A 136,390-nucleotide genomic window follows, 5' to 3' on the forward strand; every position below is an offset into this window, starting at 1 on the left:
AGAGAGGAGAGAAGAGAGAATGGGAGGGTTGCCCAAGAGGCTGGCAGAGTGTGGGGCAGACTGGGATGGAGTCTCTTCAGAGAGGATGAGGCAGGTTGATTCCCTGACAGGCTGGACAATGCGGGGGGTGGGTTCTGAGACAGTGATCATGGACTGATCAGCGTCCTGGTGTAGGTATGAGATGAGTGTGGGGGGAAGTGACACTTCAGTTTGACTACATTGGTTCTGAAATGCCAAGGGGATGTTGGTCTCTGGGCGGGGCACTGGGCAGTAGGTGCTGTGAGTGCCCTGCCCAGATTCCCCTCACTGGGCGGCTGCCACCACCCGCCGCCCCCCTCCCCCCGCCCCCTCCCCCCGCCCCCTCCCCCTGTCGTTTGAAATGTGCAATACGGAGGCTAATGGCTCACAGGTGCCCCCATCACAGCTGCCTTCACAGCCTCCCAGGAGATGCCTGGGGGGTTGTGTCCCCTCTGCCCTCAGCCTGTGGATGGGGACTGACTATGACGGGACATCAAAGCCCAGCCCCCGCCTCAGTCAGTCCTAAAGCAGGGGTTCCAGGGCTTTTTTGGGTGAGGCTGAAGCTCGTCTCAGGGTAGAGCACGTCCCTGCTCAGCTCCTTCCTCTGCCCTGTCTTGCTCCCCTCCGCCTCCCTCCTCCTGACAACACCCCTCAATAAATCAGATGCCTCTCACTTCCAAGCTGAGGCTCTGCTTCTAGGGAACGTGGCCTGTGATGGCGGTGGAGCTGTGCAGAGTTCATCCATTCGTCCCAGGTGGGTCAGGTGCGGGGCCTGATGTGGAGAGAAGAGAGAAGAGCCCAAGGCGACCAGGGTGGTGATGCAGGAGGGGAGTGGGGTGGGCGTGGTGCTGTAAGCCAAGGGGCATTGAGGATTTTACAAAGTGGTCAGAGTAGGACAGGAGCCCACGAGGCCCAGGGAGTTGAAATATTGTATGTACATATCAAATGTGCACTAATGATAAGTGTACGTCTTGTGGAGTTTTTGCTATATGTATACATTTGTGTAATGCACCTAGAGATCTTATCTCCCTTCCAGTTGCTACCCCTTCCCCATATCCATGACCCTGACTTTGAAACCCTTAGGTTAGTGTTCCCAGATTTGAAACTCATAGAAAATTGAACTATAACATATATACTGTATTGTGCACAATTTTTTCATGCAACATGTTTATGAGAATCTACCATGTTTTGTATGTATTATAGTTGAGCAAATTTTTATTGCTTAGTTAGTATGCCACTGTACGAATATACCAGAATATACTTACTTTCACTATTGATGGATATTTGTGGAGTTTACACATCATTCTTTTTTAACGGCTGCACTCTAGGACATAGAAAGGACAGAGCATTCCCACCGACACATGTCTGGAAGGTTTCCAGTCCCCAGGTAGGCAAAAAGAAGATGCAGGACACATCTTGCATCCTTCGTCCTCATGCACATGAGTGAGCGTCCATGAGGGAGGATCCCGAAAAGTGGGACTTCTCGGGGGGACACTGATAATGGCCTGCGCTGTACCAGGCTACTCCAAGTGAGCATGTCCAGGGGGGTGGGTATGGAGTGGACGGCTGCTGTCCCCCTTTACCCCCAGGAGTCGGGGAAGGCTCTATGGAGACTGAGTCTCTGGACCTCACCTTGAACTTCGGATGGGAGGAATTTCTCCATGGGGGAGAGGGGGGCCTTCTGTGCAACTGTAAGAAATCTTCCATTTTACAGACAAAGAGAAGGAGGGGCAGCTGGTGAAAGTCTGGTTTAAGTTGACATAGGTGGTCAGCAGGTTGGGCAGAGGCCGGGACCGGGGAAACAGAAACCAGGGCGCTCAGCCCTGGCCCTGCTCCTTCTCTTAACCACTCTGCTCTGTTTGCCTGGAAGTCCTGGGCTCTGGGGCCGGGATGAGGATGTGTCTAAACACAGGTGAGGCTGTGCTTTGTCCAGTTGGGGGTTTTAAGTGCAGAGCATGATGGGAAAGGATGGCTGGCTCAACCAGACTGGGCGGGGAAATAGAGGGGAGCTGGGAAAGGTGGGAGCCCCAGGTTGGGGACGAGGTGGTGACAACACTCTTGCAGCAGCCTCTGCAGGAGCCTCTGCTCCCATCTCTTGGCTGGTGTGTCCTCTGTTGGGTTAGGAGGGGGCGTGGGGAGAGTGCCCAGGGCCCAGCCTGACCATCTCAGGGCACAGCTACTGTGGCCTCAGAGAGCCTCCCTCTCTTGATGCTGCTCCTTTATCCACACCCCCGCCCCCCGCTTCCCTCTCCCCCTGCTTCTCTCTCTCTCTCTCTCTAAGCAAGAGCCCAGAGAGAGAACTGCAGGAAAATGGAGCCATGTGGGTTTCTCTGAGGCCATTGGAGTTGGGTTCACTCTCCCTTGCTGCTGAGAGTTCCACCAGAGCAGAGTATTTGCAAGGAAGTCACAGCTGGTGAGAGGCAAACCAAGAATTCAAACACACGTCTGCCTGATTCCAGAGTCTAAGGTCCTGGGTAGCCCTGGGGACAGCTTTCTGGCCTGTTGATACTAATAGCTGCTCTTTATGGAGCATCAGTTATAGGCCAGTTGCTCCCAAGGTCTTTCCCAGGGTTGACTCCTTTATCAGACCTTGTCCTAGAACAACCGGTTGCCTGTCCCCATGGAAGGATGGGGAAGGGGACCTCAGTCCTAAGGTTTAGGAAATGCAATGGTGCAGAGGCAGGAAAGCAAAGGGAGGACTACAGACACCCAGTAACCATGTGTATTGCTAATTATTTTCTACTGTAATCACCTCCTTTTCCTCCCTTGACTTGGGGAAAGGACACAGCTTGACCAAGAGGCCCTTGGGGCAACACCTGGACTGTGAAACCAGGTTGCACAGAACCCAGCTCTCCTTCCTTCTCCAAGGCTGAGTGCGCAGCCAGCGCCATCCATCCAGGCTGCCACCTTCTGAGGTGCCCTGGCCATGCCCCCAAGAGTCCCGCAGGCCGGCTGAGTCCAGGAGCTACCCCAGGCCTCACAACTACATGGTCATTCCTCCAGAAAACTGTACAAGAATCTCCTTCTTGGCCTGTAGCCCCTCTAACACTTTGGCCCATTATCTCTCCCAGTTATGCTCTGTCCACCCTCCAGCACCGGTGCCCTAAGTTCTTTCCCAGGGTTGACTCCTTTATCAGATCTCATCCTTCATCAGCCACCCGAGGTGTGTGCTTTCCAAGGACAAATTTACAGAGAGAAAAATGGAGGCACAAAGAGACTGGGAGCTTCTTGCCCAAAAGTAAACAGCAAGTGAGGGGCAGAGTTAGGACCTGAACTTGGACTCTGGCTTCAGGGTCCGTGCCCTGGACCATTTTATGGCATGTCAGTCATCAGAACCAACTTCCCCAGGACCTGTCCCATCTGTCCTGACCCCAGGAGAGCAGAAGATCCACTTTCTGGAGGAGTTCCCATTTGTCTTCAGCGGACCCTGTCCAGATCTCCCGTTCCTTGTAGAAAAGCTGAGAAGGGCACTTTTGGAGCCCGGGTGCTCCTGTCTTTCTTGGCTCAGCTTCTGGTGCCCATTCTGTAGGAAGGCCTGGGACGATCCTGAGCTTCCTTACCTTATTCTTTTTTGTTTTTTTTTTGTTTTTTGGCTGTACCGCGTAGCATGCGGGATCTTAGTTCCCCAACCAGGGATCAAACCTGCGCCCCCTGCAGTGGAAGCTCAGAGTCTTAACCATTGGATCACCAGGGAAGTCCCCTGAGCCTCCCTTCCTCAGCTCACAGGGCCGGGTACCCAGATCTCCACCCCACGCTTGGTGTCTCAGAGCACAGGGGAGCTTGTCCTGAGGAGCGAGGACTCTGGAGGTCAGGCCGGCTGGGCTGGGCAGCTGCAGGAGGCTGTTCCAGCCCAGGAAGCAGCCTACTGTGTGGGTCCCACTGGGCCTGAGCAGGCTGGGGGCAGGGGGGTGCTGGGCTGGAGAGGAGGCCATGGGCCCTGTCACGAGCTCCAGATGCCCCCAGAGTTGGACGGCTGTGGGTGCTGTGGACGATGGAAAGAGCACTGGCCCGGGAGTCCAGCCCCAGCCCTGCCACGTGCCCCCCCCCCCGCCGCAGCCTTGCTGAGCCCCCTTGTCCCTTGCACTCCTGGGGCCTGGTTGCCCTTCTGAGCAATGGGAGTTGCTATAGTTAGCGCTGCTACACTTGTGTACGTTTGTGTGTGTTTAGAGCCCTTCTTTATTTCTTAAAGAAGACTTCAGAGAACCAGTAAATCAAAGTGATAAGTGCGTGTTGTATTTCCCAGGGAATTAAAATCTCTGCCATCTGAGGAACTCCTGAAGCAGGTACTTGGAGCTCTTCCTGCCATGACTGTATTTTTGGGGCTAGGGGCAGGGCCAGTGTCACGAGTGTGTCACCAGTGCAGTCACACAGGCCCCTGTGCTCAGAAGGGCTTGGTACTTGGTAATGACTTATTCTTTTTTTTTTTTTTTTAACATCTTTATTGGAGTATAACTGCTTTACAATGGTGTGTTAGTTTCTGCTTTATAACAAAGTGAATCAGCTATACATATACATATATCCCCATATCTCTTCCCTCTTGCATCTCCCTCCCTCCCACCCTCCCTATCCCACCCCTCTAGGTGGTCACAAAGCACCGAGTTGATCTCCCTGTGCTATGCGGCTGCTTCCCACTAGCTATCTATTTTATATTTGGTAGTGTATATATGTCCATGCCACTCTCTCACTTTGTCCCAGCTTACTCTTCCCCCTCCCCGTATCCTCAAGTCCATTCTCTAGTAGGTCTGCGTCTTTATTCCCGTCTTGCCCCTAGGTTCTTCATGACCATTTTTTTTTTTTTTAGATTCCATATATATGTGTTAGCATATGGTATTTGTTTTTTTCTGACTTACTTCACTCTGTATGACAGACTCTAGGTCCATCCACCTCACTACAAATAACTCAATTTCGTTTCTTTTTATGGCTGAGTAATATTCCATTGTATATATGTGCCACATCTTCTTTATCCATTCATCTGTTGATGGACACTGAGGTTGCTTCCATGTCCTGGTTATTGTAAATAGAGCTGCAATGAACATTGTGGTACATGACTCTTTTTGAATTATGGTTTTCTCAGGGTATATGCCCAGTAGTGGGATTGCTGGGTCATATGGTAGTTCTATTTTTCGTTTTTTAAGGAACCTCCATACTGTTCTCCATAGTGGCTGTATCAATTTACATTCCCACCAACAGTGCAAGAGGGTTCCCTTTTCTCCACACCCTCTCCAGCATTTATTGTTTGTAGATTTTTTGACGATGGCCATACTGACCGGTGTGAGATGATATCTCATTGTAGTTTTGATTTGCATTTCTCTAATGATTAATGATGTTGAGCATTCTTCCATGTGTTTGTTGGCAATCTGTATATCTTCTTTGGAGAAATGTCTATTTAGGTCTTCTGCCCATTTTTGGATTGGGTTGTTTGTTTTTTTGATATTGACCTGCATGAGCTGCTTGTAAATTTTGGAGATTTGACTTATGCTTGAGGTCTTAAAATTCCCATGATTTTGCACTAGGGGCCCCACGTTCTCATTTTGCAGATGACGTAGCCAGTCCTGGCCAGCGGTGACTCCACACTTGTCACAACACAGGAAGGAGGTCCTGGAAGCCATTCTGAGAGAACTTATATCCCTGGGTACTTGCCTCGAAAATGCCTGAGTCCTTGCCCTCAGCCGTGAGCAGTCAGAGGGCAGGGGAGAGCCCAGGAAGGGAAGGAAGAGAGTGGGAATACAGAGCAGAAGGGGACCCCCAGAACAGCCCTTCAGTGCCTCTGGAGGGGCAGTTTCTGCCTTCCCAGGGCATCTATGACCAGATGCATTGACCTTCACTAAGACAAGCCAGACTGTGGGGAGGGACCACAGAGGCACCCAGGAAAGGTGAAGGTGTGTGGGCCTCGTGTGCAGTGCCCCGTCTCACTCCATCCTCCTGGAAGCTGGGGTCCAGATAGGCTTGACCTGCTTCCTACTTGCAGCACATGGTCTCTTGGAGGCCGACCCTGAGACCCTGGGGTTTGCAGGTCTTTGTTCTGGTAGAAGAAAGAGGGAGGATATGCCTTCTCAGATGTACCTGAGGCATCCAGACTCCCCTCTGGGGAGGGGACACCCTCTTAGGCTCTCTGGGGACAGGCCTGGCGTGGGCCCCCCAACTGCCCTCTCTATACCCATGTCCCCAGTAAAATCCCACTCACGGGAATGGTACCCATGCCCACCAGTCTGCTCCAGGTCTGGGGCTGGCCCTAAGCCTGATCCTCTTCTGCAAAGCTCAGGCACCCACCCACTCAGCCTCCACCTGGGCCCAGCTCACCTTGTCACACAGCCCCAGATGCTGCGGAGAGGAGCTGGTTAGGCGTTTGATTGAGGTGGAGTAGCGCTGCCCTCCTGCTAGCTGCTCTCCTTCTCCTAGGCCCGTGCCTGGGAAATCCCAGTCTGGCTGAGGGCTTTCCAGGAGGACAGAACCTCCCCAGCTCTTTGTTTCACATGAAGTGGTACAAGGGAAAGGAGGAAGCTGACCCTGAGCAGAGGGTCCTGACCTTCATCCCTGACCCAAATTCCCACCCTCACAGCATCCATGGCTGCCTTCCCTGCTCACTGCAGAGGGCAGGAGCGGGGGCTGAATTCTCTCCCCTTGTCCCTGTAGGAGGGCGAGCGTGGTGGGTGAGTCGGGGGCAGTTGATCCACGTCCAGGTCTGTCATTTTTCAGAGAGTGGGGGGGCCTTGTTGGAATGATATTGCCTGTGGGTCTCATTTTATACTCATCAGCTGGTCAAATCAGAGAGCTATTGGGTGTCCCCACAGTTGGGGACACAGCAGCTTAGGGTCCAGTTCTCTTTCCCATGAAGTGTCTGGACAGGAAGGATGGCTAAGAGGAGCAGAGGAGTGGGTGATGTAGGATCAGGGCTCATACCTGACTTTGTTGGGGTGAAGGGTACATGAGGATTTCTCAAGGACCAGATGTGGAGTCAGGGGCAAACTGCCTGGGGACAAGGGCTGTGATGTCTTTCCTGAGAAGACTTCCGCTCTGATAGGCTATGAGGACTAAACCAGGAAAGTCAGATGCTGGAGGCATGGAAGGCAGGGCCCCCATTACAGGAGGTGCAGTGTGAGGACCTGGCAGAGGACCCTACACAGGATGCAGGGAGGATGGGGAAGGGGACTTGAGTCTGAAGGGTGAGCAAATGGAAAGGTCCAGAGACAGGAATGCACAGGGAGGGTTTCATAATACCCAGTAACCATGTGTATTGCTAATTATTTTCTACTGTAATCACCTTCTTTTCCTCCCTTGACTTGGGGAAAGGACACAAATTGATCAAGAGGCCCCTGGGACAACACCTGGACTGTGAAACCAGGTTGCACAGAAGCCCAGCTCTCCTTCCTTCTCCAAGGCTGAGTGCTCAACCAGCGCCATCCATCCAGGCTGCCACCTTCTGAGGTGCCCTGGCCATGCCCCCAAGAGTCCCGCAGGCCGGCTGAGTCCAGGAGCTACCCCAGGCCTCACAACTACATGGTCATTCCTCCAGAAAACTGTACAAGAATCTCCTTCTTGGCCTGTGGCCCCTCTATTGCTTTAGCCCATGATCTTTCCGGCTGTGTTCTCACCACCTCCCACACTGGCCCCCCCAGCCTGGTGTCTCATCCATAGCACTGGACAGGGAGCCACTGGGGGTCAAATCAGAAGAGACTTCCTGAGGCTGTGGGAGCCAAGAGGAGGAGGTGCCATTTCTGGTTGGAGGTCAGGGAAGCCTTCCCCAGGCGGAAGGGCAGGGCAAGCAGAGGGATCAGGCGCAGAGACGGGGAAGAGCAGGGGGCTCAGCGCTGTCTGCGTGGTTGCGGTGGATGGGGCAGCCTGACACCTGAGGCCTGCAGGGCAGGGGCTGAGGGCAGCAGGGAGCATCAAGACCCAGACCCTGACGCCCCTGCCTCAAGGCAGCGGGGGAAATGGCCACATCAGTGCTTGGCATGAGCCCCTAGACAATGGTGTGGAGGGCGGACAGTGGTCTGGGGAGAGCCTGGAACCAGAGAAGGCGGAGTCTGGAGGCTGTGGCTACGCTTGAGAGGAGAGAAGACGGCGGTAGGAGCTGGGCCGGGCTGGTGGGAGGCCAGAGGGAGTGTCCTCAGGAGGAAGAAGGAGCAGGTGGGGCTCCCAGGCTTTCAGCTCAGGGCTCCTGCGGCGGCACCCAGCCAACAGCAGCCAACAGCCCAGTGCGGACAACCAGGGGCACTCATGGGAGTCTTGAGCTCAGAGATACAGACCAGTGATGTGTGTCCTTGATAACTGGTATCTTGAGAAGGGGTTTGCCCAGGAGTGTGTGAGGACTGGGAGGAGAAGCAGCCCGGATGCACCTGTGCCAGCCCTGCCTCTTAGGAGGAGGGTCCTTGGAGGAGACCGAGCAGGAGCCACTGGGGAGGCAGGAGGGCACCCAGGAGAGTGGCATCAGGGGAGAACTGGTCAAGGGCCATTTCAGGAGGACAGAGGGGTCCCCAGAGTCTGTATAGTCGAAGACAAGGCTTGAGTGTGAATTTGGATCCAGTGAGGACTGGCCAGCCTGCAGTGGCCTTGAGTGTGAGAGACGGCAGTGAATTGGGGTCCCAGTGCAGATGACCCCTCCCATGCTTGGTTGAGGAGGGGTCAGGGGAACAGGCCATGTCTGGTGGGGACCTGTGGAGAACTATTTGACCCAGAAAACGGTGTGGATGAATCCAGGACAGGAGACAGATGCAGCCAAGCCCCTGACTGGCGGAGGGCTGGACCCAAGGACAGGAAGGTGGAGGTTGAAGTCTGCCTAGGGACCGGCTGTGCGGGTAAGACTCTAGGAGGGGTTGGTGCTGTCATTCATTCATCAGACTTTAACTGAGTGCCGCTTGGGTTCCAGGCAGTGCCTGGAGTTGGAGGTTGGTGCTGAATACACTCCTTTACCCTATTCCTGCGGAGGCCAGAGTGTGGAGGCAGAGGGGACGTAAGACAGAGCCTGGTCCTCCCTCTCCTGGAGGACTCAACGCTCTTGAGCAACCCTGCCTTTGACACTCCCCATGGGCCCCAGGAGAGGCCAAGATGTTGTCAGGGAGATGGAGAAACCATTTCTTCACCTTCACAGGAGGCTTCCCTCGCCCACTGCCCAGCAATCCCGTGAGGCAACAGCAGGGGCTGAGGCAAGTCCAGCTCACAGCCGGGGAGGAGATCAGGGATGGGGAAGGTCAGGAAGACGAGTGGTTGGGCCATTGCATCAGGCCCAGGGGGACATAAAGGATGGTCCTGCATGCTGGGAGGAGGCCGACTTGGGGACCATGGAGACTCAGAGGGCCAGCCTCGCCCTGGGGCGGTGGCCACTGTGGCTACTGCTGCTGGGACTAGTGGTGCCCTCGGCCAGCGCCCAGGCCCTCAGCTACAGGGAAGCTGTGCTTCATGCTGTGGATCGCCTCAACGAGCGGTCCTCAGAAGCTAATCTCTACCGCCTCCTGGAGCTGGACCCGCCTCCCAAGACCGTGAGTCAGGAGGGCCATGGGGAGGGGGCTGTCTCCTGCCAGCACTGGCCACGCTGTCACCGCCTCTGCTCAGGCTGTACCTCCTGTCAGGAAGGGACTTCTCCCTCTAGGTGGGCTCCCACCTCTTCCAGGAAACCTTCCCAGAGCTGGGTCCCCTCCCAGCATGAGGCTTCCTGCCTTAGCATCTCTACTGTGGGAACAGGCGCCCTGTACACCCTGTTCAGGCTTAAGGGACTTCTGCGAGCTCCAGGGATAGAGGGTGGTCACTGGCTCTGCCATGTGGCCTCCCTGCTAAAGTCCCCTCTGCTCCTCGTTGTCTCCCTACCAGGGAGGGCTCTGCTCAGCCTGGAGGTGCCAGTGACAAGGTGTTTCCCTGCAGGTGGTCCCTGACTTGCCTCCGCCCCTCCGTGGGGAAGGTGTTCTCATCAGAGCTGGTGTGAGGTCCGCTCCTGCTCTCTGTGTGCCCACGAGGGCAGAAGTGGGCTCTGTCCCCTTCCCCTGTGCACCCAGCACCAAGCCCAGGGCCAGGCACACAGGAGGAGCTGGAGAGGCTGCCGTCTAGGTGAGGGGCAGGGAGACAGATCAGAGAAGGGAGCATGAGCTCAGCTTAGTCACCCCACTTTGATCCTGGACCAGGACGAGGACCCGGACACCCCAAAGCCTGTAAGCTTCACGGTGAAGGAGACCGTGTGCCCCAGGACATCGCAGCAACCCCAGGAGCAGTGTGACTTCAAGGAGAATGGGGTGAGGCTGGGGGCTGGGGGCACTGGCGGTTGTTTTCCAGGGATCTGAACAGGGGGCTTCGGGGAAGATTTCCAGACCCTAGGGTGAGGCTGGGAGGTGATGGCCCGAAGGGTCCAGTTTGACCTCGAGCCTCCCCTTCCAGCTGGTGAAACAGTGTGTGGGGACAGTCACCCTGGACCAGTCCAAGGACCAATTTGACATAAACTGTAATGAGGTGAGTGGCCCCTTCTGTGTTGTGGAGCTGATAAAGGGGTGGGTTGTGTAACATCCTTTGGACCAATTACCCTCTGCCCCTTCCAGGGCAGAGAAAGGCCCTCCTACCTGGCCCCTCCCTCACCCGAGCCCCGGGTCTCCAGGACTGGCTCTGCCATCCCTTAGAGCAGTGGTTCTCTAAGTGGGTTCCCCACCCGGGAACCTGACAGAAAGGCAGATTCCCAGGCCCCACTCAGACCTCCTTAATCAGACTCTGGGCTAGGGCCCAGCCATTTGCATTTTCACCAGGCCTCCAGGAGATTCTGACTGCTGAATTCTGAGAGGCACTGACTAGAGTAATGTGCTTTCAGCCCCTGCTCCCGTCTAGCTTTGATGGGATGGGCTTGTGACCCTGGGAAGCCCCTTGCCATCTGTGGGCCTCAGTTTCCCCATATGTCTGTGGGTGTAGGGATTCAACTACATGCTCCAAAGGTCACAGCCAGAGGTGAACTGGGGGTCCAAGATTCCCGGAGTCCACCAGGAATGGGGTGTAAGATGGGGAGGGAGGTATCTTGTCTTGACCCCACCCAGTTCCCACAAGTAACTTGTTTTTATTGGTTCACAGCTTCAGAGTGTCGGGAGATTTCGCCCACCATTCTTACCCAGGAGGTTCCCTCCACCAATTTTCCCCGGTAGACGGTTCCCTCCACCATTTTTCCCCCCTGGACCGTTCCATCCACCAATTTTCCGTCCTCCAGGGTTCCCTCCACCAATATTACACCCACCACTATTTCCATTCCAACCGCGAAGGTTTCCTGGTAGACGGTGAACAACATGCAGATAACTCCCCCAAGAGAGCTTTTGGTGAATCGGAAGCCCAGGGAAGAGTTCTTAGAGTCTGCTTTGCCCTGAGTCAGCATCTGAAAAATAAAATCTTATGAAAACAACTCCCTCCAGCCTTCAATTTCAATTGTCTCCCCTCTTCCAACTTACCAGGACCTCTTAGGGGTGTGTGTGTGTGATCACTCCTGTAAACACAGTCATGGGTGAGGCAGCTGTTCCTTCCAGGCGGGTATGGGGAGAGGCAGCAGGGCCAAGAGGTCCAGCACAGCGTCTCCATTCTCGGGTCCCTCCCGTGCCCTTCACACGCCTCTGCCCTCCTCCTCCAACCCCCAGTAGGAACTTAAGGAGACCTGCTTTGTGTGCAGTGCTGGTGGGGATGCTGTCCCTGCTCACATGGAGGTGACAGTCCGGAGGGGCCAGGCATTTGTTAAACACTCACAGAGACGCAGTTCAGTCTCAGGGCTAAGCCTACAGGTACAATGCCCATAGCGTTCCACTTCTCCTTGACAATCTGAAGTCTGGGAAAGCCTACCCCTCCTGGCTTTTCCTCTGGCATTGAGACACATCACTGTTTCTTCAGCTGGGTCTCAGATTTCTGTGGTGGGCTTGTGTGTAGGGATCACATGGTACAAAAATTTGCACCATTAAAAACAAGCATGCTGCTCATCTGGGTGAACAGCTCTGCATGAATGTGAGAGACACACAGAGTGACACACGGGTCACATCTCTGTGTGCCTGGGTGTTTCAGACACTGTGCACATCCTGTCCCCTCCCCATTCTCTAGCTGACCTTTGCTCTGGGGCAGACTGGAAACATTGGGGAGTTTGAACCCAGGGAGCAGCCTCAACCAATCACTGGGGGGACTTAGTGGAAAAGTACCTCCTCTTCCTCACTCCTTGGGGGGCCCACTCCCAGACGTGTCACACCTCCCCCTGAGGTCCCCAGCTGGCTTGAGCCCCTGTCGCCCACTTCTGTGACCTGTTCATTGACATGTCCTCTTCTGACTCGGGTCCTGCCCTGTCTCCCTTCTCTACACTCATGCTGGCGCTTTCTGGAATCACCTCCCAAACAAACTGCTTCCACTAAATGCTTGTCTTAAGTCTGTTTGTGGGCCAACCTGAACCCAGACACAGATTCCCCTCTCTGAGAGGGACAGAGGACAGGACCTCACAGAGCATTTACTTTGTTACCTGTCAGGCTTGTCTCCTCTTGGTGAGCAGGTGGGGCTGATTTCAGGCAGGTTAGAGGAACCTCCTGCTTCTCACTCTACATCAACCCAAGTTGAGGAAGGAATCCCTGCAGAGGAAACCCAGGGGGTCGTGTTGTGTCTGTGCCAGAGGATACAGGCTTGCCAGTGGCAATTGTTAAATGGTCAGGATTTTTTTTTTTTTTAATATAATTTTTTTTTAAATTAATTTATTTATTTTATTTATGGCTGTGTTGGGTCTTCGTTTCTGTGCGAGGGCTTTCTCTAGTTGCGGCAAGCGGGGGCCACTCTTCATCACGGTGCGCGGGCCTCTCATTATCGCGACCTCTCGTTGCGGAGCACAGGCTCCAGATGCGCAGGCTCAGTAATTGCGGCTCACAGGCCCAGTTGCTCCACGGCATGTGGGATCTTCCCAGACCAGGGCTCGAACCCGTGTCCCCTGCATTGGCAGGCAGATTCTCAACCACTGCGCCACCAGGGAAGCCCTGGTCAGGATTTTTTTGAGCTCGTTGTTAAACTCTTCGTAGCTTGAAATTGGCCTTGGTGGAAGTATTTCCATCATGGAAATCAGCAAATGTTACCTATCATTTTTGTCATAGCTGGTACATCACTGCCCACCCTGAGAGAGGATGCTATGGGGGGGGGGGGTCTGTGCTGATCACATCTGTTTCCAATTGTCTCCCATGATTGCCCTTCCTGCTTCCATGGCATCCCTTCTCTATCCTCAGCCCTGCCTTGTCCTTTTGAAATGAAGCAAGACCCTATGGTCCTTCCCCACCATGTCCTCCACTTGCCTTTTGCCTATGAAAAAAGCTTTAGCCAGAGAAGAAGTTTATTCAAAGAAGTGAGAAAATGCAGAAAGGAAAACAGTTCAACAAGACTAAATAATAATAGTTTAGTCATTCAGCAAATTCAAGGACCTTTCGTTCCTCCTCAAGGGCTATAGATAATGTTCTGAGCCATATCCTGTGAGCTGTTTTGTAGATACTGAAACCCCACCAGGTGGAAGAAGTTAACTACATGATGACCAGGCTGTAGCCATGACAGAAGCTGCCACAATTCCAAGAACTGGCCTCAAAGAAATGGAAACTAAGCAACCCTGGAACTGAAGATTAACTGTACTTAAAACAAGCAAGATGACACTGGTCAGATCACCACATGAGCAATTTCAAGATGAGTGTCAGAGCTGACCGTGCTATTTCAGCATGTAGCCTCCTCCCTCCGCTTATAAAAGCTCTTGCCCACTGATTGGCAGTGGGAGAGTCATTCAGCCTTTGGACAGGAGTCCCCCTACTCCCCTTGCCACCTCTGAGCAAACTTTCCTTTCCACCAACCTAGTCTCTCTCTCTCTTTTTTTTTTTTTGGTATAAATTTATTTGTTTATTTATTTTATTTTTGGCTGCATTGGGTCTTTGTTGCTGCACGCGGGCTTTCTCCAGTTGCGGCGAGCGGAGGGGGGGCCGCTCTTCGTTGCAGTGCGCAGGCTGCTCATCACGGTGGCTTCTCTTGTTGCAGAGCATGGGCTCTAGGCATGCGGGCTTCAGTAGTTGTGGCACCCGGGCCTAGTTGCTCTGTGGCATGTGGCATCTTCCCGGACCAGGGCTCGAACCTGTGTTCCCTGCATTGGCAGGGGGATTCTTAACCACTGTGCCACCAGGGAAGTCCCCAACCTAGGCTCTTTATCAGCTTCAGAGCGGCAAGCAACTGGACCCACTCTTAGTAACACTTTCATATTTTACATGGATGTTGGCCAGATGTCCCTTGCCAGGGACTAGGCCCTCAACATGCATACATGACAAATGATACCAGAAAGGAATGGATGCTTACATTTCATTTCATCTCAACCTGAGACTGGAAGTCTGCATGCCTTGTCAGAGCCTTCTAAAGTGATTGACTGGTGAGAGTACCATAGGACCACTTACCTGAGAAATCAAGTATCGGACCCTTTCATGGATTCCCTGGAGCATCAAGTCATGGTACCCTGGCTTGTCAATTCTCCTAACAGTAGACCTCTGGATGGTGAGTTCCATAGGCAAGTGATGCCCGCAGTTTTATAAGCATGGAATTGAGTGGATCCCAGCCCAGCATGGGGGAAAGGAGAGTGTTCCTAGGAGGAAACTGCTTAGGCAAAGTCACAGTGACCGGCACAGTAAAAGTGAGAAGTGACACTCAGTTCAGTGCTCAAGTGAGGCATGCAAGGGGTGGGTCAGTGTGGGAGTGGAGAGATGGACAGACCCAGGTACTAAAGGGCACTAGGGAACCAGTGATGATTTTAGCACGGGGAGAGCACATCCTTGTCCATCTTAGCCATCACCCTGGCTTCAGTGTGTGTGTGTGTGTGTGTGTGTGTGTGTGCGTGTGTGTCCACGAAGGGTGAATCATGAGGGGCCCAGCAAGGATGTGTCCCCCCAGGCAGTGGCCAAGGGGAGAGGAGGGAAGAGAGAATGGAAGGAGGGTTGCCCAAGAGGCTGGCAGAGTGTTGGGCTGACTGGGATGGAGTCACTGCAGAGACGATGAAGCAGGTTGATTCCCTGACAGGCTGGACAATGTAGGTGGTGGGTTCTGAGAGGCTGGTACCGGGCTGGTCAGTGTCCTGGTGTAGGTATGAGATGAGAGATGGGGGACGTGATACTTCGGTTTTGACCACATTGGTTCTTAGGTGCCAGTGGGATGCTGGTCCCTGGGTGGGGCACTGGGCAGTAGGTGCTGTGAGTGCCCTGCCCAGATCCCCCTCACTGGGCGGCTACCCCCCGTCCCACAGCTGTTTGAAATGTCCAATACGGATGCTAATGGCTCACAGGTGTCCCCTTCACAGCTGCCTTCACAGCCTCCCAGGAGATGCCTGGGGGGTTGTGTCCCCTCTGCCCTCAGCCTGTGGATGGGGACTGACTACGACGGGACATCAAAGCCCAGCCCCCGCCTCAGTCAGTCCTAAAGCAGGGGTTCCAGGGCTTTTTTGGGTGAGGCTGAAGCTCGTCTCAGGGTAGAGCACGTCCCTGCTCAGCTCCTTCCTCTGCCCTGTCTTGCTCCCCTCCGCCTCCCTCCTCCCGACAACACCCCTCAATAAATCAGATGCCTCTCACTTCCCAGCTGAGGCTCTGCTTCTAGGGAACGTGGCCTGTGATGGTAGTGGAGCTGTGCAGAGTTCATCCACTCGTCCCAGGTGGGTCAGGTGCGGGGCCTGATGTGCAGAGAAGAGAGAAGAGCCCGAGGCGTCCAGGGTGGTGGTGCAGGAGGGGAGTGGGGTGGGCGTGGTGCTGTAAGCCAAGGGGCATTGAGGATTTTACAAAGTGGTCAGAGTAGGACAGGAGCCCACGAGGCCCAGGGAGTTGAAATATTGTATGTACATATCAAATGTGCACTAATGATAAGTGTACGTCTTGTGGAATTTTTGCTGTATGTATACATTTGTGTAATGCACCTAGAGATCTTATCTCCCTTCCAGTTGCTACCCCTTCCCCATAACCATGACCCTGACTTTGAAACCCTTAGGTTAGTGTTGCCAGAATTTGAAACTCATAGAAAATTGAACTATAACATATATACTGTAGGGGCTTCCCCGGTGGCGCAGTGGTTAAGAATCCGCCTGCCAATGCAGGGGACATGGGTTCGAGCCTTGGTCCAGGAGGATCCCACATGCTGCGGAGCAACTAGGCCTGTGCGCCACAGCTACTGAGCCTCCGCTCTAGGGCCCGCGAGACACAACTACTGAAACCCGCATCCTAGAGCCCGTGCTCCGCAACAAGAGAGGCCACTGCACTGAGAAGCCCACGCACCGCAACCAGAGAAAAGCCCGCGTGCAGCAACGAGGACCCAACACAGCCAAAAATAAATAAATAAAATAAAATAAAATTAATTAATTAAAAAAAAAAAGAAATACTGCTCCAAATGTTCTCATGTAGACAGTGTTGCACACATGACGAACTATGCCTTAGAAATTTAATCTCTAGGGCAGAAATTGTAGTCAAAAACAAACAAACAAAAACATATATACTGTATTGTGCACAATTTTTTCATGCAACATGTTTGTGAGAATCGACCATGTGTTTTTTTTTGTTTTTTTTTTTTTATTTTTTTTTTGGCTGCACTGGATCTTCTTTGCGGTGCGCAGGCTTCTCATTGCGATGGCTTCTCTTGTTGCAGAGCACGGGCCGTAGGCACACGGGCTTCAGTAGTTGTGGCTCGCGGGCTCCAGAGCACAGCCTCGGTAGTTGTGGTGCACGGGCCTAGGTGCTCCGCAGCATGTGGGATCTTCCCGGACCAGGAATCGAACCCGTGTCCCCTGCATTGGCAGGAGGATTCTTAACCACTGCGCCACCAGGGAAGCCCTACCATGTTTTTGTATGTATTATAGTTGGGCAATTTTTATTGCTTAGTTAGTATTCCACTGTACGAATATACCAGAATATGTTTACTTTCACTATTGATGGATATTTGTGGAGTTTACACATCATTCTTTTTAAATGGCTGCACTCTAGGACATAGAAAGGACAGAGCATTCCCACCGACACATGTCTGGAAGGTTTCCAGTCCCCAAGTAGGCAAAAAGAAGATTGAGGACGCATCTTGCTTCCTTTGTCCTCATGCACATGAGTGAGCGTCCATGAGGGAGGCTCCTGAAAAGTGGGACTTCTTGGGGGGACACAGATAATGGACTGCACTGTGCCAGGCTACTCCAAGTGAGCATGTCCAGGGGGGTGGGTATGGAGTGGACGGCTGCTGTCCCCCTTTACCCCCAGGAGTCGGGGAAGGCTCTATGGAGACTGAGTCTCTGGACCTCACCTTGAACTTCGGATGGGAGGAATTTCTCCATGGGGGAGAGGAGGGCCTTCTGTGCAACTGTAAGAAATCTTCCATTTTACAGACAAAGAGAAGGAGGGGCAGCTGGTGAAAGTCTGGTTTAAGTTGACATAGGTGGTCAGCAGGTTGGGCAGAGGCCGGGACCGGGGAAACAGAAGCCAGGGCGCTCAGCCCTGGCCCTGCTCCTTCTCTTAACCACTCTGCTCTGTTTGCCTGGAAGTCCTGGGCCCTGGGGCCGGGATGAGGATGTGTCTAAACACAGGTGAGGCTGTGCTTTGTCCAGTTGGGGGTTTTAAGTGCAGAGCATGATGGGAAAGGATGGCTGGCTCAACCAGACTGGGCGGGGAAATAGAGGGGAGCTGGGAAAGGTGGGAGCCCCAGGTTGGGGACGAGGTGGTGACAACACTCTTGCAGCAGCCTCTGCAGGAGCCTCTGCTCCCATCTCTTGGCTGGTGTGTCCTCTGTTGGGTTAGGAGGGGGCGTGGGGAGAGTGCCCAGGGCCCAGCCTGACCATCTCAGGGCACAGCTACTGTGGCCTCAGAGAGCCTCCCTCTCTTGATGCTGCTCCTTTATCCACACCCCCGCCCCCCGCTTCCCTCTCCCCCTGCTTCTCTCTCTCTCTCTCTCTAAGCAAGAGCCCAGAGAGAGAACTGCAGGAAAATGGAGCCATGTGGGTTTCTCTGAGGCCATTGGAGTTGGGTTCACTCTCCCTTGCTGCTGAGAGTTCCACCAGAGCAGAGTATTTGCAAGGAAGTCACAGCTGGTGAGAGGCAAACCAAGAATTCAAACACACGTCTGCCTGACTCCAGAGTCTAAGGTCCTGGGTTGCCCTGGGGACGGCTTTCTGGCCTGTTGATACTAATAGCTGCTCTTTATGGAGCATCAGTTATAGGCCAGTTGCTCCCAAGGTCTTTCCCAGGGTTGACTCCTTTATCAGACCTTGTCCTAGAACAACCGGTTGCCTGTCCCCATGGAAGGATGGGGAAGGGGACCTCAGTCCTAAGGTTTAGGAAATGCAATGGTGCAGAGGCAGGAAAGCAAAGGGAGGACTACAGACACCCAGTAACCATGTGTATTGCTAATTATTTTCTACTGTAATCACCTTCTTTTCCTCCCTTGACTTGGGGAAAGGACACAAATTGACCAAGAGGCCCCTGGGGCAACACCTGGACTGTGAAACCAGGTTGCACAGAAGCCCAGCTCTCCTTCCTTCTCCAAGGCTGAGTGCGCAGCCAGCGCCATCCATCCAGGCTGCCACCTTCTGAGGTGCCCTGGCCATGCCCCCAAGAGTCCCGCAGGCCGGCTGAGTCCAGGAGCTACCCCAGGCCTCACAACTACATGGTCATTCCTCCAGAAAACTGTACAAGAATCTCCTTCTTGGCCTGTAGCCCCTCTAACACTTTGGCCCATTATCTCTCCCAGTTATGCTCTGTCCACCCTCCAGCACCGGTGCCCTAAGTTCTTTCCCAGGGTTGACTCCTTTATCAGATCTCATCCTTCATCAGCCACCCGAGGTGTGTGCTTTCCAAGGACAAATTTACAGAGAGAAAAATGGAGGCACAAAGAGACTGGGAGCTTCTTGCCCAAAAGTAAACAGCAAGTGAGGGGCAGAGTTAGGACCTGAACTTGGACTCTGGCTTCAGGGTCCGTGCCCTGGACCATTTTATGGCATGTCAGTCATCAGAACCAACTTCCCCAGGACCTGTCCCATCTGTCCTGACCCCAGGAGAGCAGAAGATCCACTTTCTGGAGGAGTTCCCATTTGTCTTCAGCGGACCCTGTCCAGATCTCCCGTTCCTTGTAGAAAAGCTGAGAAGGGCACTTTTGGAGCCCGGGTGCTCCTGTCTTTCTTGGCTCAGCTTCTGGTGCCCATTCTGTAGGAAGGCCTGGGACGATCCTGAGCTTCCTTACCTTATTCTTTTTTGTTTTTTTTTGTTTTTTGGCTGTACCGCGTAGCATGCGGGATCTTAGTTCCCCAACCAGGGATCAAACCTGCGCCCCCTGCAGTGGAAGCTCAGAGTCTTAACCATTGGATCACCAGGGAAGTCCCCTGAGCCTCCCTTCCTCAGCTCACAGGGCCGGGTACCCAGCTCTCCACCCCACGCTCGGTGTCTCAGAGCACAGGGGAGCTTGTCCTGAGGAGCGAGGACTCTGGAGGTCAGGCCGGCTGGGCTGGGCAGCTGCAGGAGGCTGTTCCAGCCCAGGAAGCAGCCTACTGTGTGGGTCCCACTGGGCCTGAGCAGGCTGGGGGCAGGGGGGTGCTGGGCTGGAGAGGAGGCCATGGGCCCTGTCACGAGCTCCAGATGCCCCCAGAGTTGGACGGCTGTGGGTGCTGTGGACGATGGAAAGAGCACTGGCCCGGGAGTCCAGCCCCAGCCCTGCCACGTGCCCCCCCCCCCCGCCGCAGCCTTGCTGAGCCCCCTTGTCCCTTGCACTCCTGGGGCCTGGTTGCCCTTCTGAGCAATGGGAGTTGCTATAGTTAGCGCTGCTACACTTGTGTACGTTTGTGTGTGTTTAGAGCCCTTCTTTATTTCTTAAAGAAGACTTCAGAGAACCAGTAAATCAAAGTGATAAGTGCATGTTGTATTTCCCAGGGAATTAAAATCTCTGCCATCTGAGGAACTCCTGAAGCAGGTACTTGGAGCTCTTCCTGCCATGACTGTATTTTTGGGGCTAGGGGCAGGGCCAGTGTCACGAGTGTGTCACCAGTGCAGTCACACAGGCCCCTGTGCTCAGAAGGGCTTGGTACTTGGTAATGACTTATTCTTTTTTTTTTTTTTTTAACATCTTTATTGGAGTATAACTGCTTTACAATGGTGTGTTAGTTTCTGCTTTATAACAAAGTGAATCAGCTATACATATACATATATCCCCATATCTCTTCCCTCTTGCATCTCCCTCCCTCCCACCCTCCCTATCCCACCCCTCTAGGTGGTCACAAAGCACCGAGTTGATCTCCCTGTGCTATGCGGCTGCTTCCCACTAGCTATCTATTTTATATTTGGTAGTGTATATATGTCCATGCCACTCTCTCACTTTGTCCCAGCTTACTCTTCCCCCTCCCCGTATCCTCAAGTCCATTCTCTAGTAGGTCTGCGTCTTTATTCCCGTCTTGCCCCTAGGTTTTTCATGACCATTTTTTTTTTTTTTAGATTCCATATATATATATATGTGTTAGCATATGGTATTTGTTTTTTTCTGACTTACTTCACTCTGTATGACAGACTCTAGGTCCATCCACCTCACTACAAATAACTCAATTTCGTTTCTTTTTATGGCTGAGTAATATTCCATTGTATATATGTGCCACATCTTCTTTATCCATTCATCTGTCGTTGGGCACTTAGGTTGCTTCCATGTCCTGGCTATTGTAAATAGTGCTGCAGTGAACATTGTGGTACATGTCTCTTTTTGAATTATGGTTTTCTCAGGGTATATGCCCAGTAGTGGGATTGCTGGGTCGTATGGTAGTTCTATTTTTCGTTTTTTAAGGAACCTCCATACTGTTCTCCATAGTGGCTGTATCAATTTACATTCCCACCAACAGTGCAAGAGGGTTCCCTTTTCTCCACACCCTCTCCAGCATTTATTGTTTGTAGATTTTTTGACGATGGCCATTCTGACCGGTGTGAGATGATATCTCATTGTAGTTTTGATTTGCATTTCTCTAATGATTAATAATGTTGAGCATTCTTCCATGTGTTTGTTGGCAATCTGTATATCTTCTTTGGAGAAATGTCTATTTAGGTCTTCTGCCCATTTTTGGATTGGGTTGTTTGTTTTTTTTGATATTGACCTGCATGAGCTGCTTGTAAATTTTGGAGATTTGACTTATGCTTGAGGTCTTAAAATTCCCATGATTTTGCACTAGGGGCCCCACGTTCTCATTTTGCAGATGACGTAGCCAGTTCTGGCCAGTGGTGACTCCACACTTGTCACAACACAGGAAGGAGGTCCTGGAAGCCATTCTGAGAGAACTTATATCCCTGGGTACTTGCCTCGAAAATGCCTGAGTCCTTGCCCTCAGCCGTGAGCAGTCAGAGGGCAGGGGAGAGCCCAGGAAGGGAAGGAAGAGAGTGGGAATACAGAGCAGAAGGGGACCCCCAGAACAGCCCTTCAGTGCCTCTGGAGGGGCAGTTTCTGCCTTCCCAGGGCATCTATGACCAGATGCATTGACCTTCACTAAGACAAGCCAGACTGTGGGGAGGGACCACAGAGGCACCCAGGAAAGGTGAAGGTGTGTGGGCCTCGTGTGCAGTGCCCCGTCTCACTCCATCCTCCTGGAAGCTGGGGTCCAGATAGGCTTGACCTGCTTCCTACTTGCAGCACATGGTCTCTTGGAGGCCGACCCTGAGACCCTGGGGTTTGCAGGTCTTTGTTCTGGTAGAAGAAAGAGGGAGGATGTGCCTTCTCAGATGTACCTGAGGCATCCAGACTCCCCTCTGGGGAGGGGACACCCTCTTAGGCTCTCTGGGGACAGGCCTGGCGTGGGCCCCCCAACTGCCCTCTCTATACCCATGTCCCCAGTAAAATCCCACTCACGGGAATGGTACCCATGCCCACCAGTCTGCTCCAGGTCTGGGGCTGGCCCTAAGCCTGATCCTCTTCTGCAAAGCTCAGGCACCCACCCACTCAGCCTCCACCTGGGCCCAGCTCACCTTGTCACACAGCCCCAGATGCTGCGGAGAGGAGCTGGTTAGGCGTTTGATTGAGGTGGAGTAGCGCTGCCCTCCTGCTAGCTGCTCTCCTTCTCCTAGGCCCGTGCCTGGGAAATCCCAGTCTGGCTGAGGGCTTTCCAGGAGGACAGAACCTCCCCAGCTCTTTGTTTCACATGAAGTGGTACAAGGGAAAGGAGGAAGCTGACCCTGAGCAGAGGGTCCTGACCTTCATCCCTGACCCAAATTCCCACCCTCACAGCATCCATGGCTGCCTTCCCTGCTCACTGCAGAGGGCAGGAGCGGGGGCTGAATTCTCTCCCCTTGTCCCTGTAGGAGGGCGAGCGTGGTGGGTGAGTCGGGGGCAGTTGATCCACGTCCAGGTCTGTCATTTTTCAGAGAGTGGGGGGGCCTTGTTGGAATGATATTGCCTGTGGGTCTCATTTTATACTCATCAGCTGGTCAAATCAGAGAGCTATTGGGTGTCCCCACAGTTGGGGACACAGCAGCTTAGGGTCCAGTTCTCTTTCCCATGAAGTGTCTGGACAGGAAGGATGGCTGAGAGGAGCAAAGGAGTGGGTGATGTAGGATCAGGGCTCATACCTGACTTTGTTGGGGTGAAGGGTACATGAGGATTTCTCAAGGACCAGATGTGGAGTCAGGGGCAAACTGCCTGGGGACAAGGGCTGTGATGTCTTTCCTGAGAAGACTTCCGCTCTGATAGGCTATGAGGACTAAACCAGGAAAGCCAGATGCTGGAGGCATGGAAGGCAGGGCCCCCATTACAGGAGGTGCAGTGTGAGGACCTGGCAGAGGACCCTACACGGGATGCAGGGAGGATGGGGAAGGGGACTTGAGTCTGAAGGGTGAGCAAATGGAAAGGTCCAGAGACAGGAATGCACAGGGAGGGTTTCATAATACCCAGTAACCATGTGTATTGCTAATTATTTTCTACTGTCATCACCTCCTTTTCCTCCCTTGACTTGGGGAAAAGACACAGCTTGACCAAGAGGCCCTTGGGGCAACACCTGGACTGGGAAACCAGGTTGCACAGAACCCAGCTCTCCTTCCTTCTCCAAGGCTGAGTGCGCAGCCAGCGCCATCCATCCAGGCTGCCACCTTCTGAGGTGCCCTGGCCATGCCCCCAAGAGTCCCGCAGGCCGGCTGAGTCCAGGAGCTACCCCAGGCCTCACAACTACATGGTCATTCCTCCAGAAAACTGTACAAGAATCTCCTTCTTGGCCTGTGGCCCCTCTATTGCTTTAGCCCATGATCTTTCCGGCTGTGTTCTCACCACCTCCCACACTGGCCCCCCCAGCCTGGTGTCTCATCCACAGCACTGGACAGGGAGCCACTGGGGGTCAAATCAGAAGAGACTTCCTGAGGCTGTGGGAGCCAAGAGGAGGAGGTGCCATTTCTGGTTGGAGGTCAGGGAAGCCTTCCCCAGGCGGAAGGGCAGGGCAAGCAGAGGGATCAGGCGCAGAGACGGGGAAGAGCAGGGGGCTCAGCGCTGTCTGCGTGGTTGCGGTGGATGGGGCAGCCTGACACCTGAGGCCTGCAGGGCAGGGGCTGAGGGCAGCAGGGAGCATCAAGACCCAGACCCTGACGCCCCTGCCTCAAGGCAGCGGGGGAAATGGCCACATCAGTGCTTGGCATGAGCCCCTAGACAATGGTGTGGAGGGCGGACAGTGGTCTGGGGAGAGCCTGGAACCAGAGAAGGCGGAGTCCGGAGGCTGTGGCTACGCTTGAGAGGAGAGAAGACGGCGGTAGGAGCTGGGCCGGGCTGGTGGGAGGCCAGAGGGAGTGTCCTCAGGAGGAAGAAGGAGCAGGTGGGGCTCCCAGGCTTTCAGCTCAGGGCTCCTGCGGCGGCACCCAGCCAACAGCAGCCAACAGCCCAGTGCGGACAACCAGGGGCACTCATGGGAGTCTTGAGCTCAGAGATACAGACCAGTGATGTGTGTCCTTGATAACTGGTATCTTGAGAAGGGGTTTGCCCAGGAGTGTGTGAGGACTGGGAGGAGAAGCAGCCCGGATGCACCTGTGCCAGCCCTGCCTCTTAGGAGGAGGGTCCTTGGAGGAGACCGAGCAGGAGCCACTGGGGAGGCAGGAGGGCACCCAGGAGAGTGGCATCAGGGGAGAACTGGTCAAGGGCCATTTCAGGAGGACAGAGGGGTCCCCAGAGTCTGTATAGTCGAAGACAAGGCTTGAGTGTGAATTTGGATCCAGTGAGGACTGGCCAGCCTGCAGTGGCCTTGAGTGTGAGAGACGGCAGTGAATTGGGGTCCCAGTGCAGATGACCCCTCCCATGCTTGGTTGAGGAGGGGTCAGGGGAACAGGCCATGTCTGGTGGGGACCTGTGGAGAACTATTTGACCCAGAAAACGGTGTGGATGAATCCAGGACAGGAGACAGATGCAGCCAAGCCCCTGACTGGCGGAGGGCTGGACCCAAGGACAGGAAGGTGGAGGTTGAAGTCTGCCTAGGGACCGGCTGTGCGGGTAAGACTCTAGGAGGGGTTGGTGCTGTCATTCATTCATCAGACTTTAACTGAGTGCCGCTTGGGTTCCAGGCAGTGCCTGGAGTTGGAGGTTGGTGCTGAATACACTCCTTTACCCTATTCCTGCGGAGGCCAGAGTGTGGAGGCAGAGGGGACGTAAGACAGAGCCTGGTCCTCCCTCTCCTGGAGGACTCAACGCTCTTGAGCAACCCTGCCTATGACACTCCCCGTGGGCCCCAGGAGAGGCCAAGATGTTGTCAGGGAGATGGAGAAACCATTTCTTCACCTTCACAGGAGGCTTCCCTCACCCACTGCCCAGCAATCCCGTGAGGCAACAGCAGGGGCTGAGGCAAGTCCAGCTCACAGCCGGGGAGGAGATCAGGGAAGGGGCAGGTCAAGGAGACCTGTGTTTGGGCCATTGCATCAGGCCCAGGAGGGACATAAAGAACGGTCCTGCATGCTGGGAGGAGACCGACTTTGGGACCATGGAGACTCAGAGGGCCAGCCTTGCCCTGGGGCGGTGGCCACTGTGGCTACTGCTGCTGGGACTAGTGGTGCCCTCGGCCAGTGCCCAGACCCTCAGCTACAGGGAAGCTGTGCTCCGTACTGTGGATCGCCTCAATGAGCATTTCTCAGAACCTAATCTCTACCGCCTCCTGGAGCTGGACCCGCCTCCCACGGCCGTGAGTCAGGAGGGGCCTGGGAAGGGGGCTGCCTCCCGCCAGCCCTGGCCACACTGTCACCCCCTCTGCTCAGGCTGTACCTCCTGTCAGGAAGGGACTTCTCCCTCTAGGTGGGCTCCCACCTCTTCCAGGAAACCTTCCCAGAGCTGGGTCCCCTCCCAGCACGAGGCCTCCTGCCTTAGCATCTCTACTGTGGAAACAGGTGCCCTGTACACCCTGTTGGGGCTTAAGGGACTTCTGCGAGCTCCAGGGATAGAGGGTGGTCACTGGCTCTGAGATGTCACTACCCTGTTTTGAGTCCCCTCTGCACTTCTTTGTTCCCTACCAGGGAGGGCTCTGCTCAGCCTGGAGGTGCCAGTGACAAGATCTCTCCCTGCAGGCAGCCCCTGACTTCCCTCAGCCCCTCAGAGGTGCAGGTGTTCTCATCAGAGCTGGTGTGAGATCCACTCCTGCTCTCTGTGTGCCCACGAGGCCAGGAGTGGGCTCTGTCCCCTTCCGCTGTGCACCCAGCACCAAGTCAGGGGCCAGGCACACAGGAGGGGCTGGAGAGGCTGCCGTCTAGGTGAGAGGCAGGGAGATAGATCAGAGAAGGAAGCATGAGTCTGAGCTCAGTCTCCTTACTATGATCCTTGACCAGGATGGCGACCTGGACACCCCGAAGCCTGTAAGCTTCACAGTGAAGGAGACCGTGTGCCCCAGCACGTCCCAGCAGCCCCCGGAGCAGTGTGACTTCAAGGAGAATGGGGTGAGGCTGGGGCCTGGGGGCACTGGCGGATGCTTCCCAGGGATGTGAACAGGGGGCTTCTGGGAAGATTTCCAGCCCCTGTGTTGAGTTTGGGAGGTGATGACTCAAGGGTTCCAGTTTGACCTCGAGCCTCCCTTTCCAGCTGGTGAAACAGTGTGTGGGGACAGTCACCCTGGACCAGTCCAAGGACCAATTTGACATAAATTGTAATGAGGTGAGTGGCCCCTTCTGTGTTGTAGAGCTGATAATGGGATGGGTTGTGCAACATCCTTTGGACCAAATACCCGCTGCCCCTTCGAGGGCAGAGAAAGGCCCTCCTACCCTGGCCCCTCCCTCACCCAAGCCCCAGGTCTCCAGGACTGGCTCTGCCATCCCTTAGAGCAGTGGTTCTCTAAGTGGGGTCCCCACCCGGGAACTTGACAGAAAGGCAGATTCCCAGGCCCCACTCAGACCTCCTGAATCAGACTCTGGGGTGGGTTCCAGCCATTTGTATTTTCACAAGGCCTCCAGGGGATTCTGACTGCTGAATTCTGAGAGGCACTGACTAGAATAATGGGCTTTCAGCTCCTGCTCCTGTCCAGCTTTGCTGGGATGGGCTTGTGATCCTGGGAAGACCCTTGCCATCTGTGGGCCTCAGTTTCCCCATATGTCTGTGGCTGTAAGGATTCAACCACGTGCTCCAAAGTTCACAGCTTAAGGGTGAACAGGGCCCAGTGCTCCTGGTGTGTCTGTTAGGGGGTTGTTCATGTGGGGAGGGAGGGGCCTCGTCTTGACCCCTGCCTAGTCACAAAAGAAATAAATTTCGTTGTGGTTCACAGCTTCAGAGTGTCAGGAGAATTCGTTTCCGGCCTCCACGTTTGCCAAGGCCAAGGCCACTCCCGTGGTTCCCGCCAAGGCGCCCCTTTCCAAGGATTCCCGGAAAACGGTGAAGGATTGCCTGATGTCATACCCATTAAGGGCTTTTGGTGAACCCTGATCCCAGGGAAGAGTCCTAAGGGTCTGATATGTTCGGCTCAGACTTCTGGACGGTGAAAAATAAATTCTTGTGAAAACAACTTCCTCCAGGCTTCAATTTCAATTTTCTCATTCTTACCACTTACTGGGACCAAGTCCTTACCTCTGGGATGCCTCCTCTGTGTGTGTGTGTGTGTGTGTCTGTGTGTGTGTGTGTGTGTGTGTGTGTGTGTGTGATCACTCCTGTAAACACAGTCATGGGTGAGGCAGCTGTTCCTTCCAGGCGGGTATGGGGAGAGGCAGCAGGGCCAAGAGGTCCAGCACAGCGTCTCCATTCTCGGGTCCCTCCCGTGCCCTTCATACACCTCTGCCCTCCTCCTCCAACCCCCAGTAGGGACTTAAGGAGACCTGCTTTGTGTGCAGTGCTGGTGGGGATGCTGTCCCTGCTCACATGGAGGTGACAGTCCGGAGGGGCCAGGCATTTGTTAAACACTCACAGAGACGCAGTTCAGTCTCAGGGCTAAAGCCTACAGGTACAATGCCCATAGCGTTCCACTTCTCCTTGACAATCTGAAGTCTGGAAAAGCCTACCCCTCTTGGCTTTTCCTCTGGCATTGAACACATCACTGTTTCTTTAGCTGGGTCCGAGATTTCAGTGGTGGGCTTGTGTTTAGGGAATCACCTGCTACAAGAATATGCAGCATTAAAAAGAAGCATCCTGAGATGTAGAGAACAAACCTATGGACACCAAAGGGGAAAGTGGCAGAAGAGGGTGGTGGTCGTGGTGGTGGGATGAACTGGGAGATTGGGATTGACATATATACACTAATATGTATAAAATGGATAACTAATAAGAACCTGCTGTATAAAAAAATAAATAAAATAAAATTCAGGGCTTCCCTGGTGGCGCAGCGGTTGAGAATCTGCCTGCCAATGCAGGGGACACGGGTTCGAGCCCTGGTCTGGGAAGATCCCACATGCCGCGGAGCAACTAGGCCCGTGAGCCACAACTACTGAGCCTGCGCGTCTGGAGCCTGTGCTCCGCAACAAGAGAGGCCACGATAGTGAGAGGCCCGCGCACCGCGATGAAGAGTGGCCCCCGCTTGCCGCAACTAGAGAAAGCCCTTGCACAGAAACGAAGACCCAACACAGCCAAAAATAAATAATAAATAAATTTTTTTTTAAAATCAAAAAAAAAAAAAGCATCCTGCTCATTGGGGTGAAGAGCTCGGCATGAATGTGAGAGACACACAAAGTGACACACGGGTCACATCTCTGTGTGCCTGGGTGTTTCAGACACTGTCCATGTCTTGCCCACTCCCCATTCTCTAGCTGAACTTTGCTCTGGGGCAGACTGGAAACATTGGGGAGTTTGAACCCAGGGAGCAGCCTCAACCAATCACTGGGGGGACTTAGTGGAAAAGTACCTCCTCTTCCTCACTCCTTGGGGGGCCCACTCCCAGACGTGTCACACCTCCCCCTGAGGTCCCCAGCTGGCTTGAGCCCCTGTCACCCACTTCAGTGACCTGTTCATTGACATGTCCTCTTCTGACTCGGGTCCTGCCCTGTCTCCCTTCTCTACACTCATGCTGGCGCTTTCTGGAATCACCTCCCAAACAAACTGCTTCCACTAAATGCTTGTCTTAAGTCTGTTTGTGGGCCAACCTGAACCAAGACACAGATTCCCCTCTCTGAGAGGGACAGAGGACAGGACCTCACAGAGCATTTACTTTGTTACCTGTCAGGCTTGTCTCCTCTTGGTGAGCAGGTGGGGCTGATTTCAGGCAGGTTAGAGGAACCTCCTGCTTCTCACTCTACATCAACCCAAGTTGAGGAAAGAATCCCTGCAGAGGAAACCCAGGGGGTTGTGTTGTGTCTGTGCCAGAGGATACAGGCTTGCCAGAGCCATTGTTAAATGGTCAGGATTTTCCGAGCTGGTTGTTAAACTCTCGGTAGCTTGAAATCGGCCTTGATGGAAATACTTACACCATGGAAATCAGCAAATGCTACGTCAGGCCCATCACAGCTGGCACATCCCTGCCCAACCTGAGAGAGGGATCACTCATCAGGATGATATGGGTCTGTGCTGGTCACATCTGTTTCCAATTTCCTCCCATGACTGCCCATCCTGCTACCATGGCAACCCTTTTCTATCCTCAGCCCTGCCTTGTCCTTTCATATTTTACATCAGTGTTGGCCAGATGTGCCTTGCCATGACGAGGCCCTCCACATGCATATGTGACCACTGAGAGTGGAAAGGGTTGGATGCTTACATTGTTTTCATCTCCACCCTTGACCAGGGAGCCAAAGTGGTCCCTGGCAGGGAGGTCTGCAGGCCTTGTCAGTGCTTTCTAAAGTGATTGGCTGGTGAGAGTGTCTGCTGTGTGACCACTAGGCCCCTTACCCGTGAAAGAACAAGTATCAGACCCTTCCATAAATGGCTTTGAGCATCAGGCCAAGGCAGTGGCCAACAGAGGAGGGAAGAGAGAATGGAAGGAGGGTTGCCCAAGAGGCTGGCAGAGTGCGGGGCTGACTGGGATGGAGTCACTGCAGACAGGATGAGGCAGGTTGATTCCCTGACAGGCTGGACAATGTAGGTGGTGGGTTCTGAGAGGCTGGTACCGGGCTGGTCAGTGTCCTGGTGTAGGTATGAGATGCGTGTGGGGGAAGATGAAAGTTCAGTTTTGACCAGGTTGGCTCTTAGGTGCCAGAGGGATGCTGGTCCCTGGGTGGGGCACTGGGCAGTAGATGCTGTGAGTGCCCTGCCCAGATCCCACTCACTGGGCGGCTACACCCCGTCCCCCAGCTGTTTGAAATGTGCAATACGGATGCTAATGGCTCACAGGTGCCCCCTTCACAGCTGCCTTCACAGCCTCCCAGGAGATGCCTGGGGGGTTGTGTCCCCTCTGCCCTCAGCCTGTGGATGGGGACTGACTATGAGGGGACATCAAAGTCCAGCCCCCGCCTCAGTCAGTCCTAAAGCAGGGGTTCCAGGCTTTTGTGGGTGAAGCTGAAGCTCGTCTCAGGGTAGAACACATCTCTGCTCAGCTCCTTCCTCTGCCCTATCCTGCTCCCTTCCACCTCCCTCCTCCTGACAACACCCCTCAATAAATCAGATGCCTCTCACTTCCCAGCTGAGGCTCTGCTTCTAGGGAACGTGGCCTGTGATGGTAGTGGAGCTGTGCAGAGTTCATCCACTCGTCCCAGGTGGGTCAGGTGCGGGGCCTGATGTGCAGAGAAGAGAGAAGAGCCCGAGGCGTCCAGGGTGGTGGTGCAGGAGGGGAGTGGGGTGGGCGTGGTGCTGTAAGCCAAGGGGCATTGAGGATTTTACAAAGTGGTCAGAGTAGGACAGGAGCCCACGAGGCCCAGGGAGATGACTCCTAATATTTTCCTATTGTTTGTGCAGATGTGAAGGCCACTAACTTCAGTGGGGGGCAGCACAGAAGCCAAACACAGCGAGTGGAGGAGAGCAAAAGGTAAGGAAGAGGGAGAGAATGAGTGAGGACAAGGAGGGGTTTCTCCATCCCCCAGACCCCTGCTGTGCCAAGGAGGGAATCTGGGCTGTAATCAGGCAAGGTCCTTGTGGACCCTGCCCTTGAGCCCCACCAGTGAGGTCTCAGGAGTTAGTTTGGGGGCTCCCAAGACGGGACAGGGCACTCCAGGTCAGCCTCAGTGGGGCAGAGGAAGAGAATTCTGAGGGGTCTAGATGTCTGAAAGGAATTGCTCTCCTGCCTGTGTGGCCCTGAGCAGGAGAATTGATCTTTCTGGGCCTCTGTCTCTCTATCTGTAATTGGGAACAACAATTATCTCCTTTAAGGGTTTGGTCTGTCATTTAGGTAGAGAAGGAAGTTCAAGGACCTCATAGGGGCCGAATGTGAATTACAGAGGGTGAGAGAGCCAAGGAGACGATAGTTAGAGTGTGTTAGTCTCAGGGCACAGTGCCAGCTCATCTGTCAGTGCAGGGACCCAGAGAGGCACTTGGAATCCCCATCAGAGCAGGAGGAGATGAATTAAATGCAGCCTGTGCACACAGCGGACTTCCCTGAGGACACTGAACTGGCCCCTCTGCACTAGCCTTTCCCATGTGGCTGTTAGAAGGTAGCAGCTGGCCCAGTAGGGCGGGGGACCCTCCAGACCGCCTGTGCTCTGACTCAGTGATGCCCCTGCCAGTCAGAGCCCAAAAGTCTTGTCCCTCAGCCTCCATGGTCTCTCTAGCCTCAGTCCGAGGGTGAGGGCTGCCCTGGTTCCTGGGGTCCTACTTGCAGCCCCCTGTTCTCCTGTGTGCCACTCTGCCTCTGTGTCATCCCAGCCAGAGCAGGGCAGGACGCTGTCAGGGGAGACAGAGGGCTACATTGTCACTTTCATGGGCCCTAGGCACTTTCACCTTCGTGGACTCATTCATCCACAGAAAAGTATTAAAAATTACATTTTATAACTGCATTCGTACAAAGTTGAACACAATCATGGCTAGATATAATGTTATATATTCATTGCTATTATAGTCATGTTAATATTCTGTTCATAAAAGGAATTAAAATTAAAATATTTTTGTGGGTCCCTAGAAGTATCATGGTCCGTAGGTACAGTGCCTACTGTACCTAATGGATGAGTTGGTCCCTTGGGAGGTGGTTTTTCTGGTAGCAGCGCAGGCGCCCTGGCAGGGAAGTAAATGCTGCTGCTGCCTAGGGAGACTAGGCACTTGCAGGTCTTGCTCTGAGATCGCCCCCGCTGGCCATCTATGGGTACTGCAGGGCAAGCTTGAGGGCTCATGGAGACCTCCAAGGGGGACTGCCTGCGGTTTTTTCTGCCCTGGTGTCTTGGCAGGCAGCAGGCTAGCAGCTGGGGTTCCCCTGGGGACTCGATCTTCTATTCGTGATTCTTTTGAATCTCAGCTCTATTGAATGAGATTTTGTGAAACTAGACTCTCCACTCTTCGGAGCACTGGCAACATTACTTACTGTCGGTAAAACGGGTAACTAGCTGTTACTTAGAACATAGACTTATTCCGTGTTGTCACAGAGAAGGAAACCAAAACATAGAGAAGTTATCTAAAGCTAAGGTGGTAGATAGAGCTGGCTTCCTTAGCCTCATAGAATTCTATTTGTATTTCTTATGATTAGGGGTAGCCTCTTATGTAACTACAGAGCAATTATCAACTCTATACATTTACATGGATACAATACTTTTTCCTATATGTCAGATGATACAATCATGTGCTTTACAGAGTTTCTCACCTGCAGTACAGGTTCCAGCCTAGGGTCAGGTGTGTCAGGAAGCTGTCAGGTCTCATTTGCCTCCTTTAATCTGGAACATTTCCATAGGCTTTTGCCTCCTTTTATTCTCAAAAAGGTTTCTGTGTTTCTGTGTGTGTGTGGATGGGGGTTGGATTGTTGGGTGTTAAAATGTCAAGGTGTATGTATGTGTTGGAAGTGTTGTGCAGTGTGTTTGTGAGAGTATCGGTATGTTGTGTTCCTAGGTGTGTGAGAGTGTGTGTGTGGGTTTGAGTGTAGTTTGTGTGTATGTGAGGTTGTATAGAATGAATGTTGGTGTGAGTTTGTGGGTATATGTGTAGGTGTCAGGGTGTGTCTGAAATGTGTAGGTGGGATGTGTGTCTGGGTGTGTGTGGGTTTGTGGGGGATTTATGAGTGTGGGATGTTTCTTCTGTGTGGGGATATATCAGTAGAGTTGAGTATGGGGATTTCTAAAGTGTGTGTGTGGATGTGTGTGTATGAGGAGTGTATAAAGTGTGTGTGTGTGTGTGTGTGTAATTCAGGGGTGTGTATGTGTATGTATGGCTGGGCATTCATGTGTGCACGGGTGTTGTGAGTGGGCGTGTGCAGGTTTATATGTGAGTGTAGGGGTATAGTGTCAGTGTGGTTGTGTGGGTGTTTGTGGCAGTGTGTGTACATTTATGTAAATGAAAATTTTATTTATTCTGTTTAATTTACAAAAATTAGATTAATACTGGTTAAAATATGTTTTAAGCAACATAAAAGCAAATAATGTTTTATTGACTCATTATTTCCAAGAGAAGCGTGCAACTATAGCAAGGTCTTAGGGGCAAGAATTAGACCGAAGAGTAGAAGCAGGTTACAAATAAAAGGAATGTAATGCTTATGCCATCACTCAATGTTGTAACTTTAAAAATTTCAAAAACATTTTAGTTGGTAATAATTTACAGAAAAGTAGAAAATGTACAAATAAACTTTCATATTCTCTATTCCCAGGGTCACCTACATTTTGCCTAAATTGTTTGTTTCTCTCTTTCTCTTTCCCTCCCTCTCTCTTCCTCCCTCTCTGTCTCTGTCTCTCTCAGTGGTTTCTATGTCCCCAGGGTTTGGGTTTTATTCAGCTGTGGAGCCCATCGCCGGTGCAGAGCGAGTTTGCTGCTCACAGTTCCCGGGGGGAGGAGCGGGTCGTGCTGGCCCACAGGAGAGGACAGTGACAGGCAGAGAGCCAGGGCGGGGCACTGCGGGGAAGCCCGTGTGATGTTCTCCAGGGAAGGAATGGACGAGGCTGACCAGGTTTAGGATCGGCTAGCTTGAGTAATTTCAGTGAGCTGGGGCTGGAGTGTAGGTGCTGCCCAAGTTGTTGATGCCTGACCTGGGGCGATTAGGACAGGGGGTTAGAGTCTCAGCAGCAGAGAGGGTGGGGTGGGGTGCTGGTCAGTTTGCATGTGAAAGGCGAGCTGAGGGAGAGAGTCTGCTGTCTCTAGGCATCTGCTAACCCTGGGAGGGGATGTGAAAACATCAGAAACAGAAAGTAGAAAACCTGGTTAACACAGGGCCACTTACATAATGTAATCACTGACACATCTGGATTATAGCCTCATATCTTTAGCTCACCCATTTCCTGAAGGTGCCTGTTCCTGTTCCTGGATGGATCAACTAAGTTAAAGGCATGTGTGTGGGCTGCACCACGTGCAGCTGTTCAGCCTCCAAGATACCTGTTTATACCTGTGCATGAACAAGGGCGCTCTGCTCAGGGGGTGGAGTTGTGGGCTGTGTAGCCGCCCTGGAAGACACCCCCCAAAATTCACCTTGTTACATTTTTCACTGATTCGTGGACAGTACACCATGAACTGACAGTGTGGTCAGGGGCCTGGCCGTGGGACAACTGAACGGTCAAGTCCCAATCTTTGTGGGGATAAATATTATGGCAAAACATAATGCTTTGCTCAGCACCCACAGCCCCTGTTCATGACTCCTGCAGATGCCCATGGAAAATGGCCATTCAAGGATAACATCAATGGAATCAACAAGTGAATCAAATCTGCACTGCCCAGGTGGGGACCCATATCATGTGGATACTCCATCACACAGGGCATGGTGATCCATCTACATTCAGCATCAAACTCAAAATAAGGCCTAGCGATGCCAGCACCTGAGGCCAAGGAAGCCTGGCCAGTGTAGCTGACCGCCAGCTCCACAGCTGAGTGACAAAGGGAACGCCAGGGCAATAACCAGCGATGCCATCCGCATCGGCACAGCATACGTGGCCTATAGTATTCCAGGACTCTCAGATGGTCTATGTTTCACACCTGGATTCACAAAACACATCCAATCCACAATGGCACTGCCTTACGGTAAGAACTACCGGGAGTGCACAGTTACCCAGATCGCTCCCCGGACCTTTAATGCCCTGTCTCATCTCCAAGCAGTCGGTGCCATTGGAAGATGGAGTGGACGCTGACAGGGAACACTGAAAGGATGAGTGGACACCAAGGCTCACCTCCCAGCGGAGCGCACACTTAAGGAAGGCAGCTTGAGCTCTAAATGGGCCGATTCCCTGGAAGACCACCTTCTAGTTATGTAGAATGTTTAATTATGAGCCTCGGAAATGAGGGAGGAGGCCCACACAATCTGGAAGACTCTCCAACCACATGAGTAATCTTTCTCACCCCACTTTTCTTCTTCCCATGCACCCCTGGAAGCTCCTAGTACTGGAATTTGCAAGTTGCCCAGAAGAGCCTTGTGGCGGGCGAGACTACCCTAGTGCTCATCGTGCTGCCCGCCACGCTGCTGGAAGGGCAGGAGGGGCAGTGATGATAACGATCATGAACATGAGGTGACAGCCCCTAAGGTGGTCCTGCTGGTGTGGGCCCCCCATCAGGGCAGAGGGAGATGTTCTATGATGGGTCAAGATGTTCTATGATGGGTCTATGATGGGTCAAGGAGTATAAGGATGAAGCTGCTGGGCACGTAGGGAGGAGTCTGGGCACGTGGCGCCGGTGAGACAAGGGGAGGACTGGAGACGGGACCAGTGATCGCTGAGGGACTGGTCGTTCGATCACTTGGTTGTGAAGAGGGTAACTACCCTGGTGATAGGAATAGAAGGCCTTCGACTCACATCGTCAAGGGTGGGAGGAGGCACCATTCACCTCTCTCTCAGCTTTTGTCCGCAGGGCGTCTGGCCACTTTCACCCAGACTGCTACTCTCATCCTCAGCTTGATCAGCGGCCAATGAAGAGTCTTGATCTAAGGACTCTTGGAAACCTTCCCGCAACTGCTGCCCCCAGGAGTGAACAGCCTCCACCAAACAGGACAGAACAAGACTGACCTTCTGGATACTGATATGACTTTTTTAAGCCTCATCATGAAATTTTGAACTCTTTTATATATTTTACACAGACTATAGTAACTGTTCTAAGTTTAAATGCTTGTGGGATTCTGACCCCACATGAGCAACACCTCCTGCTGAGCTTGCTGCTACTTTAGTATGTGAAAGTCTGGCCTATACTTACCCACAACACACAAACTAGTCTAAATTCTCTCTTGTGGTGATAAAGAGTGCCTTGCCCTAGACTTCCTGCTGGCTTTTGAGGTGGGGTATGTGCAGTTGCCAACTTGCTGCATCTGGGTTAATAATAATACACTTAGCTGATTTGACTCCAGGTGGGAGCCTGGCCAGTCTGTGTTCCAATGGGCCTGATCACCCTCCTGGGAGTCATAGTCATGGTCACTCTCGTCTGATGTTGCCTAAGACACAGAAGACACTTGGGTCCACAGCCCTTCAGTACAGGCTGTGAGGGGGCAGCCTATGTCTCTCAAAAGAATTCAGTTGGTTATGTGAAAATTTGGGATGTAGCGTTGTAGGGCAATGGCTCTACCCTAGTGGCCTTGCATATAAGCATATAGGCCCTGCAGGCAAGGCTTGAACTGCAGCTGATCCGGATCTTGGCAGAAGGACTTGTGATCCTCCTTGGAGCCCACTGCCTGAGTACAACAGGCCCTTTGTCCTGGCGCCGCCAGCTTCAGTGCGGGATCCTCTAAGAAGCTCCTTCTCCTCTCAGTTGAGACTATGGCTGACTGGCTGGGTGGGGCTCTGTGGTAGTGGTGAAAAGATTCAAAGACATTATTTGGGTGTAGGATGGGGAAAGATGGAGCCCAATCAGGTGAGGTGATATAACCGAAAGTGAGGTCTGGCTGTTCACCGCTCAAGAGCCAATAATGAGGCAAGGTTGGTGGAAAGGAAAGTTGGCTTTATTTCGGACGCTGGTAAGGTGGGGAGGGTGGGGAGGTTTGGAGGGTGTCCAAACGCCCATTCCCCGCCACTGACAATCAGTGGACAAGATCTTTTATAGACAGAGGGAGGGGCTACATGCGGAAACAGTACCGTCAGCTCTGACGGTCATCTTGAAATTGCTCACATGGCGGTCTGACCAGCGTCATCTTGATTGTTTTAAGTACAGTTAATCTTCAGTTCCAGGGTCGGTTTGTTCCCATTTCCTTGAGGCCAGTTCTCGGAATTGTGGCAGCTTCTGTCATGGCTACAGTCTGGGCATCATGTAGTTAACTTCTTCCACCTGGTGTGGGTTTCCGTATCTATAAGACAGCTCACAGGATGTGGCTCAGAACATTATCTATAGCCCTTGAGAGGGAACTAAAAGTCCTTAACTTTGCTCAGTGACTAAACTATTACTGTTTTGTCCTGTTTGACTGCTTTTCTTTGCTCCTGAATTTTTTCACTTCTCTGGTTAAACTTATTCTTTGGCTAAAGTTTTCTACAGACAGAAGGCAGGCTGAGGACATGGAGGGCAAGGATCATAGGGTCCTGCTCCATTTCAGAGAGGTGTTTCTTAGAGCTTCCATCCTTCCAGCCACTTGCTGTGGCTCCACACACAGAGGTAAGCAGTGTGCCCTGCTTGGGGAGAGAAGAGGGCAAGGGGAGGAGGGGCCAGGAAAGAGTTGGTTCCATGGTAGGAGGGAGAGTTAGGGAAGTTTTTGGTTTTATTTTTTGATGTTTTCTTTTTTTCTGTCTTTTTCATTATTTATGATTTTGTTGTTGTTGATCTTGTTTGCTGTACCATGAGGTCCTAGCAGTCCTTCCTCTAATAGAAACTGACAGCCTATAGAGACAGAACTCACTGATGACCATGCATGATGACTAGAAATACATACATGTACAGAGCAAGAAGGACAGTGAAAAGATTTAGTTTACCTGTGAGAACCATCCCGCGAATGTCTCGTATTAACAAGTGCAAAATATAAACAAACACATAAACCCTGATCAAAACGAAAGCAAGTAAAACTACCTAACATTAAAACACAGTGTAAGCAGCTGCATAGCACAGGGAGATCAGCTTGGTGCTTTGTGACCACCTAGAGGGGTGGGATAGGGAGGATGGGAGGGAGATGCAAGAGGGAGGAGATATGGGGATATGTATATATGTATAGCTGATTCACTTTGTTATACAGCAGAAACTAACACACCATTGTAAAGTAATTATACTCCAATAAAGATGTTAATAAATAAATAAATAAATAAATAAAAATTTAAGAAAAGGAAAGGACTATCACATACAGAAATGTGGACATGTGAAAAATAAATAAATAAAACTAGTCTTTGGAATAACAACAATAAATAAATAAATAAATAAATGCATGAGAGCAATGAAAAAAATTAAAAAATAAAACATAGCGTATAAAGTGGTGTGAGAAATTTAAGTCACTCGACAGTCTTTTAGTCAAGAAAAAGCTGTGTTTGTGTCCTTTTAAATTTCACCCTGAAGGCCTTGCAGAAGTGATGGAGGTTAAAGCTTCCAGCCTTGTTCCATCTGACAGGGGATGCAGTTCACGGTGGGCCAGTGCTCCTTTCTTATTCTGTGTTTCGGTGGACTTTCCTGCCAGCGTGTTGATGCCCTCCCCAAGCTCCGCGCTGTGCCGTCCTGTCTGTGCTGCTGAGGCAGTGAAAACTGTAGGGAAGAGAATCAGTACAAGAACACACAGCTTAAGTCTGCTCTTGCCGATGAAACTGAGCGGTGTCCTGCGACAGGAGCCACTCTTCCCCACGGTCTTTTTGGGTGAGTTTGGTGATTGCTCGTCTCTCCTGACCTCACTCCATTCTGTGATGTCATCACTGCTCAGAGAGGTTTCCTAGAGCCAACATTCTTTTCCTCTTAGGCATGCAAAGGGAAACTTTACCCTGGCAGCTCTGTAGGTCAGATGCCAGGAGGCTTGATGGGTTTCTCTGCTCTGTGTTCACAAGGCCCAGCCAAGATGGCAGGGCTGGATTCCTTTCGAGAGCCTCTAGGGGAGAATTACTACCAAGCTCGTTCAGCTTGCTGGCAGAATTTGGTCCTCTGTGCTTGTAGGACTGAGGTCGTGAATCCCTTGCCTGCTGGTGGTTGGCGTTGTTCTCAGCTTCTAGAGGCTGTCCCCAGGCTTTGGCTCATCTTTCTCCATCTTCAAAGCCATCAACTGCCAGTGGAGTTTTTCTCTTTCTTCCAATCTCTCTGACTTCTGAGAGCTTGAATTTCTTAATAATTTTTGAGCCAAAAGACCCATGTTTTCATTTTGCAAGTTATGTAGCTGACCCTGGCCAGTAATGGCTCCACCTTTCCCACAACACTTGAAGGAGGCCCCAGAAGCCATTCTCAGAGCAACTTACTTCACTCCATACTTGCCCAACGTGTACGTGTTGTCTTCGCCCATGGTCTTGAGTATCCAGAGGGCAGGGGACAGCTCAGGAAGGGAAGAAAGAGAGTGGGAGTTGGCACAGGGCAGAAAGGGACCCCCAGAGAAGCCCCTCAATGCTCATAGCAAAGCAGGTCAAAAAGCTGAATCTCCAGGCCTCTTAAAGCAATGGGCTGTAGGAGAGATGCAGGGTTGGCCAAGGTGGTGTTTGGTGGGCCAGACAGAGGCGGCCAGGGGCTCATCCAAGAGAGAGACAGGAGGCCCCATATTGGACCAAGGAAAACTCACACTGGAGCCAGAGCTCTGGGTACTGCCATCAACCCTGACTTGACCAAGACCTGCTTCCCAAGGCCACACCCCTACCCTGCCCTGGGCCTCAGTTTCTTCCTTGGCCTAATGAGACTGGTGGTAAGCCCTGCTTACCTGACTAGAGTGCTGTGAGTTCAGAGGAGGTGGATGTACAGGAGCCCTTTGTACCCTGAAGGACCAGACACACAGGTCACATCCTTGGACTCAGGTCTCCATAGACAACATGTCCATGGGAGGCTGTGAGGAGGGACAGGACACAAGGGGCCCCAGGCTCCCCTCACAGTGTGGTTTCCATGACCATCCCAAGGATTACTGTTAGGGTTGTTGCTTTGGTGACTGGATGGACCCCAGGCACCCCACGCAGTGGTGCCACTGGAAGAAAACTCACTTCGATGAGGTTGCCCATTGGCACACAGGTGACCATCATGGCAGGGAGCCATGGAGGGAACCCCTTGCTTCACCAATTTCAGGGACAGCAGGGGGATCTGTCTCGTGTCCACTTCATAGCCAGGGTTTCACACCAACACAGCATGGCTCTCACCAAACACAGCTCTAGCCCACCCAAAGTCTTGCCACCCAAGAGCCCTCCTAGTCTCCATCCCCATCCAATCTACAATCCCACCTCCCCAGGCTCTTCCCTTGTGTGTTGTTTTAATCGAGCTCGATATCTGAAAGGATGTTCTCCCGAGGGCGGGGGGTTGTTGCTGGAGCCATGATCAGTGGTTCTTAACTGATGGTGAGCAGTCAGAAAGGTGCCTTTAAAATCTCCAGATTACTTTATTTTGTTTTGTTTTTTCATTTTCTTTCTCTTTTTTGATTTAATATTTGTTGGCTTCCAAATTACTTTTTGGAAATAAGAAAAGCAGGTGCCACCTGGATCTATTGAGTTGGACCTGGGGTCATGAGAAAGGTAGGGCTGAAGAAATGGAATCAAAGGAAATTGTGTTCTGATCTGCAGTCCATCCCTCTCCCCAGGAGATGGTCCCTTCTCTCTTTACTTCCAAAAGCGCATACTAAATGTCAGAACCTGGGTGGAGCCTCTGGAGGGGCTGTTTCTACCTTCCCAGGGCATCCATGAGCAGACTTAAGACCTCCACTAGGACATGCCAGTCTGTGGGGAGGGACCACGTAGGCACCCAGGAAAGGTGGAGGGGTGTGTGGGCCTCGTGTGAAGTGCCCTGTCTTACTCCAGCCTCTTGGAAATTGATGTCTTTATAGGCTCAGTCCACTTCCTGCCGAAGCTCGTGGTCTCCAGGAGGCAGACCCTGAGATCCTGGGGGTTTGCAGGTCTTTGTCCTGGTAGAAGAATGAGGGAGAATGTGCCTTCTCAGATGTATCCGAGGCATCCAGAGTCCCCAGGCTCTGGGGAGAGAGCACCCTCTGTCACCCTCTGGGGATAGACCTGGCCTCAGCCCCCAACTGTCATCTCTACATCCATGTCCCCAGTAAAACCCACTCACAGGAATGGTACCCATGCCCACCAGTCTGCTCCATGTCTGGGGCTGGCTGTGAGCGTGGCCCTCTTCTGCAAAGCTCAGGCACCCTCCCACTCAGCCTCCACCCGGGCCCAGCTCACCTTGTCACGCAGCCCCAGATGCTGTGGAGAGGAGCTGGCTGGATGTTTGTTGTCGTGGCTGGTGGTGAGATCCGGAGCCGGAGCCTGGCGCAGGCTGAGGTCCTTGGACAGGGAGGTAGGTTGGCCTCAAGTTTGGCTCTGCAGCAGCAGCAGCACGGTCCCCCTGATGCCACCAAGTATTCTGGCTACAGTGTGGCGGGTGCAGCCTCTGTTTGGTTTTATGTACCCACCCCCAGAGAGGGGTGGCGCTGCCCTCCTGCCAGCTGGCCTCCTTCACCAAACCCCGTGCCTGAGAAACCCCAGCTGGGCTGAGGGCTTTCCAAGAGGATGTAACCTGCCGCAGCTCCTTGCTTCACATGAAGTGGGAAGTGGGAAGGAAGAAGCTGACCCGAAGCAGAGAGAGGGTCCTGACACTCAGCCCTGACCCAAGTCCCCACCCTCACAGCAGCCGTGGCTGCCTTCCCTGCTCACTGCAGAGGGCAGGAGGGAGGGCCGAGTTCCCTCCCCTGGTCCCTGTGAGACGACCAGCATGGTGGGTGAGTCGGGGCATTTGGTCCAAGTCTTGCGTCTCCTGTTTCCTGGATGGTAGATCCTTATTTGAGTGATTTAACCTGTAGGTTTCATTTTCCTCATGAACTGGACAACTCAGGGAGCTGGTGGGTGTTCCCCAGCATTTGGGGGCACAGCAGCCTGAGGTCCAGTTCCGCTTCCTGCCCAGAGTCTCACGGACAGGAAGGATGGCTGGGAGGAGCAAAGGAGAGGGGCGATGCAGGATCAGGCCTCATACCTGAGTTTGTTGGGGTGAAAGGTGCATGAGGATTTCTCAAGGACCAGATGTGGAGTCAGGGGCAAACCCGCCTGGGGACAAGGGCTGTGGTGTGTCTCCCGAGAAGACCTCCGCTCTGACAGGCTGTGAGGACTAAACCAGGAAAGCCAGACTGGAGGCATGGGAGGCAGGCCCCCACCACGGGAGTTGCAGTCTATGGGCCTACACAGGATCCAGGGAGGATGGGGAAGGGGACTTCAGTCGGAAGAGTGAGCAGATGCAAAGTTTCAGAGGCAGGAAAGCACAGGGAGGATTTCAGGGTTACCTAATAGCCAGTAACCATGTGTATTGCTAATTATTTTCTACTGTGATCATCTGCTTTTCCTCCTTCGACTTGGGGAAAGAATACAGCTTGACCAAGAGGGCCCTGGGGCAACATCTGGACTGTGAAACCAGGTTGCACAGAAGCCCAGCTCTCCTTCCTTCTCCAAGGCTGAGTGCTCAACCAGCGCCATCCATCCAGGTTGCCACCTTCTGAGGTGCCCTGGCCATGCCCCCAAGAGTCCCGCAGGCCGGCTGAGTCCAGGAGCTACCCCAGGCCTCACAACTACATGGTCATTCCTCCAGAAAACTGTACAAGAATCTCCTTCTTGGCCTGTGGCCCCTCTATTGCTTTAGCCCATGATCTTTCCGGCTGTGTTCTCACCACCTCCCACACTGGCCCCCCCAGCCTGGTGTCTCATCCACAGCACTGGACAGGGAGCCACTGGGGGTCAAATCAGAAGAGACTTCCTGAGGCTGTGGGAGCCAAGAGGAGGAGGTGCCATTTCTGGTTGGAGGTCAGGGAAGCCTTCCCCAGGCGGAAGGGCAGGGCAAGCAGAGGGATCAGGCGCAGAGACGGGGAAGAGCAGGGGGCTCAGCGCTGTCTGCGTGGTTGCGGTGGATGGGGCAGCCTGACACCTGAGGCCTGCAGGGCAGGGGCTGAGGGCAGCAGGGAGCATCAAGACCCAGACCCTGACGCCCCTGCCTCAAGGCAGCGGGGGAAATGGCCACATCAGTGCTTGGCATGAGCCCCTAGACAATGGTGTGGAGGGCGGACAGTGGTCTGGGGAGAGCCTGGAACCAGAGAAGGCGGAGTCTGGAGGCTGTGGCTACGCTTGAGAGGAGAGAAGACGGCGGTAGGAGCTGGGCCGGGCTGGTGGGAGGCCAGAGGGAGTGTCCTCAGGAGGAAGAAGGAGCAGGTGGGGCTCCCAGGCTTTCAGCTCAGGGCTCCTGCGGCGGCACCCAGCCAACAGCAGCCAACAGCCCAGTGCGGACAACCAGGGGCACTCATGGGAGTCTTGAGCTCAGAGATACAGACCAGTGATGTGTGTCCTTGATAACTGGTATCTTGAGAAGGGGTTTGCCCAGGAATGTGTGAGGACTGGGAGGAGAAGCAGCCCGGATGCACCTGTGCCAGCCCTGCCTCTTAGGAGGAGGGTCCTTGGAGGAGACCGAGCAGGAGCCACGGGGGAGGCAGGAGGGAACCCAGGAGAGTTGCATCAGGGGAGAATCGGTCAGTTTCTGGAGGAAAGAGGGGCTCCACTGCCTGTGATGATAAAGATAAGGCTTGAGGGACTTCCCTGGTGATGCAGTGGTTAAGTATCCGCCTGCCAATGCAGGGGACACGGGTTCGATCCCTGGCCCGTGAAGATCCCACATGCCACGGAGCAACTAATCCGCGCACCACAATTACTGAGCCTGCGCTCTAGAGCCCGCGAGCCACAACTACTGAGCCCAGGCGCCGCAACTACTGAAGCCAGTGTGCCTAGAGCCCGTGCTCCGCAACAAGAGAAGCCACCGCAATGAGAAATGCGCGCACCGCAACGAAGAGTAGCCCCCGCTCGCCACAACTAGAGAAAGCCCACACGCAGCAACGAAGACCCACTGCAGCCAAAAATAAATAAAATTAAAAAAAAAAAAGATAAGGCTTGAGCATGGCCTCCAGATTCAGGGAGGGCTGTCCAGTTGCAGTGACCTTCAGGGTGAGACAGAGCAAAGAAGTGTGGTCAGGGTGTAGATGACCCTTTCTCAGGCTTGGCTGGGGAGAAGCCAGGGCAATAGGCCACGTTTGGTAGGGTTGAGGGAGAGGAAATTTTTTGGCTGAGAAAGCAGTGGAGAAGAATCAAGGAGAGGGGACAAATGGAGCTCACTGTCTGAGTGCTGAGCGCAGAGAAAAGGATGGTGTGGGCTTTGTGTCTGCCTAGGGATTGGCTGGGTGTGTAAGTCCTTAGCTGTGAGTGGTACTGTCAACCACTCATCAAATGTTAATTGACTGCCTACTGGGTGCCAGGGAGTGCCTAGAACTGGAGATTCAGTAGAGAATACACTTTGTCACCCTGATTCCTGAGGAGGCCAGAGTGTGGAGGCAGAGGGGACGTAAGACAAAGCCTGGTCCTCCCTTTCCTGGAGGACTCAACGCTCTTGAGCAACCCTGCCTATGACACTCCCCATGGGCCCCAGGAGAGGCCAAGATGTTGTCAGGGAGATGGAGAAACCATTTCTTCACCTTCCACAGGAGGCTTCCCTCGCCCACTGCCCAGCAATCCCGTGAGGCAACAGCAGGGGCTGAGGCAAGTCCAGCTCACAGCCGGGGGGGAGATCAGGGATGGGGCAGGTCAGGAAGATGCGTGGTTGGGCCATTGCATCAGGCCCAGGAGGAGCATAAAAGAGGGTCCTGTATGCTGGGAGGAGGCCGACTTGGGGATCATGGAGACCCAGAGGGCCAGCCTTGCCCTGGGGCGGTGGCCACTGTGGCTACTACTGCTGGGACTAGTGGTGCCCTCGGCCAGCGCCCAGACCCTCAGCTACAGGGAGGCCGTGATTCGTGCTTTGGATCAGCTCAACGAGCGGTCCTCAGAAGCTAATCTCTACCGCCTCCTGGAGCTGGACCTGCCTCCCAAGACCGTGAGTCAGGAGGGGCCTGGGGAGGGGGCCGTCTCCCACTAGTCTTGGCCACGCTGTCACCGCCTCTGCTCCGGCTGTACCTTCTGTCAGTAAGACACTTCTCCCTCTAGGTGGGCTCCCACCTCTTCCAGGAAACCTTCCCAGAGCTGGGTCCCCTCCCAGCATGAGAGCTTCCTGCCTTAGCATCTCTACTGTGGGAACAGGCGCCCTGTACACCCTGTTCGGGCTTAAGGGGCTTCTGGGACCTCCACGGATGGAGGGGGGGTCCTTGGCTCTGTGATGTGACTTCCTGGCTTTAGTCCCCTCTGCTCCTCGTTGTCTCCGTACCAGGGAGGGCTCTGCTCAGCCTGGAGGTTCTAGTGATGAGGCCTCTCAGGCGACCCCTGACTTCCCTCAGCCCCTCAGAGGTGCAGATGGTCTCATCAGAGCTGGTGTGAGATCCGCTCCTGCTCTCTGTGTGCCCGTGAGGCCTGGAACGGGCTCTGTCCCTTCCCCCGTGCACCCAGCACCAAGCCCAGGGCCAGGCACACAGAACAGCTGGAGAGGCTGCCGTCTAGGTGGGGGCAGGGAGACAGATCAGACAAGGAAGCATGAGCCTGAGCCCAGTCTCCCCACATTGATCCTTGACCAGGACGGGGACCCGGACACCCCAAAGCCTGTGAGCTTCACAGTGAAGGAGACCGTGTGCCCCAGGACGACCCAGCAGTCCCCGGAGCAGTGTGACTTCAAGGAGAATGGGGTGAGGCTGGGGGCTGGGGGCACTGGCGGATGCTTCCCAGGGATCTGAACTGAGGGCTTTGGGGAAGATTTCCAGCCCCTGGGGTGAGGCTGGGAGGTTATGGGCTGGGGGTTCCAGTTTGACCTCGAGCCTCCCCTTCCAGCTGGTGAAACAGTGTGTGGGGACAGTCACCCTGAACCAGGTCAGGGGTAACTTCGACATCACCTGTAATAAGGTAAGTGGCCCCTCCGTGCTGCAGGGGCTGCTGGGGGTGGGTAGTGGAACGTCCTTTGGACCAATTACCTGCTGCCCCTTCGAGGGCAGAGAAAGGCCCTCCTACCTGGCCCCTCCCTCACCCAAGCCCCAGGCCTCCAGGACTGGCTCTGCCATCCCTTAGAGCAGTGGTTCTCTAAGTGGGGTCCCACCCGGAAACTTGACAGAAAGGCAGATTCCCAGGCCCCACTCAGACCTCCTGAATCAGACTCTGGGCTGGGGCCCAGCCATTTGTATTTTCACAAGGCCTCCGGCAGATTATGACTGCTGAATTTGAGTGGCACTGACTAGAGCTTTCATCCCCTGCTGTCATCCTGCTTTGCTGGGATGGGCTTGTGACCCTGGAAAGCCCCTTGCCTTCTGTGGGCCTCAGTTTTCTCTTCCGCCTGTATGTGTCGGGATTCACCACAAGCTCCACAGGTCACAGCCAGAGGGTGAACTGGGGCCCCAAGGATCCTGGTGTGGCCCTGGAAAAGGGAAGTCCAGGTGGGGAGGGGTCTTGTGTTGATGCTGGTCCAGTACCAAGAGCAACCTGTTTCTTCCTGGTTCACAGGCCCAGAGTGTCAGGATTACAAAGCTACCATGGGCGCCACCACAGCCGACGCGAATATGTCGCGTAATAGTGATGAGAGTGTGCAGATAATCAGCACATCAAGGCTTTGCATCAGGAGCCCGAGAAGAGTCCTAATTGTATGCTTATTCTGGCTCAGGCTACTGCACTCTGAAAAATAAATTCTTGTGAAATCAGTATCCTCCAGACTTCAGTTTCACTCGTCTCCCCTCCTCCCACTTACCAAGATTGAATCCTTAACTCTGGGATGCCACGTGTGTGTGTGTGTGTATGTGTGTGTGTATGTGTGTATGTATGTAAGTGTGTATGTGTGTGTGTGTGTGTGTGTGTGTGTGTGTGTGATCACTCCTGTAAACACAGTCATGGGGGACGCCCCTGTTCCTTCCAGGCGGGCATGGGGAGAGACAGCAGGACCAAGAGGTCCAGCACAGCGTCTCCATTCTCGGGTCCCTCCCGTGCCCTTCACACGCCTCTGCCCTCCTCCTCCAACCCCCAGTAGGGACTTAAGGAGACCTGCTCTGTGTGCAGTGCTGGTGGGGATGCTGTCCCTGCTCACATGGAGGTGACAGTCCGGAGGGGCCAGGCATTTGTTAAACACTCACAGAGACGCAGTTCAGTCTCAGGGCTAAGCCTACAGGTACAATGGCCATGAGTCTCATGGGCAGGAAGGATGGCCGGGAGGAGCAAAGGAGAGAGGAGACGCAGGATCAGGGCTCATACCTGAGTTTGTTGGGGTGAAGGTTGCATGAGGATTTCTCAAGGACCAGAAGTGGAGTCAGGGGCAACCTGCCTGGGACAAGGGCTGTTGTGTCTTTCCTGAGAAGACCTCCGCTCTGACAGGCTGTGAGGACTAAACCAAGAAAGCCAGATGCTGGAGGAAGGGAAGGCTCTCCCCCCACCACAGGAGGTGCTGTCTGAGGACCTGGCAGGGGACCCTCCTAAGGATTCAGGGAAGGACGAGAAAGGGGACTTCAGTCTGAAGAATGAACAAATGCAAAGGCGCAGAGGCAGGAGAGCACAGCGAGGATTTCAGGGTTACCAGACAGCAGTAACAATGTGTATTGCCAACTATTTTGTACTGGAATTACCTCCTCTTCTTCCTTTGACTTGGGGAAAGGATACAGTTTGACCAAGAGACCACTGGGGCAACACCTGGACTGGGAAACCAGGCTGCCCAGAACCCAGCTCTCCTTCCTTCTCCAAGGCTGAGTGCTCAACCAGCGCCATCCATCCAGGTTGCCACCTTCTGAGGTGCCCTGGCCATGCCCCCAAGAGTCCCGCAGGCCGGCTGAGTCCAGGAGCTACCCCAGGCCTCACAACTACATGGTCATTCCTCCAGAAAACTGTACAAGAATCTCCTTCTTGGCCTGTGGCCCCTCTATTGCTTTAGCCCATGATCTTTCCGGCTGTGTTCTCACCACCTCCCACACTGGCCCCCCCAGCCTGGTGTCTCATCCACAGCACTGGACAGGGAGCCACTGGGGGTCAAATCAGAAGAGACTTCCTGAGGCTGTGGGAGCCAAGAGGAGGAGGTGCCATTTCTGGTTGGAGGTCAGGGAAGCCTTCCCCAGGCGGAAGGGCAGGGCAAGCAGAGGGATCAGGCGCAGAGACGGGGAAGAGCAGGGGGCTCAGCGCTGTCTGCGTGGTTGCGGTGGATGGGGCAGCCTGACACCTGAGGCCTGCAGGGCAGGGGCTGAGGGCAGCAGGGAGCATCAAGACCCAGACCCTGACGCCCCTGCCTCAAGGCAGCGGGGGAAATGGCCACATCAGTGCTTGGCATGAGCCCCTAGACAATGGTGTGGAGGGCGGACAGTGGTCTGGGGAGAGCCTGGAACCAGAGAAGGCGGAGTCTGGAGGCTGTGGCTACGCTTGAGAGGAGAGAAGACGGCGGTAGGAGCTGGGCCGGGCTGGTGGGAGGCCAGAGGGAGTGTCCTCAGGAGGAAGAAGGAGCAGGTGGGGCTCCCAGGCTTTCAGCTCAGGGCTCCTGCGGCGGCACCCAGCCAACAGCAGCCAACAGCCCAGTGCGGACAACCAGGGGCACTCATGGGAGTCTTGAGCTCAGAGATACAGACCAGTGATGTGTGTCCTTGATAACTGGTATCTTGAGAAGGGGTTTGCCCAGGAATGTGTGAGGACTGGGAGGAGAAGCAGCCCGGATGCACCTGTGCCAGCCCTGCCTCTTAGGAGGAGGGTCCTTGGAGGAGACCGAGCAGGAGCCACGGGGGAGGCAGGAGGGAACCCAGGAGAGTTGCATCAGGGGAGAATCGGTCAGTTTCTGGAGGAAAGAGGGGCTCCACTGCCTGTGATGATAAAGATAAGGCTTGAGGGACTTCCCTGGTGATGCAGTGGTTAAGTATCCGCCTGCCAATGCAGGGGACACGGGTTCGATCCCTGGCCCGTGAAGATCCCACATGCCACGGAGCAACTAATCCGCGCACCACAATTACTGAGCCTGCGCTCTAGAGCCCGCGAGCCACAACTACTGAGCCCAGGCGCCGCAACTACTGAAGCCAGTGTGCCTAGAGCCCGTGCTCCGCAACAAGAGAAGCCACCGCAATGAGAAATGCGCGCACCGCAACGAAGAGTAGCCCCCGCTCGCCACAACTAGAGAAAGCCCACACGCAGCAACGAAGACCCACTGCAGCCATAAATAAATAAAATTAAAAAAAAAAAAGATAAGGCTTGAGCATGGCCTCCAGATTCAGGGAGGGCTGTCCAGTTGCAGTGACCTTCAGGGTGAGACAGAGCAAAGAAGTGTGGTCAGGGTGTAGATGACCCTTTCTCAGGCTTGGCTGGGGAGAAGCCAGGGCAATAGGCCACGTTTGGTAGGGTTGAGGGAGAGGAAATTTTTTGGCTGAGAAAGCAGTGGAGAAGAATCAAGGAGAGGGGACAAATGGAGCTCACTGTCTGAGTGCTGAGCGCAGAGAAAAGGATGGTGTGGGCTTTGTGTCTGCCTAGGGATTGGCTGGGTGTGTAAGTCCTTAGCTGTGAGTGGTACTGTCAACCACTCATCAAATGTTAATTGACTGCCTACTGGGTGCCAGGGAGTGCCTAGAACTGGAGATTCAGTAGAGAATACACTTTGTCACCCTGATTCCTGAGGAGGCCAGAGTGTGGAGGCAGAGGGGACGTAAGACAAAGCCTGGTCCTCCCTTTCCTGGAGGACTCAACGCTCTTGAGCAACCCTGCCTATGACACTCCCCATGGGCCCCAGGAGAGGCCAAGATGTTGTCAGGGAGATGGAGAAACCATTTCTTCATCTTCCACAGGAGGCTTCCCTCGCCCACTGCCCAGCAATCCCGTGAGGCAACAGCAGGGGCTGAGGCAAGTCCAGCTCACAGCCGGGGGGGAGATCAGGGATGGGGCAGGTCAGGAAGATGCGTGGTTGGGCCATTGCATCAGGCCCAGGAGGAGCATAAAGGAGGGTCCTGTATGCTGGGAGGAGGCCGACTTGGGGATCATGGAGACCCAGAGGGCCAGCCTTGCCCTGGGGCGGTGGCCACTGTGGCTACTACTGCTGGGACTAGTGGTGCCCTCGGCCAGCGCCCAGACCCTCAGCTACAGGGAGGCCGTGATTCGTGCTTTGGATCAGCTCAACGAGCGGTCCTCAGAAGCTAATCTCTACCGCCTCCTGGAGCTGGACCTGCCTCCCAAGACCGTGAGTCAGGAGGGGCCTGGGGAGGGGGCCGTCTCCCACTAGTCTTGGCCACGCTGTCACCGCCTCTGCTCCGGCTGTACCTTCTGTCAGTAAGACACTTCTCCCTCTAGGTGGGCTCCCACCTCTTCCAGGAAACCTTCCCAGAGCTGGGTCCCCTCCCAGCATGAGAGCTTCCTGCCTTAGCATCTCTACTGTGGGAACAGGCGCCCTGTACACCCTGTTCGGGCTTAAGGGGCTTCTGGGACCTCCACGGATGGAGGGGGGGTCCTTGGCTCTGTGATGTGACTTCCTGGCTTTAGTCCCCTCTGCTCCTCGTTGTCTCCGTACCAGGGAGGGCTCTGCTCAGCCTGGAGGTTCTAGTGATGAGGCCTCTCAGGCGACCCCTGACTTCCCTCAGCCCCTCAGAGGTGCAGATGGTCTCATCAGAGCTGGTGTGAGATCCGCTCCTGCTCTCTGTGTGCCCGTGAGGCCTGGAACGGGCTCTGTCCCTTCCCCCGTGCACCCAGCACCAAGCCCAGGGCCAGGCACACAGAACAGCTGGAGAGGCTGCCGTCTAGGTGGGGGCAGGGAGACAGATCAGACAAGGAAGCATGAGCCTGAGCCCAGTCTCCCCACATTGATCCTTGACCAGGACGGGGACCCGGACACCCCAAAGCCTGTGAGCTTCACAGTGAAGGAGACCGTGTGCCCCAGGACGACCCAGCAGTCCCCGGAGCAGTGTGACTTCAAGGAGAATGGGGTGAGGCTGGGGGCTGGGGGCACTGGCGGATGCTTCCCAGGGATCTGAACTGAGGGCTTTGGGGAAGATTTCCAGCCCCTGGGGTGAGGCTGGGAGGTTATGGGCTGGGGGTTCCAGTTTGACCTCGAGCCTCCCCTTCCAGCTGGTGAAACAGTGTGTGGGGACAGTCACCCTGAACCAGGTCAGGGGTAACTTCGACATCACCTGTAATAAGGTAAGTGGCCCCTCCGTGCTGCAGGGGCTGCTGGGGGTGGGTAGTGGAACGTCCTTTGGACCAATTACCTGCTGCCCCTTCGAGGGCAGAGAAAGGCCCTCCTACCTGGCCCCTCCCTCACCCAAGCCCCAGGCCTCCAGGACTGGCTCTGCCATCCCTTAGAGCAGTGGTTCTCTAAGTGGGGTCCCACCCGGAAACTTGACAGAAAGGCAGATTCCCAGGCCCCACTCAGACCTCCTGAATCAGACTCTGGGCTGGGGCCCAGCCATTTGTATTTTCACAAGGCCTCCGGCAGATTATGACTGCTGAATTTGAGTGGCACTGACTAGAGCTTTCATCCCCTGCTGTCATCCTGCTTTGCTGGGATGGGCTTGTGACCCTGGAAAGCCCCTTGCCTTCTGTGGGCCTCAGTTTTCTCTTCCGCCTGTATGTGTCGGGATTCACCACAAGCTCCACAGGTCACAGCCAGAGGGTGAACTGGGGCCCCAAGGATCCTGGTGTGGCCCTGGAAAAGGGAAGTCCAGGTGGGGAGGGGTCTTGTGTTGATGCTGGTCCAGTACCAAGAGCAACCTGTTTCTTCCTGGTTCACAGGCCCAGAGTGTCAGGATTACAAAGCTACCATGGGCGCCACCACAGCCGACGCGAATATGTCGCGTAATAGTGATGAGAGTGTGCAGATAATCAGCACATCAAGGCTTTGCATCAGGAGCCCGAGAAGAGTCCTAATTGTATGCTTATTCTGGCTCAGGCTACTGCACTCTGAAAAATAAATTCTTGTGAAATCAGTATCCTCCAGACTTCAGTTTCACTCGTCTCCCCTCCTCCCACTTACCAAGATTGAATCCTTAACTCTGGGATGCCACGTGTGTGTGTGTGTGTATGTGTGTGTGTATGTGTGTATGTATGTATGTGTGTATGTGTGTGTGTGTGTGTGTGTGTGTGTGTGTGTGTGATCACTCCTGTAAACACAGTCATGGGGGACGCCCCTGTTCCTTCCAGGCGGGCATGGGGAGAGACAGCAGGACCAAGAGGTCCAGCACAGCGTCTCCATTCTCGGGTCCCTCCCGTGCCCTTCACACGCCTCTGCCCTCCTCCTCCAACCCCCAGTAGGGACTTAAGGAGACCTGCTCTGTGTGCAGTGCTGGTGGGGATGCTGTCCCTGCTCACATGGAGGTGACAGTCCGGAGGGGCCAGGCATTTGTTAAACACTCACAGAGACGCAGTTCAGTCTCAGGGCTAAGCCTACAGGTACAATGGCCATGAGTCTCATGGGCAGGAAGGATGGCCGGGAGGAGCAAAGGAGAGAGGAGACGCAGGATCAGGGCTCATACCTGAGTTTGTTGGGGTGAAGGTTGCATGAGGATTTCTCAAGGACCAGAAGTGGAGTCAGGGGCAACCTGCCTGGGACAAGGGCTGTTGTGTCTTTCCTGAGAAGACCTCCGCTCTGACAGGCTGTGAGGACTAAACCAAGAAAGCCAGATGCTGGAGGAAGGGAAGGCTCTCCCCCCACCACAGGAGGTGCTGTCTGAGGACCTGGCAGGGGACCCTCCTAAGGATTCAGGGAAGGACGAGAAAGGGGACTTCAGTCTGAAGAATGAACAAATGCAAAGGCGCAGAGGCAGGAGAGCACAGCGAGGATTTCAGGGTTACCAGACAGCAGTAACAATGTGTATTGCCAACTATTTTGTACTGGAATTACCTCCTCTTCTTCCTTTGACTTGGGGAAAGGATACAGTTTGACCAAGAGACCACTGGGGCAACACCTGGACTGGGAAACCAGGCTGCCCAGAACCCAGCTCTCCTTCCTTCTCCAAGGCTGAGTGCTCAACCAGCGCCATCCATCCAGGTTGCCACCTTCTGAGGTGCCCTGGCCATGCCCCCAAGAGTCCCGCAGGCCGGCTGAGTCCAGGAGCTACCCCAGGCCTCACAACTACATGGTCATTCCTCCAGAAAACTGTACAAGAATCTCCTTCTTGGCCTGTGGCCCCTCTATTGCTTTAGCCCATGATCTTTCCGGCTGTGTTCTCACCACCTCCCACACTGGCCCCCCCAGCCTGGTGTCTCATCCACAGCACTGGACAGGGAGCCACTGGGGGTCAAATCAGAAGAGACTTCCTGAGGCTGTGGGAGCCAAGAGGAGGAGGTGCCATTTCTGGTTGGAGGTCAGGGAAGCCTTCCCCAGGCGGAAGGGCAGGGCAAGCAGAGGGATCAGGCGCAGAGACGGGGAAGAGCAGGGGGCTCAGCGCTGTCTGCGTGGTTGCGGTGGATGGGGCAGCCTGACACCTGAGGCCTGCAGGGCAGGGGCTGAGGGCAGCAGGGAGCATCAAGACCCAGACCCTGACGCCCCTGCCTCAAGGCAGCGGGGGAAATGGCCACATCAGTGCTTGGCATGAGCCCCTAGACAATGGTGTGGAGGGCGGACAGTGGTCTGGGGAGAGCCTGGAACCAGAGAAGGCGGAGTCTGGAGGCTGTGGCTACGCTTGAGAGGAGAGAAGACGGCGGTAGGAGCTGGGCCGGGCTGGTGGGAGGCCAGAGGGAGTGTCCTCAGGAGGAAGAAGGAGCAGGTGGGGCTCCCAGGCTTTCAGCTCAGGGCTCCTGCGGCGGCACCCAGCCAACAGCAGCCAACAGCCCAGTGCGGACAACCAGGGGCACTCATGGGAGTCTTGAGCTCAGAGATACAGACCAGTGATGTGTGTCCTTGATAACTGGTATCTTGAGAAGGGGTTTGCCCAGGAATGTGTGAGGACTGGGAGGAGAAGCAGCCCGGATGCACCTGTGCCAGCCCTGCCTCTTAGGAGGAGGGTCCTTGGAGGAGACCGAGCAGGAGCCACGGGGGAGGCAGGAGGGAACCCAGGAGAGTTGCATCAGGGGAGAATCGGTCAGTTTCTGGAGGAAAGAGGGGCTCCACTGCCTGTGATGATAAAGATAAGGCTTGAGGGACTTCCCTGGTGATGCAGTGGTTAAGTATCCGCCTGCCAATGCAGGGGACACGGGTTCGATCCCTGGCCCGTGAAGATCCCACATGCCACGGAGCAACTAATCCGCGCACCACAATTACTGAGCCTGCGCTCTAGAGCCCGCGAGCCACAACTACTGAGCCCAGGCGCCGCAACTACTGAAGCCAGTGTGCCTAGAGCCCGTGCTCCGCAACAAGAGAAGCCACCGCAATGAGAAATGCGCGCACCGCAACGAAGAGTAGCCCCCGCTCGCCACAACTAGAGAAAGCCCACACGCAGCAACGAAGACCCACTGCAGCCATAAATAAATAAAATTAAAAAAAAAAAAAGATAAGGCTTGAGCATGGCCTCCAGATTCAGGGAGGGCTGTCCAGTTGCAGTGACCTTCAGGGTGAGACAGAGCAAAGAAGTGTGGTCAGGGTGTAGATGACCCTTTCTCAGGCTTGGCTGGGGAGAAGCCAGGGCAATAGGCCACGTTTGGTAGGGTTGAGGGAGAGGAAATTTTTTGGCTGAGAAAGCAGTGGAGAAGAATCAAGGAGAGGGGACAAATGGAGCTCACTGTCTGAGTGCTGAGCGCAGAGAAAAGGATGGTGTGGGCTTTGTGTCTGCCTAGGGATTGGCTGGGTGTGTAAGTCCTTAGCTGTGAGTGGTACTGTCAACCACTCATCAAATGTTAATTGACTGCCTACTGGGTGCCAGGGAGTGCCTAGAACTGGAGATTCAGTAGAGAATACACTTTGTCACCCTGATTCCTGAGGAGGCCAGAGTGTGGAGGCAGAGGGGACGTAAGACAAAGCCTGGTCCTCCCTTTCCTGGAGGACTCAACGCTCTTGAGCAACCCTGCCTATGACACTCCCCATGGGCCCCAGGAGAGGCCAAGATGTTGTCAGGGAGATGGAGAAACCATTTCTTCACCTTCCACAGGAGGCTTCCCTCGCCCACTGCCCAGCAATCCCGTGAGGCAACAGCAGGGGCTGAGGCAAGTCCAGCTCACAGCCGGGGGGGAGATCAGGGATGGGGCAGGTCAGGAAGATGCGTGGTTGGGCCATTGCATCAGGCCCAGGAGGAGCATAAAGGAGGGTCCTGTATGCTGGGAGGAGGCCGACTTGGGGATCATGGAGACCCAGAGGGCCAGCCTTGCCCTGGGGCGGTGGCCACTGTGGCTACTACTGCTGGGACTAGTGGTGCCCTCGGCCAGCGCCCAGACCCTCAGCTACAGGGAGGCCGTGATTCGTGCTTTGGATCAGCTCAACGAGCGGTCCTCAGAAGCTAATCTCTACCGCCTCCTGGAGCTGGACCTGCCTCCCAAGACCGTGAGTCAGGAGGGGCCTGGGGAGGGGGCCGTCTCCCACTAGTCTTGGCCACGCTGTCACCGCCTCTGCTCCGGCTGTACCTTCTGTCAGTAAGACACTTCTCCCTCTAGGTGGGCTCCCACCTCTTCCAGGAAACCTTCCCAGAGCTGGGTCCCCTCCCAGCATGAGAGCTTCCTGCCTTAGCATCTCTACTGTGGGAACAGGCGCCCTGTACACCCTGTTCGGGCTTAAGGGGCTTCTGGGACCTCCACGGATGGAGGGGGGGTCCTTGGCTCTGTGATGTGACTTCCTGGCTTTAGTCCCCTCTGCTCCTCGTTGTCTCCGTACCAGGGAGGGCTCTGCTCAGCCTGGAGGTTCTAGTGATGAGGCCTCTCAGGCGACCCCTGACTTCCCTCAGCCCCTCAGAGGTGCAGATGGTCTCATCAGAGCTGGTGTGAGATCCGCTCCTGCTCTCTGTGTGCCCGTGAGGCCTGGAACGGGCTCTGTCCCTTCCCCCGTGCACCCAGCACCAAGCCCAGGGCCAGGCACACAGAACAGCTGGAGAGGCTGCCGTCTAGGTGGGGGCAGGGAGACAGATCAGACAAGGAAGCATGAGCCTGAGCCCAGTCTCCCCACATTGATCCTTGACCAGGACGGGGACCCGGACACCCCAAAGCCTGTGAGCTTCACAGTGAAGGAGACCGTGTGCCCCAGGACGACCCAGCAGTCCCCGGAGCAGTGTGACTTCAAGGAGAATGGGGTGAGGCTGGGGGCTGGGGGCACTGGCGGATGCTTCCCAGGGATCTGAACTGAGGGCTTTGGGGAAGATTTCCAGCCCCTGGGGTGAGGCTGGGAGGTTATGGGCTGGGGGTTCCAGTTTGACCTCGAGCCTCCCCTTCCAGCTGGTGAAACAGTGTGTGGGGACAGTCACCCTGAACCAGGTCAGGGGTAACTTCGACATCACCTGTAATAAGGTAAGTGGCCCCTCTGTGCTGCAGGGGCTGCTGGGGGTGGGTAGTGGAACGTCCTTTGGACCAATTACCTGCTGCCCCTTCGAGGGCAGAGAAAGGCCCTCCTACCTGGCCCCTCCCTCACCCAAGCCCCAGGCCTCCAGGACTGGCTCTGCCATCCCTTAGAGCAGTGGTTCTCTAAGTGGGGTCCCACCCGGAAACTTGACAGAAAGGCAGATTCCCAGGCCCCACTCAGACCTCCTGAATCAGACTCTGGGCTGGGGCCCAGCCATTTGTATTTTCACAAGGCCTCCGGCAGATTATGACTGCTGAATTTGAGTGGCACTGACTAGAGCTTTCATCCCCTGCTGTCATCCTGCTTTGCTGGGATGGGCTTGTGACCCTGGAAAGCCCCTTGCCTTCTGTGGGCCTCAGTTTTCTCTTCCGCCTGTATGTGTCGGGATTCACCACAAGCTCCACAGGTCACAGCCAGAGGGTGAACTGGGGCCCCAAGGATCCTGGTGTGGCCCTGGAAAAGGGAAGTCCAGGTGGGGAGGGGTCTTGTGTTGATGCTGGTCCAGTACCAAGAGCAACCTGTTTCTTCCTGGTTCACAGGCCCAGAGTGTCAGGATTACAAAGCTACCATGGGCGCCACCACAGCCGACGCGAATATGTCGCGTAATAGTGATGAGAGTGTGCAGATAATCAGCACATCAAGGCTTTGCATCAGGAGCCCGAGAAGAGTCCTAATTGTATGCTTATTCTGGCTCAGGCTACTGCACTCTGAAAAATAAATTCTTGTGAAATCAGTATCCTCCAGACTTCAGTTTCACTCGTCTCCCCTCCTCCCACTTACCAAGATTGAATCCTTAACTCTGGGATGCCACGTGTGTGTGTGTGTGTATGTGTGTGTGTATGTGTGTATGTATGTATGTGTGTATGTGTGTGTGTGTGTGTGTGTGTGTGTGTGTGATCACTCCTGTAAACACAGTCATGGGGGACGCCCCTGTTCCTTCCAGGCGGGCATGGGGAGAGACAGCAGGACCAAGAGGTCCAGCACAGCGTCTCCATTCTCGGGTCCCTCCCGTGCCCTTCACACGCCTCTGCCCTCCTCCTCCAACCCCCAGTAGGGACTTAAGGAGACCTGCTCTGTGTGCAGTGCTGGTGGGGATGCTGTCCCTGCTCACATGGAGGTGACAGTCCGGAGGGGCCAGGCATTTGTTAAACACTCACAGAGACGCAGTTCAGTCTCAGGGCTAAGCCTACAGGTACAATGGCCATGAGTCTCATGGGCAGGAAGGATGGCCGGGAGGAGCAAAGGAGAGAGGAGACGCAGGATCAGGGCTCATACCTGAGTTTGTTGGGGTGAAGGTTGCATGAGGATTTCTCAAGGACCAGAAGTGGAGTCAGGGGCAACCTGCCTGGGACAAGGGCTGTTGTGTCTTTCCTGAGAAGACCTCCGCTCTGACAGGCTGTGAGGACTAAACCAAGAAAGCCAGATGCTGGAGGAAGGGAAGGCTCTCCCCCCACCACAGGAGGTGCTGTCTGAGGACCTGGCAGGGGACCCTCCTAAGGATTCAGGGAAGGACGAGAAAGGGGACTTCAGTCTGAAGAATGAACAAATGCAAAGGCGCAGAGGCAGGAGAGCACAGCGAGGATTTCAGGGTTACCAGACAGCAGTAACAATGTGTATTGCCAACTATTTTGTACTGGAATTACCTCCTCTTCTTCCTTTGACTTGGGGAAAGGATACAGTTTGACCAAGAGACCACTGGGGCAACACCTGGACTGGGAAACCAGGCTGCCCAGAACCCAGCTCTCCTTCCTTCTCCAAGGCTGAGTGCTCAACCAGCGCCATCCATCCAGGTTGCCACCTTCTGAGGTGCCCTGGCCATGCCCCCAAGAGTCCCGCAGGCCGGCTGAGTCCAGGAGCTACCCCAGGCCTCACAACTACATGGTCATTCCTCCAGAAAACTGTACAAGAATCTCCTTCTTGGCCTGTGGCCCCTCTATTGCTTTAGCCCATGATCTTTCCGGCTGTGTTCTCACCACCTCCCACACTGGCCCCCCCAGCCTGGTGTCTCATCCACAGCACTGGACAGGGAGCCACTGGGGGTCAAATCAGAAGAGACTTCCTGAGGCTGTGGGAGCCAAGAGGAGGAGGTGCCATTTCTGGTTGGAGGTCAGGGAAGCCTTCCCCAGGCGGAAGGGCAGGGCAAGCAGAGGGATCAGGCGCAGAGACGGGGAAGAGCAGGGGGCTCAGCGCTGTCTGCGTGGTTGCGGTGGATGGGGCAGCCTGACACCTGAGGCCTGCAGGGCAGGGGCTGAGGGCAGCAGGGAGCATCAAGACCCAGACCCTGACGCCCCTGCCTCAAGGCAGCGGGGGAAATGGCCACATCAGTGCTTGGCATGAGCCCCTAGACAATGGTGTGGAGGGCGGACAGTGGTCTGGGGAGAGCCTGGAACCAGAGAAGGCGGAGTCTGGAGGCTGTGGCTACGCTTGAGAGGAGAGAAGACGGCGGTAGGAGCTGGGCCGGGCTGGTGGGAGGCCAGAGGGAGTGTCCTCAGGAGGAAGAAGGAGCAGGTGGGGCTCCCAGGCTTTCAGCTCAGGGCTCCTGCGGCGGCACCCAGCCAACAGCAGCCAACAGCCCAGTGCGGACAACCAGGGGCACTCATGGGAGTCTTGAGCTCAGAGATACAGACCAGTGATGTGTGTCCTTGATAACTGGTATCTTGAGAAGGGGTTTGCCCAGGAATGTGTGAGGACTGGGAGGAGAAGCAGCCCGGATGCACCTGTGCCAGCCCTGCCTCTTAGGAGGAGGGTCCTTGGAGGAGACCGAGCAGGAGCCACGGGGGAGGCAGGAGGGAACCCAGGAGAGTTGCATCAGGGGAGAATCGGTCAGTTTCTGGAGGAAAGAGGGGCTCCACTGCCTGTGATGATAAAGATAAGGCTTGAGGGACTTCCCTGGTGATGCAGTGGTTAAGTATCCGCCTGCCAATGCAGGGGACACGGGTTCGATCCCTGGCCCGTGAAGATCCCACATGCCACGGAGCAACTAATCCGCGCACCACAATTACTGAGCCTGCGCTCTAGAGCCCGCGAGCCACAACTACTGAGCCCAGGCGCCGCAACTACTGAAGCCAGTGTGCCTAGAGCCCGTGCTCCGCAACAAGAGAAGCCACCGCAATGAGAAATGCGCGCACCGCAACGAAGAGTAGCCCCCGCTCGCCACAACTAGAGAAAGCCCACACGCAGCAACGAAGACCCACTGCAGCCATAAATAAATAAAATTAAAAAAAAAAAAAGATAAGGCTTGAGCATGGCCTCCAGATTCAGGGAGGGCTGTCCAGTTGCAGTGACCTTCAGGGTGAGACAGAGCAAAGAAGTGTGGTCAGGGTGTAGATGACCCTTTCTCAGGCTTGGCTGGGGAGAAGCCAGGGCAATAGGCCACGTTTGGTAGGGTTGAGGGAGAGGAAATTTTTTGGCTGAGAAAGCAGTGGAGAAGAATCAAGGAGAGGGGACAAATGGAGCTCACTGTCTGAGTGCTGAGCGCAGAGAAAAGGATGGTGTGGGCTTTGTGTCTGCCTAGGGATTGGCTGGGTGTGTAAGTCCTTAGCTGTGAGTGGTACTGTCAACCACTCATCAAATGTTAATTGACTGCCTACTGGGTGCCAGGGAGTGCCTAGAACTGGAGATTCAGTAGAGAATACACTTTGTCACCCTGATTCCTGAGGAGGCCAGAGTGTGGAGGCAGAGGGGACGTAAGACAAAGCCTGGTCCTCCCTTTCCTGGAGGACTCAACGCTCTTGAGCAACCCTGCCTATGACACTCCCCATGGGCCCCAGGAGAGGCCAAGATGTTGTCAGGGAGATGGAGAAACCATTTCTTCACCTTCCACAGGAGGCTTCCCTCGCCCACTGCCCAGCAATCCCGTGAGGCAACAGCAGGGGCTGAGGCAAGTCCAGCTCACAGCCGGGGGGGAGATCAGGGATGGGGCAGGTCAGGAAGATGCGTGGTTGGGCCATTGCATCAGGCCCAGGAGGAGCATAAAGGAGGGTCCTGTATGCTGGGAGGAGGCCGACTTGGGGATCATGGAGACCCAGAGGGCCAGCCTTGCCCTGGGGCGGTGGCCACTGTGGCTACTACTGCTGGGACTAGTGGTGCCCTCGGCCAGCGCCCAGACCCTCAGCTACAGGGAGGCCGTGATTCGTGCTTTGGATCAGCTCAACGAGCGGTCCTCAGAAGCTAATCTCTACCGCCTCCTGGAGCTGGACCTGCCTCCCAAGACCGTGAGTCAGGAGGGGCCTGGGGAGGGGGCCGTCTCCCACTAGTCTTGGCCACGCTGTCACCGCCTCTGCTCCGGCTGTACCTTCTGTCAGTAAGACACTTCTCCCTCTAGGTGGGCTCCCACCTCTTCCAGGAAACCTTCCCAGAGCTGGGTCCCCTCCCAGCATGAGAGCTTCCTGCCTTAGCATCTCTACTGTGGGAACAGGCGCCCTGTACACCCTGTTCGGGCTTAAGGGGCTTCTGGGACCTCCACGGATGGAGGGGGGGTCCTTGGCTCTGTGATGTGACTTCCTGGCTTTAGTCCCCTCTGCTCCTCGTTGTCTCCGTACCAGGGAGGGCTCTGCTCAGCCTGGAGGTTCTAGTGATGAGGCCTCTCAGGCGACCCCTGACTTCCCTCAGACCCTCAGAGGTGCAGATGGTCTCATCAGAGCTGGTGTGAGATCCGCTCCTGCTCTCTGTGTGCCCGTGAGGCCTGGAACGGGCTCTGTCCCTTCCCCCGTGCACCCAGCACCAAGCCCAGGGCCAGGCACACAGAACAGCTGGAGAGGCTGCCGTCTAGGTGGGGGCAGGGAGACAGATCAGACAAGGAAGCATGAGCCTGAGCCCAGTCTCCCCACATTGATCCTTGACCAGGACGGGGACCCGGACACCCCAAAGCCTGTGAGCTTCACAGTGAAGGAGACCGTGTGCCCCAGGACGACCCAGCAGTCCCCGGAGCAGTGTGACTTCAAGGAGAATGGGGTGAGGCTGGGGGCTGGGGGCACTGGCGGATGCTTCCCAGGGATCTGAACTGAGGGCTTTGGGGAAGATTTCCAGCCCCTGGGGTGAGGCTGGGAGGTTATGGGCTGGGGGTTCCAGTTTGACCTCGAGCCTCCCCTTCCAGCTGGTGAAACAGTGTGTGGGGACAGTCACCCTGAACCAGGTCAGGGGTAACTTCGACATCACCTGTAATAAGGTAAGTGGCCCCTCTGTGCTGCAGGGGCTGCTGGGGGTGGGTAGTGGAACGTCCTTTGGACCAATTACCTGCTGCCCCTTCGAGGGCAGAGAAAGGCCCTCCTACCTGGCCCCTCCCTCACCCAAGCCCCAGGCCTCCAGGACTGGCTCTGCCATCCCTTAGAGCAGTGGTTCTCTAAGTGGGGTCCCACCCGGAAACTTGACAGAAAGGCAGATTCCCAGGCCCCACTCAGACCTCCTGAATCAGACTCTGGGCTGGGGCCCAGCCATTTGTATTTTCACAAGGCCTCCGGCAGATTATGACTGCTGAATTTGAGTGGCACTGACTAGAGCTTTCATCCCCTGCTGTCATCCTGCTTTGCTGGGATGGGCTTGTGACCCTGGAAAGCCCCTTGCCTTCTGTGGGCCTCAGTTTTCTCTTCCGCCTGTATGTGTCGGGATTCACCACAAGCTCCACAGGTCACAGCCAGAGGGTGAACTGGGGCCCCAAGGATCCTGGTGTGGCCCTGGAAAAGGGAAGTCCAGGTGGGGAGGGGTCTTGTGTTGATGCTGGTCCAGTACCAAGAGCAACCTGTTTCTTCCTGGTTCACAGGCCCAGAGTGTCAGGATTACAAAGCTACCATGGGCGCCACCACAGCCGACGCGAATATGTCGCGTAATAGTGATGAGAGTGTGCAGATAATCAGCACATCAAGGCTTTGCATCAGGAGCCCGAGAAGAGTCCTAATTGTATGCTTATTCTGGCTCAGGCTACTGCACTCTGAAAAATAAATTCTTGTGAAATCAGTATCCTCCAGACTTCAGTTTCACTCGTCTCCCCTCCTCCCACTTACCAAGATTGAATCCTTAACTCTGGGATGCCACGTGTGTGTGTGTGTGTATGTGTGTGTGTATGTGTGTATGTATGTATGTGTGTATGTGTGTGTGTGTGTGTGTGTGTGTGTGTGTGTGTGATCACTCCTGTAAACACAGTCATGGGGGACGCCCCTGTTCCTTCCAGGCGGGCATGGGGAGAGACAGCAGGACCAAGAGGTCCAGCACAGCGTCTCCATTCTCGGGTCCCTCCCGTGCCCTTCACACGCCTCTGCCCTCCTCCTCCAACCCCCAGTAGGGACTTAAGGAGACCTGCTCTGTGTGCAGTGCTGGTGGGGATGCTGTCCCTGCTCACATGGAGGTGACAGTCCGGAGGGGCCAGGCATTTGTTAAACACTCACAGAGACGCAGTTCAGTCTCAGGGCTAAGCCTACAGGTACAATGGCCATGAGTCTCATGGGCAGGAAGGATGGCCGGGAGGAGCAAAGGAGAGAGGAGACGCAGGATCAGGGCTCATACCTGAGTTTGTTGGGGTGAAGGTTGCATGAGGATTTCTCAAGGACCAGAAGTGGAGTCAGGGGCAACCTGCCTGGGACAAGGGCTGTTGTGTCTTTCCTGAGAAGACCTCCGCTCTGACAGGCTGTGAGGACTAAACCAAGAAAGCCAGATGCTGGAGGAAGGGAAGGCTCTCCCCCCACCACAGGAGGTGCTGTCTGAGGACCTGGCAGGGGACCCTCCTAAGGATTCAGGGAAGGACGAGAAAGGGGACTTCAGTCTGAAGAATGAACAAATGCAAAGGCGCAGAGGCAGGAGAGCACAGCGAGGATTTCAGGGTTACCAGACAGCAGTAACAATGTGTATTGCCAACTATTTTGTACTGGAATTACCTCCTCTTCTTCCTTTGACTTGGGGAAAGGATACAGTTTGACCAAGAGACCACTGGGGCAACACCTGGACTGGGAAACCAGGCTGCACAGAACCCAGCTCTCCTTCCTTCTCCAAGGCTGAGTGCTCAACCAGCGCCATCCATCCAGGTTGCCACCTTCTGAGGTGCCCTGGCCATGCCCCCAAGAGTCCTGCAGGCCGGCTGAGTCCAGGAGCTACCCCAGGCCTCACAACTACATGGTCATTCCTCCAGAAAACTGTACAAGAATCTCCTTCTTGGCCTGTGGCCCCTCTATTGCTTTAGCCCATGATCTTTCCGGCTGTGTTCTCACCACCTCCCACACTGGCCCCCCCAGCCTGGTGTCTCATCCACAGCACTGGACAGGGAGCCACTGGGGGTCAAATCAGAAGAGACTTCCTGAGGCTGTGGGAGCCAAGAGGAGGAGGTGCCATTTCTGGTTGGAGGTCAGGGAAGCCTTCCCCAGGCGGAAGGGCAGGGCAAGCAGAGGGATCAGGCGCAGAGACGGGGAAGAGCAGGGGGCTCAGCGCTGTCTGCGTGGTTGCGGTGGATGGGGCAGCCTGACACCTGAGGCCTGCAGGGCAGGGGCTGAGGGCAGCAGGGAGCATCAAGACCCAGACCCTGACGCCCCTGCCTCAAGGCAGCGGGGGAAATGGCCACATCAGTGCTTGGCATGAGCCCCTAGACAATGGTGTGGAGGGCGGACAGTGGTCTGGGGAGAGCCTGGAACCAGAGAAGGCGGAGTCTGGAGGCTGTGGCTACGCTTGAGAGGAGAGAAGACGGCGGTAGGAGCTGGGCCGGGCTGGTGGGAGGCCAGAGGGAGTGTCCTCAGGAGGAAGAAGGAGCAGGTGGGGCTCCCAGGCTTTCAGCTCAGGGCTCCTGCGGCGGCACCCAGCCAACAGCAGCCAACAGCCCAGTGCGGACAACCAGGGGCACTCATGGGAGTCTTGAGCTCAGAGATACAGACCAGTGATGTGTGTCCTTGATAACTGGTATCTTGAGAAGGGGTTTGCCCAGGAATGTGTGAGGACTGGGAGGAGAAGCAGCCCGGATGCACCTGTGCCAGCCCTGCCTCTTAGGAGGAGGGTCCTTGGAGGAGACCGAGCAGGAGCCACGGGGGAGGCAGGAGGGAACCCAGGAGAGTTGCATCAGGGGAGAATCGGTCAGTTTCTGGAGGAAAGAGGGGCTCCACTGCCTGTGATGATAAAGATAAGGCTTGAGGGACTTCCCTGGTGATGCAGTGGTTAAGTATCCGCCTGCCAATGCAGGGGACACGGGTTCGATCCCTGGCCCGTGAAGATCCCACATGCCACGGAGCAACTAATCCGCGCACCACAATTACTGAGCCTGCGCTCTAGAGCCCGCGAGCCACAACTACTGAGCCCAGGCGCCGCAACTACTGAAGCCAGTGTGCCTAGAGCCCGTGCTCCGCAACAAGAGAAGCCACCGCAATGAGAAATGCGCGCACCGCAACGAAGAGTAGCCCCCGCTCGCCACAACTAGAGAAAGCCCACACGCAGCAACGAAGACCCACTGCAGCCATAAATAAATAAAATTAAAAAAAAAAAAAGATAAGGCTTGAGCATGGCCTCCAGATTCAGGGAGGGCTGTCCAGTTGCAGTGACCTTCAGGGTGAGACAGAGCAAAGAAGTGTGGTCAGGGTGTAGATGACCCTTTCTCAGGCTTGGCTGGGGAGAAGCCAGGGCAATAGGCCACGTTTGGTAGGGTTGAGGGAGAGGAAATTTTTTGGCTGAGAAAGCAGTGGAGAAGAATCAAGGAGAGGGGACAAATGGAGCTCACTGTCTGAGTGCTGAGCGCAGAGAAAAGGATGGTGTGGGCTTTGTGTCTGCCTAGGGATTGGCTGGGTGTGTAAGTCCTTAGCTGTGAGTGGTACTGTCAACCACTCATCAAATGTTAATTGACTGCCTACTGGGTGCCAGGGAGTGCCTAGAACTGGAGATTCAGTAGAGAATACACTTTGTCACCCTGATTCCTGAGGAGGCCAGAGTGTGGAGGCAGAGGGGACGTAAGACAAAGCCTGGTCCTCCCTTTCCTGGAGGACTCAACGCTCTTGAGCAACCCTGCCTATGACACTCCCCATGGGCCCCAGGAGAGGCCAAGATGTTGTCAGGGAGATGGAGAAACCATTTCTTCACCTTCCACAGGAGGCTTCCCTCGCCCACTGCCCAGCAATCCCGTGAGGCAACAGCAGGGGCTGAGGCAAGTCCAGCTCACAGCCGGGGGGGAGATCAGGGATGGGGCAGGTCAGGAAGATGCGTGGTTGGGCCATTGCATCAGGCCCAGGAGGAGCATAAAGGAGGGTCCTGTATGCTGGGAGGAGGCCGACTTGGGGATCATGGAGACCCAGAGGGCCAGCCTTGCCCTGGGGCGGTGGCCACTGTGGCTACTACTGCTGGGACTAGTGGTGCCCTCGGCCAGCGCCCAGACCCTCAGCTACAGGGAGGCCGTGATTCGTGCTTTGGATCAGCTCAACGAGCGGTCCTCAGAAGCTAATCTCTACCGCCTCCTGGAGCTGGACCTGCCTCCCAAGACCGTGAGTCAGGAGGGGCCTGGGGAGGGGGCCGTCTCCCACTAGTCTTGGCCACGCTGTCACCGCCTCTGCTCCGGCTGTACCTTCTGTCAGTAAGACACTTCTCCCTCTAGGTGGGCTCCCACCTCTTCCAGGAAACCTTCCCAGAGCTGGGTCCCCTCCCAGCATGAGAGCTTCCTGCCTTAGCATCTCTACTGTGGGAACAGGCGCCCTGTACACCCTGTTCGGGCTTAAGGGGCTTCTGGGACCTCCACGGATGGAGGGGGGGTCCTTGGCTCTGTGATGTGACTTCCTGGCTTTAGTCCCCTCTGCTCCTCGTTGTCTCCGTACCAGGGAGGGCTCTGCTCAGCCTGGAGGTTCTAGTGATGAGGCCTCTCAGGCGACCCCTGACTTCCCTCAGCCCCTCAGAGGTGCAGATGGTCTCATCAGAGCTGGTGTGAGATCCGCTCCTGCTCTCTGTGTGCCCGTGAGGCCTGGAACGGGCTCTGTCCCTTCCCCCGTGCACCCAGCACCAAGCCCAGGGCCAGGCACACAGAACAGCTGGAGAGGCTGCCGTCTAGGTGGGGGCAGGGAGACAGATCAGACAAGGAAGCATGAGCCTGAGCCCAGTCTCCCCACATTGATCCTTGACCAGGACGGGGACCCGGACACCCCAAAGCCTGTGAGCTTCACAGTGAAGGAGACCGTGTGCCCCAGGACGACCCAGCAGTCCCCGGAGCAGTGTGACTTCAAGGAGAATGGGGTGAGGCTGGGGGCTGGGGGCACTGGCGGATGCTTCCCAGGGATCTGAACTGAGGGCTTTGGGGAAGATTTCCAGCCCCTGGGGTGAGGCTGGGAGGTTATGGGCTGGGGGTTCCAGTTTGACCTCGAGCCTCCCCTTCCAGCTGGTGAAACAGTGTGTGGGGACAGTCACCCTGAACCAGGTCAGGGGTAACTTCGACATCACCTGTAATAAGGTAAGTGGCCCCTCCGTGCTGCAGGGGCTGCTGGGGGTGGGTAGTGGAACGTCCTTTGGACCAATTACCTGCTGCCCCTTCGAGGGCAGAGAAAGGCCCTCCTACCTGGCCCCTCCCTCACCCAAGCCCCAGGCCTCCAGGACTGGCTCTGCCATCCCTTAGAGCAGTGGTTCTCTAAGTGGGGTCCCACCCGGAAACTTGACAGAAAGGCAGATTCCCAGGCCCCACTCAGACCTCCTGAATCAGACTCTGGGCTGGGGCCCAGCCATTTGTATTTTCACAAGGCCTCCGGCAGATTATGACTGCTGAATTTGAGTGGCACTGACTAGAGCTTTCATCCCCTGCTGTCATCCTGCTTTGCTGGGATGGGCTTGTGACCCTGGAAAGCCCCTTGCCTTCTGTGGGCCTCAGTTTTCTCTTCCGCCTGTATGTGTCGGGATTCACCACAAGCTCCACAGGTCACAGCCAGAGGGTGAACTGGGGCCCCAAGGATCCTGGTGTGGCCCTGGAAAAGGGAAGTCCAGGTGGGGAGGGGTCTTGTGTTGATGCTGGTCCAGTACCAAGAGCAACCTGTTTCTTCCTGGTTCACAGGCCCAGAGTGTCAGGATTACAAAGCTACCATGGGCGCCACCACAGCCGACGCGAATATGTCGCGTAATAGTGATGAGAGTGTGCAGATAATCAGCACATCAAGGCTTTGCATCAGGAGCCCGAGAAGAGTCCTAATTGTATGCTTATTCTGGCTCAGGCTACTGCACTCTGAAAAATAAATTCTTGTGAAATCAGTATCCTCCAGACTTCAGTTTCACTCGTCTCCCCTCCTCCCACTTACCAAGATTGAATCCTTAACTCTGGGATGCCACGTGTGTGTGTGTGTGTATGTGTGTGTGTATGTGTGTATGTATGTATGTGTGTATGTGTGTGTGTGTGTGTGTGTGTGTGTGTGTGATCACTCCTGTAAACACAGTCATGGGGGACGCCCCTGTTCCTTCCAGGCGGGCATGGGGAGAGACAGCAGGACCAAGAGGTCCAGCACAGCGTCTCCATTCTCGGGTCCCTCCCGTGCCCTTCACACGCCTCTGCCCTCCTCCTCCAACCCCCAGTAGGGACTTAAGGAGACCTGCTCTGTGTGCAGTGCTGGTGGGGATGCTGTCCCTGCTCACATGGAGGTGACAGTCCGGAGGGGCCAGGCATTTGTTAAACACTCACAGAGACGCAGTTCAGTCTCAGGGCTAAGCCTACAGGTACAATGGCCATGAGTCTCATGGGCAGGAAGGATGGCCGGGAGGAGCAAAGGAGAGAGGAGACGCAGGATCAGGGCTCATACCTGAGTTTGTTGGGGTGAAGGTTGCATGAGGATTTCTCAAGGACCAGAAGTGGAGTCAGGGGCAACCTGCCTGGGACAAGGGCTGTTGTGTCTTTCCTGAGAAGACCTCCGCTCTGACAGGCTGTGAGGACTAAACCAAGAAAGCCAGATGCTGGAGGAAGGGAAGGCTCTCCCCCCACCACAGGAGGTGCTGTCTGAGGACCTGGCAGGGGACCCTCCTAAGGATTCAGGGAAGGACGAGAAAGGGGACTTCAGTCTGAAGAATGAACAAATGCAAAGGCGCAGAGGCAGGAGAGCACAGCGAGGATTTCAGGGTTACCAGACAGCAGTAACAATGTGTATTGCCAACTATTTTGTACTGGAATTACCTCCTCTTCTTCCTTTGACTTGGGGAAAGGATACAGTTTGACCAAGAGACCACTGGGGCAACACCTGGACTGGGAAACCAGGCTGCCCAGAACCCAGCTCTCCTTCCTTCTCCAAGGCTGAGTGCTCAACCAGCGCCATCCATCCAGGTTGCCACCTTCTGAGGTGCCCTGGCCATGCCCCCAAGAGTCCCGCAGGCCGGCTGAGTCCAGGAGCTACCCCAGGCCTCACAACTACATGGTCATTCCTCCAGAAAACTGTACAAGAATCTCCTTCTTGGCCTGTGGCCCCTCTATTGCTTTAGCCCATGATCTTTCCGGCTGTGTTCTCACCACCTCCCACACTGGCCCCCCCAGCCTGGTGTCTCATCCACAGCACTGGACAGGGAGCCACTGGGGGTCAAATCAGAAGAGACTTCCTGAGGCTGTGGGAGCCAAGAGGAGGAGGTGCCATTTCTGGTTGGAGGTCAGGGAAGCCTTCCCCAGGCGGAAGGGCAGGGCAAGCAGAGGGATCAGGCGCAGAGACGGGGAAGAGCAGGGGGCTCAGCGCTGTCTGCGTGGTTGCGGTGGATGGGGCAGCCTGACACCTGAGGCCTGCAGGGCAGGGGCTGAGGGCAGCAGGGAGCATCAAGACCCAGACCCTGACGCCCCTGCCTCAAGGCAGCGGGGGAAATGGCCACATCAGTGCTTGGCATGAGCCCCTAGACAATGGTGTGGAGGGCGGACAGTGGTCTGGGGAGAGCCTGGAACCAGAGAAGGCGGAGTCTGGAGGCTGTGGCTACGCTTGAGAGGAGAGAAGACGGCGGTAGGAGCTGGGCCGGGCTGGTGGGAGGCCAGAGGGAGTGTCCTCAGGAGGAAGAAGGAGCAGGTGGGGCTCCCAGGCTTTCAGCTCAGGGCTCCTGCGGCGGCACCCAGCCAACAGCAGCCAACAGCCCAGTGCGGACAACCAGGGGCACTCATGGGAGTCTTGAGCTCAGAGATACAGACCAGTGATGTGTGTCCTTGATAACTGGTATCTTGAGAAGGGGTTTGCCCAGGAATGTGTGAGGACTGGGAGGAGAAGCAGCCCGGATGCACCTGTGCCAGCCCTGCCTCTTAGGAGGAGGGTCCTTGGAGGAGACCGAGCAGGAGCCACGGGGGAGGCAGGAGGGAACCCAGGAGAGTTGCATCAGGGGAGAATCGGTCAGTTTCTGGAGGAAAGAGGGGCTCCACTGCCTGTGATGATAAAGATAAGGCTTGAGGGACTTCCCTGGTGATGCAGTGGTTAAGTATCCGCCTGCCAATGCAGGGGACACGGGTTCGATCCCTGGCCCGTGAAGATCCCACATGCCACGGAGCAACTAATCCGCGCACCACAATTACTGAGCCTGCGCTCTAGAGCCCGCGAGCCACAACTACTGAGCCCAGGCGCCGCAACTACTGAAGCCAGTGTGCCTAGAGCCCGTGCTCCGCAACAAGAGAAGCCACCGCAATGAGAAATGCGCGCACCGCAACGAAGAGTAGCCCCCGCTCGCCACAACTAGAGAAAGCCCACACGCAGCAACGAAGACCCACTGCAGCCATAAATAAATAAAATTAAAAAAAAAAAAAGATAAGGCTTGAGCATGGCCTCCAGATTCAGGGAGGGCTGTCCAGTTGCAGTGACCTTCAGGGTGAGACAGAGCAAAGAAGTGTGGTCAGGGTGTAGATGACCCTTTCTCAGGCTTGGCTGGGGAGAAGCCAGGGCAATAGGCCACGTTTGGTAGGGTTGAGGGAGAGGAAATTTTTTGGCTGAGAAAGCAGTGGAGAAGAATCAAGGAGAGGGGACAAATGGAGCTCACTGTCTGAGTGCTGAGCGCAGAGAAAAGGATGGTGTGGGCTTTGTGTCTGCCTAGGGATTGGCTGGGTGTGTAAGTCCTTAGCTGTGAGTGGTACTGTCAACCACTCATCAAATGTTAATTGACTGCCTACTGGGTGCCAGGGAGTGCCTAGAACTGGAGATTCAGTAGAGAATACACTTTGTCACCCTGATTCCTGAGGAGGCCAGAGTGTGGAGGCAGAGGGGACGTAAGACAAAGCCTGGTCCTCCCTTTCCTGGAGGACTCAACGCTCTTGAGCAACCCTGCCTATGACACTCCCCATGGGCCCCAGGAGAGGCCAAGATGTTGTCAGGGAGATGGAGAAACCATTTCTTCACCTTCCACAGGAGGCTTCCCTCGCCCACTGCCCAGCAATCCCGTGAGGCAACAGCAGGGGCTGAGGCAAGTCCAGCTCACAGCCGGGGGGGAGATCAGGGATGGGGCAGGTCAGGAAGATGCGTGGTTGGGCCATTGCATCAGGCCCAGGAGGAGCATAAAGGAGGGTCCTGTATGCTGGGAGGAGGCCGACTTGGGGATCATGGAGACCCAGAGGGCCAGCCTTGCCCTGGGGCGGTGGCCACTGTGGCTACTACTGCTGGGACTAGTGGTGCCCTCGGCCAGCGCCCAGACCCTCAGCTACAGGGAGGCCGTGATTCGTGCTTTGGATCAGCTCAACGAGCGGTCCTCAGAAGCTAATCTCTACCGCCTCCTGGAGCTGGACCTGCCTCCCAAGACCGTGAGTCAGGAGGGGCCTGGGGAGGGGGCCGTCTCCCACTAGTCTTGGCCACGCTGTCACCGCCTCTGCTCCGGCTGTACCTTCTGTCAGTAAGACACTTCTCCCTCTAGGTGGGCTCCCACCTCTTCCAGGAAACCTTCCCAGAGCTGGGTCCCCTCCCAGCATGAGAGCTTCCTGCCTTAGCATCTCTACTGTGGGAACAGGCGCCCTGTACACCCTGTTCGGGCTTAAGGGGCTTCTGGGACCTCCACGGATGGAGGGGGGGTCCTTGGCTCTGTGATGTGACTTCCTGGCTTTAGTCCCCTCTGCTCCTCGTTGTCTCCGTACCAGGGAGGGCTCTGCTCAGCCTGGAGGTTCTAGTGATGAGGCCTCTCAGGCGACCCCTGACTTCCCTCAGCCCCTCAGAGGTGCAGATGGTCTCATCAGAGCTGGTGTGAGATCCGCTCCTGCTCTCTGTGTGCCCGTGAGGCCTGGAACGGGCTCTGTCCCTTCCCCCGTGCACCCAGCACCAAGCCCAGGGCCAGGCACACAGAACAGCTGGAGAGGCTGCCGTCTAGGTGGGGGCAGGGAGACAGATCAGACAAGGAAGCATGAGCCTGAGCCCAGTCTCCCCACATTGATCCTTGACCAGGACGGGGACCCGGACACCCCAAAGCCTGTGAGCTTCACAGTGAAGGAGACCGTGTGCCCCAGGACGACCCAGCAGTCCCCGGAGCAGTGTGACTTCAAGGAGAATGGGGTGAGGCTGGGGGCTGGGGGCACTGGCGGATGCTTCCCAGGGATCTGAACTGAGGGCTTTGGGGAAGATTTCCAGCCCCTGGGGTGAGGCTGGGAGGTTATGGGCTGGGGGTTCCAGTTTGACCTCGAGCCTCCCCTTCCAGCTGGTGAAACAGTGTGTGGGGACAGTCACCCTGAACCAGGTCAGGGGTAACTTCGACATCACCTGTAATAAGGTAAGTGGCCCCTCCGTGCTGCAGGGGCTGCTGGGGGTGGGTAGTGGAACGTCCTTTGGACCAATTACCTGCTGCCCCTTCGAGGGCAGAGAAAGGCCCTCCTACCTGGCCCCTCCCTCACCCAAGCCCCAGGCCTCCAGGACTGGCTCTGCCATCCCTTAGAGCAGTGGTTCTCTAAGTGGGGTCCCACCCGGAAACTTGACAGAAAGGCAGATTCCCAGGCCCCACTCAGACCTCCTGAATCAGACTCTGGGCTGGGGCCCAGCCATTTGTATTTTCACAAGGCCTCCGGCAGATTATGACTGCTGAATTTGAGTGGCACTGACTAGAGCTTTCATCCCCTGCTGTCATCCTGCTTTGCTGGGATGGGCTTGTGACCCTGGAAAGCCCCTTGCCTTCTGTGGGCCTCAGTTTTCTCTTCCGCCTGTATGTGTCGGGATTCACCACAAGCTCCACAGGTCACAGCCAGAGGGTGAACTGGGGCCCCAAGGATCCTGGTGTGGCCCTGGAAAAGGGAAGTCCAGGTGGGGAGGGGTCTTGTGTTGATGCTGGTCCAGTACCAAGAGCAACCTGTTTCTTCCTGGTTCACAGGCCCAGAGTGTCAGGATTACAAAGCTACCATGGGCGCCACCACAGCCGACGCGAATATGTCGCGTAATAGTGATGAGAGTGTGCAGATAATCAGCACATCAAGGCTTTGCATCAGGAGCCCGAGAAGAGTCCTAATTGTATGCTTATTCTGGCTCAGGCTACTGCACTCTGAAAAATAAATTCTTGTGAAATCAGTATCCTCCAGACTTCAGTTTCACTCGTCTCCCCTCCTCCCACTTACCAAGATTGAATCCTTAACTCTGGGATGCCACGTGTGTGTGTGTGTGTATGTGTGTGTGTATGTGTGTATGTATGTATGTGTGTATGTGTGTGTGTGTGTGTGTGTGTGTGTGTGTGTGATCACTCCTGTAAACACAGTCATGGGGGACGCCCCTGTTCCTTCCAGGCGGGCATGGGGAGAGACAGCAGGACCAAGAGGTCCAGCACAGCGTCTCCATTCTCGGGTCCCTCCCGTGCCCTTCACACGCCTCTGCCCTCCTCCTCCAACCCCCAGTAGGGACTTAAGGAGACCTGCTCTGTGTGCAGTGCTGGTGGGGATGCTGTCCCTGCTCACATGGAGGTGACAGTCCGGAGGGGCCAGGCATTTGTTAAACACTCACAGAGACGCAGTTCAGTCTCAGGGCTAAGCCTACAGGTACAATGGCCATGAGTCTCATGGGCAGGAAGGATGGCCGGGAGGAGCAAAGGAGAGAGGAGACGCAGGATCAGGGCTCATACCTGAGTTTGTTGGGGTGAAGGTTGCATGAGGATTTCTCAAGGACCAGAAGTGGAGTCAGGGGCAACCTGCCTGGGACAAGGGCTGTTGTGTCTTTCCTGAGAAGACCTCCGCTCTGACAGGCTGTGAGGACTAAACCAAGAAAGCCAGATGCTGGAGGAAGGGAAGGCTCTCCCCCCACCACAGGAGGTGCTGTCTGAGGACCTGGCAGGGGACCCTCCTAAGGATTCAGGGAAGGACGAGAAAGGGGACTTCAGTCTGAAGAATGAACAAATGCAAAGGCGCAGAGGCAAGAGAGCACAGCGAGGATTTCAGGGTTACCAGACAGCAGTAACAATGTGTATTGCCAACTATTTTGTACTGGAATTACCTCCTCTTCTTCCTTTGACTTGGGGAAAGGATACAGTTTGACCAAGAGACCACTGGGGCAACACCTGGACTGGGAAACCAGGCTGCCCAGAACCCAGCTCTCCTTCCTTCTCCAAGGCTGAGTGCTCAACCAGCGCCATCCATCCAGGTTGCCACCTTCTGAGGTGCCCTGGCCATGCCCCCAAGAGTCCCGCAGGCCGGCTGAGTCCAGGAGCTACCCCAGGCCTCACAACTACATGGTCATTCCTCCAGAAAACTGTACAAGAATCTCCTTCTTGGCCTGTGGCCCCTCTATTGCTTTAGCCCATGATCTTTCCGGCTGTGTTCTCACCACCTCCCACACTGGCCCCCCCAGCCTGGTGTCTCATCCACAGCACTGGACAGGGAGCCACTGGGGGTCAAATCAGAAGAGACTTCCTGAGGCTGTGGGAGCCAAGAGGAGGAGGTGCCATTTCTGGTTGGAGGTCAGGGAAGCCTTCCCCAGGCGGAAGGGCAGGGCAAGCAGAGGGATCAGGCGCAGAGACGGGGAAGAGCAGGGGGCTCAGCGCTGTCTGCGTGGTTGCGGTGGATGGGGCAGCCTGACACCTGAGGCCTGCAGGGCAGGGGCTGAGGGCAGCAGGGAGCATCAAGACCCAGACCCTGACGCCCCTGCCTCAAGGCAGCGGGGGAAATGGCCACATCAGTGCTTGGCATGAGCCCCTAGACAATGGTGTGGAGGGCGGACAGTGGTCTGGGGAGAGCCTGGAACCAGAGAAGGCGGAGTCTGGAGGCTGTGGCTACGCTTGAGAGGAGAGAAGACGGCGGTAGGAGCTGGGCCGGGCTGGTGGGAGGCCAGAGGGAGTGTCCTCAGGAGGAAGAAGGAGCAGGTGGGGCTCCCAGGCTTTCAGCTCAGGGCTCCTGCGGCGGCACCCAGCCAACAGCAGCCAACAGCCCAGTGCGGACAACCAGGGGCACTCATGGGAGTCTTGAGCTCAGAGATACAGACCAGTGATGTGTGTCCTTGATAACTGGTATCTTGAGAAGGGGTTTGCCCAGGAATGTGTGAGGACTGGGAGGAGAAGCAGCCCGGATGCACCTGTGCCAGCCCTGCCTCTTAGGAGGAGGGTCCTTGGAGGAGACCGAGCAGGAGCCACGGGGGAGGCAGGAGGGAACCCAGGAGAGTTGCATCAGGGGAGAATCGGTCAGTTTCTGGAGGAAAGAGGGGCTCCACTGCCTGTGATGATAAAGATAAGGCTTGAGGGACTTCCCTGGTGATGCAGTGGTTAAGTATCCGCCTGCCAATGCAGGGGACACGGGTTCGATCCCTGGCCCGTGAAGATCCCACATGCCACAGAGCAACTAATCCGCGCACCACAATTACTGAGCCTGCGCTCTAGAGCCCGCGAGCCACAACTACTGAGCCCAGGCGCCGCAACTACTGAAGCCAGTGTGCCTAGAGCCCGTGCTCCGCAACAAGAGAAGCCACCGCAATGAGAAATGCGCGCACCGCAACGAAGAGTAGCCCCCGCTCGCCACAACTAGAGAAAGCCCACACGCAGCAACGAAGACCCACTGCAGCCATAAATAAATAAAATTAAAAAAAAAAAAAGATAAGGCTTGAGCATGGCCTCCAGATTCAGGGAGGGCTGTCCAGTTGCAGTGACCTTCAGGGTGAGACAGAGCAAAGAAGTGTGGTCAGGGTGTAGATGACCCTTTCTCAGGCTTGGCTGGGGAGAAGCCAGGGCAATAGGCCACGTTTGGTAGGGTTGAGGGAGAGGAAATTTTTTGGCTGAGAAAGCAGTGGAGAAGAATCAAGGAGAGGGGACAAATGGAGCTCACTGTCTGAGTGCTGAGCGCAGAGAAAAGGATGGTGTGGGCTTTGTGTCTGCCTAGGGATTGGCTGGGTGTGTAAGTCCTTAGCTGTGAGTGGTACTGTCAACCACTCATCAAATGTTAATTGACTGCCTACTGGGTGCCAGGGAGTGCCTAGAACTGGAGATTCAGTAGAGAATACACTTTGTCACCCTGATTCCTGAGGAGGCCAGAGTGTGGAGGCAGAGGGGACGTAAGACAAAGCCTGGTCCTCCCTTTCCTGGAGGACTCAACGCTCTTGAGCAACCCTGCCTATGACACTCCCCATGGGCCCCAGGAGAGGCCAAGATGTTGTCAGGGAGATGGAGAAACCATTTCTTCACCTTCCACAGGAGGCTTCCCTCGCCCACTGCCCAGCAATCCCGTGAGGCAACAGCAGGGGCTGAGGCAAGTCCAGCTCACAGCCGGGGGGGAGATCAGGGATGGGGCAGGTCAGGAAGATGCGTGGTTGGGCCATTGCATCAGGCCCAGGAGGAGCATAAAGGAGGGTCCTGTATGCTGGGAGGAGGCCGACTTGGGGATCATGGAGACCCAGAGGGCCAGCCTTGCCCTGGGGCGGTGGCCACTGTGGCTACTACTGCTGGGACTAGTGGTGCCCTCGGCCAGCGCCCAGACCCTCAGCTACAGGGAGGCCGTGATTCGTGCTTTGGATCAGCTCAACGAGCGGTCCTCAGAAGCTAATCTCTACCGCCTCCTGGAGCTGGACCTGCCTCCCAAGACCGTGAGTCAGGAGGGGCCTGGGGAGGGGGCCGTCTCCCACTAGTCTTGGCCACGCTGTCACCGCCTCTGCTCCGGCTGTACCTTCTGTCAGTAAGACACTTCTCCCTCTAGGTGGGCTCCCACCTTTTCCAGGAAACCTTCCCAGAGCTGGGTCCCCTCCCAGCATGAGAGCTTCCTGCCTTAGCATCTCTACTGTGGGAACAGGCGCCCTGTACACCCTGTTCGGGCTTAAGGGGCTTCTGGGACCTCCACGGATGGAGGGGGGGTCCTTGGCTCTGTGATGTGACTTCCTGGCTTTAGTCCCCTCTGCTCCTCGTTGTCTCCGTACCAGGGAGGGCTCTGCTCAGCCTGGAGGTTCTAGTGATGAGGCCTCTCAGGCGACCCCTGACTTCCCTCAGCCCCTCAGAGGTGCAGATGGTCTCATCAGAGCTGGTGTGAGATCCGCTCCTGCTCTCTGTGTGCCCGTGAGGCCTGGAACGGGCTCTGTCCCTTCCCCCGTGCACCCAGCACCAAGCCCAGGGCCAGGCACACAGAACAGCTGGAGAGGCTGCCGTCTAGGTGGGGGCAGGGAGACAGATCAGACAAGGAAGCATGAGCCTGAGCCCAGTCTCCCCACATTGATCCTTGACCAGGACGGGGACCCGGACACCCCAAAGCCTGTGAGCTTCACAGTGAAGGAGACCGTGTGCCCCAGGACGACCCAGCAGTCCCCGGAGCAGTGTGACTTCAAGGAGAATGGGGTGAGGCTGGGGGCTGGGGGCACTGGCGGATGCTTCCCAGGGATCTGAACTGAGGGCTTTGGGGAAGATTTCCAGCCCCTGGGGTGAGGCTGGGAGGTTATGGGCTGGGGGTTCCAGTTTGACCTCGAGCCTCCCCTTCCAGCTGGTGAAACAGTGTGTGGGGACAGTCACCCTGAACCAGGTCAGGGGTAACTTCGACATCACCTGTAATAAGGTAAGTGGCCCCTCTGTGCTGCAGGGGCTGCTGGGGGTGGGTAGTGGAACGTCCTTTGGACCAATTACCTGCTGCCCCTTCGAGGGCAGAGAAAGGCCCTCCTACCTGGCCCCTCCCTCACCCAAGCCCCAGGCCTCCAGGACTGGCTCTGCCATCCCTTAGAGCAGTGGTTCTCTAAGTGGGGTCCCACCCGGAAACTTGACAGAAAGGCAGATTCCCAGGCCCCACTCAGACCTCCTGAATCAGACTCTGGGCTGGGGCCCAGCCATTTGTATTTTCACAAGGCCTCCGGCAGATTATGACTGCTGAATTTGAGTGGCACTGACTAGAGCTTTCATCCCCTGCTGTCATCCTGCTTTGCTGGGATGGGCTTGTGACCCTGGAAAGCCCCTTGCCTTCTGTGGGCCTCAGTTTTCTCTTCCGCCTGTATGTGTCAGGATTCACCACAAGCTCCACAGGTCACAGCCAGAGGGTGAACTGGGGCCCCAAGGATCCTGGTGTGGCCCTGGAAAAGGGAAGTCCAGGTGGGGAGGGGTCTTGTGTTGATGCTGGTCCAGTACCAAGAGCAACCTGTTTCTTCCTGGTTCACAGGCCCAGAGTGTCAGGATTACAAAGCTACCATGGGCGCCACCACAGCCGACGCGAATATGTCGCGTAATAGTGATGAGAGTGTGCAGATAATCAGCACATCAAGGCTTTGCATCAGGAGCCCGAGAAGAGTCCTAATTGTATGCTTATTCTGGCTCAGGCTACTGCACTCTGAAAAATAAATTCTTGTGAAATCAGTATCCTCCAGACTTCAGTTTCACTCGTCTCCCCTCCTCCCACTTACCAAGATTGAATCCTTAACTCTGGGATGCCACGTGTGTGTGTGTGTGTATGTGTGTGTGTATGTGTGTATGTATGTATGTGTGTATGTGTGTGTGTGTGTGTGTGTGTGTGTGTGATCACTCCTGTAAACACAGTCATGGGGGACGCCCCTGTTCCTTCCAGGCGGGCATGGGGAGAGACAGCAGGACCAAGAGGTCCAGCACAGCGTCTCCATTCTCGGGCCCCTCCCGTGCCCTTCACACGCCTCTGCCCTCCTCCTCCAACCCCCAGTAGGGACTTAAGGAGACCTGCTCTGTGTGCAGTGCTGGTGGGGATGCTGTCCCTGCTCACATGGAGGTGACAGTCCGGAGGGGCCAGGCATTTGTTAAACACTCACAGAGACGCAGTTCAGTCTCAGGGCTAAGCCTGCAGTTACAATGCCCATAACGTTTCGCTTCCCCTTGACAGTCGTAACTCTGGAAAAGCCTACCCCTCATGGCTTTTCCTCTGGCATTGAACACATCACTGTGGCCGTTTCTCAATGCCGTTCAAACAAAAAGCAACCGCACTCAGAGAAAGAGGGATCAGATTTGTGGTTACCAGAGTGTGGGTGGAGATTGGACGAAGGTTGTAAAAAGTACAAACTTTCAGTTATAGATACATAAGTACAGGGATGTAATGATGACTATAGTTAACACTGCTGTGTGGTATATTTGAAAGTTGTCAAGAGAGTAGATCCTAAGAGTTCTCATCACAAGTAAAAAAAACATTTTTTTTTCTTTTCGTATCTATAGAGATGATAGATGTTAATGAAACATTGTGGTAATCATTTCACAATATATGTAAGTCAAATCGTTATGCTGTACACCTTAAACTTATACAGTGCTGTATGCCAGTAATATCTCAATGAAACAGGAAAAAAGTACTTTTTAAGAGTGTAAAAGGATTATTGCAGCAAAAAGTTTGTGAACCGCTGCCCTAGAGAAACTCTCCATGGGTGTGCAAGGAGACATGCAGGATAATAGCCAATTGGAATATTGGCCTATTTTCACAATAGAACTCTTTTTTTTTTTTTTTTTTTTTTTTTTTGGCTGTGTTGGGTCTTCGTTTCTGTGCGAGGGTTTTCTGTAGTTGCGGCGAGCGGGGGTCACTCTTCATCGCGGTGCGCGGGCCTCTCACTATCGCGGCCTCTCTTGTTGCAGAGCACAGGCTCCGGACGCGCAGGCTCAGTAGTTGTGGCTCACGGGCCCAGTTGCCCCGCGGCATGTGGGATCTTCCCAGACCAGGGCTCGAACCCGTGTGCCCTGTATTGGCAGGCAGATTCTCAACCACTGCGCCACCAGGGAAGCCCATACAGCTGTGAACAAAAATGAACGGATTACCGTATATCATTAAAGAAACTGCAAAATGAGCTAGTAGATACGTTATAAGGTTATTTATAGAATGTTCAAAAGCATGGAAAGAAGACTACGTTTTGCTTATGGGTACCGGTGGTAAAAACAGAAAACGTGCCGGAGGAGAAATCAGCAGGTCAAGGCGATAATACAGTCTTTCTCCGACCCGCGAGGGTCGCTGTCTGTTCCGAAACTACGCTTCCCGGCAGGCCACGCGCTGCGCCGTGACGCACTTCCTGCAGACGCACGTCCTTCCCTTTGCACCGCCCGTGGCCAGGGGCGGGCTGTGAAAGCTTTTAGCGACTGGACGCACGGGGTGGTACTGCTGTTGCTGCCGCTTCGCCTACCCAGGCACAGATGTGGACCTCGCAGGAGCAATTCCGGCTTGGCAGCGGACGGTGAGTCGGGCGAGCTGGCGAAGTGCCAGGGCGAGAAGAGGGTGACCGCACCCCCTGTCTCCCTCCGGCGCTCCGACCTCAGGCGCCGGGCTGGCGTGGGCGGTATCCGAGGCTGAGGCTGGTCCTTCAGGAGGTGTGGAGGTGGAGGGTGCGCTCTGTGGGCTGTGCAGATCACCCTTCCCGACTGCTCGCCTTCCTTGTGGGTGGGGCGGGGTTTCCTCCCGTGGTGTCCAGTACCCTGTCCTCGTGGTTTGCAGCTACCTCTCCAAATCTCCCCGCCTCGACTTCCGCCGCGGGGGTCCCATTTGCGCTGTCCACTCCGGCAGCCGTTGGCTGCCAGTGACTATTGAACGCTTGAGGTGTGGCGAATGCTACTGAGGAACTGCATTCTTAATTTTACTTCCTGTTAATTAATATCTAACTGAATAATGAAGAAGTCTAAAACATTTTTCCATCAGACACAAGGTTATTGTTTTGCTAAGACTACACTTCCCTTTAATCCTTGAAAATTTAACGTCTTTTTGAGATGTGCTGTAAGTGTCAAATACACACCTGATTTCCAAGAGATGGTTGGGGGGATTTCCCTGGTGGTCCAGTGGGTAAGACTCCGCTCCCAATGCAGGGGACCCGGGTTGGATCCTTGGTCGGGGAACTAGATCCCACATGCATGCGGCGACTAAGAAGTCTGCATGCCGCGACTAAAGATGCCGCAACCAAGATCCCGCGTGCTGCAACCAAGATCCCGCGTGCTCCAACTAAGACCTGGCGCAGCCTAAATAAGTAAATAAAATAAATAAATATTTTTTAAAAAGAGAGAGATGGTTGGGAAAAAAGTATAAAATATTGATTGAAATGATAATATCTTAGATATGTTGGGTTAAATGTTATTAAAGGTAATTTCACTTTTTATTTTTATTTTTAAAAAGCTTTATTTATTTATTTATTTTTGGCTGCCGTTGGGTCTTCGCTGCTGCGCGCCGGGGCTTTCTCTAGTTGCGGGGAGTGGGGGTTACTCTTCATTGCGGTGCGGTGGCTTCTCCTGTTGCGGAGCACGGGCTCTAGCCGCGCGTGCTCAGTAGTTGTGGCTCACGGACCCTAGAGTACAGGCTCGGTAGTTGTGGCGCACGGGCTTAGTTACTCCGCGGCATGTGGGATCTTCCCGGATCAGGGATCAAACCCGTGTACCCTGCACTGGCAGGTGGATTCTTAACCACTGTGCCACCAGGGAAGTCCCGAATTTCACCTTTTAAAAAACTATTTGAGAAGGCTACTAGGGATTTTTTTTTTTTTTTTTTCTTGGCCGCACGGCGGGGCAATGCGGGATCTTAGGTCCCCGACCAGGGATCGAACCCATGCTCCGTGCAGTGGAAGCGCGGAGTCTTACCCACTGGACTGCCAGGGAAGTCCAGGAAATTTTAAATTACATATTTGGTTGGCACTGTAGCTCTCATATTGCTCTTGGATAGCGCTGCCCTGTGAGAAGGGATATTTTTGCATCTGGTAGAGCCTTCCTAGCCTCTTGGGGAAGGCTTCCTAGAGGAGCTGATGTGTCTGGAGGGCATTCTTACCCTGTCTTGTCTGAGGGGTCTGTATCTACCACACTGCATGTTTCTGTTGGAGGTTCCTGCAGAATGGCTTTTTCAGCCCCTTTTCCCTAGTCACCATGAGCCTTCCTGGGGTGGGTTGTGCTGTAGAGAGAAAAGTAAGGACATGATGGTGATTTGAGAGCATGAGATTGGAGGAGGATGCATCTCTCCCAACCAAATGTCTCCTGAGACTCATGTTTTCTTTTCTACCAAGGTGAAGAAGATTCTAATGGTTTTAGAAGACATGTTTACACTTTTAATAGATACTGAACTGCCATGTAGATGGTAGTTTGCTCCCACCAATTATTAAAGAGGCACTGTTTCCTCACTGAGTTGAGATGCCATATTTGCCACATACTATGATTAGATTGCCCTTTCTTCCACCCACCCATCCATCCATCCATCCATCCATTCATCCTTCCATCCTTCTTACTCTGCAATCTGAATTGTAGATATGACCAACCTGTGATTGACCTGTATCATGAGGGAGGGGGGAAAAACCTTAATTGCTTTTAGGCACTTAGATTTTTGGAGGTCACTTGTTGCCAGAGCATAACCTAGCTTATCAGTCAGATAGTGATCCTTTTCTCCATGTCAGTCTGAAAAGTCTGGCTTCTTCAGTGTGAATTATAGATGTCTGGTCACTCTGCATTTTCATTCAGTTGTTGGTTCGATAGGCATTTATTGAAGCAGTGATAAGTGAAGCTGCTCTGAAACCAGAAACTTAGATACTAGGCTTGGCGCTGCCACTTGGGAGTGATACAGTCTTGTGAGCCAGTGACCTAACTTCCCAGTTCTTGGCTCCCTCTTTTGTGAGATAGAGGTAGCAGCAGTATTTGTCATGAAGATTAATGAAGCAGTGGACTTAGCGCGGTGCCTGGTAAGTGGTACCTGCTTAATCAGTGTTAGCTACTGCTAGTGGTAGTTCTGGAAGAAGAGCTGTGTAGGATAAGTTATGCTGCAGTAATAAATGACCTCAAATCTCAATGGCAGTCTAACAACAGCAATCTAACTGGAATCCTATCTAACCCTTAGTGGATTAGCTTTGGCTCTTGGGTTAGCTTTGGCTCTACTTCGTGTCCTTTCGATCCATGACCAAGGGTGAAAGGGCAGACCCTATGTGGGCAAGGAGCACTGTGACAGAGGGAGAAGAGCAAGAGAGATGAAACCACACGGTGGCTCTTAAAGTTGCTGTTTAGAAGAGAGACATGTCATTTCCACTCACATTTCACTGGTGAGGCAAGTCACTTGTATGTGCCTGATGTCAGTGGGTGGGGAAGTGTAACTCGTTTGCAGAGAAGGAAAGCCAGTACTTGGGAATAGCACAATCCAGTCCGAGGAATTTACCCTAATTGCTAGGATTACAAAAATATCTGAAGAATTGTATTAAGCACTGTCAGGGACAGGTAGCTGGGGGAGTCCTGGAGAAAACAGGATAAGTCGGAAGAAGACTGTAAGAACATGAAGTTATATCTGGGGACTTTCTTTTTTCTGTTCCAGCTTTTATAGATTGGTGAGGACAAATTGGCATAGTCTCAGGGTCAGAGTTTCCCTTCAACTTCCTCTCTCCTAAAAAGTCATATTGAAGAACTTCCCTGGTGGTCCAGTGGTTAAGACTCTGTGCTTCCACTGCAGGGGTCATGGGTTTGATCCCTGGTCGGGGAACGAAGATCCTGCATGCCACGTGATGTGGCCTAAATAAATAAATAAATAAATAAATAGTCATATTGAAAAGAGTTCAATGTATGCATCCCCTTCTTTCTATTCTGTTTCATTACTCTATCTATTGCTGTACTACTGCTAAAGCACTTTTATTTACTATGGCTTGACAGTGTGTTGTCATATTTTAGAAGACAAGTCTTCTTAGTCTTTATTTTCATAATTTTCTTGACTATTCTTATATATTTTCTTTAAAGGAATTTTAGAATTATCTTGTCTAGAGCCATAAAAATTCTCTGTTGTGATTCTGACTGGTGTTGCATTGAGTTTGTTTAATTTGGAAGGAATTGATTGGCTTGCAGTATAATTCACCTTGTCCAGAAGCATGGTATGACTCTTCATCTACCTGCATATCCTATTATGATCTCCTGAATAAACTCACATTCTAGAAGGGAGATAGATGGAGAAACTTAAACGTAAACATGTAGTGTGGTGTGATTGAGAAGAGACCCAGGTTGGACATAAGAGGGAGTTACACCTCTGCCTGTGGCATTGGAGTATGAGTCAGGAAGGCTTACTGGAGCAGGAGAACCTGAGTGGTCACAAAGGGGCAGTAGTCAGCAGTGGACTGAGACTCTAGTCAAGGAGTCTGCAGCACTTCAGCTTCTGTAACAGCAGTTCCCTAACACTGCTTGCCTTTCTCTGGGCCATGTTGCTGGAGGTCTTTGACTCAGGTCTGTGGGGAGACAGATAATGCAAACTTCTGATGGGGTCATATGCCTTACAGATACCGGAATGGACGATAGACAGCTTCCCAGAAGACAGTGTAGGGCCTGGGGCTCTACCTAACTGATGGGACTTGGTTCAAAACTCAGTATTGTAGAAACTCCTTAGAGCACAGGGAATTGACTACAGCTGGAACCTAGACCAGCAGAGCCAGAAGCTGGGCATTGCATGCCCTGCACAGGGTCTGAGAATAGAAGCCCAGGTACTGTTCCGTCATGGCCATGGTATTACCTGCCGCTTCCATGAAGAGTTGGAGACGTGAGAGTAGTGGGGGTTGTTGAAGTCTCTGCCTTAAAAGAAATAGTATGCTAATCGTGGGGCTTATCCAAAGTGGCTGAGCTGTTTGGTGCTAGCAGCAACCTGATAATCCAGACCTTGGGCTGCTAGCTGAGGACCTGATCTCTTCCCCTCCCCTCTCCTCCTCTCCTGTTCCTTTAAGATGGCTGACAAAGGCCAAAGTGTGATGGGAAGAGGGGAGGGAGGCTGTGCCAAATGGTCCTGAGTGAGGTAACTGGCGGGAGCACGCAGTGCTCAGGTGGCTTTGAAGCTGGGCACTGCTGATGGAGGGGAGCCTCTGGCTGCTGTGTGGCTCCAGTAGGGGCCTTTCCCTCTCTGGCACTCACACCAAGGCAGGTATGTATATTGTGGGGCTGAGGGTCTCAAGTTTTGGGGGACTTTGGGGATCCCCCATTAAGGTATGTTATTCCCATTTGTGATTTTCCAGGTATGGAGGGCAGGGGCTGGTGCTTGTGAAAGTGGGGCTGGAGGAGGTGGGTCCCGCTCCCTGATCAGGCCCGTGATACTTCCTTGTAGCAAAAGCAGCAGCCTGTGGGCTCCATAGCTATAGCCTGTGTGGTGGATGCTCAGAGCTTCCCTTGATAGACTAACAGGTGAGTCAGTGAGCTGTGTCCAGCAGGTGGTACAAGGGTTAAGAGAATGTGTGGAAAGATTTAACAGTGTAGGATGGAGGCTGCTATATTTAGAAGGCCTGCTTGCAAGGTTGGCCCTTTGCTGGCATCTGGGAACTTGGCACTTGACCTATTCCCTAACTAACAGGTATAGTTCACTGTACCTTGACACCTACCTTCCTTCTGGGAGTCTGGTATTTTTATACCTTCTCAGCAGAGGGTGCCTACATGACTAACCCCCAATAAAAACCTTGGGCACCTGAGGCTTTAGTGGCCTTCCCTGAGTAGAAACTCTGCACATATGTTACTGAATTTTTCACTGTTGGAAACTCACTTTGTCCCCTTATGGGAGGGAGAGAGCATGAGGAAGCGTGTGCCTGGATTTCTCCAGACTCTGCCTGTGTCATTTTCCCTTGCTGATCCTGTTGCATATCTTTTTGCTGTTATAAACCCTAACTGTGAGTACAACTGTGTTGAATCCTTAGAGTCCTTCTAGTGAGTCACTGAATGGGGGGGGTGGTGATCTTGGGGACCCCTGATACCGGGATCCAAGTAAATGTAATTTTGGTATCAGTGCCAGAGAAGTTTGGAAGCCAAGGCATTGAATGCTTGGTGTCTGGCTGGGAAGCTGTGCTTGAGCCAAGTTCTCAGCAGGGCCAACCTTTACTCTTTTGAAGTGGCCAGAGTTGAACCCCTGGACTTAAGGAGTCAATGAAAGGAGACACTACACAGTTCAGCAGAGGGGAGAATACCAGTGGGAAGAAAAGAGTTCCGCATCACCCATAGGGCCTATAGCAACCGGTACTCCATTGCCAAAGATGCTCCCTTGCCCTAGTCCTAGAGACCACTGGCACCCCAGAAACCAGTGGCAGCTGCAGATCAAGTTCATGACTGTCTAAGAGGGAGGTGTCTAGACCTCTTAAGTTATAGTCAGGAGCGGATGGGTGCTAAGGTATTGAAGGGGAAGATGGGATTGGCTCTGACACTCCAGTGATGCCAAAACTCTTTTGTGGAACCAGGATTCCATCTGAAAGCCTAGCTGTCAAACCTGAAATAGTGACTGTGTCTCCAACTGGGAGAGGCATAGTTCCTCCCCAGTGCCCCGCTCAAGTCTGGCAGATAGGAGTCCTGTGGATGTCTTTCCTGTCAAGTCTTCAACTACCAAGTCCCTGAGGCAATGGGCAGTATCTAGGGCAGGCCTGGTATGGTAGTCCCCTGCTAGCCCCTACCATACCCCAGACCTAATGGAAGATGTGGCAACCTAAAGAAGCAATTCCCTGTGCCCAGGATATCCCATAGGAGAGCTTAGAGACCCTGAAGGAAGTTGCAGAGGACAGAGACTTAAGGGCAGTGAGGGATCAGGACAGGTCTTCATCTGGGAAAACGCAAGGGTTTTCCCTGGTGACTTGTCATGGTGGTGTTCTGGAAGGCTGCCTTCAAGCACCAGGTCATTTCTGGCCTGAGATGGGTCCAGTGTTTTGGTGATGGTGAGTTCTCTGAGGTGTCTCTGAGCAAGCAGGTGGCCCTGAGACTGCTCAGCCAGTACTTTAACCTGGCCACCTTCAGGAACCTGGTTGCTTATAGGAAGGCCATGTACCAGGCCTTGGAGAAAACCAGGGTATGAATTGGCAAGCCCTTCTCAGCAGCCCTGAAGAGCTGGAGATCAGCTAGAGTCCATGTTGGAATGGGCCCATAGGGGCTTCAAGCTGATTGGCTTCCAAGCCAACAACTGACTAGCTGGTAAACTGAAGGTGGGTTGTGCAGGCAGTGAAACATGGAATTAAAAAAAAGGAAAACAGGACCTGAAGACACACAGCTGCCATTTCTGACAACTGCCCACCATCTGAATGCCAAAAGTCAGATTGCTACAATAATGGCAAAGACCTCAGGGGAGAAGACCAGAGTCCAAAGCAAATAACTTTGGATATAACAAACAAGTGCAGTCTAGAATAGGGCTTGGCAAACTTTTTATGTAAAGGGCCAGATGGTAAATATTTTAGGCCTTGTGGGCTTCATGGTTTCTGTAGCAACTACTCAACTCTGCTGTTGTATAAAAGCAGCCAAATAAGTAAATGAATGGACATTGCTATGTTCCAATAAAACTTTATTTGTGGACATTGAAATTTGAATTACGTATGATTTTCATGTGCCATGTGATAATATTCTGTTTTTTACTTTTTCAACCGTTTAAAAATATAAACACTCTTCTTAGCTCATGAATGGTATAAAAACAGGCAGTAGACCAGATTTGTTCTATGCATAGTTTGCCAACCCCTGGTCCAGCACTTAGCTCTTTGTCCTGTGGTAGGGGCATCTCTGTCTCCTTCTGTCCACTCTTTGAGGATGGGCTCTACCTCTGCCCAATGTGCCAGGTCCAGTTCAATTGAAGGACAGTAAAATTGAAGAAAGTAAAGACAGTAACCACCAAGTTGAACTTTAAAAGGAGAATGATTTTCCCTGTTGTCATGAATGGCAAAGATATTTTTTAGTACACTGAGCTAGAAAGGATCTTTGACTTCCTTGAATGCTGTGCAGAGTGTCCAACATGGACAGAGGCACCTGCTGGTGAAGTCCTGGACTTTGCCTGTCATCCAACACCTCTTGCCGCTCAATGGTCTCATGATGGGGAGAGAGGATGACACCTAAGAGTCAGTTGAGGGATCCTCAACTGTGTGAGGCTCGGCTCAGCTGTGTGAGGCTACTCTGTGTACCTCAGTTTTCCCACCTGCTTAGTGGGATCAGAGCCACCCTGTCTCTGGCAGGGGGAGGCTCTGAGCAGACTGAGAAGCCACCTCCTTGTGTGCCGCTCAGATCTAGCCACTGGGAGTGGTCAAATGTGGTACTCATTTTTTTCTTCTAAAACTTCAGAACTTGCAATAGTAAGATTACTGGATTTTTTTTTCCCCTCTTGCATTTATCTTCAGGAACCTGGTTGCTTATAGGAAGGCCATGTCAGAAAAACAGTAGCTAAGTCACTCAAACCACAGTGCTAACTACGGTTGTGACTTGAAAAATTGCCCAAGATCCTTATCAAACAACACTATAATTTTATTTTTTAATTTTAAACTGCTTCATTTTTCACAGGGATGTGCAGTTCTGGATGAGCGTGTAGATTTGGGACATTTTATGGGACAGAATGATGGTTTTCTGAGGCATGTAGGAGGCTGTATTGTGTAAATGTCTTTCTTGAATCATCTGACACATTCTCCTCAGCTTAGTACAGAAGCCAGGGTTGCTGTTGGGGTCCATTTAGAGTGTTCCCCAGATGGTGATTATTTCAACAGAGCTGACATCATCATCACTTTGAGGACCTTTTTTTTTTTCAATACCGAGGACAAGGCCACCCTTGGCTAAATCCCTCCAACTAACCACACTGTAACCCTCTGAGGAGCCCAAGAAGGAGTGGGTCAAATTATAAGCTTCCATATATCTTGTAGACAGGTATGCCTTATCAGTATCTCCCTCTCTTTCTCACTGATGTGAGGGGTGTCAAGGAGGAAGCTTAGGGCTACAGCTAAGACCCTCCTCTAGTGATGCACTGCCTTCCGCAGGGATCAGAAGCATGTTCTTTTTGTTTCCTCTCATTGAAGAGATGGCAGGGAAAGCTTAAGCTTCCACCCAAGATGGTTTTGTGTGTGTGTGTGTGTGTGTGGTGGTGGTGGTTTTTTTTTCTTTTTTATTGGAGTATAGTTGGTTTACAATCTTGTGTTAGTTTCAGGCACCCAAGATGTTAAAGCCTTGCCTTTTAAAATTCCATGGTAATTTGTTTGTTTGTTTGTTTTTAAATAAATAAATTTATTTATTTATTTTTTTTGGCTGCGTTGGGTCTTTGTTGCTGTGTGCAGGCTTCTCTAGTTGCGGCGAGCGGGGGCTTCTCTTCAGCTAGCAGGGGCTACTCTTCATTGCGGTGCACGGGCTTCTCATTGCAGTGGCTTTTCTTGCTGCAGAGCACAGGCTCTAGGCATGTGGGCTTCAGTAGTTGTGGCACGCAGGCTCAGTAGTTGTGGCACGCAGGCTCAGTAGTTGTGGCTCACGGGCTCTAGAGCACAGGCTCAGTAGTTGTGGCGCACAGGCTTAGTTGCTCCACGGCATGTGGGATCTTCCCGGACCAGAGCTTGAACCCGTGTCCCCTGCATTGGCAGGTGGATTCTTAACCACTGCGCCACCAAGGTAATTTGTTTTTAAGGGGAGTAAGGCAAGCTGCATTTTAGAAATGCTGTTGTAGTGGTCTTTAATACCTTCTACTCTTTTTTTTTTTTTTCTTTTTTTTTTTTTTACCTTCTACTCTTTACTAGTGCTCTTGTATAAAGTAAGGAAAAACTTTGAAATTTTAAAAATTCATTTTTCTTAAATCACATTTATATTTCTGTGTTTAAAATTTTCATAAACTTTTTTTTTTGGGGGGGTAACTGGAGCCATGTAACAAGTATGGGGAAAAAAAACTATGCCTTGTCGGAACAGTTTTGCTGATTTTTAGGGTGGAAAGATGATGAGTGCTTAGAATTTACCTTATTATATTTAATTAAGATTAGTATTTCTCTAAAAACATAAGTAAACAGGGAAGGGGTGTAGACCGTGGAGGTTAACTCAAGCGTTAAGGCGAGAGGTGAGAGGAGCTGAGGTCCTGGATGGGATAAGGAGGGGCTGAGACTTCCGGTTCAGGTGAGAAGGCACAAGTGGCCACAGCTGAGACTCGGAAGGGTTCTCAGGAATAATCTTGATAGGCCTGGGTTCTCAAGGCTACTATTTCTTTCCCCAGTTCTGTCTTTTAAGAACTCTGCCAGACTTGGTAAAGAGGAGAAGCCTAGATATCTGGTGAGTTGGGGCCACCTTTCTCTTCTCTGAAATGCTAGCTTATTTCTCAGAGATTCAGTGCGTCTCTCTTTCTTGGGGAGGGAGGCAGAGATGAACATTGAGGTGGCCATCAACATTCATCAGATCAACATTCATGCCTGTGTTTGCCGTTGTGCTAGGCACTTTATAATGATTTCTGCATTTAGCTTTTTTTAACTTTTTGAGCTTATAGAAAAACATAACTAAGTTTAATATGAAGAATTTAGGGCATTCTAAAACACAAGGGTAACTTTTAATAAAAACGTGGGGTTATTAAAGTCCTAAGATGCACTATTAAAGTTCCCTTCATCAGAGTTCACACAAATAATTATATTACCTTAATAGTATCTCATAGTCTGGTCTTATACACTGGATTTCTTTTTAACTATTATTGAAATTTTCAAGCATGTCTAAAAGTAGAAGAAAAGAGTTAATGAACCCTCATGTATCCATCAACCTACTTCAGTAACTATCAACTCATGGCCAGTTTTGTTTCATCTCCAACCTTACTGGATTATTTTAAAGCAAATTTAAGACATCGTACTGTTTCATCCATAATTTCAGTCCTGTGTTTATCCTTAAAACAACTTTATGAGGTAAAGAGAGTCCCCCTTTGGGAGACATCTGGTTCAGAGGGATTTCGTGACTTTTTTTTTTTTAAAGATTTGATTGATTGATTGATTGATTGCTATGTTGGGTCTTCGTTTCTGTGCTAGGGCTTTTCTCTAGTTGCGGCAAGTGGGGGCCACTCCTCATCGCGGTGCGCGGGCCTCTCACTATCGTGGCCTCTCTTGTTGCGGAGCACAGGCTCCAGACGCGCAGGCTCAGTAGTTGTGGCTCACGGGCCTAGTTGCTCCGCGGCCTGTGGGATCTTCCCAGACCAGGGCTCGAACCCGTGTCCCCTGCATTAGCAGGCAGACTCTCAACCACTGCGCCACCAGGGAAGCCCCGTGACTGTCTTATAATCACACATGAGCACCTAAATTGAACTCAGATTGCTCTGACTCTCAAAACCATGAGTTTTCTGTGATGCCTTCTTGACTTTTTTTCGTCCTAGAAAACTATTCAATGATAAAAGAACTTGGAGAATTCACCTTCCTGTTCTGATGCTTCATCCCACCCTTGCTCCCCTGATCCCATCTTCTTTTCTACACCAAAAGTGTAATTTATTGATTCTTGGGTACAGGACTGTGTAAAATTCTGTGAACTAGCCAAACAGAATGTAAGTACACTGTCCTTATTCTCAAGGAGCCAGTAGTCTTTGGGAAATAATGCATAGAAATAGGAAATAATGACACCTGGTAATTATGATGAAGACAGTTAAAACAAAATAGTTAAGGGAAAGACATGACTAAGTGTTAGCCTGTAGCTGTTAAAACAATGCACAGCCACAAAGAATGGTCTTAGGTTTTGGATTGACAATCAAATTAATGGTACACAATGCATTTTAACTCTGCATGAAATCTAGGTAGCTTCGTGAAAGGATACAGGGCAGAAAACAGCAGCTACATCGTTGGTATTTTCCTCAGGGGATTTTACATTAGCAATGGTCAGTTTCCAGGCCCTAGGACCACAGATACCAACCTTGATTGTCAGAGATGAGAGTGACTTGGGAGCAAATCACTTTCTAACAGGGAAGTAACTGCCTTATTTCTACCACCTCCCCAACACTTTATTGAGATTGCTTTGTATAATCTAGGTCCTTTGCATTTTCATTTAAATATTAGGATCAGCTTATCAGTTTCTACAATGAGATTTTTTTTAAATATAAATTTATTTATTTATTTTTGGCTGCGTTGGGTCTTCGTTGCTGCGCGCGGGCTTTCTCTAGTTGCGACAAGCAGGGGCTACTCTTTGTTGCGGTGTGCGGGCTTCTCATCGCGGTGTCTTCCCTTGTTGGGGAGCACGGGCTCTAGGCACGCGGGCTTCAGTAGTTGTGGCACGTGGGCTCAGTAGTTGTGGCTCACGGGCTCTAGAGCGCAGGCTCAGTAGTTGTGGTGCAAAGGCTTAGTTGCTCCGCGGCATGTGGGATCTTCCCGGACCAGGGCTCGAACCCGTGTGCCCTGCATTGGCAGGTGGATTCTTAACCACTGCGCCACCAGGGAAGCCCTACAATGAGATTTTTTTTTTTTTTTTTTTTTTTTTTTATTTATGGCTGTGCTGGGTCTTCGTTTCTGTGTGAGGGCTTTCTCTAGTTGCGGCAAGTGGGGGCCACTCTTCATCGCGGTGCGCGGGCCTCTCACTATCGTGGCCTCTCTTGTCGCGGAGCACAGGCTCCAGACGCGCAGGCTCAGTAATTGTGGTTCACGGGCCCAGTTGCTCCGCGGCATGTGGGATCTTCCCAGACCAGGGCTCGAACCCGTGTCCCCTGCATTGGCAGGCAGATTCTCAACCACTGCGCCACCAGGGAAGCCCTAGATTGAGATTTTGATTAGAATGGCTTTGAATTTTTACATCAGTATGGGGGAGAACTAACATCTTAACATTATTGAGTCTTCTGGTCCATCAACACAGTATATCTTCACTTATATAGATCTTTATCTTAGGAATCTTACAGTTTTTGATGTACATGTCTGGCACATATTTTGTAAAATTTATCTCTCAGTATTTCATGTTTTTTTTGATGTTAGTGTATTGGAATGACACTATTTTTTAAGGTTTTTTAAAATAAAAATTTAATTTTAAAATAGTTTCAGATTTACAGAAAAATTGCAAGGATAGTATATAAAAAGAATTCCCATATATCCCACATCTAGTTTTCCCTGTTATTAACATCTTACATTAGTATGGTATTCTTGTCACAATTAATAAACCAGTTTTTATGTTATTATTAACTAAAGTCCATACTTTATTCAGATTTCCTTAGTTTTTACCTAATGTCCTCTTTCTGTTCCAATATCCCATTCAGGCTATCATACTACATTGGTTGTCATGTCTCCAAGGAGGTGTTTTGGGCAGGTATTTTGTAGATTGTCCCTTAATTGGGATTTGTCCAATTTTTTTTTTTTTTTTTTTTTTTTTTTACATTTGGGACATTTATTATTACAAAAATAAACATCCAGGGTTCCTGTAACCAGAGAAAGTGGGTACAAATCCTCATTTTTTTAAGGCGTCACTTTGAGTAAGAGATACTGTTTTAGTATTCTTCGGCTGTCATACCTGAATATCACAGATTGGGTGACTTAAACAACAGACGTTTATTTTCTCATAGTTTTGGAGGCTGGAAGTCCAAGATTAAGGTGCCAGCAGGGTTGGTTTCTAGTGAGAACTTTCTTCCTGGCTTGTAGACAGCTGCCTTCTCACTGTGTGTCCTCACATGGCCTTTCCTCTGTTCAAATGCACATTCCTGGCGTCTCTTCCTCTGTTTATAAGGACACCATAACTTTATGACCTCATTTAACTTTAATTATCTCCCGAAAGGCCCTGTCTTCAAATGGAGTCACATTGAGGGTTAGACTTCAACCTATGAATTTTGGGGGGATGCAGTTCAGTCCATAACATTCCATCCTCGCCCCCCCCATTCACATCCTTCTAGCATGCAAAATACATTTACCCCAAGCCAACAGCCCCAAAAGTTTTAACCCATTCCAGCATATTCCAAGTCCAAATTCTCATCTATTTATCATTGAAATCAGGTATGGGTGAGACTTGAGATATTGATGTTTTTTCTGATTAGGCTGAGATACGGTTTTCTGGGAGGAACACCACAGAGGTGAAATACTATTCTTATCACATCATGCCAATGGTAGATAGTATCAGCATTACTTACCACTGTTAATGTTAACCTTGATCATTCGGCAGAAGGAGGGTTGTCAGGTTTCTACACTGTAAAGTTACTACCCTGCCTTCCCCATACCTTATACTCTGGAAAGAAGTCACTATGCAGAGCCCACTTGAAGCGTGGGTAGTTACACTCCACCTCTTTGAGGGTCGAGTAACTACATAAATTGTTTGGAATTGTTCTGCATGGGAAACTTGTCTATTCTCCTCCATTTATTTATTTGATCATTTATTTATATCAGTATGAGTCATGGATATATATTTTATACTTTGGGTTATAACCTAGTATCACTTTATTTATTTTGTTGCTCATATTGTTTCAGGAGCTCTTTAGTTGGTTCTTGTGTCCCTTTGACATACTCCCATTATTGTGGTTTTTTGCCTTTTTTAAGTACTTCCTTACTTTCTGGCTCTACAGTATGCTCCAGGCTCATTTTGTTTATGTCCTGCTCCAGTCCTCAGATCAGCCGTTGCTCCTTTCATTGGAGAATGATATTAGAAACCAAGATCTGTATGCTAGGTGTGCCCTTTGCTACTGGAGTGTCATTGCTTCCAGGCCCTCTCAGCTGACAGAGCAAAGAAATGTGATTGTGTATACTAATCTCTGTATATACTCGTTTATAAATATTTCTTTATGTAATTATATTAAGCTAAACATGAGTTCGTTCTGATGCCTCCAGCTCAAATCCATTACCACATGGATCATTCTAGCCTCCTCACCTTGCTTATTTATAACCTCTCACCAACAGTGAGAAACCTGACTTCCACTATTCACCATCCATTCACTTAATTTTTCAATTCTAGTTTATAAGTATAGTGACTTCAGAATTGTTTACCTGTGCCCCTGTGGAAAACAACTTTATCAATTAGCATATAGTACTTATTTATATTAGTCCCTTTTGTCTACAGACTCCACTCATTTCCAAAGTAAGCTACTTAGATTAGCTCCTTTTTTCTCCACCACCTTTAGGGAGGTTATTTCATATATTTGTAATACATTTTTTTCACATTCTGCATTCCATCCTGGGATCCCCTGACCTCCTAAATGAATTTTTAAAATTTACACACATTAAGGTTTATACTTTGTGCTGTAAGGTTCTGGGGTTTTGATAAGTGCGTAGTGCCACGTATCCACCATTACAGTATTATACAGATTAGTTTCACCCCTCTAAAAAAATCCTTGCTTCACCAGCCAAACCCTCCTGTTTTTTTTTTCCTTTGGCTGCACCGCACAGCATGTGGGATCTTAGTTCCTTGACCAGAGATCGAACCCGTGCCTCCTGCAGTGGAAGCGTAGAGTCTTAACCGCTGGACCCCGTGCCTTCTGCAGTGGAAGCGTAGAGTCTTAACCGCTGGACCGCCAGGTAAGTCCCTGATTTTGCTTCTTTAGCCTGTTTTTAAGGTGGATTACATTGATTGCTTTTCAAGTGTTGAACCAGCTTTGCAAACCTATAGTAAGTCTCCCCTGCTTATGGTGTATAGTTCTTCTTATACATTTTTGGGTTTGATTTGCTTGTATTTTGTTGGGGGCTTTTGTGTCTGTGTTCATGACATATACTGATCTGTGGTTTTCCTTTCTAATGTCTTTGTCTGGTTTGAGGTATTCTAATGTCTTTTCTGGTATTAGGGTAATGCTGGCCTCATAGATGAGTTAGGAAGGGTTCCCCCTGCTTCTGTTTTCTGGAAGAGGTGTGGAAGTCTTTTGTGGTACAAAAGTTTTAATTTTGATGAAGTCCAGTTTATTTATTTTTTTCTTTATGGATCATGGTTTTGGTGTCATGACTAAGAACTCTGCCTGGCCCTAGGTCTTGAAGGTATTCTCTTATATTTTCTTCTAAAAGTTTTATAGTTTTACATTTAAATCTAATATCCATTTTGAATAATTTTTTGTATAAAGTATGAGGTTTTAGGTTGATGTTAATTTTTTTACCCATGGATGTCCAGTTGTTCCAGCACAATTTGTTGAAAAGACTCTTCTTCCTCTATTGAATTGCTTTTGCACCTTCATCAAAAATCAATTTGATGTATACATGTTGGCTTCTTTCTGGGTTCTCAGTACTCTTTCATTGATTTGTGTCTATTCTTCCACCAATATTATGCTGTTTTGGTTATTGTAGTGACCAAATAGTAAGTAATAATTTTAATATCAGGTATAGTGACTCTCTCACTTTGTTCTTCTGCTTCCTTTGCCTTATCATATAAACTGTAGAATAAGCTTGTCTGTATCTACAAAAAATCTTCTTGGGATTTTGATAGGAATTGTTTTAAATCTATAGATCATTTTGGGGAGAATTGACATCTTCACTGTGTCAAGTCTTGCAAACCATGAACATGGTGTGTCTCCCCATTTAGTTAGATCTTTGCTTTCTTTCATCACCATAAAGACTCTGTACAAATTTTGTTAGATTTATGTTTTAGCTATCTCATTTTTTTGAAGTGATTGCAAATGGCATTATGTTTTTAATTTGTTTCCACGTGGTCATTGCTAGTATATAGGAATGTGATTGACTTTCGTGTGTTCATCTTGTATCTTGTGGCCCTCATGGACTCATTTATTAATTCTGTGATCTATTTTGTAGATTATTTTGGATTTTCTACAAAGACAACCATGTTATCTGCAAATAGGGACAGTTCTGTTTCTTCCTTACCAAATGTCTATGCTCTTATTTCCTTTTCTTGCCTTATTGCCTTGGCTGGAGTGTTTGATTACTTTTTGAGAACTAAAAATTATTTATCTTTAAAGTCAGTTCTCACTTAAATATAAAACATTATATTGCTTAATTATAATAAATAGCAATAATAAATATTTACTTCATGTCAGGCATTAATCTAAGCACTTATTAATTCATTTAATCCAACAATCCTGGAAGTAGATGTCATTATCAAACCCATTTTATAGATGTAGAAACTAAGACCCAGAGAGGTTATGTAAGTTACCCAAGGTTACATATTTTATAAAGTAATGGAGCTGGGATTTGGATTTGTGGCATTTGGTTCTACAGGTTGGGTTCTTAACACATCCATTGTGCAAAAATCCTGGCTTTCCTTCTAGCTGAGCCAGTCTTATGCTTAAGTGAGGGAAGTAGAGGGGGAAGAGAAAGCAAGAAAGAAATGGAGAAGTTGCTGGAACATGAAAGACACAAGGTGTGAGCAAGAGAAAGTGTGAGACCTGATGTAAGAAGAATAGGGGAAAGATTATTAAGAATATGAGGACCAGCCGTCATCTGATGAATGGATAAAGAAGATGTGGCACATATATACAATGGAATATTACTCAGCCATAAAAAGAAACGAAATGGAGGTATTTGTAGTGAGGTGGATGGAGTTAGGGTCTGTCATACAGAGTGAAGTAAGTCAGAAAGAGAAAAACAAATACAGTATGCTAACACATATATATGGAATCTAAGGGAAAAAAAAAAAAGGTCATGAAGAACCTAGTGGCAAGGCGGGAATAAAGACACAGACCTACTAGAGAATGGACTTGAGGATATGGGGAGGGGGAGGGGTAAGATGTGACAGGGTGAGAGAGTGGGCATGGGCATATATACACTACCAAATGTAAAATAGATAGCTAGTGGGAAGCAGCCGCATAGCACAGGGAGATCAGCTCGGTGCTTTGTGACCACCTAGAGGGGTGGAATAGGGAGGGTGGGAGGGAGGGAGACGCAAGAGGGAAGAGATATGGGAACATATATATATGTATAACTGATTCACTTTGTTATAAAGCAGAAACTAACACACCATTGTAAAGCAGTTATACTCCAATAAAGATGTTAAAAAAAAAAAAAAGAATATGAGGACCAGAATATGCCAGAAGAAGCTGGTCATGGAAAGCCTGAGAGGGCCCCCACGCCATTCCCCCCATAGGTCTTGGCTGCCTAATTGTGGGTCCCAGCTTGTTGTCTAGACATATGTCTTCCCTCCTACACTATACAAAGCCTGACTGCCTGGGCTGTCAGGGTGTGTATTTGACAACCCTCCCCAAACCCGCACACCCAGTGATTTCTGTATTTATACCTAGTTTCCCACTCTCAATTCAGCATCATTATTATTCTTTACTCCTTTTGCCACTTCTGTGTATTGGATTTTAAATCTATTTTAGAATCTAGCTCTGAAGCAAGACTGCCTAGAAGCTCTGGCTTGGTAACCTTGTGGCTCAGTCCACCACCTCAGCCCCCCAGCTGTGGTCTTTGATGTGACAGAAGCTTAATTAGTTTAGCTGTAGAACCTGGAGTATATATCACCAACTCCTAGGGTGTGAAAAACCACTTAGAAGGTGGGCTAGATAGAAGACTGAAATAGACCTGAGAATAGGAGGAAGCAAGTCAGAAAATAGGCATTCAGGGTGATCAAAGACAGCTGAGAATGATGTACACATGTCCCTCAATTCCACAGACTGAAGGAGCTTAGTAGTTAAAAATCTAGGGCAAGGCAGTAGTGACACAGACAATCCAGAGGTTGCAGCAGATGGTAACGGATTAAATATTGCTTGAATTCAGTAGAAGTAAGTAATTTGGTGACTACCATGAGACTTGAGGGCAACACCACCTTTTAGGCATAACTAAAGAGAGAAAATGTCCCTGAATATACCTATTCTAATAAGAAGAGACCTGATGAGAAAGCATGTGGTATGGTTCTAGTATGCAGAAAGTTGAAGCAAGGTTGCTGAGACTTGGAAGAAATAAAGAGGTGAGAGAAAACTGGTGCATGACGGAAGAAAAAACAGCTTGCAGTGAAGAGAATAAGGGCTCTGGAACCGTGAAGGACTGTTTTCCAGTCAGGTTGTTTTCTTGTCATTTGGGAAAGTTCTCTGGGCCTCAGTGTTCGTTCTCTGAAATAAAGACTGTCATATCATTCTTACAGTGATGATCTTGCAATGTAATTTCATAAAATGTAAATATGTTCCTTAAAAATTTTTCCATAGATTAAGGTTAAACTTCATTTATCTGGAAATGCCATTCTCAGGAACCACTACTTGCCATCCTCCCTGCCAACCATTGTATATATTCAAATATTGCCCTACACATTGAGTGAGAGGTTGGAGGGCTTTACAAAAGGCAATGTCAAAATACATACAGTGATAGGGATCTTATAAATCCCTTTTCTCAAGCAGAGAAATCTGTGTGTGAGTGTGTGTGTGTGTGTGTGTGTGTGCACGCACGCACCCAGTGACCTTTATTAAGCTGGCCAGATGTTCAGTACATAGTTGTCTTTTTATTTTTAATAAATTTATTTATTTATTTATTTTTGGCTGCGTTGGGTCTTCGTTGCTGCCCGTGGGCTTTCTCTAGCTGCGGCAAGCGGGGGCTACTCTTTGTTGCGGTGCGTGAGCTTCTCTTGTTGCGGAGCACGGACTCTAGGCGCGAGGGCTTCAGTAGTTGCAGCATGCAGGCTCAGTAGTTGTGGCTCGCCGGCTCTAGAGCACAGGCTCAGTCGTTGTGGCGCACGGGCTTAGTTGCTCCACGGCATGTGGGATCTTTCCGGACCAGGGCTCAAACCCATGTCCCCTGCATTGGCAGGTGGATTCTTAACCACTGCGCCACCAGGGAAGTCCCATAGTAGGTCTTGACCAGGCTGGTTCACTACAGTGCCCCACCTTGCCTCCTTGCCTGCGCTCCCCATCTCACCCAGGCCCCACACATAGAGGCACCTCTCAGAACCCACACGCATGACTGGTTCAGGCAGCAACTGTCCACTCCTGATGAATGCTCTTAGGCGCAAGCCTTCAGAGCGGCTGATAATTTGGCAATTAACCAGCAGGCTGAAGGAATACAGTTTGAATCCTTTGATAAAGCTTGGCGTGCCTCAGCACTATCTCCTTTTGTTCAGAGAAATATATTTTAATCAGTGTTAACAAATACTCATTCTAGACCTGGCATGAGGCACTCACATTTTTCTCTATAGTCTGAGTTGCCTCTTATTTTTTCTCTAATCTTCATCGTTTCTTAATGCCCAGTATAAGCCCTGCTTCTGTGCTGCCTTTTTTTACTTCTACAGCTTGTCTTCCACCCTCCATTCGAATTTCATCCATTATAAGTTGTCACATTCATACTCCTGAACTCTGCTTTAATGTTTTCTCATTGATTCAAAAATAATTTTCCCAATTAAAATGTAAGTGTTTTAGGGCAAGGTGTGTGTCTTATAGATTAGTCCTGCTTTCTGCATGTTATAACACCAAGCCAAGTGTGGAGTAATGCCCAACCCTGCAAACCCTCAGATCCGTTACTTATGTAGCAAGATTCTTCAGGACAGCCAGTTCCATTCTCCATGTGAAAATTGATGGTGGCTTGATGAGTATGAATTTGTTGGTTGATTTAGGGACCAGTGAAATTCGAGGATGTGGTTGTGATTTTCACTGAGGCAGAGTGGATGAGACTGAGCCTTGAGCAGAGGAACCTATACAAAGAAGTGATGCTGGAGAATTTCAGGAATCTAGTCTTGTTGGGTGAGGATATGTTCTCTTCCTTAATTTTTCCATTCATATATTTATTGACCATATAGCCAGCCAATGTTCTAAGCTCTTAGAACACATCTCTGAATAAAACAATAAAGCATTTTTTTGGTCATTCTAGTATAGTGACACTGACATATACAATAAATAGCATATATAAGTAAATTATGTATGTTAGAGGATAATAAGCTCTACATAGTTTTAAAATATGTACAATATATACAAATATAAGTAGAGCAGAATAAGGGGGATCCAGGGTGCCGGGGTGTAGAGGCAGGGGTGGGTGATCAGGGTAGGCCTCTGTGAGGAGATGGGTGTGAGCAAAGGCTTGAAGGAGGTAAGGAAGTTAGATATGTGGATGTAGTGGGAGACTCTTCTGTGCCGGGGAACAACCAGTGCTGAGACCCCGAGATAGGAAAGGAAGGAGGCCGGCGTGATCGGAGCACAGAGAGCAAGAAGGAGAGCAAGGCAATAAGAGAGGCCTCTCTGTGTCCTAGAAGTTAAAAAAGCTTATAGTGTAATTAAACCTGTCCGTTTTGTGTTTTATAGGTTATTTGATATCAAAATCATATTTTTCTTCATTTATTTAAAACCTGAAACTGATTATTTGTCTAGGATGGTAAATACAAAATTATTCTGGATATTCCTGCATTCTTAAGAGTCCTGTTTTCAGAGTTGCACATAAATTTCTGTCAGAAGCTTTTTCAAGATTTTTCTCTATTTGGCATAGCTATGAATTAAGTAGTTCTGATTTATTTTTGTTTGCTTGGATCTGTTATGAACTGCTTTCCTCGGTTTGAATTGGCCCCATTTCACTCCATTTGGCTTCTGACCTAGTTTCTCCATCTGTCTCAGTGAAGATTCACCCATTTAAATTTGCTTTCAGCTGGCCAAACTGATTTGGTCTTGTTTTTACCTTGTTTCGTCTGGTGGTCTTCTCTGTCTCTGTGCTCATGCATTTCATTGATTCTGAGAACTATATTAAAATTATCTCAAAGTAAATTAATCTTTACATGGAAACTTTGGATCCTCTTGGGTCCATTTCAGACTTTAAACTGTTTTGCTGTACTTGATTCATCCTTCCTTTTCTCTATATATCTTTTTTTCTTTTATTGATGAATTACTTAAAACAAATCCCAAATAATGTGACATACCACTCCTAAATATATCACAATGTAACTAATAAATAAGGACTTTTTTTTTTTATATGTAACCACATTATCAGTAGGGCTTCAGTATCATCTAACTCTTGGTCTTTGTTCAAATTTACCTGATCATCTCAAAAAAGTCTTTTTGAGAATTTGAATCAGGATCCAGACAAGATCCACACATTCCATTTTTTTAAAATGTCCCTTAAATCTGTATCAGTTCTTCCTCCCTCTTCTGGTTTTTCTCTCAAGGCCGTGGATCTGTTTGTAATGCTCTGAATCTAGAATATAAATCTATTTTAGATAATATTCTAAAGTAGTTTTTACATAGTAGATTGTAAATCAAGGGAGAAAAGTTTTGAACTTTATCAAGAAGTGTCCACCAGGGACTTCCCTGGTGGCGCAGTGGTTAAGAATCCGCCTGCCAATGCAGGGGACACAGGTTCAATCCCTGTTCTGGGAAGATCCCACATGCTGCGGAGCAACTAAGCCCGTATGCCACAACTACTAAGCCTGCGCTCTAGAGCCCACGAGCCACAACTACTGAGCCCACGTGCCACAACTACTGGTGCCCACATGCCTAGAGCCCGCTCACCACAAGTAGAGAAAGCCCGCGCAGAGCAGTGAAGACCCAACGCAGCCATAAATAGATAGATAGATAGATAGATAAAATGCCATTTGCAGAAAAAAAAAACAGAAGTGTTCATCAGCATGAAGAACATGGGAATTCCCTGGTGGTCCATTGGTTAGGGCTCGGCGCTTTTACTGCCGTGGCCCGTGTTCAATCCCTGGTCGGGGAACTAAGATCCTGCAAGCTGCGCAGCACGACTGGAAAAAAAAAAAAGAAAACATCATATCACCAATGGCATTGCTGGTTGTAGTGTTTGAGTTACCACCCATACAGCACACCTATGTCTGTCACCAATAGAATATACACATGTCATCAGTAAGGCATATCCATGTCTGTCTGCATTTGTAACTGTCATGTCCACAGTGATCTGCCTGTAGCTGTAAGCATCTCATTGCTTCATTATGTCTCCTAATGTAGTCCTGTGAAATTCATATTGAAATACATAATTTTTTATTGTAAATTACTTTCTTTTATTTCTCTTTTATATTTTGGTTAGGGCATTACATTATTTTAAAAAAATTCTGTGTATGGGGACATTTTATTAAATATGAATCTCATTACAAGACAGTAAATGAGATGTTACAAGACATAGACTATGAAAAGGAGCCTTTGATTCTGACAGTATTGAGAACGTGTCTGTCGTCTGCCTAACCTTTTAAGTTCTTTCGTAATTAACTCTGTTCCTATCACTTATTCATGCAAAAGTATTTATTGACTATTATATGTTAGGTCCACTTCTGGGTTCTTGGAATATACCAGTAGTATATCTGGGAGAAGCGTGTTCCAGACATAGGAACCAGCCAGTGCAAGGCATCAGGAGGGAGTTCAGTGTGGCTCAGATTGGAGGGAATGAAGGGTGGAGTATAGATGGAGTCAGAAAGCCGATAGGTTATGAAAGAATGTGGAACCTAGTGGGCCACTCTCAGGGCTTGGTTTTTACTCTCAAGATTACGGGGTTTTTTGGTTTTTTTTTAAATAAAGTAAAGAGTTATATTTATTAGGAATGTAGAATAAAGAAGGAAGAGATTGGAATGGGCTTTAGTCACCTGCTCCCATCCCATTCCTCTATTCTTGATCCCAGGGCAGAACTCTCATGGCTCTAGGGAATACTTCCTTTGGATGGATGAGGGTCCTGGCAGGATTGGGCTCAGTAGATCCTCTGGAGCAGCATGGCTTAGCCACCCCTCATTCTGTCCTGAGAGAGTCAGTGCAGTTGGACTGGGTGTCTGGGAATCTCCTGATCAGGATATCTGGATGGCTTTGTAGCCCTAGACCATGGTCAAAGCCCAGAATACCTCCTGTCCCAAGATTTAGTCTATAGGCCAAATTTGGTTAGTTTTTCCCCAAACAGATTGTTCTATGTCAGGGGGTTTAATTCTCACTGGCTTCTTTTCTCCAGAGACCTAGTCAAAGCAGCAAGAGTCTCATTATTTGCTTAGAAGCTTTTTTTTTTTTTCCTTTAAGGACAGATTTAGTAGAAAATAAACCTTTGTATGCTGATTAGTTCAGAGTTATCTGTGGTTTGTATAGTGTTTAAGAGCACATCCCAAACCCTGTTTTGTTTCTTCTTTCTTTGTGACTGTGAACAAGTTACTTAACCCTGCTAAACTATTCTCTGCTGCCTTCTGCATTGGAGACATCCAGACTGAGTGACTCCTACGTCAATCCACTCTTTCTTCTTATAGGAAAAGTCACAAAGTACGTTCCCATGTAGGTCATAGGATTGTTCTCTCTTGTTGGAAATAAATGGCTGTAGCTGTGTGTGTCAGTGTAACTGGTTATGGCTTAGAAGATAATTTTAGTGTAAGTGCAGATACAAAGTTGAAGATGCCTCTGATGCTTACTTGGAAGATTATTTATTGGAATAATATGTAGAATAATAGGTTCTGCTGTGGGTTTTTTTTTTTTTTTGATTCAAGTAAAAGATGTAAAATGTAAAAATTGACTACAGTACATAATCTGAATCTAATCATAGGAAAATGTCAGCAACATTCTATACATATTCTAGAACATGAGGAATGTTCCCTAAAAAAAGAACTCTATTTTTCAAAAATGCCAGTCTCATGAAAGAGACACTAAAGGAAACTAAAGAAACATGAAAACTAATTTTAATATCTGATTGTAGACTAAATCCTGTACTGTAGGGAAAATGCTATAAAGGACATTATTGGATCAATTGACAAAATTGGAATATATATGATAGTTAAAGTATTATGTAAATGTTAAATTCACCAGAGTTCAAGCAGAAGTTTCTGTGGGGCAACTGAGAAGGACACAGTTAAGATGGAGTTTCCAGCCCAGTGAGTCTGAGAGCCAGACCGTGACCCCATAAAGCATGATCTCCTGTCCAGACTGTGGCAAAGGTGTTGAACCAACTTGCAAATTCTGCCCCTACTGCGGAAAACCTTTGCCTACAGAGGAGCATGAGGGATCCCAGACCTTTGTCAAGCCGTATATGTCATCCTCCCAAGCTTGGACTCCTCCCCTGAAATCTACATATCTATATATCAGACTGCTTGCTTGACATCTGTTGGATGTCCCATAAGTGTCTCCACATGCCCAGAACTAAGCTCCTGATATGACTGCCACCCCCCACCTGCCCCTTCCATAGACTATCCCATCGAGGTAACAGCAGTTCAGCTTATTCAGTTTCTCAAACCATGGAGTCATCCTCAAGTCCTCTTTCTCTCCCACCCCATGACTGCAGCCCTCCAGCAGATCTCATCATCTCTCCCTTTAAAAGTCAATGCTGAGGACTTCCCTGATGGCACAGTGGTTAAGAATCCACCTGCCAATGCAGGGGACACAGGTTCGATCCCTGGTCTGGGAAGATCCCACATGCCGCGGAGCAACTAAGCCCGTGCACCACAACTACTGAGCCTGTGCTCTAGAGCCCACAAGCCACAACTACTGAGCCCATGTGCCACAACTACTGAAGCCTGTGTGCCTAGAGCCTGTGCTCCACAACAAGAGAAGCCACTACAATGAGAAGCCCGTGCACCACAATGAAGAGTAGCCCCCACTCGCCTCAACTAGAGAAAGCCTGTGAGCAGCAACGAAGACCCAATGCAGCCAAAAATAAATAAATAAATAAATTTATTTATTTAAAAAAAAAAAATTTACCAGAGTTGATAACTGTATTGTGGTTATGAAAATGAATATCCCTACTTTTATGAGACACACACTGAAGTATTTAGGGCTAAAGGGCATTGATGTATGCAGTTTACTCTCAAATGATTCAAAGAAAAAATATATATATACATATACGTATACACACATATACATATTATAACATACAAATGTTAGCAGTAGGTAATTAGGATAAAGGATATACAGCTGTTCTTTGTATTGTTCTTATTCTTGCAACTTTTCTGTACATTTGAAATTATTTCCAAATAAAAAGTCAAAAGAAGTTGAATGGAAATATAGGTCTGGTGAAGCATGTCTTGGAGAGACAGACATTAACGGCTGTGAATGATTAATGGGCTAGATCTTACTATAAAACAAGGAAGAAAAGCCCAGCCAGCCCTTCCTCTGACTACTTTGACTGAAAACTTTCTTTCTTCAGCAGATTCAAAGCCAGAAGTCCATCCCTGGCCCCTCTGCCCTCTGCCCTCTGGCCTTTGGCGGTCAGCAATTTCTCAGCCACCATGAACTCTGCAGTCATCTTATTCCAGGTTCATGTGCAGGAAATCAACTCCAACCAGGGGATCCTTGCCCAGATGACCACCAGCAGCGGCAGCAACAACATTCTGATAAAAACCACTGGGGGGCCAAAGCAGAAGATCAAGGAATGGGAGTCTCTACACCTTTGTTTTGGAGTACAAATGAGAAGGGGACTTAAGTGGTTTTCTCTAGCCCACCCCAGGGACCACCAGTAAGCTCTCAGGGAGGCAACAAAGTGTTGACGGTACAGCTCAGTCCAGCCCAGAGGGTAAGCTCTGGGGAAGCAGACAACATTCCTGAGAGGGTAGAACTCTCAGGATTTGGAGCAGTCAGGTTTAGAGGTGTGGACTAGGTTTTAGCCAGAAGTCAGACCTCTTCAGACACAGGCTGTCACGAGCTGGGATATCTCCTGTGTGCAGAAAGTGTGGGCGAAGCTTTAGCAGGAAGTCACATCTCAACAGACATCAGAGGACACACGGGGGAAAAGCCTTATATATGTGGGGAGTTGTGGGCAAGGCTTTATAGATAAGTCACCCCTCTACAACCACCAGAGTACACACTCAGGTGAGAAGCTTTATGTATGCAGGGAGTGTGGGCAAGCTTTTAGCCACAAGTCACACGCACACAAGGGAGAAGCCCTTTGCATGATGTGTGGGCGAGGCATTAGTGAAAAGTCAGACCTCATTAAGCACCAGAGGATTCACACAGGGGATAAGCCTTATGTGTGCAGGAACTGTAGCCAAGGCTTTAGGGTGAAATCATACCTCATCACACACCACAGGACACGTTCAGGTGAGAAGCCTTTTGTTTGCAGGGAGTGTGAGTGGGGTTTTAGCCGCAAGATAATCCTGAACACACACCAGAGGACACACACAGGAGAGAAGCCTTACGAGTTGCAGGGTATGTGGGCAAGACTTCAGCCACAAGTCAGCTCTCAGCACGCATCAGAGGGTGCACTCAGGGGAAAAGCCTTATGTGTGCAGGGAATGTGGGCAAGGCTTTAGCCATAAGTCAGCCCTCATCAGACACCAGAGAACACACTCAGGGAAAAGCCTTAGGTGTGCGAGGAGTGAGGGTGTGACTTTAGCAACAAGTCAGTTGTCAGCCACATCAGCGGGCACCCTCAAGGGAGAAGCCTTGATTGTGAGGTAGTGTGGGTGAGGCTTTAGCTGGACATCACTCCTCATCACAGAGCAGAGGACATGCTCAGGGAGAAGCCTGACAGGGAGTGAGGGTAAGGTGTTAGCTGGAGGTGACCTCATAAGAAACACTGGGAGTCAAATCTCTGCACCATCCATTACCACCCTGCTAGAGCTCTGCGAGGGCTTCAGGGACAGTCTTCTGACCCCTTACACCCTCTGTGAGTATGAAGATGGCAGAGGTCTAGCCTCTGAGAACAGAGGTACCAAGTGATGGTCCTCTTGGAGAAGTGGTCTTTGCTTCTACCTACTTCCTTCTTCAGCTGTGTCCTTCAATTGGCTTCTATGACACTTTCCTGTTCTATTTTTGTCTACGTCTCTAGCCTTTGATGCATCCTCTTCTACCCTACTTTAGGTATTACTCAGGGTTCAGTCTCACCCTCCAATCTGAGGGACTGCTTAACCATGTCTCCTTCCTAACCCTCCAGTTCCAAACCCAGGTCCCTTTAACCACACCCCCAAATTCTTCAGTCTCAGGATCTAAACCTCAAAACCATGCTATTTGGCCCTCCAAGGACAGGGATAAGGTTACTAGCAATGCCCCACCATCGGCCTTCCAATACCAGGTTTTAGGGTTTTTAAACACAGCCCCTCCTGAGCCCTTCAATCTCAGTGCCCAGTCTTTTAGCCACACTCTTACATCAGTCCTCCAGTAATTGTTCTAAGGCCCTTTGAACCAAACCCACTCTCACTTATCTTACATTCCCCGGGCCCATGTGGCCCAGGTTCCTGATTGTTCGCCTAACTTTCTTCTTGGCCCTAGCGCTGTATGTCAGTGGGTATACCCTGGAGGACTGTCTACTCAGGCCCCAGTGTCTTTATTTGCCAAGAGGATATTTGCCACAGAGAGGAAGGAGAGAGATTTTTTGTAACACCCCCCCCCCCACCACCACCAAAATCTGGCTTGGTTTGGGGCTGGAGGAGAGATAAAAGGGGTTGTTGGTCCAGATGCCTTTGTCCACAGCCTCTCACATGGAAGTGGTTGTCTCCAAAGTTAGCCTGGTGGGGGGTAAGGGCTGGGAGCACCTGGAGTGTAGGTTCCCCCCCACACTTCGACTCAGGCACTACTGCCCGGTCTACCACCCTAGTGCTGCCCCTTTTCCCATGGCCTTAGCTAAAAGCCACAGAGGAAAGTCTGTGTTTTCTCTAGGGGTTGCCAAGCAGAGAAGGGGGGGCCCCCCCCACCATCATTCCATGTGACCTCAAAGCTGCTTCCTGATAGGGCAACAAAAGTGGAAAAATTAATAGTCTTACACCTTGCTTTAAACATGATGGGAAAAAGATGTTTATTTTCTCTTAAAATCCATACAGAAACTGTAGAGACAGCACACAAGTCTGGCCCAGCAAGACCACTGTCAGGCCCAGGAATCAGGGAGAGATGCAGAGGGGACCTCTGTCCAGGTGGGTGCAGATAGCTTTGGGTGCCTTCCAGTCAGGAGTCACTCCTTCATGGACAGGGGTTAAAATTGGCCCCATCTCTGCAATGATAGTCTTGAGGTGTTGTGAGATCTTCACAATAAAGGATTGTGAGAGGAGACGGGATGGGAAAAGGAGGCAAACACTTCCAGGACTGTTGGGCTTCATAGAATTTCCTGCCAGGGAGGAATAGCTGGATTTTTGCTGTAGGGGCTGGTGGCTCATTTCTTTCTTTCTTTCTTTCTTTTTTTTTTTTTTTATAAATTTGTTTATTTATTTATTTTTGGCTGCGTTGGGTGTTCGTTGCTGCGCGCAGGCTTTCTGTAGTTGTGGTGAGCGGGGGCTACTCTTCGTTGCGGTGCGTGGGCTTCTCATTGTGGTGGCTTCTCTTGTTGCGGAGCACAGGCTCTAGGCGCATGGGCTTCAGTAGTTGTGGCTCGCGGGCTCTAGAGCGCAGGCTCAGTAGTTGTGGCGCACGGGCTTAGTTGCTCCACAGCATGTGGGATCTTCCCGGACCAGGGCTCAAACCCGTGTCCCCTGCCTTGGCAGGCGGATTCTTAACCACTGCGCCACCAGGGAAGCCCCGGTGCCTCATTTCTGATGGGTGATAAGGCATCTCAGACTCAGGGCTGCAGGACCTGGTAAGTAAAACTGAGATCATGGCAGCCTCTGTATTCTTGCTGGCCTTGTCCTTCAACCTCACCCCAAAAGCGCTCGGCTTTGTCTCTTTCGAGGTAGTTTCATTTAGCCCTCCAAATGCCTCGCCCCTTTTTCTTGAGCTTTGTCCCCCAGTGCAGATTTCTCCCTTTGTTTCCCAAATCTTCTTCTAATGCTGAAGTGCCCGCAGGATGGAACCGTGGGGAGGAGGGACCTCTTTTGCTTTGGGAGGGACCAGAGAGGGCACCCAAGGGGCTACTTGCTACATCTGCTTGTTTTCCCAGCTTCCATGGGGGTGAGGATAGACCCTTTCAACGTCAGCTCAAGTTGCTGTCACTGATTCCCTACCTTCCGCCTCCCTGGGTAATAGAGGCACCCCCACTACCTCACCCTACTTTCGCACAGTTTTAACACGTCAGTGGGTCTGCATTTAGAGCCACTTTCCCATGGGGCTTTGTGGGAGTGATCTCTCGACTCCATCCCAGGGGTCCTGGTTTTCTGCAGCTGTTTCCATCATCATTCCTTCTTCTCCCTTGCCTTGTTGCCCCTACTTTCCACATCTTGAGAGGGTATGAAGAGCCCTTCATACCCTGACCTCAGTAATACCTATTTCTGGGCCTTAGGGTGAGAGGTGGAATTAAGGCCCCCAAAACTGGCTACTGTTATTCAGATGCTGGGCGCTAGGGTTAGCCTTTTCAGGAGAGGAGGAGAGGAGGATGGCCATGAGGCCCAGGCATTTGTGAGTCATAAGGGGATCATGGGCTCTCAGAACCTTAGAGTCCCAGACTCATGAATCCTAAGTGGCTCCTGGAGAACTGGGATAAAGGGAGCATCAGATTAGGCATCCAGGGCTGCTCATTTGGGCAAGTGAATCCCACTCTTCATCTTGACCTTGGGTGATTCGAGGGCTCATGTTCCCCAGGGCCATATATGACCAAAAATAAGCCTCTGGGAGAATTTGTGGAATGATGAATTCATGGGAGGGAATTCTTGGGTAGAAGAGTATTTGAACTTGGAGATTCCAATTTAATGAGAAAGAATTTTGTGTGGTGGAAGGCTGACAGGTGAGAAAACTTGTGAATGTTCTGAAAGACACTGTGAAGAAGTATCTGTCTTTTGAAATATCCAAATTTTGCTGGATTTCTATTTTACTCCCTATTCTCAAGCTGAATCTGTACTGAAAGTATTTTTAATAAATTTTAAAATTTATTTTAAAATTATATTTTAATAAATTTTATTTGATTTTAAGTGAAACGTATGCAAATGTAGAAATAGAAAATGAACTTACTTGATTTCAGGTTGAGACAAATACATACAGCCGTCTTCTGTAAATAATCATTTTTAAATTTTTGAAGTTATTCTCATAGGAAATAATGGTCATATAGAAGGTGTATCTGCGTCTGGGAGATAGTAGTTGCACAACATGCAGTATCTGTTATGATTTTGTTTTCCCACTATCAAACTTATCTTTGGAAGATGAACCAGTTCTTGAAGTCCAGCTCTCAATCCAGGGCTCTTTCCTTTCTGTCCCACTGACCTTGTCCACTCTGAGTTTTCCAACAGCCGTTAAGTCTTTAACGCTGTGATTTCTCCTGCTCCTGGGATTCTATCTTGTGTCTGTGGAACCAGTCGGAAGGACAGATCACTTCTGTATATGTGACAGTCCCTAAATGCACATGCACATTCTCATTACAAGCGTGTAAAACATCACATCAGTTATGCAGTCAGCAGTGAAAGCCACAATGACAGTACGCTGGGTCAGCTCAGAAGCCCCACTCCCAAGGTCACTTTAGCTGCCCTTCCCCACTGCAAACCCATCAACTGAATTTGGGTGCATTTTTCCCCCTATTGGAAGACCATCCAAGGAGTTTAGTACATGTACATCAGGGGCTAAAGCCACAGCCACCAGGAGACCACGGAAGGCAGAGTCCATGGGGGACAGCAGGGAGGCTTTTTTCCTCCTCTGGGTTCTCACCCCAGGGTTGGTGCTGCTACCCCTCCCTGTGTGCCTCCTGGCATCCAGTGAGCTCCTGGGTTATCTGTATGGCTCCATGGCCACCATGCCACCGTGACTCTGCACTACAGTCCTCAGTGCTTTTGGCCGAACCTGCACTCAGCACCCCCTTCCCTCCCACAGGACCAGGTAGGACGGTGACTTAGGCACTTGTACCCAGCAGAGATATAAAAATTTGAACCTCTCCTCTTTGAAAATACCCCAGGGACTTCCCTGGTGGTCCAGTGGTAAAGAATCCACCTTACAATGCAGGGGATGTGGGCTCGATCCCCAGTCAGGGAACTAGATCCCACATGCCGTGGGGCAACTAAGTCCGCGTGCTGCAACTACTGAGCTTGTGCGCCTCAACTAGAGAGCCTGCGTGCCGCAAACTACAGAGCCCACACGCTCTGGAACCTGCACGCCACAACTAGAGAGAAGCCCGTACACCGCAATGAGCCTGTGCGCTGCAGCGAAAGATCCCGCATGCCTCAGCGAAGACCACACGTGCCGCAACTAAGCCCCAACGCAGCCCCCCCCCCAAAAAATTAATAATAAATAAATAAATCTAAAAAAAAAAAGAAAATATCCCAGCATACTTGAACAGCACGTGGCCTTTGGTCCCCCTTGGGGACAGGGAAGCCTGGTCCCTCCTGGAAGCAGCTGCAGTTGGGATAGAGAGGAAGGGAGTGTGGAGAATGCTGCTCTGTGCCAGTATGGAAGGCTTTGCATTTTTCACTTTTAAGTGGCTGCCTCATGGCTCAACCAAAGGAACTTTGGTTTCTGAGTGTTTTCACTCCTCAGAAAGTTGTCTTCATTGCTGACATTTACTTCAGCTTTGGAGACTGCTTGGCTAAGGATCACCTTTCATCTTGACTGCAGAGCTGTCTGTCCCATTGTCAGAGCATTCTTCCCTTCTCTCCTGGAAGAAAGTAAGCAACAATCAAGGCCACATCTAGGGGCTTGTTACAATCCTACCTCTCATCAGTCAGCCTATAAATTCTTATCAACAGGTAGGACAGTGGGGCCCCACTGGGCGAGAACATTTTCTGATAGATCCCAGTACCATATCCCTGGAACTGGCCTATGGGATCCTTTGCCCTTCTTCCAGAAAGCCATGTCTTTATCACAGCATCACATCCTCATTGCCAAATGAACATTTAGAGGGATGCTTAGGACTCATGGTGGATTGTCCACAAGTAAAGAAGAGAGACAAGAAAAAAATCCAAATATATGATGTTGGTAACAAGAACAACCAGTCTTATGTAGGTGAAGAAATCAGAAATGTAAATAATTTTTTTTTAATTAATTAATTAATTTTTGGCTGTGTTGGGTCTTCGTTTCTGTGTGAGGGCTTTCTCTAGTTGCGGCAAGCGGGGGCCACTCTTCATCGCGGTGCGCGGGCCTCTCACTATCGCAGCCTCTCGTTGCGGAGCACAGGCTCCGGACGCGCAGGCTCAGTAGTTGTGGCGCACGGGCTTAGTTGCTCCGCGGCACGTGGGATCTTCCCAGACCAGGGCTCGAACCCGTGTCTCCTGCATTGGCAGGCAGATTCTCAACCACTTCGCCACCAGGGAAGCCCAGAAATGTAGATAATTTGTCCATGTTCACACAACTAATAAGGGGTGGTACTTGGATTCAGCTTGGTATTCAGGAATAAGGATTCCAAGGTAGCATATTGAAGGTTTCCAAGGTGGAAACCTCTGTGATAGGGCACTGCAGAAATAGCACCTGGCAAAAATTTGTGCTTTCTGTGCCTAGAAAGGCCCTTTCCTTGTTACTGGGGGTGGGAGGGGAATGGAGGAGGAAAGGGGGGAGATCCTTTAGCCAAAGAGCATCACAGGAAGCATACACTGAAGTAATGCTATGACTAACTGGGTCATTTGGGGCTTGTCATGGTGGTGGACCACCAGGAAAACAAAGAGCTATCATATGTAAGTAATCAACCTTGATCATCATGAGTTGCTGACATTGCTTCTCCCCAAGGGGAAGGGAAGAGTACATCTGATCCCAGGGGATTCTCTGATGTGCTTCATACCAGGGATAATCTTCAGTGGACCCTCACAGCAGTCAGCTCTTACATCAGGGTGAAACATGTAAGGGATCAGATGCTTTAGAGATAAAGGTCTGTGTTTCCCCAGTATATAAGCATCTTAGACCTGTAAGTGCTGACTCTGGGGGGAGGAATTATAATATGGTTGGTAAAGGATGGAGATAATGAGAATCAGTTGTGGCCTCATGTCTAGTTGCAGTAGTGGGAAATGGGGGGTTTTTTCCCCCACTAATCGGCTTATATTGAGTCTTAAATAGAGATTGTGGCTCACCAGCATCTTGCCTGGCTCTGGGATATGCTGAGCTACACGTAGACCAAAGCATGAACAGGGAAGGATGGCCTTGGACAACTTCTATACTCCATCTCTTGGCCACATCCTTACCATGGCTGTTGCTGCACCCAGGTGAAATCAGAGAGCTCCTTAAGTCCATTTCTCTTGTGTTCCTCCCAGGAGCTTCTCTACTGATGCGGTACAGGAAGCCTTTCTGGCAATACGCAGATTTGGACCTGCAGGGGAGTTCAGTCTTCCTGTGGAAATGCTTAACAATGGATGATGGAAACCAGTGGGCAGGTCCCCAGCTTCTTGGTCTCTGATGGGAGGGAGAGGACTTCCAGCTAGATAGAGGCCAGTTGTCCACAGTGGTGACCACCTCAGTACCCCTTTCTTGGGTTGGTTTTCTCTTCGCTGTTTTACTCTCCCACTCTCCCAGTGCCTCCACTCTTATTTTCTGAGATCACTTCCCAAAATAAACTAGCTACATATAAGCCCTCATTTCCTGCTATGCTGTTATTTCAGGAGAAAAAAAGGCCACTCAACTGTGGCTACACTGCCAGTAACCCAGTTACCACAATACTACCTTTGTAGCGACAGGCAAAGCTGAAAGAGGAGAAAGACTACATGAAAGTCTCATCTTGTCCACAGTTCCCAGACCTGTGAGTTAAAAATCTTAAACCACTAACTAGATGACCAACCCCCCCCCGGCCCCCAGCCCACCTGCTTATGCAAAATGCTCTTGAGAGAGACAGGAGGAGCCAATTTCTCCCAGGACCCCAGATAAGTTTGTAGCTCTTGATGCCCACATGGAAGAGACTTATTTCTGTTTGTGAGAAAACTTTGGACCACAGAGGTTTATATATAACATGTTTTTCAGAGGGACTCAATCACATGAGGATTGTGGCTTCTACTTCTTCTAGGGGGAAAACTGCTGGAATTTCTCAACTTCCATCACTCTTGATTTAACTCACTAACATGTTTCCTTAAGCCTCTAGCCCAGCTCATTTGAGCCACACACCCTCCCTGCCCTACCCTGCCCTCTGCCCCTTTGGAAACCTTCTTCCTCGGTCATCCAGGCTTCTCACTGTGAGAGACTCAGGCAGTCTTGGTCCTCCAACCCTGAATCCTAGCTTTGTACTCCACTGAGCTGGGTTTCTGTCTGAGCTGTCAAAGAGCCTATTTTATTTCGTTAATGGGTTCAATGAATCAAAGTTCTATTTCTGCTAGACTAATATTACAGTCACTTTCATAAGAAATCAGTCGTGTACTTTGGCCATGGTGCCGTTTCTGTGGTCTACATTCCCTACAGGGGACAGGAATGCTTACTTTCACCTCAGCATAAAGAGTGTGAGATCAACTTATGTGATTTCATTTGGTTTTAACTCCTCTTGGTAAAGTGGTAACTAGAATTGTGTCCTACCCTAATCATAATCTATCAGCTATCTCTATGCATTACCTAAGTTTATATATGAGAAAGCCACTTTTAATTGTACAGTCTTGTCAAAAACATTGTCAGTAATTAAATGTGCTAAAATAGACAAAGGAAAATAGTGTGAGATTAAGTCATACACTGAGAGATGTGATTAACTTAACTCTTTCTATCTGAAATCCAAAGAAAGAGAAGAAGAGATCATTTAAATTGTCATTTATTGAGATCTTGGGTTTTTGACCTTATGTGCATGAGTTAGTTTAATCCTCACAGTAACTCTGAAAGTTAAGTATGACTTTCTCATTTAACAACTGAATTGAGTGGAGACAAATATAGCTAAAGTCACATAGCTAGAAAGTGATAGAACCAGGATTTGAATTCCGATCTGTCACCAAAGCTCCAGCTTCTAATCCCTGCACCTCCTTTCCAAACAACTTGAGAGGAAACACTGTGTTCACCTGCACATTCCACCTTTCAAATAACTCAGAACACCCTCACCCCGACCACAGTGTCCAAACTGCCAACCTGTTCACTCACATCTTGTGCACACAGGTTTGCCAGCAAGTGGGAACCCTCCATTGTCCTCTCTGTCCATTTCTTTTTTGTGTCCAGTTTAATCCTTGGATGATTGTTTCAACTATTTACTTGCCAAGACTAAATATTCCTTGTCCCTTTGATCTTTCACCAAACCTGCTCATGAAATCCCTGATCTTGGATGATTCCACCAATTGCATATTTCATGGCTGCAACTCAGCACAACACATGACAAGGCATGCGACTCATATTCCAAATACGGGGTCACAGAGTTCTTAATTTGCCCTCAGAAATGCCTGGTAATCCTACTATGTCTCATGAGTCAGTTCCCTTTCCCATGCTTCATAAGTATTATTTCAAACCTTTTCATGCTTTATGAATTTCATCTTTCCCCTCACTTTCAATAGATGGCTTTGACTCCTGTTTGACAAATGAAAGAGATATTGCTGAAGAAAGAGCTAACATCCCCACAATGAAACATGCAAGCATTCCTATGCCTCTCTCCTATAGTGAAGGAGGAGCTATCTTTAATTCCAAGATTGACCTTTTCCTCTAAAGTGTGTTTGCGTCCTAGTCCCTTCTGCTTCTCAGGAATTTTAATGATTATAAATTATATTTATTGGAAACCAATCCGTCTCTAACGACTCCACTTCCTTAGCATTTAAGCATGTTCAAATTATTACTATTCTGAAAAATTCTCTTCTAATCCCATTTTCTTTCCATCTACTGTATCTCTTAACAGACTTGGAAGTAATCCCCATTTATTCACTCTTTCATCCCAAACACTTCTCAGTCCTCTCCACTCTTTTCTATACCCACCATTTAGTGGACACTGTTGCTGGAGCACAGCAATAATATTTTTTTAATCCCCCTTTTTGCTCAGTCTTCATTTCTCTTGCAGCCTCAGCAGAATTTGATTACCTTTTTCTTATTCCTATCCTCTCCCCACACTCTTTCAACTGTTTTCCAGCTTCTGTGGTCACCGTCAGCCTTTTGTAGGGTACTTCACCACCACATGCTGGATTGTTTCAGTCCCAGCATTCTCCTACCTCCCCTCCACTCTGTGCACTCTGTCTTGCCAGTCACATCCATTCCCTTCACTTAAATCTCTAGTCATTTCACTCTACTCAGTCACCAAGGATGTCTTCTCTACAGTGGCCATATAGGTAGGGACTGAGGGGCACGTGGAGCAAGAAATATTCACAGGTACAGAGCTTTAAGGATTAGATACGAAAAATGGAGGGAAGGAGAGTGCTTCCTCTGGCTGCTTACCGATAGCTGGGGCTCCTGATCAGTCTCTCTTGTCAGTTTGCCTGGTGTTTTTAGCTGGCCTTTGTTTAGCTTTGCGGGGGAGAATAGGCCAGCCAGGCTTCCATCTGTTGCTGGGTTAGGGTTGGAGAAATGCCTTGTCTGGACCGCCTTGTTCTGTTGTGTGGGAAGACTGAACATGCCCTGCTGCTGTGATGTTCCTCCAGTCCTCAGGTCCCAAACTAGTTCTTCAGAGAACCTTACAGAGTTTTCTCGATTGTGTCTTGTATTATTTTCAGGTATACAGTTGTACTCAGCAGGGAGGAGCAGAGAGAAATGGGGCTACACTGTTTTGTCTAGAGTGAAAGTCACTGGCCACTGATGTTCTAGGCTAATCTTTTGAGAGTTTTGCTGTAAAGGTGAGCAGAGAAATGGGACAGTGGCATGAAAGAGATGTAGTATCAAGAAAGTTTGCTTTTATTTTATTTTTTATATGAGAGAGACTATAGCATGTTTGTAAGATCCATCTCCTGATGATGTAGGAGAGAGAGAAAATAACTGCTGGAGCAATGCCTTGAGTATGTGGGAGAAGATAGGATCTCCTGCACAGAATGGGGATGGCTCTAAACAGGAGCTTGGAAGGTTTGTTCATTGTTCATCCTAACAGGAGGGAAGCATGCGAGCACAGATGCAGGTAGGTCCTCAATGTGGTCTTGGGAGTGTGAGGAGTCTCTTCTGGCTGTTTCTGTTATCTTCCTGAAAGAGGAAGCAAGGTCAATAGCTGGAGAGTGAGGAAGGAGGAAGAAGTGTTGGAGGTTTGAAGAGGGAGAAGAATATACAAGAAAGTTACCTAGGAGAATGGACGAGTGAATGGTCTAGGTTTGGAAGACATGAGAGAGGGATGTAGAAGACAATGATTTTAAAGTAGGATTTAAAGAATTTAGAGATGTAGGAATTCTAAGTGATGTCAAAGACCAGGGTATGGATGGATAGTCCATTATTATTTATGGAGCAATGATATACACGTCTGGCACTGTGCTGGGCAACAGCAATAAAGGCATGAAGAAACCAGTCTCCTGGGACCTCCCTGGTGGTCCAGTGGGTAAGACTCCGTGCTTCCAATGCAGGATGCCCGGGTTTGATCCCTGGTGGGGAACTAGATCCCGCATGCATGCCGCAACTAAGAGTCCACACGCCGCAACTTAGGAAGCCCGCATGCCGCAAGTAAAATATCCCACATGCTGCAACTAAAAAGGTACTGCGTGCTACAACTAAAGATTCCGCATGCCACAACTAAGACCCGACACAGCCTCGATAGATAGATATTTAAAAAGAAGAAGAAAAAGAAACCAACCAGTCTCCTCTCAAATGGTGAGTGTGCACGCCATACTGTAATGGGCTGCTGAGAAAACGGGGGTGAGCCTGTCAGTGCAGACAACTGATATGAACTTGGCTGTACAGAGATGAAGAAACAGGTAGCCAAAGGGGAAAATGAGGTTAAAATGATTTTGAAAAATGGGAGACACCAAAACATGTTTGAATTCAAAGGGGAAGGACTCAGTGGAGAAGGGTAAAAGTGCAGTAAAGACTAGACAACCAAAAAAGCAAGGAGATGGGATTCAGAGCAACATGGAAGGACTGACTTAACAGGAAGCAGGACCCTTCCTATGTTGTTAACAGGAAGATAGAAGAAGATGGGAGCATATGTAGACATGCACTTACAGATTCAGTTGTAAGAAGATTCTCTAAGACTCCTAGGTATCCCACTCTAAACCCACAGGTAGTACGACAGTATAAATGCTTCAACCCACTGTCTTCCACACAAAGTAAGCTCCCTACCACTCCAGAGCTGCCGCTCTTGCCAAGGTCACAGCGATCTCCATGCTGCCATATTTAGGGGGTACTTTAAGGGCTTCATTATTCTGGACTTCTCAACAGCATTCAACATTGCTTCATTATCTAAACACTCTCTTCTCTTGGCTTTCCTGATCCACACACCCTCGGTTTTTTCCTTCCTTCTCTGGCTATTTCTTCATCTCCTTTGTTGGCTTGTGCAAATATTTGTTTTCATAAGTTCTATATAAATTCAAGGCTCCTCACTACTTTCAGTTTGTAGATTGTCATGGTAATGGCCCCCAGTGATTCACACCTCCCACTGTCCATGCCCTATGCGTGGACTCTGGGCTTGGCCATGTGACTTGGCCTTTGTCAATGGGATATCAGCAAACATGACACAAGCAGAAGCGTGATGAGCTTGTGAATGGGGGCCTGCTCTCTTGGAACCTTGAAACAACCATGCTATGAAGCAGCTCAGGATGTAAGACCATGTTGGACCCAAATGCTGAATGCAGCCATGTGAGTGAGTCCCAGTGAGCCCAGCAGAATCACCCAGCCAATCCACAGAAACATAAGAATGAATCGTTGTTGTTGTTGTTGTTTTTTAATATTTATTTATTTATTTATTTTTGGCTGTGTCAGGTCTTAGTTGTGGCACATGGGATCTTTCACTGCGGCACGTGGGCTCTTTGTTACAGCGCATGGGCTTCTCTCTAGTTGTGGTGCGTGGGCTCTGTAGTTGTGGAGCGTGGGCTCCAGAGCGCGTGGGCTCTGTAGTTTGTGGCACGTGGGCTCTCTAGTTGTGGCGCACGGGCTCAGTAGTTGGGGTGCACGGGCTTAATTGCCACGTGGCATGTGGGATCTTAGTTCCCTGACCAGGGATCGAACCCGCCTCCCCTGCATTGGAAGGCAGATTCTTAACCACTGGACCACCAGTGACGTCCCTAAGTCATTGTTTTAAGCCACAAAATCTTGAGGTGATTTGTCATGCAATAGTAGATAACTGTCATCCTCAGCTACAGCAGAGACATGGCTAGCTTTAGTGGCTTTGTGCAAATCGGAAAAAAAAGTTGAGTCATAACAATATGCCTCTACTGGGCAGACATACTTTTGTTCAAACAAAAGGTGCCCCTTCTTCCAGGATGCAGCCCTGTGCCAGGTGCACAGCATGGATTTGAGCCCCCAGTCAGCTCCATCACTGGGTGCCTCATGCACTACATAAGCTGCACACTGTGTGTGAACCTCCTGGGAGATTTCTTCACGATTCTCCCTTTTTTTTTTTTTTTTTAATTAATTTATTTTATTTATTTATTTTTGGCTGCGTTGGGTCTTCGTTGCTGCGCGCAGGCTTTCTCTAGTTGCAGCGAGCGGGGGCTACTCTTCGTTGCAGTGTACAGGCTTCTCATTGCGGTGGCTTCATCTTGTTGTGGAGCACAGGCTGTAGGCGCGCGGGCTTCAGTAGTTGTGGCTCGCGGGCTGTAGAGCACAGGCTCAGTAGTTGTGGCGCACGGGCTTAGTTGCTCCGCGGCATGTGGGATCTTCCCGCACCAGGGCTCGAACCCGTGTCCCCTGCGTTGGTAGGCGGATTCTTAACCACTGCACTACTAGGCAAGTCCCACGATTCTCTCTTTACTTAGCATAGACCAGAAACTTGACTTCAGGACAGATTTCATTACTCCAGTTAGGGACAGAGAGACAGTACATAGAGTAGTGCTCCCAGCCTGCAGGATTCAGTAGAATACTGACCTTTATTAAGGAAAATAGACCAAATGTTGCTAATACGGTCACTGCATTTTTCAGGCAAGTCAGTTAGGCAAGCCTCTCCTTGAGAAAAGATGAACAGTTCTCAGAAAAAAAAGGAGCCATCATTCCTCTGAACCACCCATGAACATTCCAGAGAAGAGGTAGATAGAGAGTTAGATTCTAGAAGAGGTAGCAGTGAGGAGCTAGGCTCTTATGCAGGTGGCGGTGCCCAGCAGAGATGGCACAATGAGCCCCAGGCCTCCCTGGTCCTAGGAGAATGCTCTGGACCAGAGGTCTGCGAGAAAAGGCTGGGCAATGCCACCACTCTTCACAGACCAACAGGCCTGCGTCAGGTTGGCCCTGGGCCTCCTGTTCCAGCTGCAAAGTGGATGCCTCCCTCTGGATTGTAGCGCACAGGGCCACAGCGCAATTGGGGCTCCTCTTCCTCATACCAGCGCTGTTCACTGAAGTCGGGAAAGAAGGCTGCGATCTCTCTACTGGCTGAAACCGCAGAGTCTGTAAAGGGAGGTAAAAAAGAGAAGGGGTTCTCATAGGGAGTGCAGGATGGAGGCAAGAGGCAATCATAATCAGGTTCAGAAACCAGAGCCTATACTGCCCCTAAGTCCTGGGGCCGCATCTGCTGAGGTGGCCACAAAGGGCCAGAAACACAACTGGGAAGAAAGCTCACTGAGGGACCTGGCTCTCAACCCCACCATACTGCCTGCCCACCAACCTCAAACCAACTTCGCTTATTAAATACTGTGGACACAGGAGGCAGACTCACCTGAGCCATGGGTTGTATTACGGGTGTCAGTGAGGCCGAAACTCCCACGAATTGAATCTGGGGCCATGTGGCATGCTCGAAACACTCTGGTGGGTCCCATCACTGTCCTCCAGAGCTGGATGGCATCCTTGTGGGCGAGGATGTAGGCTCGGATTGGCCCACTGTGAACAAATGGAGCACATGTCAGGAATCTGGCTATCGGGTCCAGGAGGGCATACCATGAGTAGAGCACAAATAAAGGCACACTGGACATCCTGAGAGTCTCCTTGCCTTTCTAGTTGAGTGCCAATACTGCTTCAAATAGAAGGTGATGGAAGGCCACTGCTGATGAGCAAGAAAGGCCACAGGGATCAGAAGAGTTGCTAGGCAGCATTCAACAATACTCTTCTGCAGCCCCTGGAGCAGTTAACTACCATGGGACAAGTGGCCACAAGGTCAGTGTTGGCCCAAGCCCATGTTTCTTCAGACACTTGACACTGGTTACAAGTTTGAAGAGTGGCAAATAAAATTAACAAATCTATTTAGGGGGCAGGGGAAATAAGTCTCAGTGGATGAAGATGTTGGAACCAAAATGAGAAATACCTGGCCATGAACTCCACCAGCCGCTGATAGAAAAAACGCCCTGCAAAGAGAGTACCTTCATCAAGACACTGGTGCCAAGAGAACTTTTTATACTTCTGACTCCCTATTTGGAATGATAAAAACTGTTTTAGAGAAAAGAACAAGGACCTTGGCGTCTGACATACCTGGGTCTGAATCCAGGCTCTCCAACTTGCAACCTGTGTAGTTTCGGGTAAGTCATTAACTTCCCTAATTTAGTTTTCTAATCTGTGTGCTGGGGACATGACAATACCTACTTCATGGGGTTGCTGGGGAATTAAGTGAAATCATGAGCCTTTGGACAATGTCTGACAGAATAAATTGTTAACTAGGGATAGTATCAGGACATAAAACTAAGTTACTTGTTGGGACCATGACGTAGAACCCTCCTAGAAAACATTTAAAAAATATTGATAATCATGAAAAGTTTGTGTATAAACCAAGATTTTAGAAGACTGGCTGCAATTTTACGGTTGATAGGTCAGAGCGAGCCTGACATTGTATGTCCAGGTAAAATCTCTCTTGTGACAGAGAAGCCTCCCACTCAGAGGACTGTTGATCCTACCTTCATGCTCCTGGTAAAACTTCTGGCAATCTTCCTTTCTCCACAGAAGTTCTCTCATTCGTACAATAAGGAACTTGTTGCTCAGAATCTGCTGATGAACAGCCTGGATAAACACCACCCCAAAGATAAAAGTCAGTCACAGGGACCATTTGAGTGAATGGGAGACCCAGGCAGACCAAAAGAACCCTGAGGACCCTTCAGAGCCTAGGACTTGAGGGTCTGTCCCATTGGTGGGTCAGAAGAAAAGAGACATCTGTTGCTGTCTTGAAGATGGAGTGAGCCATGTGATGAAGAATGTGAGTGGACTTTAAAAATGGTAGGCCCCACCTGAAGGCCGGCAAGGACATGGGGATCTATCTCAGTCCTATAACCACAGAAACCAAATTCTGCCAACCTGAATGAGTTTCAAAGTGGATCTTCCCCAGACCCTTTAGATAAGGGCCCAGTCAGCTGATAACTGGAATTTGGCTTTGTGAAACTCTAAGGAGAGAACCCAGCCCTCAGCCAAACCTACTGGACCTCTAAATTCTAGAACTGTGAGATAATGAGTGTTGTTTTAAGCTGCTAAGTTTGTGGTAATTTGTTATGCATCAGTAGAGAACTAATATACATACATTGTCTTGAGGTTTGGTTTTTCTTATTGTATTGGATCCTTTCTTATATTTTATATCTGCCCCAATTCTCCAATAGATTTTTAATCTCCTTAGGGTCAGAGTCATGGCTTCTAACTTTGCCTCCACACCATCTAGCACAGGACTGTGTTGTCAGTCTTCGCAAATGGCCCTATGGCACCTGAAACAGAAGCAATGCCTCTGACATACAGTAGAGGCTTAGGACTTGTTCTTACCTCCAGAATCAGTGGGTGAGCAACTGCATCAGGCTTGATCAGAGCCAGAGTAAGCTGGAGAGCCTGAGGGCTCCGTAAGATCGAGGTCATCTCCCTCCTGCCATCAGAGAGTCAGATAAGAGACCCGTCAGTGCTGCACTCCCCACCCTTCCTATTCTGGAGTTTTGCAAGTCAACCAGGGCTCTCACTCCTGACACTGATAAAGCACATGACAGTTGCTTAGTATTTAATTTGCCCATTTGGGTTCATGGGGTTGAGGGAAGGGAGTGGTAGAGGGGCCATTCAGGTTGCCCAGTGGAGCACATAATCTGGTTAGTGCAACTGTAAACCTGCGAAAGAGTGACCCATTCAGGAGAAGTTCAAGTTTAAACACGACCTGTCTCTGGCAATACCCCCGTCCCTTCCTTTCTTTTGTGTTTTACAGAGGATTTACAATTTACATTCCTAAAGAGCACCCACAAGGGTACAATAACTGTTCCCACAGTGCCCTCCCATCAATTACAGAATTTGAAGATTGGATGGACAAGAATTGGGATCTTGCCAGGATACCCCCCAAAAAGTCTGCTGGATGCATACCATTTCTTATCTAATCTTACAGATAAGTCAGGATCTATCCCGCCCAAATCAAACCCTTTAATACACTCAGCTGTCCTCAATGGCAAGGTTTGCAGACATGCAACTCCAAGGTCAAAGACAAGTTGTAATCATTTTGTATCTGAAGCAGCTAAAACTGCCTGGCACAAAGGTGCTTAATCAGTTTTACTGACTAAATGAACCTATACGGTCTTATTCTATTCATCTTCAGAGAAAAGAACAAGACACTATTTCTAGTGTCTAATCATGGTGTAAGAGCTCAATAAATAATTGTGAAAATGATATAAAGAACATAAAAGTATTTTATAAACTGGACTAAGAAAACTTGAGATCTCTTCCAACTTTGAAATTCTATTTACATGTAAGAAATTATCATCTCTGCAGGACTAAGGTCTCAAAGATTATCTGGTGGAACCTCTAAATTTGCCAACAAATACAGAGAAGGCTTCCATGAACACACACAGGGACAGAGTCTGGACAACCGTCTCATTTCTCTTAGCCCAAAAGTAGCCTGACAATCACATTAAAAGCAGTGCTAGGGTCTGGCCCAAATGGAGAAACTGTGCCAAGGTCTCTCCTATTCATGTCCTTTCTACAGCATTCAGCTTGATGCTCCACTCAATCCACAGAGCTAAGCACAGTCTGACCAGTACAAGATCAGCCAACCCAGTTTCCCTAACATCCTAGGTGGTGAGAACCCAAAAGCGAGCAGAATCTTCACCATATTTCTAGGGAGAGACATCCTTGGCACCTCCCCTTCCTTACCCTCCATATCCATGATATCACTGAGTTCTGGCAATTTTACCTAGCCAGTGTATCTCAAATCTGTACAATTCTCTCCTTCTCAACTGCCACCACCACAGTCCAAGACATCATCAACCCCCTCTGGACTTCTGCAACAGCCTCTTCAGTGGTCTCCCAGTTTCTACTCTTGCTACCCTCTACAATCTGTTCTCCACACAGCAGCCACAGTGAACTAAAAATGCAAATCTAATCATATCATTTCCCTCCTTAACCCTTCAAAGTGTACCCTGCTTTTATGATAAAACCCCAAAGCCTTATCATGTCCTACTAGGCTTCGCATGATCTTATCCCTGCGTACCTCTCTAGCCTCATCTGGAACTCCACACTTCTTAACTTGCTTTTGCTCCAGCCTCACGGGCCTTACAGCTCCAAGACATTCTGGCCTGACAGCCTTTGCCTGAGAAGTTTTCACAGTCCAGAAAGTGCTTCCTCTGGTTACCTCCTACTCACCCACTAGATCTTAGTTTACTTCCCCTGTTATACATTCTCATGGCTCCTTTCACGTTTTCTTCAGTTATCTCTTCCCCACTAGAAGGTCAGCTCTATGAAAGCAGGGATCTGTTTCGCTCACCATCGTATCCTCTGTACTTACACAGAGTGCCTAGCACATAGATGGCTCTCAACAGTATTTGTTGAATGAATCAATGAATGAATCTGATTCAGCTATTCCAAGACCAGAATGCTAGGGGCTATCCAGGGGAGGACATGGTTCCTTTCCTAATGCCAGCTAAGTTATGCCTGTCTTGGATCTTGGTTTGCAACAAATGTTAAGAGGTCGAGAAACTTGCTCAACATAAAAGTCACTCGATTAGAGAATTATAAATTTTAGAAATTGCCTGAGCGTTTGCCCCCACAACAGAGGCGCCTATTCTTGTGCTTCCTGGAGGGCGCCAGCCATGCCTCTCATCCTCCCAAGCGCATCGGGGACCTGCAACCCGTCAACTCGGCTTTCTGCTTCCAACACCTGAAGCCCCGCCCCCCAGACTCACAGACTCAGCTCTAGACACCGCCCTCTTCCCCACCCTGCTCTTCCATTTCTCTAGGCCTGCAGCCGCGCGACCCCGGCCCCTTGTACCGAGGCCTAAGCCCACGCTAGATTCTGGGCCATTCGGAGCCCCAGTCCTGCTGGAATTCGGGTCCGAGTCACCTGATCCTCCCGCCGCGGAGGCCGGCCACCAGGCACTGCGATAGCTAGCCTTCGGTGCAAGCGGGGTCCTTCAGGCATTCGGCCGGGCAGCCCGCCTCAGGGTCCTTGCCCGGTGAGGCGGAGTGCTCCCGAATCCAGGAGGCTCTGCAGCAGGAAGGAGAAGAAGCTATGCCGCGCGGTAGCTGTTCTTCCGAGCCGGCTCGGGCGCCATCAGGCGGAAGGGAGGGCCAGGCCGGTGGCCCTGCTCGGGGAGGTGGCTCAGAGAGGACAGGATGGGCGTTTCAAGGTGGCAGCCCTGCAGTGAACATGCGCGCCAGCGGGGCCGCCGTAGTGGGCCTGGCCCCACTCGATCTCTCTTTTATTCTTTGTCTGGGGTAGTGCCTGGCACATGGTTGGTGCCCAGTATTTGTCGGAGGGACACGGGGGGCAAAAAACTTATGTGCGCTGGATCGCAAGGTCAGAGGCAGCCATTGAATCCTCTTGCACAGTTGGTGGGAATGTAAATTGATACAGCCACTATTGAGAACAGCATGGAGGTTCCTTAAAAAACTCAAAATATAACTACCATACCACCCAGCAATCCCACTACTGGGTATATACCCTGAGAAAACCATAATTCAAAAAGAGTCATGTACCAAAATGTTCATTGCAGCTCTTTACAATAGCCAGCACGTGGAAGCAACCTGAGTGTCCATCAACAGATGAATGGATAAAGAAGATGTGGCACATATATACAGTGGAATATTAGCCATAAAAAGAAACGAAATTGAGTTATTTGTAGTGAGGTGGATGGACCTAGAGTCTGTCATATAGAGTGAAGTAAGTCAGAAAGAGAAAAACAAATACCATATGCTAACACATATATATGGAATCTAAAAAAAAAAAAAAATGGTCATGAAGAACCTAGGGGCAAGACGGGAATAAAGACGCAGACCTACTAGAGAATGGACTTGAGCATACGGGGAGGGAGAATGGTAAGCTGGGACAAAGTGAGAGAGTTGCATGGACATATATACACTACCAAACGTAAAATAGATAGCTAGTGGGAAGCAGCCGCATAGCACAGGGAGATCAGCTCGGTGCTTTGTGACCACCTAGAGGGATGGGATAGGGAGGGTGGGAGGGAGGGAGATGCAAGAGGGAAGAGATATGGGGACATATGTATAAGTATAACAGATTCACTTTGTTATAAAGCAGAAACTAACCATTGTAAAGCAAGTATACTGCAATAAAGATGTTTAAAAAAAAAAGTGAGCACAGAGGGATATGTGGACACGAAGGAGCATAGCTAATATGGGGGTGGTGAGGGAGGATTCTTGGTTGGAAAGCAAGTGTACATAGGGCATGAGGGAAACTAGTCATAAGGCCCTTGAACATGTCGCTAAGGAATTTGGGGTAGGATGTGGGGTGGGGTTACCATGGAGTCCACTGAAGCAGTCCAGGGTGAGGGGATGAGAACTGTGGGTATTCGTGGTGTGTTGTATAATGTATGGAGAGGGTGATGACAGTGAGTATGGAGAAGGGACAGTGTGGCAGGTTGAATAAGGGTGGTACTTTTTTTTTCTTGGAGAGAATCACTGAATTTGAGAATAGTGAAAATAAACTATAAATGTCATCAATTAAAAAACATTTTTTTAAACTGATTTTGTGCCTGCATGTACATGTGTTGCACTCCTGGAATGTTGGAAGGAGGGTCTGTGGTTCTGGCAGCTTGTTTCCACAAGGTGTCTTCGGGAGAGTCCGTTTCTTACCTGTCTGGCTGGTGAAGAAGGCACATGTCCATTGCTGCCTTCAGAGGATGAGAGTAAACTTACCAAGTCCCACTAAGCCAACATTTAGTTTTAGCCTTTTTTCCCAAATGCACAAGGTCCAACTTTGTTTCCCACCTTGATCTTCATTTACATACCTTTGGGCTATAGAGATTTTGCTGATTTTTAGGCCATGGTCCTTAATTCACCTTTCTGTCTGTCTTACACTGTAGAAGGTTTTAGTTCTATATTTTATAGTTGCTTTGACCATCCTCAACAGTAAGCCTATGTTATGAAAGTACGGGCAGATGTGATTTTAGGGGGAGACTCAATAAATAACACCCTTTTTCTAAACCGGGGCTCATAACTTAACAGAAATAGAGGAGCGGCAGGCAGGTGGAGACTAAATGTCAACTTAATACTGATGGAGCTGTTGAAGAATATAACTTAGTGTGAGAACCTAATGCACCTGCCTTCTAACCCTGTGCTACCCAAGTTCAATACCTAGTCTCTTATAAGCCTCACTTAAAACAACAGCAACAACAAAATCTAAATAGTTGACAGGACTTATAAAATTATCGCAGCATTCCCTCACATTCACAAAATTAGTCCCCAGCCCCTAGCAGATATAGCAGGGAAAATTTTGTCCCTAGAAACCTGTCAAAAGATACCGATACTCAGTTATATCTGTGAGAGGGTGAATAAGCTGGAAAATTCTCGATTCAGTTTTGCTGGGACTGAAGTAATTCTATACCAGTTATGACTCTGAACTTGTAAGTCTGAACTCAGTTGGGAGAATCACCCATTAAGAGGTTAATTATGACTTATGTTCATTCTATCCAGAGGGACATCTACCTGTGTCTAGTCTTGTCTCTAGATAGTGGTATTTAAGACGATGCTGCCTTCATGCAGTGTTAATTTACAGTAGTAGCGGCAGCCCCAACCAGGTCTTCTTTGAGATTTTTGAGATGTCTTTCTTTTTCATCCAGCATATTTAAATTACTTAATACCATTTCCCCTTTGGGTCCTGGGTTTCTGGCACCCCAGGGCCGCCTTGAGGGTGGGCTCTAGTGACACAGCTTCCCTAGCCCCCTGTGAGCAGTCCTCAGGGGCCACTGCCTTCTGCTGTGGAGTTGCTCATGCCCAGGACACCTGTCTCCTGTGGGGGGGTGGGGGGTGGAGTTCCTTTACCCGACATGTTTCAGTTGAGACTCATTCTCAGCAGGTTTTTTTTTACCTGAATCTGCTGTCCTGAAGTTTGTTCTTCCAGGGACCCAATGAGAATCAAGACCTTTGCTATGTGTTCCTCAAGATACTGTCCTCAGCTTCTGAATGTGTCAGGTGAGGAGTAGCATTGCTATTAGGCACTTCTCTTTGAGGGTTTTTCTCTCTACTGTTCCTGTACTCCTTTCCAGAAGGCTCATTGAGTTTCTAACATTTTATTGTTGGAGAGAAGGAAGACCCATAGGGCTGGCCCTTTGCTGGACTGTGGAAGGTGGGGAGGAAATGAAATTTGTCTCTCAGCTGTTTTCCAAGATGTCAACTTTCTCTTAAGAAAGTATCTCTTCCATTGTTTTCATTCTTGCACTGCTCCTAATCTGATAGGGCAGGTTTCTAAAGCTCTGCCTTTCTTCCTGGTCTTTCTGAACATATGTGATTCTTCGAGACAATGTTCAGGCCTAGGCTTTTCTCATTATCTTTTCAACTTCTGTGGCTGTGGTCATTTCATTGAATGTCTTTTCTACTTCAGTCTAAGAAGATGGCATGTTTTGGTGGTAACAGGGCACTGTTTCTTTTTTGTTATAAATAAAACCTACCACTCTTTTACAATTGAAGCTGCAGTGTAAATCTCAGAACTGTAAAACCATGGCCAGAGTTTTTGAAAAATAGACCATCAGGTGAGGAGTGACCCTTAATCCATGTAGGAAAAAAATGCATGCGTTCCTCCAATTTTGTCCTTTGGCCTTGAGTATGGCTCAGAACATAAGGGATGGAATCTGGGACAACCTTTCTATGCTGCCTGCTCGGCTGGTACTAAAGTTCAGAGCTTACACACTTGTGTTCTTAGCATATGTGGAACTTAATTGTGACTTAAAGCCCCTGGCCTGTCGAACTAGCTAAAAAGCATAGTAAAGGGCCAAATAATTGTTTTGCCTCTGATGTCTAAAAGGCCTGTAGAGGGAAAGACTTCCCCACAGTCAAATCTGTGCCTCAGCAAAGCTGCCTCACTGAGATCCCCTCTGCTGCTTAGGGTCTGCAGATGCCCCACAAGGCTATGGGTGTGTGCTAATGAAACCGTGTGAAACCGTGCACCTCAGATTGGGACTTGAACCCACGTGCCGGGACTCAAACCCAGCCTAAATCCAGAATGGGACATGCGGCCAGGACTCGAACCCGGCCAAAACCCTGATTGGGACTTGAACCCATGCAGCCGGACTCACCCGGCCAAAACCCACAGTCTTCCAACTGAGATCACATACCTGGTTTCAGGAGTTAATGAAGCTCAGGTTCTTGATGTCTCATTGCAGAATTCAGTGAGAGACAAAGTGATAGGTAATAAGTGGATTTATTTAGAGAGAAACACTCCACAGACAAGAGTGTGGGCCATCTCAGAAGGTGAGAAAAGCACCAGAGTATGGGGTTGTCAGTTTTTATAGGGGTGGGTAATTTCATAGGCTGATGAGTGGGAGCGGTATTCCAGCTATTTCAGGAAGGGGTGGGGATTTCCAGGAATTGGGCCACTGCCCACTTTTTGATCCTTTTGGTCGGTCTTGGAACTGTCATGGCGCCTGTGGGTGTGTCATTTAGCTTGCTGCTGTGTTACAGTGAGCGTTATGTGGAGGCTCAAGGTCCAGTGGAAGTTGACTTGTCCTCCGTCTTGGACCCATTAGGTTCTAATCAGTTTATGTCATGTCCTCGGGCTATGTCATTCTTTCGAAGGTTGTGCCCTGCCTCCTTCCCTCCTGTTTCACTAAGGCCAAGGCCAGTGTTGGCCTTATATTCAACATGGCTAACTTGAAAAGCATTTGAAGTGCCTCAAATACTGGTCCCATCATAGCCTCAACTTACATGTGATGTTGTGATCCCCACATTTCCTTACCTGGTCTCCTTTTTTTACATTCTCTGCCAAATCATCAGATCCTAACATTCCTTTGAATAAATCTTATTCCTCCACTCCTGCCATGGGCAGCGCCTACTCCTGTAAAACTTCCCACCTAGAGTAGCAGAATCTGTGGCTAAGTGGTTCTCGAAATAAGGGAGGAGGAAGGAGCCATGCTACAATTGCCTGGCTCTCTGTCCCTGAAGCTTCAGCCAGGAGAGCAGAGGTGTGCCAAGAGGCCAGGAGTGTTCAGGGGAAATCCTTCCTCGTGGACCCAGGGGATCAGGCCAAGAAGCATTTACTTTCTAATAGTAATAGTATGAAAATAACATACAGACAAGTTGCAACCTGTATGTTTGGGAATTAGTCAAGAGCTTGGCTTCAAGAAGAAAATAATTTCAGTTTGGGATGTGGTGAGTTTGCAGTGATAGTACATTCAAGCAGAACTAGCTTGTTGGTGATTGAGTAAGGTTAGGTTTGGGAGTTGTCAAAGAGGGGATGGTTGGAAATATGTGTGGACTTAAAAATTATTCACAACCTAAAAGTTATGTTTCATTCGGTAGGAATTTTTAGGACCTCAAGCCCAGGAGGCAGCATCTCAAGTAACCCTGAGAAAACTGCTCCAAGGAGGCGAGGCAGGGAGCCAGGTTATATAGACGTTTTGTAACAAAGGGCAGGTAGTCGGGAACATCAAAAGATTATTGTTAATTAAAGAAAACCAGATATCCCAAGTTAAGGAATTTAGCGATTTTCTATGTACAGGAAGATGCAAGAGTATGGGCTCACTGAAATCATTCCTGTGATATGCACCTCAGCTGTCTGGGGCCAGTATCCTGGATTTTCACATCCTGAGTTAACTCAGGGCTCACTGTACGGAGTGGCTGCAGTCTGACGGCTGCTAGATGGCAGGTATTCTTTCCTTCCTGAGTTCTCTCAGAGCTCACCAGCTCTCATTGGAGGGCTGCAAGTGCGGATGACTGTGACCTCCTTTGTTTACTGATATGGCAGGAAATATTCCATTTCTCATATGTCTGAAGAATTGACCATGGGAGAAAATGCAGACAGAAAACAGAAGGCCAAGAACCAATCCTCCCCTTGTCAAAGAATAATTTTAAAACTTTTACTTTATACAAGGGAAAACGGTTGATTGATTGATTGATTGATTGATTGATTTAATCCAGCAAAAGCGAAAACAGGATTTCTATAAGAGAAAAAGTAGAGAGGGAAGAAGGAAAATTGCAGATAGTGTTACCGAGTCCAAGCTCGGTCTGCTCGCCACACAACAGGCCAATAAATCGGAGAGGAGGTGTTGAGGCAAGGAGTACGACTTTATTCAGAAAGCCAGCAGACTAAAGTCTCAAAATAACCATCTTATCGGGTTTTGGATGCCATTTTCTTTTCTAGCACAGAGATGGGGAGGAGATGAGGAAGTAAAGTAAAAAGACCATACGTTTTGCAAATATCCCCTGTAATGGCCAGCCTCAGGGAGGGGATGTGTTAATTTCTTCTTTCTTGCAGCCATCCACAGGTGGAACAGGGTCCGGATGTTTCCCTGAACAAAGGCACTTTGGTTTAACATTCAGGCAGAGGGGCAGGGTTCCTGAGGCAGGCCATTATGTATAGACAGTATCCTTTTAGTGAACAAAAGCAATGGGAAGCAAAGGTTAAACTAAAAGAAACAGATCCAACATGTTGTCAGATTTGGCTCTTCCCTGTTACAGTAGTTTGAAAATTGTGGCTTTTGTTTTCTATGGATAAGCTGCTGATTAGCTAGCAGCCAACAAAGAAGCCAGTTAGGGTATTCTGCCCTGGAGCAAGTGGATGGATTACTAAATAATACAGCTTCACTTGGTTGTAGTTTCTCCAGAAGACCTTAGAAGATTAGCTCATGTGTATGTGTCAGGCGGTCTCTGGAAAAATACTGTCTATCAATATCCTTTGTAAGCACCTTCATCATAGTTCTGCGAGGTCTGTACTATTTCCCTTATCAGAATTTCTGAACGTCTCCCTTTTAGTCAGCTTCAGCTCTAATCCAAATTGGCCCTGAGGACTTCGTGTCCTTCTGAGGCAGTAACATGAATTGAATGTTGTGTGAGGGGAATGGCTGTTTAACAGTATTTAGACCCCTGAATATTAAACAGCAGAAGATGGCAAAAAGAGCAAGGGAATCCTAAATACTATTAAACATATTTGGAACCCATTTCATATCCAACTTACTCATTGATGTGTTTAATCAGGAGAATAAGTCCCAAGGATTGGTTTAGTCAAGTTTAGCTAATGAAGTGGCTTTCTTTCTCAATTGATTAATTGATTGTTTTACTTCTGTAATATAAACCCTGGTATTAAAAAAATATGTTAGCAGTTGCACAGTCCCCATTTTAGCAGGTCAGTATGTAGTTGAAGACTGTCCTAGCCAGTGAATTTATTGTAGTCTATTGGGCCTCCAAGGTTTGAAATACCTTAATTTGCTGGGGTTTTTTTTTTTTTGGCCACTCCATGTGGCATGTGGGATCTTAGTTCCCCAACCAGGGATCGAACCCACACCCCCTTCAGTGGAAGCGCGGAGTCTTAACCACTGGACTGCTGGGGAAGTCCCTTAATTTTCTGTTTGAATCATAGTTGAATTATGAGTCACCTAGCCAGGGTAAAATGTCTTTGTACAAATCAGTGAAATCCAGTGTCTTTGGTCCCTTTTGATAAGTAACCATGTTGGTCTCTCAGTAACATGAGAGTAACTGAGGGTTTTGTTTTGAGTACTTGGAAAAGCTAGATAATAAATTTAGGAGTTGGAAATTGGCAGTGAAGGACAAAAAAAAATTAACATGAAAGGAAAGAGAAAAGAAAAGGAGGAAGAGACAAATAATAAAATATAAGGGAGGAAACTGTCTACCAATAGTATGATCTTCTTTTTTTTTTTTTTTTTTTGTATGATCTTCTTGATTGGTAAAATAGCAAAAGGAAACTGTCTACTTCTAGAAGCCATCTGCTTCTGGAGGCCCTTTAGTGAGCCTCAAAGTTGGATCACTACGTGTTTAAACTGGGAAGCTTATATCCTTGGTTATATGTCTGATAGCTTAAGAACAGTATTTGTGATTAAGATCACCTGAAATAGTCCTTTCCAGTGAGGTTCTAAGACTGACTGATTGTTCCTAAGTGTTCCCACCTTATCAAAGAAGAGACACTGATGTATCTTGGTGTGTTTGTGTCCTCCTTTTTCTAATAGGCCAACCTCTACCCAAGGTGACCAAAGCAGACATCTCAGTAGCACTCCCAGGGGAGCCAGATGCTAAATGGGACTTATCCTTTTATAAAATAGGTGTTACAGCCAGCCCCAATCTAACATGTCTAACGGCATTAAATCTTTCTCACTGCATCTATAGAAAAGACAAAGCTTTAAAACTTAAGTTGTTCAAGAGTAATTTTTTGCTTCTTACCTTATAACCTAGTCACCAAGGCCATTAAATTTTTAGGTAAAATTTTTTCCTGATTTCTAGCTTTAGGAAAAAATAATCCTAAAGAGCCAACATTAAGAAATTAAAAATTTTTTAATATATATGTAAAAATATACATATGTGTGTATATGTGAGCACTTAATAAGCAATATTCTTTCTAAAAGACAATTAGAATAAGATCTTATTCCATTAGATTTTAAGATACCTCCTAATCTTATTTATTAATTCCCTTCAGAGGCAGACAAGGAGTATTTGTTTATTTGCTCAAAATTTTTGTATTTGTAAAGTGGAAAGTTTTATCAACTTCTGAGCACGTTAGAATAGTTCACTGTGACAAGAACAGAATCTGTAGAAATAAGTTCTGTTATCTGCCTCAAATACTGATTACTTACATCGCAGTCAGGTCCTTCTGAGTGGTTTTATGGTTGTATTCTGAATTTGGCACAAAGTGTGTACTGTCAGCAGGACTTCTGTGTCAGATTCATACATCACCAAGATCACACTACACAGTGCTTAGATTGCACCACCGGAATGAGAAAGAGACATCATTATGTAAAACATGCTGGGACTTTTTTTTTTTTTAATGTTTATAGACTTTGTATTTGAAATCTCACCATATAGCTTCAAGATGATATTAATGTAGCTCTAGAATTAATTCATATTAGAATATTTAAAATGCAAAGGAGCAAAGCTGAATTTACTTGTTGGCACTGTGCTTAGTTTGAGTTCACTATATAAATAGTACCTTAGATAATCTGGTGAGCAAACCTTATTTCCGAGGCAACTCCACCAGAGTGAGCCTAGAACAGAAGAATTTTTTGAGAGTCAGTGATGCTTTTGTTTAAATGTTTTGACTAGTTGTTAGGAGAAGTAGTCCACTATGGGCCCTGAGCATCCCTGTACATTCTGGCTGAGTGTTCCCGACTGCAAGGCTGACCCATTTCTGCTACTGAGAAGTATCTGTAGTGGGTCATATAGGCAACTAAGTAGGTCAGAGTGACCACCACATAACTGCTCGTCTCCAGGGGAGGGATTCTGACTTACTTACTGCTTGCTACAGTGTTTGCCGCTTGCTCAAAAGAGCTGTGCGCTTGTCCCTGGGTTCCTCTCTTGTAGTGGAACCCACGGTGTGTGTAGCTGTTACCTCGTCCTCCACGTTGCCCTGTGGGAATCGGGGCTTAAGGAACCAGAGCAAATAACCTGACATTCTGGATATTACTTTTGCTGAGAGTAATAAACTCTTATCTCTGACTCAGTTTTGTGACTTCTGTCAGTATTTTTGAAAGTAAGGTAAAATCCATGGCTCTTCACAATTCTTGACAATAGTTACCCTGAAAGTAGGAAAGGGGAAGATTAAAATAGAGGAAATGGCATGAATATTCACAAAATGAATAGATAATAAGCCCCTGATTGAGAGAGATTATTTGCTTTAAAAACACTGATAGACATTTCTGTCTAGCTTTGAATCACCATCTCTGCTGACAACTGCTGAAACAAATATTTTCCGTGAAAAAAAAGTACACTTACAATACCTTCACACTCACTTTTTTTTTTTTTTTAATTAATTAATTAATTATTGGCTGCGTTGGGTCTTTGTTGCTGCACACGGGCTTTCTCTAGTTGTGGTGTGCAGGCTTCTCATTGCGGTGGCTTCTCTTATTGTGGAGAACAGGTTCTAGGCACACGGGCTCAGTAGTTGTGGCTTGCGGGCTCTAGAGCGCAGGCTCAGTAGTTGTGGCGCACGGGCTTAGTTGGTCCGCGGCATGTGGGATCTTCCCGGACAGGGCTCGAACCCGTGACCCCTGCATTGGCAGGCGGATTCTTAACCACTGCGCCAGCAGGGAAGTCCCACACACTCACTTTTTAGATGAAATGTATATTGTTTTCTTTTGCTGTTAATGTCGTAAACTGAACTTTTGATCCCCTGAACTCAACTCCTGTCATTAGCTATCAAATTTTCCAAAAAACTCAGGCATAATTTTTGGTTCCTTTCTTTGCTTCATTCCCCTCAACAATCTGTTAGCCAACCTTTTGATTTTAGCCTTCAACTGTATCCTGAATCTAATCTCTTCTTACCATTTCCTAGCCCAAGTCAGCCTCATCTCTACATGGATTATCTATTCTTACCCTTCTGTGGCTTATTTTTCATACAACCACCAGATTCATCTTTTTAATGCATAAAGCAGTTCACATCACTCCTCTGCCTAAAGAAACTGCTGTGTTTTCCCATTCTACTGAGAACAAAATCCAAACTTCTCACCATCACCCTTAAAATACTGTGTGACTTGGCCTTTGCTGACCTGTGTGCCTTCACAAACCACTCTCCCCTCACTCCTACCATTCCACTACCTTGTTCCCACCTCAAGGCCCCTGCAGGAGGTGCTCACTGCCTGAAAGCTCATGTCCCCAGTATTTGCTTGATTCCCTCCTTGGCCTTGTGTCATCTCCTCAGAGAGGCCTGGCCAGACTTTACTATCTAAAGCAACACCCTTTCTCATCATTCTCTTTCCCATTACCCTTTTCTGTTTTTCTTCTGAGAACTTGCACCTAACTTTGTTGCTTTAGCCCACCCTTTCTTCTGGCCTTACTAAAGAAGAGAGCAGAATCTGGCTAGCAACCCTCCAGCCGTATCACTAGCTTCCTCTCTATATGTGTGGATGTGTGTGTGGATGTGTGTCTGTGTGTGTGTGTACGTATGACTAGAAATCTATTGAACACAATTAGTAAGATTGCAGAGTGCCTCAGAGGAGAAAAGGTGGTTTCCCTGAGCCAAGTAAAGAGGACCCCAAGAGCCCGACTTGCAGATACAGGATAGTGCCTGCAGGAGAGGGAGATTGGCACATCCCTCCCCTACTGATTCCTTGAATCTCAGGGCCTGGTGTTGTCCTGGTCAAAAGGGGCGCGCAATGAGAGAGTTGGCGTGAAACCTTGACATGTTATCTCCTGGAATTTAGGGCTTATGTGACCATAGAACCTGCTGCCTTCTGTCTACTTGGAGAACCTGCCCACAGCAAGGAAAAAGAGGGAGTTACCCTCACCCTGCCTCCCTAACTGTAACAAATCCCAACCCTAGTCCCTAACCTTACCCTAAATCTTATTTCCTAAGCCCCTAACCCTATCACTGACAGTGATCTAACTTTTTTGACTTGTAACCTAACCCTAGCTCTTCAGACCCTGACCCTGACTCATTCTCTTCTGAAGCTGACCTTGAAACCATGACGCTTGTCCTTAAACACAAGTCCTAAACCTTAGGCCCTTGGTGCAGCCCTAGCATCTAACCCCACCCCAGTCCCTAACCACCACCCAAATATCTGACCCTTGATTTGGACACTTTTGATCCCTGACCACCATTCTAACCTTAATATCTCTGATACAAATTTCCACCCCTAACCCAAGCCCTAGCCCCTGAACTCATAACCCTTTAACCCTAGACTTTGTTTCTAGATTCTGAGCCACTGACATCCTCTAACCTCCTAATCCCAACCTCTAATCCCTAAACACCAACCCATAAATTCTAACCTCTGATTCTGGAACCCTAGACTCCCAACCCTGACTCCACAAATGACAAGCCAGTACTTCACTCAACTATGAGCCACAGACAAGGGGAGTTGTAGCAACTCAGATTATGCACAAGTCAGTTGACACAGTGAGTGAAGGCCAGCAAATTAATCCACCCAGTACTGAACATGAGACAATAGGAACCCTAGTAAGCCA

General features: G+C 50.5%; 11 protein-coding genes across 15 annotated transcripts; 10 read left to right on the forward strand and 1 right to left on the reverse strand.

Annotated features, from left to right (window-relative positions):
* Positions 1–7,768: 7,768 nt before the first annotated feature.
* Positions 7,769–11,342, forward strand: LOC133094681 (cathelicidin-4-like). 4 transcript variants are annotated; one of them, XM_061195336.1, is made up of 6 exons: positions 7,769–8,082; positions 8,716–8,813; positions 9,107–9,494; positions 10,131–10,238; positions 10,381–10,452; positions 11,056–11,342. In XM_061195336.1, the coding sequence occupies exons 3-6, from the start codon at positions 9,297–9,299 to the stop codon at positions 11,257–11,259; spliced, it is 582 nt and encodes a 193-aa protein (XP_061051319.1). In that variant the 5' UTR covers positions 7,769–8,082; positions 8,716–8,813; positions 9,107–9,296; the 3' UTR covers positions 11,260–11,342. The 4 variants fall into 4 exon arrangements, with proteins under 4 accessions (XP_061051319.1, XP_061051318.1, XP_061051320.1 ...); XM_061195335.1 differs by having other exon boundaries at positions 7,769–8,813; XM_061195337.1 differs by lacking the exon at positions 8,716–8,813.
* Positions 11,343–23,387: 12,045 nt separating this feature from the next.
* Positions 23,388–26,914, forward strand: LOC133094683 (protegrin-2-like). Its single transcript, XM_061195338.1, has 5 exons — positions 23,388–23,701; positions 24,726–25,114; positions 25,752–25,859; positions 26,002–26,073; positions 26,678–26,914. Exons 1-5 carry the CDS (start codon positions 23,605–23,607, stop codon positions 26,786–26,788), a joined length of 777 nt encoding a protein of 258 aa, XP_061051321.1. The 5' UTR covers positions 23,388–23,604; the 3' UTR covers positions 26,789–26,914.
* A 15,329-nt stretch (positions 26,915–42,243) lies between these two features.
* On the forward strand, positions 42,244–46,025 carry LOC133094684 (cathelicidin-1-like). The gene is made up of 5 exons (XM_061195339.1): positions 42,244–42,557; positions 43,937–44,325; positions 44,957–45,064; positions 45,207–45,278; positions 45,870–46,025. Exons 1-5 carry the CDS (start codon positions 42,461–42,463, stop codon positions 45,957–45,959), a joined length of 756 nt encoding a protein of 251 aa, XP_061051322.1. The 5' UTR covers positions 42,244–42,460; the 3' UTR covers positions 45,960–46,025.
* Positions 46,026–47,463: 1,438 nt separating this feature from the next.
* LOC133094685 (cathelicidin-1-like) lies at positions 47,464–51,245 on the forward strand. Its single transcript, XM_061195340.1, has 5 exons — positions 47,464–47,777; positions 49,157–49,545; positions 50,177–50,284; positions 50,427–50,498; positions 51,090–51,245. Exons 1-5 carry the CDS (start codon positions 47,681–47,683, stop codon positions 51,177–51,179), a joined length of 756 nt encoding a protein of 251 aa, XP_061051323.1. The 5' UTR covers positions 47,464–47,680; the 3' UTR covers positions 51,180–51,245.
* A 1,440-nt stretch (positions 51,246–52,685) lies between these two features.
* On the forward strand, positions 52,686–56,468 carry LOC133094686 (cathelicidin-1-like). Its single transcript, XM_061195341.1, has 5 exons — positions 52,686–52,999; positions 54,380–54,768; positions 55,400–55,507; positions 55,650–55,721; positions 56,313–56,468. Exons 1-5 carry the CDS (start codon positions 52,903–52,905, stop codon positions 56,400–56,402), a joined length of 756 nt encoding a protein of 251 aa, XP_061051324.1. The 5' UTR covers positions 52,686–52,902; the 3' UTR covers positions 56,403–56,468.
* A 1,436-nt stretch (positions 56,469–57,904) lies between these two features.
* On the forward strand, positions 57,905–61,687 carry LOC133094687 (cathelicidin-1-like). The gene is made up of 5 exons (XM_061195342.1): positions 57,905–58,218; positions 59,599–59,987; positions 60,619–60,726; positions 60,869–60,940; positions 61,532–61,687. Exons 1-5 carry the CDS (start codon positions 58,122–58,124, stop codon positions 61,619–61,621), a joined length of 756 nt encoding a protein of 251 aa, XP_061051325.1. The 5' UTR covers positions 57,905–58,121; the 3' UTR covers positions 61,622–61,687.
* Positions 61,688–63,127: 1,440 nt separating this feature from the next.
* LOC133094688 (cathelicidin-1-like) lies at positions 63,128–66,910 on the forward strand. Its single transcript, XM_061195343.1, has 5 exons — positions 63,128–63,441; positions 64,822–65,210; positions 65,842–65,949; positions 66,092–66,163; positions 66,755–66,910. The coding sequence occupies exons 1-5, from the start codon at positions 63,345–63,347 to the stop codon at positions 66,842–66,844; spliced, it is 756 nt and encodes a 251-aa protein (XP_061051326.1). The 5' UTR covers positions 63,128–63,344; the 3' UTR covers positions 66,845–66,910.
* A 1,436-nt stretch (positions 66,911–68,346) lies between these two features.
* LOC133094689 (cathelicidin-1-like) lies at positions 68,347–72,129 on the forward strand. The gene is made up of 5 exons (XM_061195344.1): positions 68,347–68,660; positions 70,041–70,429; positions 71,061–71,168; positions 71,311–71,382; positions 71,974–72,129. The coding sequence occupies exons 1-5, from the start codon at positions 68,564–68,566 to the stop codon at positions 72,061–72,063; spliced, it is 756 nt and encodes a 251-aa protein (XP_061051327.1). The 5' UTR covers positions 68,347–68,563; the 3' UTR covers positions 72,064–72,129.
* A 1,438-nt stretch (positions 72,130–73,567) lies between these two features.
* LOC133094690 (cathelicidin-1-like) lies at positions 73,568–77,350 on the forward strand. Its single transcript, XM_061195345.1, has 5 exons — positions 73,568–73,881; positions 75,262–75,650; positions 76,282–76,389; positions 76,532–76,603; positions 77,195–77,350. Exons 1-5 carry the CDS (start codon positions 73,785–73,787, stop codon positions 77,282–77,284), a joined length of 756 nt encoding a protein of 251 aa, XP_061051328.1. The 5' UTR covers positions 73,568–73,784; the 3' UTR covers positions 77,285–77,350.
* An 8,205-nt stretch (positions 77,351–85,555) lies between these two features.
* On the forward strand, positions 85,556–109,085 carry ZNF589 (zinc finger protein 589). Its single transcript, XM_061197474.1, is given in 7 exon segments — positions 85,556–85,762; positions 99,076–99,202; positions 104,559–104,595; positions 104,597–104,988; positions 104,991–105,123; positions 105,125–105,158; positions 105,160–109,085. Coding segments are annotated over 7 exon segments (1,428 nt in total). The 3' UTR covers positions 105,658–109,085.
* An 8,844-nt stretch (positions 109,086–117,929) lies between these two features.
* NME6 (NME/NM23 nucleoside diphosphate kinase 6) lies at positions 117,930–124,399 on the reverse strand. 2 transcript variants are annotated; one of them, XM_061196717.1, is made up of 6 exons: positions 124,377–124,399; positions 121,832–121,928; positions 120,985–121,087; positions 120,402–120,441; positions 119,820–119,980; positions 117,930–119,551 (listed from the first exon to the last, which is right to left on the reverse strand). In XM_061196717.1, exons 2-6 carry the CDS (start codon positions 121,919–121,921, stop codon positions 119,385–119,387), a joined length of 561 nt encoding a protein of 186 aa, XP_061052700.1. In that variant the 5' UTR covers positions 121,922–121,928; positions 124,377–124,399; the 3' UTR covers positions 117,930–119,384. The 2 variants fall into 2 exon arrangements, with proteins under 2 accessions (XP_061052700.1, XP_061052698.1); XM_061196715.1 differs by having other exon boundaries at positions 124,305–124,388.
* Between the last annotated feature and the right edge of the window lie 11,991 nt (positions 124,400–136,390).

This window comes from Eubalaena glacialis, chromosome 7, assembly GCF_028564815.1.
Source record: "Eubalaena glacialis isolate mEubGla1 chromosome 7, mEubGla1.1.hap2.+ XY, whole genome shotgun sequence".
Lineage (NCBI taxonomy): Eukaryota > Metazoa > Chordata > Mammalia > Artiodactyla > Balaenidae > Eubalaena > Eubalaena glacialis.

Bases quoted from the DNA above. Each gene is read 5' to 3' on its own strand.
- LOC133094681 (XM_061195334.1), top strand. From the start codon at position 9,042: ATGGGCCCCAGGAGAGGCCAAGATGTTGTCAGGGAGATGGAGAAACCA. The intron at 9,495-10,130 runs GTGAGTCAGGAG...ATCCTGGACCAG, and splicing joins TGGACCCGCCTCCCAAGACC to GACGAGGACCCGGACACCCC. The intron at 10,453-11,055 runs GTGAGTGGCCCC...ATTGGTTCACAG, and splicing joins TTGACATAAACTGTAATGAG to CTTCAGAGTGTCGGGAGATT.
- LOC133094683 (XM_061195338.1), top strand. From the start codon at position 23,605: ATGGTGTGGAGGGCGGACAGTGGTCTGGGGAGAGCCTGGAACCAGAGA. The intron at 25,115-25,751 runs GTGAGTCAGGAG...ATCCTTGACCAG, and splicing joins TGGACCCGCCTCCCACGGCC to GATGGCGACCTGGACACCCC. The intron at 25,860-26,001 runs GTGAGGCTGGGG...CTCCCTTTCCAG, and splicing joins GTGACTTCAAGGAGAATGGG to CTGGTGAAACAGTGTGTGGG.
- LOC133094684 (XM_061195339.1), top strand. From the start codon at position 42,461: ATGGTGTGGAGGGCGGACAGTGGTCTGGGGAGAGCCTGGAACCAGAGA. The intron at 42,558-43,936 runs GTAGGAGCTGGG...CACCTTCCACAG, and splicing joins TGAGAGGAGAGAAGACGGCG to GAGGCTTCCCTCGCCCACTG. The intron at 45,279-45,869 runs GTAAGTGGCCCC...CCTGGTTCACAG, and splicing joins TCGACATCACCTGTAATAAG to GCCCAGAGTGTCAGGATTAC.
- LOC133094685 (XM_061195340.1), top strand. From the start codon at position 47,681: ATGGTGTGGAGGGCGGACAGTGGTCTGGGGAGAGCCTGGAACCAGAGA. The intron at 50,285-50,426 runs GTGAGGCTGGGG...CTCCCCTTCCAG, and splicing joins GTGACTTCAAGGAGAATGGG to CTGGTGAAACAGTGTGTGGG. The intron at 50,499-51,089 runs GTAAGTGGCCCC...CCTGGTTCACAG, and splicing joins TCGACATCACCTGTAATAAG to GCCCAGAGTGTCAGGATTAC.
- LOC133094686 (XM_061195341.1), top strand. From the start codon at position 52,903: ATGGTGTGGAGGGCGGACAGTGGTCTGGGGAGAGCCTGGAACCAGAGA. The intron at 54,769-55,399 runs GTGAGTCAGGAG...ATCCTTGACCAG, and splicing joins TGGACCTGCCTCCCAAGACC to GACGGGGACCCGGACACCCC. The intron at 55,722-56,312 runs GTAAGTGGCCCC...CCTGGTTCACAG, and splicing joins TCGACATCACCTGTAATAAG to GCCCAGAGTGTCAGGATTAC.
- LOC133094687 (XM_061195342.1), top strand. From the start codon at position 58,122: ATGGTGTGGAGGGCGGACAGTGGTCTGGGGAGAGCCTGGAACCAGAGA. The intron at 59,988-60,618 runs GTGAGTCAGGAG...ATCCTTGACCAG, and splicing joins TGGACCTGCCTCCCAAGACC to GACGGGGACCCGGACACCCC. The intron at 60,941-61,531 runs GTAAGTGGCCCC...CCTGGTTCACAG, and splicing joins TCGACATCACCTGTAATAAG to GCCCAGAGTGTCAGGATTAC.
- LOC133094688 (XM_061195343.1), top strand. From the start codon at position 63,345: ATGGTGTGGAGGGCGGACAGTGGTCTGGGGAGAGCCTGGAACCAGAGA. The intron at 63,442-64,821 runs GTAGGAGCTGGG...CACCTTCCACAG, and splicing joins TGAGAGGAGAGAAGACGGCG to GAGGCTTCCCTCGCCCACTG. The intron at 65,950-66,091 runs GTGAGGCTGGGG...CTCCCCTTCCAG, and splicing joins GTGACTTCAAGGAGAATGGG to CTGGTGAAACAGTGTGTGGG.
- LOC133094689 (XM_061195344.1), top strand. From the start codon at position 68,564: ATGGTGTGGAGGGCGGACAGTGGTCTGGGGAGAGCCTGGAACCAGAGA. The intron at 68,661-70,040 runs GTAGGAGCTGGG...CACCTTCCACAG, and splicing joins TGAGAGGAGAGAAGACGGCG to GAGGCTTCCCTCGCCCACTG. The intron at 71,169-71,310 runs GTGAGGCTGGGG...CTCCCCTTCCAG, and splicing joins GTGACTTCAAGGAGAATGGG to CTGGTGAAACAGTGTGTGGG.
- LOC133094690 (XM_061195345.1), top strand. From the start codon at position 73,785: ATGGTGTGGAGGGCGGACAGTGGTCTGGGGAGAGCCTGGAACCAGAGA. The intron at 75,651-76,281 runs GTGAGTCAGGAG...ATCCTTGACCAG, and splicing joins TGGACCTGCCTCCCAAGACC to GACGGGGACCCGGACACCCC. The intron at 76,604-77,194 runs GTAAGTGGCCCC...CCTGGTTCACAG, and splicing joins TCGACATCACCTGTAATAAG to GCCCAGAGTGTCAGGATTAC.
- NME6 (XM_061196717.1), bottom strand. From the start codon at position 121,921: ATGACCTCGATCTTACGGAGCCCTCAGGCTCTCCAGCTTACTCTGGCT. The intron at 119,981-120,401 runs GTATTTCTCATT...ATTTGTTCACAG, and splicing joins CTGGTGGAGTTCATGGCCAG to TGGGCCAATCCGAGCCTACA. The intron at 119,552-119,819 runs GTGAGTCTGCCT...CTCCCTTTACAG, and splicing joins TAATACAACCCATGGCTCAG to ACTCTGCGGTTTCAGCCAGT.